Raw genomic sequence first — 144,179 nt, forward strand, 5'->3', positions numbered from 1 at the left:
TAAGGTGCAGGAGAATGCAGAGAAAAGGTCTCATGTTCTGAACCAGCTCAGCCTGCTCTCAGCTGTGTCCTGGGAGCTGCCTTCACATCTTCCATCTATAACAAGAGCAGGACATGACTTTCCACATTAAGATATCACACCTTTCTCCTTGGTGAGTGCACATATTGCGATATTTTTAAACATTTTGCCCAACTTTAGGAGAGTTTTGCAAAAAAAACCCAAGCCTTGTCTGCCCCCACAACATCCCTTGGGAGACCAACCTATAACTACATTTGATCTGTGTGGAGCAACAGCAAAATACAATCAGAACACACTGTAGACAGGCATGTTTCAAACCCAGAGAGTCCAGGAGCTTTTTCTGACCTGAACAATTGTGTCTCAAGGATCCTTGGCCATGGAAATTCAGCCCATTCCTCTGTACTGGGAAAGGCTTTGACTTTGGGAGGATGATAAATGTGGTGCCCTGAAGGAGATTAAAGCAGTTTATCAGAGAGCACAGCCTCATTTCTCACCCAATTCACACAGGTGAGTCCACCCGGTGTCTAAGGTTTGCCTGCCTGTCAATAATAAGCAGTTTGTACTGCTTTCCTGTTTTAACCACCAGACTCCACTACTTTGTGTTACAGGGCTGTGCCCCTGCTCCCGATCAGTGAGCCCATGCCATGTCCAAAGCCTGACAGGCTGAGGAGGAACTGAAGTGATAAGCCTGGCACAGTAGCTTGATCTTACTGACCAATCACTCTGAAAGAGATTACCACATTTATCTGTGCACCAGAAGACAGTGGCACATACTTCTAACTTGTGTTAATGTGACCAGGACTAACATGAGCAAGGCCACTTCTATGGAGAAATGAGCTGACAAGTTACATTTTTTCATTATATTTAGCTTTTAAAATAAAAGCAGGCCATTTAATTAAGTGTACAGGCATGAATGTGTTGTGCTCAGATGTCACAGCAGACTATTTTCTATCAATATATTTTTTCTCTTAATGAAGTCCAAAGCTTTTGGTATGGCATTTTTGTCCCACAGATGGTAACATTTAGTCTTCTGTTTTTTGGTAGAGCAACAGGTCCCAGAGATTTCTAGAGAACCAAAAGAGTCCCAGCTTCTGCAAAAAGTCCTGTACCTATACTCTGGTATAAGACTTTAGGAAAACAGTCTGGTTTTATCGCAGTGCTATCTGAGCTGATCATTTCTAATGGTCAAAGGAAAAGCAGCACTTCCCAAGAACAGATTTGGGTCTGAAGTGAACTGAATACCCTCTGCAAGAGATGGGCTTTCCCCTAGCTTGAGCAGAAGAAAAGGAACCACGAGGCTGACTGGAATAACACACCTCAGGAAACCAAGGAACCACCACCAAGCCACCAGGCTTCCAGTTTGTGTCAGCACTGCAGGCTCCCTTTACAGAGACAAGGGAGTGCAGGAGAATATTTTCCCACCTATTTTAGGAGAGGCTCAACTGCCCTCTGAAAATCCTTGCTATGTCCTGGACTGGCTGGTGAAGAAAGACAGACTACCAGTTTGGATCTGCAGCTCTCAGACAGCCAGTGCTGGATGAGTGCCCTTAGGTGTCACAGGTTAGATGCCTCCAGTTGGTTGATGGGAATCTGGGCAAAATACCTTTGTCAGCCTCAGAGAGGAGCTTCACATTTTCAGAACTAAAACCTTTTTAAAAAGAATCAGGAAAAAAAAATAGGAGAAGAGATAAATTCATGTTGCAGACTACTTACTGGGCACTTATGTCTTCAAATTGAATCATCTTCAGCTATGTGACAGCAAAACAAGAGCAACCAGAAACAGCTGCAGTGATTTTTGCTGAAGGAAGAAGCCTTCCAGCCTGGGCTGAGATCTCGCACACAGCCTGGTCACTCTGGCTAGTGCTAATCTCACCAGCATCTTGAAAGGTCGGATGATAAGCTTGCACATCCACATGGAATTTTCCGCTACAGCCACAGGCATAAGTTATTTTCAGTGATCCAACCTCAAACTTCCTATCAAGGCCTTTCAATTCCCACACAATTGAAGACAGAGCACAGCTGGCTACTGCTTTTGGGGGTAGTAAAACCGTATGGAATATTGAAATTGTAGATTTAAAGTACTCAAAGAATTATAATTAGACTCAGGACACTCTGAGTTTTGTGCCTGACATGGGAGAATCAGCAAACAACTGATAGTGAACCAAAGAAGCATTATACATTCTTTGCAATGTTATAAAGAAGCATCCCTGATTTCCTTATAAATTATCAGTCTTGGCCCATATCTGCAAAGTGAACTGATGGTCTGATCTGGTGTAGCAAATCCCACTTTGTTTTGATTTCAGCCCGTTTTTTCCAGCAGCAATAGTTAATGTTTGATATGCAGGGCACAGGGATAATTATCGCCACATCTGTTTTCTCTGTTACAGACTGCATTTTTAGCCATGTAATCACTTACAATTGGATGGAGGATTCTCAGAATATGTTTATCAAAGACGAGTATTGAGAGGCATCTGTTTCATTTAGTCTGGAAAGGAAAAAAAAGTCAAAATTAAATACTTACCCCGGAGCAATGCTGAAATTATGCTACACACTAAAGTCTAAGCTACTGCTCTATTAAATCAACTTTTAATGCCTCCTTGTTAAATCTACTAACCTTTCCTGCTCCAGACATGCCCAGATTTCATCAGCATCTTTGCCAATACTAGGAAGCAACTGATGGTAACCAAGAATAGAACACAGCAAAATTTAATTCCCAGAGTCAATCCAGCTTGTATTTTCCACTGTTATAATAAGCAAACTCTAATTAAGTGTACTAAGCAAAGGCCTGGCTTGCAGAAGCTCTGCACAGACTGCAAAAGCTCTGAAGGGCAGGAGATACTTTATTTGACAGCTTCTGCAAGAGAAAATAAAAATAAATGCTTGCAAGGAACATTCACATAACCCCTTGCTCATTTCAGAGTCTGTGGTTTGCAGATCATTGCAGACAAACTGAAATTGCAGTGCTTGAGTAAGTGAATTCCCACATATCTGTCTCAAAGTCTTGTTGTTCTTTGAAGGCAGAGGAAGTTTCAAGCATTAAAATAATCTTTATGATCTTTATGAGGCAGTGTGACAAGGTACTTGGTGCTTGTAGGGAGATGAAAACCAAAGATCTGTAATTTTTTTCCAGCCATTCTTATGCTACTGGAAGAATACCCTAGTACAGGGAGATACTCTCTTATCATCCATCTATTCTCCTCTCACCCCTCATCTCCCCTGCAGCTCCTGGCAGAGTTGTAGAGAACCTTGGGCTGCAGAGCAGAGACATCCATTGCTTGAGAGCTGGCACTTCCCAGGTCTCAGTCCTGCCTCAGCTGTGCCCCATTCTACACCACGCAGTGGCCTGGAGAGGTGTCCCAGATCCAAATCCTGAAGGATCAGGCAGGATAAATTACAAACATCTCTTCCAATAGGGAAGAGCACAAGTTGCTTTGCATGAGTTTTGTGTCTGCATTAAAACTCTTTGATGTATGATGCCTTCCAAAAGGATCTGGAACTATCTGTCTGTCTATCATCCATCCATCCACCCATCCACCCATCCATCCATCCATCCATCCATCCATCCATCCATCCATCCATCCATCCATCCATCCATCCATCCATCCATCCATCCATCCCTACCAGTGTTCACTGGTGTTAATAAACCACTGCACAGTATTTCTGTGTTCAGAACACCCAGTAGCACGAGGTCAGACTTAAACAGAAGCACACGTTTCAAATTCATAAAAATGACCACCAAAGGTTGACTCCATGCTAGCCTCTCAGCTGGCTGCTGTCAGAGTGATGAACTAAGCAATTCCATTTTTTTAATGCCATGTAAATGATAGCTCTGTGTTGTGATACATCAATTAAGTTCTTTGAATAAATTAATCAGAAAATTCTGTAAGGATGCTTCTTTGCTTTCTAAAGGGAAAAAATACTAAACCCAAACACAACCCCAGGCTTTGTGTTTATCTGGTGGTTTGTTTTCCTCTGGAGTTAATTCATGGGTTGAAATCTCCATGCATATATATTCACACATGTAAATAAGGAATGAAAGGCCTCACATTTTGTGTGAAAGGCCTCAAAACACTTCTCATAATTTAACTTAATAGATGTTAGCAACATGCCAGCTAAATAAAGTGCCTTACACACATTTAGATGAAGCATCAGTTTTGCAGCTGACTAGCTACTGCTCCATTACTTCTACTAATTACATATTTATCTGCCTTAAGGAGCAGTTTTAACTATTGATTCAACTAGAAACAGCTTGCACAAAGCCAAAAATAAAGCAGCATTATGAAGTCAGACTTTTACATGCAAATACAGGACCCAGTCAGCAGGATATAAAGCAGCAGTCATAACTTCAGAAAGAGCTGCACCACCTCATGTGACAACTAAAATTGTTTCATCTCAGGCTTTCACATAAAAGCACAGAAGTTGGTTACAGTCAGGGGAACTTATGAATGACCCAGTACATGTGACTGTCCTGTGTAAACACAGCAGTGCTACACAAAAGAACAAGAGTCAGACTCAGAAATGCTGAGTATTGCTCAGTGTGATACTAAAAGCTTGAGACCTTCAGAAGGGTCAATGCTGTATTTTGAGCAGACCCTAATTTCTCAAAAATTAATAGACTCTTCTTTTTGCTTAAGTACTCACAGAATGACCTGAAATTAAATCTTGGTTATGCTTGACCTATGTTCAAAAATTATAAGAGTCAACACCTTTCCTACCTAGGTCTGGACTGCTGCATCAAAGTTACATCTTTATGTATAATTGAAATCCCAAATTCCATTTATATAAATTAAATTGTGATTTTTTAGTATTATAGCTTCTCAGGAGTGTCTCTGGCTAACTGAGGAAATGAGTGCAATGTTTATCTGTTGCACAGAACTCTCAGATGCTGATTTTGCTCACCTATCTCATCATAATACACTTTCATTAACTCATAAAAGGTGCATCCCATCCCTTGTCTTCCCCAGACAACTGTACAAACCAAAAAAAGCAAGCATTACCATGTATCATGGACCTAAATCACACCTGGCATGGGCCAAGACACTAATGCTGAGAGTCTGTGGAGGTGCACTCAGAGACGAGATGCTGAACTGCTGCAGTTTCAGATTATGTCCCTATAATGTTCTCCAAGATTCAAAGCTCATAGGTGAACATCACAGCCAGGTCAGGCAGCAAAAGTTGAGGTCTTGCTGGTGGCAAGACTGTCCTTCCTTCCTTCCTTCCTTCCTTCCTTCCTTCCTTCCTTCCTTCCTTCCTTCCTTCCTTCCTTCCTTCCTTCCTTCCTTCCTTCCTTCCTTCCTTCCTTCCTTCCTTCCTTCCTTCCTTCCTTCCTTCCTTCCTTCCTTCCTTCCTTCCTTCCTTCCTTCCTTCCTTCCTTCCTTCCTTCCTTCCTTCCTTCCTTCCTTCCTTCCTTCCTTCCTTCCTTCCTTCCTTCCTTCCTTCCTTCCTTCCTTCCTTCCTTCCTTCCTTCCTTCCTTCCTTCCTTCCTTCCTTCCTTCCTTCCTTCCTTCCTTCCTTCCTTCCTTCCTTCCTTCCTCTCTCTCTTTCTCTCTCTTTGTCCCTTTCCTTTCCTTTCCTTTCCTTTCCTTTCCTTTCCTTTCCTTTCCTTTCCTTTCCTTTCCTTTCCTTTCCTTTCCTTTCCTTTCCTTTCCTTTCCTTTCCTTTCCTTTCCTTTCCTTTCCTTTCCTTTCCTTTCCTTTCCTTTCCTTTCCTTTCCTTTCCTTTCCTTTCCTTTCCTTTCCTTTCCTTTCCTTTCCTTTCCTTTCCTTTCCTTTCCTTTCCTTTCCTTTCCTTTCCTTTCCTTTCCTTTCCTTTCCTTTCCTTTCCTTTCCTTTCCTTTCCTTTCCTTTCCTTTCCTTTCCTTTCCTTTCCTTTCCTTTCCTTATTTCATTTCATTTTTTTTTAATAATTAATGTATATATTTATGGACTTTGTCATCTAGCATATGAAAGGTATGTATGGGATCACTGTATGTAAAAGGAGCAAAGGTGTTTCTTGTATATAATTTTGGAAGTGTACTCATACATGTTTAAATGTCCATATATGCTGTGTATTTTCAAGGGAACACAGGAGTGCTCCTTCTGGAATAATGAAGAGAGCAGTAGATGATTGGGGCGGGTGGAAAAGTCACCTCATCCCCTTGCAAAACCAAGCCTCGTCTGTACTGCAGGCTGGCAAATAATAAGCATTAATGCCCTTAAACAATGTGTGCTTGAAGAAAAGGGATGGGTGTATTGAGGGAGGGGAGATTTGTAAATATTGCCTGCAAATCATTCAGCGCTGCTTTCACAGTGCATCACTGAGGACAGACTAAATTAGCAGTCCACTTCCCCCGCTCTCCTTCCCACTCAAGTCATGTCTGTTTACCCTCAGTAATGACAAAACGTAGACAACTGTCTGCTAGGGCTGTGGTGACATTGGCACACACATACCAGACAAGCAGAATGTTGTGGGAAACAGAGATTGAAGCATCTTGATATACGAGAAACAATTATCATGGGAATTGTTGTTTCTCAATGCAACAGCTATAATAAATAGTTGCCATATGCTAAGCACAGATGCCTCCTTGAAAAGCAGCCCTGTGATGGCACAGCCCATGTTCTCCAAAGTCTGGGGCTTTGATGAAATGACTGCATTTTTGCAAGAACTGCTGCCCCACAGAAAGGTATCTCAAGACACTGAAGACCTTAAGGGAAAAAAAAAAAAAAAAAAAAAAAAAAAAAAGAAAGGGGCAAAGTAGCAGCTTTTCGTTTTGCACGTGGGTTTCGCAGTGGAATCTGAAGCTGATTCCTTCAGTCAGGTGAGAGAGCTGGGATGCCTTGGTAACATGATCTTCCCCTCTGCTTGCTTCTCAGCAAACCAGGTAATCAGAGAGGCACAGAACACCTCGCTGAGGAAGATGCGCTGCCCGCATTTCGCAGACATCAGAACTGCGAGGGGATTTGTGTACAGCAGAGGTCTCAGGCTTTGTTTGACTTCAGGACTCACGGTGCAGTGCTCCACATACCTGTGTGCAGACACACACAGGCAGCACGCACATATCCGCATGAATCTGCACCCCTGCATCACAACACTGTTCTGTCAATCTAGACAGGAAAACAAACAAAAATACCTGACACATCTAAATAAACCATGCAGTCTGACTTGCACAGTGTCCTGTGAGGCTGTCAGAATTGATGCTATTTTATCACCACTCCCGACCCTACATTTTTCTAGATCCCAGATCCTATCTTCCTGGCATTCACAAAACCCTGCAGGCACATTCCCAGCCTTTCCCCGAACACAATGCAAAAGCTAGATTGTTTAGGTGCCCAAGAATAACCCAGCCCCCAGGCCATTCAGTGTCTGAAGGCAGCTAACTACCAGGTTATAGCAACAGTTAGAAGGTTAGATTCTTCAGAAAAAAAACCCCAAACCTTATCTTTATCATTAGGCACCAGAAACTTTAAAATAACCCCTACTTCTGTATTCTTCAGGTTTTACACCACTCAGCAGTCTCAACCCTTGCACTGTGCTACAACTACCAAAAATTTCTACTTCTTCACTTGTGCTAAAATGGAATTATAGCCTCAATCTGGGCATCCAGGCATTTTTGTGACAGGAACATCTGCTTAATACTTGGGTCTTCCCTGCCAGGACACACAGACCTGAGACTCCAACAGGTTCCACTAAGTGAGAAAAGTGGATGAAAATCTAAACCTGCCGATGATGCGGGGCTTGTGTGTGTTTTTGTGTGTGTCACTTTAAGAACATGGCAGGGCATATATTTGGAAAGCCAGCTGTAAACCCCTTAGACAGGCTTTGGAAAAAGCCAACCCATCGTGCACAGCAGATGCTGGCTTCATAAATGTCACAGAAGGCAATGATGTAACCTGCTGTACTGTTTGGCTGACATAATTTATGTGTGCCATCATACAGAATCCTAATAGTGCTTAAAATATATATTTAAAAAGTGTCAACCAAACTAAGAAACGTGCTACAAAAATATCAGCTAGTTTTTAATTTCTCATATGATTAACACAGCAGTGTTTTACAGCTATGAGGAATCTCCAATAACTTTTCACATTTTTTCATTCATGCAGTCTCTTTCAATCAGAAACTTTCTTTTATCTGCATTCAGTTGTATGCTTTGCTAAGAACTGTTACTTCAACAATACCAGGAACTTCCTTATTATTATCCTATTTATGCCAAGGATTCTGATTGCTACCCCCCCACTCCCATCTCAAATTTAAAGGAAAATGGAAAACTGTTAAGGAAAATTAAACCCTGCGGAGTGGTTGCTATGCATTTTGAATAGCCCTTTTGTGCATGTATTATACATACATACATACTACATGAACCTTTTATTGGCTAAATTTGTATCTAGTGTATGTTTATTAAACAGCCAAAAAAAAAAAAAAAAAAAGCACTGTGAAGAGGCTGCCTGTTTTCAGCTCTTACTGGATTTGCAACAACACTAGATAGCTGAATAAGGGACAAATGCTGAAGTGTTAAAGATCCTCTTTTTTTTTTAGCATAAGAAGACTTCACAGCTTCACACTTGGAGTTCTCAGAAGTGCCTCTGTTTCCAGGATCTTTTTGAGCTCTTACTTAAACCTGTCAAACTTTTTTTTTTTTTAAGCTGACCTATCGGTCATTAAAAAAAAATACACACAAGAAAAAAGTAAACACCAGGATTTTTCCCATCAGCTTTTCTATTAGCCTATTAAAGATATCATGCAATGATGACAACATCAATACACAGGATATTTTAACTCTGAATTCCGCAGTGCTGTTATATGTGAGGGACACACAGACTCAGATCCCACGGCTGCACTTGGCTGGTGACAGAGCAGCCTTTTCAGGCTCTCAGAGCTGAAGAGAAGGAATTAAGTTCAACACTGGCACTGGAGTCTGTTTGACTTTAGACCTATGGCTGGAGGCATTTTGCAGTCTTTACCTTAACCTTCTCCTGACAACATTTCTAGGGAAAGCAAGGGAAGCACCAGCTGCAGTAAGAACCTCATCAGATTCAGCCTGTAGGTAATGCTGCGCAAAACAAACTTTTTGCTGAAATGAGATTACTCTTGACAAGTGTGGCACACGGAAGCAGTTTAGTCTATGAAGTGCTACCCAACAGTTCAGGGAAACACCTGCAAGAGAGAACTGAAACCATGTGGATAAGATGGAGAAGTTCAGTACTCCAAATCTAGCTGGAATTTAGCTGCAATGCGCAAGTTGGCACTTGCCAGCTGTGAAAAGTAACAGAAGAACGAGTCAGGACGCTGCCTTTACAGTCTGTTTGAAGGAGAAGTTCAGGCACATCAAACAGTATCCATGAGGGACCAACTGTGTCCGTAGAAGACAGGAAGCATTCCTCCTCTTTTAGCCCACGCTCATTAAGGAGGGCAATTTCCTTCCGCTTCCTCTGGATGAGAAGGCTTGCTCTGGAGATATTTGCAAGTGAAAAATCTGACACTCAGATGAAGGGAAGGGTTAGAAAACCAGTAGCTGGTGGAGTTAATGACAAGAGGTAGCTGCTCCTGGGTGTTGCATCGTGGTGTGTCAGAGAGGAGTGCCACAAAGCTCTCTGAGGACAGATCTGTGGAATAGAGGGACACTCACCTGCCCAGTTACACGTTCCACCAAGCCCTGCCAGCAGGAGCTCTGCCCCAGCCTCTCTGCAGATCTCCAAGCTGAACACACTGAGCAATCAGCAACACATTGTACTACCAATACACAGCCTCAGGACCCAGAGCTGGAGCTTTTAGAGAAGATACATCTCTAAACCATTTATTCATGTCTTCTTATGAGCTCAGGTGGAAGTGTGTTTCCAACTAGTGTTAAGGCACACTGTCTCCAAGGAATTCTCCACGAATGCCCTGAGCTTGAACTCTGAATGTAAAGCAATGTCTCCACCATCCCTTAACCCCTGCAATGACTTGCAGCACACCCTGCTCCGAGTGCTTCCTGAGCTGCAGCAGCTGTGGGCCAGGACTGCCATCACTCCCATGTCTCACCAGCCACTGGCTGTCGTGAAAGGGACAAGTGTGAGTGGCACCAACATGTCCCACTATGGTCCAAATGCCACCACAATGGGAATATTGAGGGAACAAAGCGCTAAAAAAAGACAAGTGCAAAATGTTACTCTTCACTCCTGCCACAGTGCTCCTCCACAGCCAAACAATTTTGACATTTATTCCATCATCTCTAAGCACCTCAGATGATTTATTTCAGTGACACCTGTACTTTTTTATGACAGACCAGATCCCAAATGTTGTTGCACACCCTATTGCCAGCAGTTACCCCATGGCCCTGCTCTGAAGGGGGGCTATTGCAGAAATCCCGAGGGATGCCTCCAGCCCATGTTGCTCACTGAACTTGCAGAGCTCCCTTTCTTTCACCTCCTCTGTCCCAGTGACTAATTTGTGATGGGCAGTGAGGCCTCTGGGGAGCAGGGCTCAGCCTGCTGGGCACTGTGGCTTTTGTTAGATCTGCTTTCTCACATGTCTAATTCAGGGCAGTCTCTTAAGCTTTCAGCTGGAGTGTCAAGAGTTCCTGTAGTGGGATCTTCATCTAATCTCCTCTGGGATAGTCTTAAATGCCTTGTTTTCCTTTTCCTTTTGCTTGGGCATTGTTCTTTTTGGTTTGCATGTGGCTAAATTCTCAAGTTGACAGCAGTTACTGAGACTATGGAGGTAACTTCAATTACTTCTTTCATGGTGAGAAACCCCTCCTATTTTCCTCAGCTCTGCTTTACACAGACTGAGTGGTTGCTTTGGCTAATTACCTTAATTGTCCTGCTCTAAGACAGATATACTACCTGTATTTGACTCTCAAGTTTTCCAAAGCACAGGGAAAAAAAAAGACAAGAATGATCAATGGCTTCAAACATCCAGAGCATGTTTGAAATAGGACAAAACCTCACATTTGGAGACCTATGTCTATGTTCATTGTACCTGCCTAAATTTTCAAAGGAGACAAGCTGTTAAGAAAAAGTGACTCTCACATCAGATTCCTAAATGGACACATCAGCAGATAAGAAATTGCCCAAAGCATCAAGGATTCACAGCTGCAACAAAGGCACTAGGAGGATGGAATATTGTTGCACAGAGATAAGAACCTGATGTTTAACAACCATTTTAAACCAAGTTTACTAAAAAAGAGGTTTGTTCAATAATTTTTCTAAACATTTTCCCAGGTTCAAGTATACTCAGTTCTCTTAATGGCCTTCAGGTTCACTGGCCACTCTCCACCAGATTTGATGGAAGTTGAAATTTCACTACAGGTTATTCCTACAAGTCTCATGTAAATAGACACTTGGGTTGAGGAAGGTGGCTCTGTTTGTGGCCTCATTGAAGACAAGTCCCTATCAAAAGCTAAAGCTTACTAGCTGCAGGGAATCTGTATGGGAGACATTGCAAAATTCTCAGACATGGGGAAAAACCTTGCCTACAGCCAATATTTAATTAAACATCAGAGTATACAATCACAAAAGAGAAATCCTACAGATATTATGCTCCTCCAGTTCCTCTACTCTTGCCATGAATTTCTTGCCTTATATTTTTAACTAATTTGCTTAGGTGGATGATTCTCCAGTTTCCCCGCCTTGCTCATTATGGGCCTTTTGAAACTTCTAAATCTAAGCAAAATTACAAAGCATTATGCAGGCAGTCAATCTGTTCTATTAATCAGATTATTTAGTCTTGCATGCTTGTCCACCCATTAAACCTACCATCCAAATGCAGGTGATAAAAGAAAGTTGAGTGGGAGAACTGTACCAACAGTGTTCTGCACAGGATATTGCTTTCTGAGGGTAATATTTATTTCACTAATGGCACTATCAAATACTGCTCTCTGGGCCTAGGGGAGGCATTTGCAACCACATAAATTTTTGCTAAATATCTTGTTTTATTAAAGATTAAATTCTTCCCAGGAACATATCCATTTCAACAATTTTCTGGTCCAGATCTGTCTAGTCACTTCTTATTACAGAGACAGTAAAGAATGAAGGGAAAAGTTTCAGTTTTCAAGACTATGTACATGAAAATACAATACCAAGGGAGTCCTCTATCTAGTTCTAAAGGAGAGACAGAAAAATAATAGCCATATTAGAAATTTATGTGATTTGAATAAAGCAAAGATTTCAATGAAAGCAATTTGTTCTCATGGAAATCCATCTTTGCATTATTTTGCTGTTGTATCTTACTGAAGTTGACAAATTCTGCCTTTTTGCTAAAATTTTACACTGTGTGATCAAGGGAAGTCAGAGATAGTGTAAAGAATATCTGTATTCATCCTTCTATTTCTGTTTGAGTGTTCTCTGAGGTGGAAATAGAGCACTTTTCCTCTTAATCAATGACTCTGGTAAGTTGTATAATTCAAAGTGCTAAATTTTGAGTTACAATGGATTTATTTTTTTTTATATGAATCAACAGGCTTTTCGTTATCTCTTTGGTCTGGCTGTTGTTGCAGGACTTCCCTATGTGTTTTAGCAGTTTTATGACAAATTACTGCTGTCCATCTGGTTGTCTTTTTCAGGATGGTAACCCATTAAATGAAAACTGAAGGCCACAACATCATTTTCATTATACATGTGCTCATTTTGTTTATGTTTGCATGATGGTGAACTTTGCTGCTGCCTTCTGTACACACCTTTTATTGCAAATTTGTTACATCAATGAAAGTAAGAAGTGGAGAGAGAAGGAGTCATCGTGTCTGAAACAACAGAGAAAGTGTGTGAGGGTCCAAACACTTCACATGATTTTGGAATGCCAAGCTCTAAGCTAAAGTCACATTTGACTGCCCAAATATACAACCAGATTCTGTTTCAGGATGCTGCCTGAGGCTTGAACAAAAGTGAAGTATCACCTATTCAAGATTATGAAAAGTATGAATCACCATGGCCAAAAATAGACCTTTGGAGATGTCATTGGGTCAAAGGGTAAAAGCAGCAATGGCTGCAGAGGGAGATTCTTCCAGAGAAACAAAAACCCAGGATCCAAGTAGTATGAATTTGTCTTCAAGAATAAAAGAAACACAAAACTTAAACCCCACAGCCCCCCAAAACATTCCTCCCACCTGAAATACTTGAGAAGACAGAGGAGTAGCAATTGTCTGTAAGATGTTATACACCATGTGCTGATGCACAAGGAACATTGCAAAGAACCATGGTCCTTGCCATTTTCAATAGAGAAACTGTGGCTGCAAGATTTCTGGTGGTGTTGCTATTTTACTTTCAAGCAAAGGCAACCAAAAATACAGCACTGAAAAACACCAAATGGATAATCCAAATTTTGGATGTTTCACAGGGAAAACCCTCTGTTGCATACCAAGCTATGTTTGCATTTTTCATTAAGTGTCTTTGTCAATCCAGATATGATAGCAACTTTCATCTCAAAGCAAGAGTGTTTCTATTGAAAGAGAAAAAACAGAAACCAATAAATAATGGTTCAGCAGACAAAAAAAGCCTTTGGAGCCCAAAAGACCAGGTTTTAAGGAGACACTAGGTATGTATCAGCCAGGGCAACAAAGAGAAAACAAATCATGTATCCAGACAACTTGTTGATGGATATGCTTGCCAAAGATAATTTAGTGCTGAACACAGAGCTGAAAGCAACCAAGTAAAAATCAATAGGCATCCAAGTGGTGCCGTGTAGAGCAGTTTTGCAGAGGACAGCAGACATCAAAGTAGGCAGTGAGAGTGAGCTGTGGCCTTTTCAGTGCTGAGAACTGAATTAAGTCGAACGCACATGGCTTCTTCATACAATGCTAACAGGATAGAAGGAAGACTTAAGCCCGTCAGCAAGAACAGAGCAACGGATAAACCTCTTTGACTAAGACTTAGTTTATTTAGTCAGATGGGGAAAAAAAAAGCAATCCACCAAAGCCCCCCTGAAACCATCACTATCCCATCTGTCTGTGTTATTAACAAAGACTTGTCCAAAGGCTGAGTGGTGTTAACAAGGCATCTCTGCTCATTTGAACTATACGTAGGTGCAGAAAGTCATAAAGTTAAAACATTGTTAAGCATTTACCAGACAATAACAACAAAAGGTACTGAGAAATCCAAGAGGATCCACTACCAGCAAATATTTCCAGGACACAACTGCAGGACATGAAATCCAAATTAGAGACATGTTTTTTTCTCATCCCATCAGCAAGTCAAACCTCATGAAATTCTTTCTTTAAAGACGGGATGTGTGTGTGTGTGTAAATCACAACAGCAAAGTACATCTCAATTCCACTGTGATCCTCTCTTTCTTCCTAGCCAGAGACCACCACAAGAACACAGGACTTCTCAGAGAAGGAAGATGTGTGTCATACTGCACGCTCAAACAATGGGCACGACCCAGCAGAATTATAGATCTTGGCTAATGCATGAGAAAGTCAGAAAACAGCCACAAAGCATCACTCACTGACAGGAATATAATAGCCTGCTCCCCCGGGACTGACGCATGCAGGGCACCGATTGGCCTGCATGTCTTCTGGGGATGCAGTGCTGTTGGTGTTTTTTTCAGACAAAGGAAAACTGGGAGCCCTAGAACTCATGCAAAGAAAATGTCATTATCAATATAACTTCTCAGTGTTTGGACAACCCTGGGAGCTTTCATCAGGTTTCTTTCAGAAATTACAAGAATTCACATGCCATCTGTTTGTCCCTAAAAGTGCAACAACTGATGCCATTATCAATCCTTCTCTGCCAAAAGGGATGAAATCGACTCCAGCCAGCTTCCCCCATGCAAAGATTGCTTATTCCAGCATGAACTGCATGCAAACCATTAAGCAGGCATTTGGAGATGATTCCTGCAATGTGAACCCGCTCTGCTGGATCCAGCAAGTTATGGCTGGACAACTGATGCCAAAGGGAATTTGGACATTCAGTGGATGCCTGAATCATCGTCACCAAAGACTGTCTTGAAGCTTATGAATTACAGATGTGTAGTGTCCATTCCTGCCAAACTGATGAATGCTCATGCATTAGTAATGGATTCAAATGCACAGAGATATGCAAGTTCCAAGCTGTATCAAGTAAAAGACTAAAAGGAAAAATTTGCAAGATCATTTCAGTGAAGATTTGGCAGAGAAAGATTAAAAAGAGAATAATCCTGTTATACAAGCCCTGTGAAGCAAATATCTGATGTGATTCCACAAGGGGAAAATCTAATGTTGTTTATTATGGTATGTTTAAAATTATCACTTCCCTACTTGTGTTCAGAGTCTCTTTGTACCCAAGAACTATGCACTTTGATAAAGTGAAGATTGTCAACAAAAACATGCTTAGCAGTTCTGAACTACTCCACTGAGGAAGCTTGCACATCTAAACAAAGTCCAGAGGCAGCAACACCTGCAAGGAGCTTCAGAAGAATTTTGACCACAGGAACCATGAGCAAGGGGAATGTCTGACCTTGGCTCACCAGATGCTGGCTGGACAAGGCACTTATGTTTTGTGAGACCTCCTCAACTCTCTTCTTTTGAAAGGTGATCCTTTCAAAGCTTCTAAGAATGGGAAACTGTCCTTGTTAAATGGAAATTAAATAAACTTCAGTGGACACAGTAAGATAGTGCTAACACAGGGAAAAAGTGGCCCTGCTCTCTCTGTGTCCTGGCTGTCACTGTCCCTCCTGGTGGTACCTTGTCCTGCCTACTTAAACATGGGCTTGTATTCATGCAATGAATTAGACTGGGGAAAGTAGATTCGGGTACACCCTTGTCCTCTCCCAGCTCCAGCTGAATCTACTCCAGTTCATCATTAAGCAAATAAAAGTACTGTGAAAGGAAGAGAATAACACAGGGTGAGAACAAGCAATCGGCAGCAGAGGAAGTGTGGATCTACTGCTTTTATCAATACTGACAACTTATGCCATCTTAAGTTATTTGTCTGACTACAATCCTGAGATCTTCCAAATAGCTTCTCCTTCCAGCTTATGTATTACCACTCCATAATCCTGTCATCACTGCCTGAAGCTGGTCGAAACACTGCAAGGAGAGAGATTTTAGAAAAGAGAGTTTCCTTGTCAAAAACTAAGCTCGAGGCTTTCTTCATTGTGTAGAAAGGACTGCATACCTGAAGACCCCTCCTGCACATTTGGGTTGCCCCAAACCCCACTTTGTCTCATTGCCCTTGACAATCACTACTGCCCGATTACTGGGCACTGAAAGTTTAAAGCAGAGAACATCCTGCTGTGAAGATGATTGAAGAGACTGAGGAAGAAAACCAAAAACCAAAAGCCAAAGCTGAATAATTTGCTCACATGCATTTAGAGACCAGCCTAACTTAGCTTAAGCACTTCTCTCCCAAGTTATGGGAGCAAAACCATCCCCCTATTTCCCTCTTTTCTTGCATGCCACACAGTTTCTTGTTGAGCTCTGATAGTGTGCAAACCCCATGAACGTCTCTCAACTTCAGTGGGAAAAACAAGCATTATTCACACAGTTCTGGCTCACTCATTTCTGTTCACCAACAGTGTGAGCAACAAGTGCCAGCTTGAAAGCTTTAGCCCAGGATTTTAAAGTAAATGTCTTTCTGTCCATCAGAGCCCCCATCTCCAGGATGCTTTGATTTTTACATTGCTCTGAAAAGAAAATCCTTATACTATTAATTTTATTAATTTTGTCACAACTTCTTCGCTTCAACTCACTTATTAAATTGGATTTTGTAATCAAACTATTTTAAACACATTTTAATAAATATTTTGTTTTTAAAAATACCATAAACTGCCATATTTTATCAAGAATTAATATGCCTTTTAATATTGCATTTTTGAGTGCTTTAATACATGGAGCATAAAGAAACTGATGTGGCTGACATAAGAATTTCAGCCTTTCTGTAATAAAAATATTCAACCAGTCTGAAAGGGTCTCTTCTTTGACCTGGGTAAACACTTCGTTCCGCACTGCTTCTGAACGAGGGGTGCGCCTGCTTTGGACAGAGCACACAGCTCCCACGACATGCGGCTCACCGGGCATTTACGGGCATCGCCTTTTGGTGACACTGATTGCTGGGCCGAGCTGCTGCACCCAGCCCCGGGAGGCCTCTCGATGTCTGCCCGCTCGTTCTCTGCCCCGCTGGAAATGCTCCCGCAGCAGCCGGGAATCGCTGCTGGCGGGCGGGGCGCGGCCGGGAATCGCAGGTAGCGCAGCCCCTCCCCGGCGCAGCAGAGCTCCCCGGGCGGGAGAACTCGGGAGGTTCCGCGGGGTGACATATGCCCAGCTGGGGAAAGGTGATACAGCCGGCCCGGCTCCTGCCGGGGCTCGGGGCTGCAGCTGGCACAGCGCTGAATCAGCAGCGGGGCCCTCGCTGTGCTGCCGCTGCCGCTGCCGGGCCCGGCCCGGCTCATTGAGCTCCCGGTCAATGGAGAAGGATCTCTATTGTGCACCTCAAAGCATGCTCACGGCCCCTGAAAGAGGAACAGGCTCCAAACTACTGGGGCAGATCGTATGACAGGATTACTTGCTTGTTGTTCCTCTTTCTTTCTTTTTTTTTTCTTCTTTAAAGGGCTTCTATTGGACTACAGGAAGGAATTACGTGAGGGGGAGACCGTGTTACATAGCGACAGCTGGAAAACTGGGGATTGCAGGCTAGTAACGGAGCTGGGCTCCTTCTGTGCCGGCTGGACACCTACCTAAGGCATCTTTTAATTAATTTGTGCAGGCAGTGATCTCCAGGGCCCAGGCAGAGCGGGGCAAATCCTCACACGGCTGGTGCACAGGGCTGAGGATGGGGTTTGTTCACAAAAACACACACCACAGCTCCTCACTGCCAGCCTCAGAGCACAGAAGTGCAAGCATTTATTGTTCTTACAGGATCCAGACATCCAGATTCAGGAAATGTGTTAAAGCTGTGATTAGGCAGAGCTCTGAATGCCTGACACTCCAGTCACAGCAGAGATCAGGTTCTTGGCTAGCAAAAATCAGTATTTCTCTAATGGTGTCAATAAACATTGCCCGGCTGGTGAGCTTCCCTAGCAGCCCAGCATGGGATACCTGGTACACCTGCCTAAGCAACACCAGACAGGCAATTCGTAAGCACCCCTCTGCTTTCTGCAGGCTGAGGCTGTGTGTGCACCTCAGACTCAGGTACCTGTGCTTCCAACAAGACATCTACAATTTGCCTTCCAATGCTGTAAACAGGCACAGCACCCGGGAACTCCGGCATTGCACAGCAGATGGACAGTAATCATTCCATAGGTGCCCACGATGGCAGCAAGAGAATTCCTCTCTGGAGTTTTAGAACTACCCCTGGCCCCTAAGCTTTCCTAGAAACACACAAACATTACACATTTCTGGTCAAGTACATGCATGTGCCTCATCTCACTTTGTTAGTAGCATCTCAAGGCTTCAAAGCTCTTTAAATGGACCCTCTCAGTGTTCCAATAGCACTCAGGTCAGACACAGTGTGATCTATCTTCTCAGCACGTGTAGAAAGCAGTGCCACTGTTTAATGCAGGCCTAAAACCTGCACAAAATGTGCAGTCCTGCCCTGAGTAAAACCAGCACTTTCAGTTGGGAACTACAAATCCTGCTGGGGGCTGGACTTACAATAGCTTATATTAATATTCCTTCACATTTTTGGACTGAGGTAAAATCAACCTGTCAAATCTTGAGGCAAAGTGTAAAATTCTGCTTTGTTTTGATTCAAAATGCAGTTGTCTAGGTCTGCAAGGGTACTGAAACTCCCAAGCTCTATGACATTCTTGGAGAGGACAAAAGATCGGCCCAATTTTCATCTACGTGCTGGCACATTTGTACCACTCTGGCAACAAACAAGGACACCAAGGGGGATTTAAAAGCAGACTGGCATGAAACAAGTTGCCACAAGAGAGGGTTTGAATTTAGAGTGCTCAGGCTGTGTTGTGGTAATTGTGATGAGCTGCAGATAAATGCTTTTATTATAACCACAATAAAGACAAGGTAAGAGACCGGGCATGCAGCTCTACACAAGCACAGGGCACTACCCCACACGTGCCACGGAATGAGACCCAACACTCAGGCACTCACCACAAAGCAGATGAGGCAATGTGACTCCTCACCCTTGCTGGCTTTGTGGTGATTTGTTCATGTGCTTGTCCCAGGGGTGAGTAAAACCAGCCTGTTCTGCCAGAATGTCCTGAAACAGCACCATTTGCTGAAATTGTTCATTATTATTAACACCTAGGATTACGTCAGAATGGATCATATCTTATCCAGCTCTACCACACATCTCTCACACACCAGGTAGTCTCAGAGCACACAACATTATTGTACTAGTCAGTAATTTAATTAAAACAAAAACTGAAGCATAGGATGAAAATAAAGAGCCTTTTTTCCTGAAAAACTTATGACTTAGCCTTACAAAAAGATGGTATAGATACCCGACAAAAATGGGAAGAGGATTGTTGTGCTAGGAACAGAAGAAAAGGGGATTTTAGAAGCATGAGAAGTAAGGGGAGCTGGTAGAAAGGCCAGCTGGAGTACAGCTGACTGGCCAGCCTACAGGAACCACTGAATTGAGGTAGGAAACAGAAAGGATAGGCTGGATGAAAGACTGAAAATTTGTTTTTGCCAGCTAGGGACTGCAAAGGAACAATATATCTGAGAAAAGATTTTTAGAAAACTTGAAAGAGGCAAGGCTGGGGGGGAAGGAACATGAGAGAAATGGATGGATGATGGGATAGTCTTCAGAGTTGGGGCTGAGAGGTCAGGTCATCCAGGAACCAAAACCCCAGGGTCAGTGAGGAAAACACTGAGGAATACCAACAGAGAAAGTGAAAGACCGAGCCATTTCACAGTTCAGAGTGTTTAACATTCCCAAGCATCCATTCTTTCTGTATCCTAATGGCCATCACGTTTCACCCTAGCTATCGCGGTCAGCTTCACCAACAGCATTCATCAGATGCTGCTCTATCCCCTTCACATGTAGGATGGAAGGAGCTGCAGGACAGAGCCCTCTCAGCCCTGGTGTCTGGAATGCAGCTCCTCTTGGCACGGTGGCAGAGCTGGGGCTCTTGGTGTGTGATGAAGGGCAATCTGCTCCGTGATCCCAGCAGGCGAGGCGGGCAGGCGGGCATGCCGCGCCTCTCGTGCCAGCTCTCACACTCGCTTCCCCCGCTGTAAAGTGGGAATACCACCTGCCAGCCCCACAGGCTTGTCATGGGGATTGATTAATGTCTGTAGACATTTTTAAGAGAGGGGGAAAGCGCACCAGACAGAGCTGCTAAAAGGCTGTGTGCGGGCAAATGGTTTGATCACTGCTGTGGCTTCAACCGAGGCCCACACCATAAAAAATTGGTTACATTTGGATTCAGTTATGTCCAAAAGATCTGTGGCTGTCAGGCATGACTACAACATGCAGAAGTCTCAGAATAAGCAACTCTTAACCCAGAAAAAAAAAAGTAGCCCATCCCTTGCCTTTTGCATTTCTCCAAAAATCCCTCTGTAGCCTTGCATGTCTTCAGGGCTATGGGTGTTTCTGCAGGACGCCAGTCACAAAAACTTTCTAAGCACTACCAGACATGCTCCCCCAGCCCTGGGCTCCCACTGGAAAGCACGCCTGGGCCCCATGTCCTAGCTGTAATGCCAGCAGTTAATTCACAGGCACATCAGCTCTGCTGCAGCCTTTTAGCAGTTTGCCCAAAAACCTGCACCTTGAATTTTGACTGCGCTCCCCGCCCAGGGAAGGGAAATGCAGGGATGGGGTAACCCCTGCCATGGTGGAGCTGCCATTCCAGAGCACAGATAAAAGTGAAACCTGAGCAGAAAATGTTTGCGGTGCCACTGGCAATCAAGGGCCGGGTTGTCCCAGCAACGGGAACACTTCATCAGCTCAGCTAACAGATGGTCAGTGAGCAACAGGCAGCATATGTTCCAATAAGCACTGACATCAGCACAGATGGAGGGTGGGCAGGAGGCTGGCCCTGAAACATAACCTGACATTTCCTTCTCATTTGGTGCTGCATTGTTATAACTCACACAGGAAGATTAGCAGGGAAAAGTGAATAGCATTAGGGAATCTGCTCAGGAACCGATTACTAACACTTCACTGCAGTTTTAGATTTTTACTTAACCAGAGTGCAACATTGTTAACAACATTCAAGGGCAGAAAAGGAAAGTGCTCTGGGTTTTAACGATGGGGCTTTATTTTCATCACAGACAGGTTTTCCCAAGAACACTAATTAACAGATTGCCACCTTCTAGAAGTCTAGATCTCCAGTTCCACTATTTCTACAGCTTTTTCTTTTACTCCTTCCATCCCCCCCCCCCCCCCAAACAAAATGCACCCAAATACCCCACAGGATTAAATAAAGCTCCACAACACATTGTCACAAAGGGCACAACTTTCCTCAGCCCAAAAGAAACTTTAATGCTTGCTACAAAAGACAGAAAAACAGCCACAAAAGGGAAAAAAATGAAAATGAAACATCTATACCTGCTGATGAACATTTAATAAAAAATAGGATTCAAAGGAGACTGTAGTCCTTGGAATCAACAACAGATCAATCTGGGACCCAGAGGATCAACATGCAAACAGGTTCCATGCAAGTTGTATGTTTACAGACTTGCACTGAGGATAATGGGCAAGCATGCTGCATGGCTCCAAAGTGCCTCTTTGTGACAGCAAGATGTCAAGTAGATACATCCAAATGATGTGAGTGTGCAGCTGTGTCACAGGCAGACATTAAAGAGAGGCAGCATGTGCAGCCACAGCCTTCTGTTACCTCGTGAGATACCTTTAGAAGCCTTTGCCTCCGATAGCGCGTGGGAAAGTTTAGCAGGCACCTCCCTTCAGTGCTAATGGGACTTGTATGTACATCCATCTCTTGTGTCAGCTGAAGAACAGACCCTCTAGTGAAGCCTGTCTGGAGTCCTGGGGGACTGCCAAGCTGTTTTGGAAATGGCAAATGCTCCCATCTCTGTGCCTTTCTTTGGAGAGCATGAATTTGGTCAGAGATTTGCAGCCTGGATAACCCCCTGTACCTCCTCCTGTTTATTCACAGTTTCTCCTCTGGAGCTTTACCCAGATGCTCTGCAGTTGTATAGCCCAGTTCACACAAGGATCTCCTGCCCTTCTTCAAACTGCAATATCTCTGAGTTGTGAATACAGCTCTTTAGCAAAGAGCTGCCCAGGGAATCATCTGCTGATATTTTCAAGTGGCTCCTAGTTTTGCTTAGCTCAGTAACTGTCCTCAGCATTACAGAGTTATTGGGGTAATACTCCACACATTTAGTGGCCATGCACTGCAGCAATCACTTCCCATGTCTCTCAGCGTCCCAGAAAATTCTAAAGATGGATCTGTGCTCCAGCTGATGAGAATGAGTGTCACAAGATCCCGGTATATCTTGAGCAAGGTCACGGCGTTAGTAAGTGACAGCTCTAGGAAGGTGCAGGGGAATCAACCAGGTTTCCTAACTCTGACCCCCATCCTAACGATTAGACAGAATCCTCTTAGAGCAGAACAAATGAGACACTCATCAACTCTGAACACATGTGCTCAGGGAGAGCTCCCTGATGAACCGTGTGTGTCGGCGAGTGGACAGACACACACAGACTGCAGATCCCTGCACAGGGAGCGAGGCACCCCAAGACTCTGCTCGTGTTGCTGACCGCCAGAGGCAAGCACTGCAACTTCAGCAAAGCCACTTAAGAACACTTTTAACCTGAGAAGGCTGAGTAGCTGAGCCATTTTTGATACATTTCAAGCACAAAGAAGCCAAACTGCTGAGAGATGCTCACTTTATGCTCTGGGTTGTGTTATGCTTTATGCCACCAATGACCTTCAGTATCAAAAAGGCAATCTGCAAGTCTGGGACTGTGCTCTTGGAAGTCCACCTCTTTTAGTGCTGTTTGGGGAATGGTGTTCCAGTCATAGGGGAGGCTTTGTTCCTTCCCTCCACCAAAGCTGGTACATACTCACTAGTTTGGTGCAGCCTCACTGACCCAGTTACACCAAAGACTGTATTTCACTCATCACCATTTAGTTCCTCTGGCAAATCTTTGATGTTAAAGCAGTGCAGATCCTTCATGGTGAACGGTCTTCTTAAGTACAAGTTGGAGTTGGTCAAGTCAAAATGAAAAATCCAAAGCATGTGTTTTAATTGCAACAATAATGCTGACTGTTTACAAAACAGCTGCAGGGTGAGCACATACAGCCAGTATCTGCCAGTTAAGAACATTTGGAGTGACATTTAACAAATGAAGTCTTTCAGGATCCAGAAGGATTGGTTTAGTTTTATATAATGTGCTTTATATGAGTAAAAAAAAATTCTGTATCTCTATTATCACTACCTATGTTCCAAAATATGAGGCAAGTGGGGCATTGGGATTACTTATCCAACAAAATAGACCCTGAGCATGCTATTTCTGGACAGAAACAGTTTTTCTAGGAAAACCAGTAGCCAAAGGATGTTAACATTGCTTAAATTTCCAGAAGTTCTTGCCTCCATGTCCCTCAGTCAAGGAATCAGCCCGGCCAAGGTACGTGAGCATTCCCTTCTTGTGAGTCCCTCAGTTCTCTGAAGCAGCATAGATAATCTGATGGGTAAGCAGATGGGCAATCTGAGCAAGGAACAGAAAGAGGGGAGATAGCTTCTGTCTCTCCTTCACTCTCCAACTTCCTGGTCCTCAGAATAAGCAGGATATTCATGTTTACTGGAATAAGAAGACAAAGGCCAAGGGGTACAAGTTGCATCAGGAAAAGTTTCATTTCAATATAGTAAATAAATTCTTTACAATGAGAAAGATCATTCACTGCAACAACCACTGCAGGGATGTGGTAGGGCATCATCACTGGAGGTTTTCAAGATGTGATCAGACAGGGTCCTAAATAATCTCATATGGGCTCCTTCTCCAATGGAAGGTTGGGTCAGGTGATTTTTCAAGGCCCCTTCAAACCTGGGCTGTTCTATGATTCTATATCCCCCACTGCTTGAAAAGAAAAACAAAGCGAGTTTTACAAAATCTTTTTGGGAAGCGAGACTGGTTTCACCTTAATGTGGAGCAAGTCCTTCTCCTGAAGGGAAGGGAAGGTCCTGTGTTCCCCCACCTTCTGCCAGCTACCAGTGTCTGTCCCTTCTTTCTGCTGGCCACAACAGAGAGATTACCTGATCAAAACCTAGAGTTTGTTGTTAGTTTTTTGGGAATGTTAACTCTCAGTCAGGCCAACTCCCTGACTTTGTAAACAAGGCATGAGCAAAGCCAGCCTGTGGACAGTAGTTTTCAATTTGCTCTACAACAGTCCACTGGAAATTTGCAGGACAGAAAGGAGCAGTATTGTTTGACTTCAGCTTCTGTGGACACGCAGCCCCAAACATGTCCAAGCATCAAGTGACAGACACTGGTGGGTCCTGTCTTCTGTTCCAATCTCTGAAGCTGCAAAGTGCGACCACAGGCAGGACCTGTAGTGGATGTGCTACACCCACAGGTAAAATCTCATTCAGGCAGAGAAATGAAACCAATGAATTGTCAATTCACTGGAGGCTTCCTGAATGTTTGCCTTGGGGACACTGAGAGCAGGGGCCATAGAATACAGAAGAGCCTTTACTGAGGGCATATCCTAGAGCACATCCCGAAAAAGCAGGGTGAGTGGTGCAGCTTCTTTTCCCGATGTCCCCACCAATGTGAGGGCTCCAGTGACAGGTTAGAGTTGCAAACAGAGAGATCCCAGCTCTGAAACTTGCTCTGAAGCAGCACAAGCAGAGCAGTTCCAGCATGGCTCATGCAATGTTCGGAGCATATTTGTGCAGGCACTGGCAGTGTCTTACAAGCAATTGCAGGTGCCTGATCCTAATGCTAGCAACTGCTTCTTTTTGTCTGTACTGTAGCCAGGACTTGTGAGCGTGAGAGAGATTGAATGCTTTGTAATGAAGGTATATTGTAACATTTCTCTCCAGGTGGCACTTTGTTAACAACAATTAGATCCTGATTCATCTTTGAAGGGCTAATTCTTATGTGGTTTGCAAGGGTCCTACAAGGAGCAAGTGTTGAGTGGGGGCACTTTAAAAGTATTAGTGGAGGGGGGGGGGGGAAAGAATAGTGCCATAAGAAATTTGCAATACAATGCCCAAGCCTCCTTTGCACCCCACAGTAATTTGTTCTTATTCCTGTTATTATCCCCTCGGGCACTAATGGTCACTTTATTAATTAGTTGAAAATTGCATTCTAGGTCAAATGGCAGCTTTTTTCCCTCCCATTGTTGCAAATTGCTAGTGGTATGGCCCAGTAAATGGCAGTGTTACTGCAAAATGGGAAAGATCCTTTGCTTTTCAAGATAAAGCCTATGGACCAGCTGCACTTTCCATGACATTTCTAAGCACAGCATTTCCACAGGCCTGCTTTTAAGCAGTTAGGAATTAAACAGAACTCACTGTCATTGTTAAGATTTCTAATCATAGGCTGTTACTGTATTTGCTCTCACTCTCCTCACCCTCCCCCCCATTTTAATTCTAGCCAAGCCTGTTTTCTAAGGTGCATCTCTGCAGTGCTTAGCCCCATTTTCCAGCAAAGTAGGCAGTGTGTTTAGGTGCCTTCATTTCTGCTGCTCTGATGGAAATACTTTAGAGACATCTGCTTTTGTAGAAGAGGACAGATGCTTAGCTTATTTCTGAGAAATAAGGCCATGTCTGTGGCCTCTGAAGTTAGAGACCCAAAAATTACAAATCACTCTTGAAAATATTTGCTGGCTACTGAATGTAGAAATAGAGCAAACCACAGTCTCAGAAAACAAAATGGAAATTACAGATTTTGTGGAAGTTTTTTCATAAAGAAAACTCCTACTGGGGACAATAGATGTTTTGCCTTTAAACCAGAGGATCAGCCCACCAGAAGTGAACATCAAAGCAGTCTATTTTCCATTAACTACTTTCTGCAGCCTACTGTGCTGGATGCAATCTGTCATGCCAGTTTGTAGTCCAGCAGTCAGGGAAACTACCAGAAGTCAGAAGGCCTGGGCTAATTTCCCAGCACTGTCAGCCTAACACATCTAAAAGGATGCAGTTCGTATGAAGTAAGTTGCACAAGCTGTCTAAGACAAAGCATAGCCTTTAATTTTTAGTTTTTCAAGCAACCCTGGTCTCATATCTGCTTAATTCTCTTCTGTAAAATTACTTTTAAACTTCTGTTCTGGTAATCCCAACTTAAAACCAACAGAATTCAGGGAAAAAAAAAAAAGACCCTCCCTCTGGCCCTTCAGGGATTTTACTGAAGTCATATAAAGAGCAAGAAAACTTTTTGTATGGGAGAAAAATGCTAGAGTCTCTTAGAAAAACTTCACACAAGCTACCCTCACATACCTAAAAGCACAACTGTTTTGTGACTGAAACTATTTCCCCTCGAAGGATAGATCATATCCAGCACACAGAGAGGCATCTCATCCTCCAGCAGGCTGGACACTCATCCTCTCAAAATCCAAATGCTCGAGCTGGCACCAGCTGCAGCCCCTAGTGAGCATTACACAGAGCAGTGAACAACCCCCCAAAACACTGCACTCCTGGATCATAGGGACAGGAGAAAAGCTTTAGTTCTCGTTTTGCTTTTTTGCCCTCTCTCCCCTCCCTTCCTGATTTCTAATATCATAAACAATCAGCCTTGCTAAGGTGGACTCTTTCTACAGGCAGATGGGGTGTTTATGAAGGAGAGGGATGGTGGAGTGATTAAGCAATAACACATCAGTGTAAACAAATGCACAGTGACAAATTTGGGATCTCTTTCCTGCTCCCAACAAGGAAGCGTTAAGACATGCAAACTGCCTCTTGTTATCACTCCTTCTTTTTTCCTTTGATGCTGTATTTTAACCTGCTTGGAGCAAAAGTTTCTTACAGCACTATTTGTTGCCAAGAATTAATATAGTAACCAGCAATGCAAAGAAGTAAAATAATTCCCTCCTCCAAATAAAAGAAGGCTGAATTTGCAGATATTTTTGTTCAAAAACTTCAGGAAATTATTAAAATCTAATCTTTACTTAAAGCATAAACCACAATCAATGCTTAGACTTGCAGTGGTGTCACACAGTTACAAGATGAGCCTAGATATGCAAGTAGCCAACAAAAACCACAAACAAATCTGCATTAAGTGTATTTCAAACCAGTATATGCTCAAGGTTTCTGATTTGTTTTTAAAACCTAGAAGTTTTGGTCTAGATGCACTGGCCAGCTTCTAAATACTCTGTGCTACTGTACCTCAACTGTATAGCTGCTCTCCCTCTTTTGTCTGGAAATGCAATTTTGTAGTGGATTTGTTTGAAATTCTCCTATTTGCTCCTTTGTGAAATTCCCCCTCTGCAAAGGGAAGGTGAAGTAGAAATTAAATCACACCTACAAGATGAAGGCTTTGTTAAAGCGAGGAGTATTGCAAGTTGCTTGAAGATGGAGAAGATTTGGGGTCAGTCTTATCACCCTATTTAAATGCAGTGATCTTTCATATGAGTATTATGTAACAAGAGGCTCAGCTTTGTCACCAGCCTCAGATCTCTATAAACTTCACTGGAATTGAAAACCCTCCAGCTGAATGTAGATCAGGACTGAAGGACCTGATGGGTACTTAAACAAGGAGGCAAAGATGATTATCAAAAGGCAGCACACTGTACACTTCCATCCCTTTTAAATGAGCTGCATCATGATCACAAGTGAAAATTAAAGTTTTATCAGGCAGTAAATACAGAGCCTGCTGGTCTTCTGCTACTAACAAACAACTGCTTGCCTAAAACAAAGCCAGGTGAGATGGAGGTAACTCCTGAAGGGTTACCTTGACCTAAATTTTCCAAATGCCATAAATACAATGCAAGTTTCTCATCACTTTTCTAAAAACTATGATAGCTTTCACTGAATAATGAATGTTCAAGCCACCTAAAGGATATTTAGGAAACACATCTGATATTAGAACAGCTCTTCCAGTAGAGTTTTGCTCTTCAATATGAGTCCAAAAGCCAGCTGCAGACTTGGCTACCTAATTTTTGAGATGGGGTCACTATTTTCTATTAAAGAGCTTGCATTTATCAAATATTTTCAGGGAGCTTATATTCAGCATTCTGTGCCTAGTATTTCTTGTGTCTTTTGGCATGAAGAAGCTTGATACATTTGAAATATCAATGCATTAATACATAAAAAAATCATGCCTAGATGAACCATGTTAACAATTAATATATTCCCATTTATCTATGTGACCACTACTAATAAAAGGTCATTTGATAAGTGATCTAATGTGTAACTGGGAAAATAAGAATCAACGCAAAGAAAAAAGCCTCAAAATACTAAATTGATGGGTTGTGTGCACCCATCCCTTGCATTCTGTCTTGTCCTTGCTTCCTTAGCCTGTGTAACTTTCAGGTTTCTGCTTGTATCTGATCACCAAAGTGCTTTGTCTCCAAAGGAATGGTAAACATCAGTCACAAATATCATCACTGAGGAGAGTCTTTCGGTGATGCTTACCGGCAAGATACAATTTTGATATCAAATATCAACACCCAGTGCAGAAGACAACACTGCATGACTGAAATTCTGCACTCAGAACAGTTCTTTGCCCTGAAGAAATGCCTATCTCCCTATTTCACAGAACCACAGAGAATCACAGAATACACCCAGTTGGATCATCGAGTCCAGCTCCTGGCCCTGCCCAGCATCATCCCTAAGAGTCACACCACACGCCTGAGAGCATTGTCCAAACCCTTCTTGAACTGGGTCAGGCTTGCTGCTGTATATTTGTATTTTAGTTTTTAGAGGTATGGCAGACAGCAGCTGCAACTGCTACAGCTGATGTCCTGCCTGCCCTCTGATTTCAGGTGTGTCAGTGAGTTTGAAGCTGTGCACGACCACAGCTGCTTCCCAGGCAATGAGCAGCTCCCAGTACAGCATCAGGGTCAGTAACTGGTTTGGATTCCTTACCTGAACAAATATTCCAGACTGTAAGGTCGAGGGGTTTTAATACAATAAAGATGTATTTTCCCAGTTAGCACAAGCAAAACCAAACATTAGACCTTAATTTTGTGGTAAGATTAAATAAATTTAGGTGGGAAAGACAGAATACCCTGCCAGCTGCCCCTGTCTTTTACAGACAACTCTTCAACTCATCATGTATTGTCTCAATGCCATCCTTCCAGGTAAAAAACTGTAGCCTAAACTTAATGCCTGATCACCAACCCTGGGCTCCAACAGCAGTACAAGCCAGAAAGCTCTGTGTGAGTATCAGTTTCAAGAACACACTCTTTAACAAATGAGCTTCCATGTTCAGAACCAGCTTCACATATGTGGTGGGCACAGTTGAAACACAGTGAACCCATCAGCTTGGCTATGGGTGAGAAAGGTCTGGGTGTCAGCAGCAAAGTCTAGGAAAGCAAGGAATACAAGGTTTTAATTCTATAGGGATACACAAAGGCACTTGGCCGGTTTGTAGCCATTTTCAGTTTCTCCAGCTGTTTTCAGCCCACAGGCCATATCTATTGTTTTGACACTATGCAAGTACTGTGGTGGTTTCAGCCAAACTTCCAGACCCCCTGTGCTGTCAGGGTCTTAAAGCTGTCATGGAGCAGCAAGGGGGGCCTGCTCCACAAGGGAAGGCAAGCCAGCAGCGGAGGGGCAATGCAGGGCAGTGACCTCACTGCTGAGGGTGCAGTCCCACAGCACCTGAAGAACAGCAGGGCAGGTCTGATGGCAGTAACCAGCTTCACACAACAGTTCTGTGATCACTGGACAAGCCCACGGGGAGGAGGGATGTCCATGTCACACAGCGAAATCAAATTATCAAGGCAAAGGCAGACCCAGACAGGCACAGGACTGAATTCCTGCAAAGTAGATTAGGCAAGCACCAAGGGCCCGGAGCTGGCCCTAAACACTGCTCGAGTGAAGGCTCTCGTGAGACTCCCAGGAGACTTCCCACATTTCTCTCACACAGGTCTCTCACTGACCAGCTGGATCCAAGGTCACCCAGCTGCAGGCAGTCAAACCCTTTGAGGACCAGGAGGAGAGCCTGGCTGTGCCTTCAGGATGCAGGCATGGAGCTGTCAGTCACCTCTGCCCCAGGGCCACCAGGAAACACTGGCACTTGTAATGGTCACCATCCCCAGCCCCGTCCCGAGCAGCCTCAGCCATGCTGAATGACCTCCACTGAGGAGCTTCCCAGGCCACCAGTGGGCACCAGGGCAGCCTCACTAGACTGCCAAAACCTCACGGCATTCCTGTGCTCTCCAGCATCATACACCGCTATGGCAGAAACATGCCAAGGTTTCTGCATGTTCACTGTGCTGACCATGCTTCCACAGGACCAAAAGACACTCTCTAAGGAAGAGGCTCTGCACCACACAGGGATATCCCATCAAACTTCCACGTGAAGGAGCATATACTAGCCCGTCTCCCAGTTCAGCTGCCGATGGTGAGTCAATGAACGTGTAAATATGTAAACTTGTATGTTGGAATATCCGTATAATTTTGCTCAGACAGCATGGCACAAAACGACCTGTAGAGCTTTAGCACTACTGTTCCCCACTATCTCAGCACAGCACAGCACTTGCTAAGATAGCAGAGCAATTAAAATTGTAGCCTCCTGTTTTATAAAAGAGATGTAAATTATATGTTTTGATACTTGCAGTGCCACAGCATCGCAAGATTAACTCGTTGTTTCAGGGTTTTCTTCAGTTCAGATTCAGATTCCCGGTGTGATGGTGTCACAAATGAGCAAAGTAGTTTGAGAGGAAGGATACACAAAGAGGAAAGTTGATAGATGTGTTCCTGTCAGTCACTCTGTCATGATGACCATGTCACAATTGCTGCTGAGTTCCTGCTGGCTAAGTTTTTGATGTTACAGAATGTTGGTTCCAGAAGCGGAACACATAAATCTAATAATTCAATCCACAACTTCAGTGAGTATTTGATGGGAGGCAGCTACCCAGTGCACAGGCTAGAGAAGACTAAGCAGTACAGCTGAACAAGAATGCTTTTCTTCACAAACATATGTTCCTTCACTTCAAATCCTCTGTTCTGTAACCATTCAAAACAACTCTGTGGTCCACATATTAAGGAAACCCTGTTAAACTGGAACCTTTACGGTCATGTTCTCCAATACGATTTCTTTGTAGAGTCCATAAGCTTTGTGATATTGTGAACAATTCGAAGTTCAGTGAGACAGGAAAGTAGCACCTCTATGTTTCAACTTCATGCTTCTGCTTTCCCTCTACTAGTCCTAGTGGGGACAAAAAAACCCAACTTTTGGCTTGGAAATAATAATAATAAGCAGCTTCTGCTTACGGTCTAACATTAGGAAGAAAAACAACCTCACAGACGCTATCAATTCTTCAGTAGTCAGGGTAATTATTACCAACAATTCATACCACAGCTAGCACAGCAAAACTCCCACTCTAACTTTATTTAACTTTATTTATTGAGGACAACAGACATCTTTTCTCATATCAAAGCCTGATGAGGGAATTACCAACAAGTTCTGGCACATAATCACATTCTTTTAAAATACACTATTATACATCATGAGATCCCTGAAACCAGAGAAGTTTCCATAAAATTCAGACCACATTATTTCAAAAGGTTTGGAGGGGAGGTATAAAAACGATAGTAAAAAAAATTATAGTACCGTTACAGTCAGTGGCAAATGGATGAAAAAGGAAGTAGGAATACTGCTGTGATGACAGTGCATTTTCTGAAATGCAAATCAAGACACTGTATTGTGTGGTGTCTGCTCAAACTTTTAATAAAAATAGGAATCCTTATTGCTTATTTATTTAGTTGGATTGTTGCTATATACAGAGTATGAAAAATATATTTAGTGGGTTACAAACAGAAAAATACGTGGCAGGAAATCGAGTACGGAGTTTTGGAAGTCTGGCAAGGGTATTCCCTTTGACATAACATGGATACTAAACAGGAATGAAGTTCCACTGAGTTGACTCAAAGGAATTACCTGCACAAGGCCTAAGAAACAACATTACCTGAATAATCACAGAATCACAGAGTGGGTCAGGTTTGAAAGGATCACAGGGAGTCATCTGTTCCAAGGTCCCTGCTCAGGCAGGGTCATCCCAGAGCACCGGGCACAGGTTGAGGCCAGGAGGTTCTTGAACATCTCCAGACTCCACAACCTCTCTGGACAATCTGCTCCAATGTACGGTCACCTACACAGTGAGGAAGTTCTTCCTCATATCCAGGTGGAATTTCCCATGCATCAGTTTCTGCCCATTGCCTCTTGTCCTGTTGCTTGACACCACTGAGAAGAGCCTGGCTACTCTCTTGACACCCCCTTGATTTTAGAACTAAACAAATACATACATGACTGAAACTGAATCCCAACGTGAAACATACCAATTTTTAAGAAGTAATTTTGAAGGTGTTTAAATTAGACTTCTGGACAGAAAAGAAATATTGAGTTCTCATATATGTATTGTAGAAGTAGAGCATGATAGATTCTTTCCTCAGTTGAAAAAATTATAAAAAGTTGCTTAACTAAAAGTATAAATTTGCTTAACTATATCAAATGTAAAAGGAATGTTTTTCCTTTGTAAAAAAGTGTTACACTTTACAAGAAGGTCACATTATTGCACTGGCTGATGATGCTTACATCAGCGATGTCATGTTTCAAACTTCTCAGGGTTTCAGTAACAATGGTATAACCCCTAGGATACAGGTAAAATCCATAATCAAGACATAAACCACAATACAGCATAGCCATAACACATTATTCATAGTGAGGAAAGTATTGTAATACAAACAACTATTACAAAAATATGCAAAAATTATAGTTTAAGTCTTAAATTTACACTCAGGAATATCTCACAATGTTATAAAAACCAATTCAGACTTTCCTTTTTCAAATGGACAAAACGATGCAGCTATCCTGAGATGCCACTGTGCCTCAGGTACCTGTAACTCAAGTTTTAGTGATTCTGGTCTTGTAACAAGCTTAGACCTAACATGATAAGTGACTAACAAGCTGAACAGCCTCAGCTTTGTGTGATTTCCTCCACAGTCACACTATTCAGTTACTCTGCAAAGTTCATAAAAAGAGGTTTCGTAAACAAAGATTATTCCAGTGGCAACTATTGCACCATCCCAGTTTGCCACTTTGTCTACAAGAATTCTTTACCGAGGAGGAAGGTGGTATCTCCTCCAGTGTGGATGTCCTGATTCTCTGCCTGGAAAAAGTATGAGAGGAATTAAGTACATTCAACGAACATTAAAGCAGGAAAACAAGGGCTTAGTAAGATATAGCCTGCAAGAAAAGTTACATTTATACATATCTTAAAAAAGTACATGTCCCTGAACATGTAATTGGTGTGTAATTGTGGCTAGTATTCTGAGATCTTGGAGAATAAAGTGCATGGTGGCTCTTCTTACAACTCTTGGGTGACTGTAACTTTTGAACCTATTAAGAGGTTGGGATAGTGAATCTCATCTGTGGCTGGTAGATTTGATTGTATGAATTCAGGTAAGGACAATATGCTGTTTAGAACCAGACATAAGCTGTACTTACAAATATTTTCATACTGGTTTAAGTGTGTCTGTGCACAATACTGCTTTAGTTAGAGAGTCCTATTAGCAAAGCAGTGCTCACAAAGTAAATTAAATCTTCTCTCAGCACTGACGTTCTACCAGGTCCCATCTGCATTACCGAAATCCTATTAATCAGAAACATGCTTGAAAGCAACACCAGTGTGGAAGACTTGACTAAGTATCTTGCAAGTGAGAGGATGCTTGTATTATCAGCAGTCATGTGTTTTACAGTGTGCTAAGACTGAAGTGAATGTAGCTTTTTGATGCAATTACATTCTGTGAAGAAACAGATAATTAACAGTGATTTCCATAGTTCTTAATGCTTGGTTTATTTTTAGGTTCTTATAGAATGAGTTAACATTGTGATGTAAAACAATGTATTCATGGTCTTAACTTCTAATTAATGAAGTTTGTCTACCAATAGGGTATATGGGCTGTGGTATGGTGTTGTTTGATAAATTACCAAACAAGAAATATTAAGGGAAAATCCACCTTCCTGAGGCTTAGACGTAGCTAAGAGTAACATGAATGTGCTTTTATCCATTTGTAACACACAGCCAAGACGTTTATGGAGAGAAGTTAAATGAATAAAATGAAACAAACAAAAAACCCCAACCCTCCCAAACACACACAAAAAAAGGCCTCAGTTGAATTTTCTGTGCTCAAAATACAACTAGAGGATGAGCTGCTTATTACAGCAGCTGGATGGTTACTATTGACTATAAAATGAAGGATGCCTGAGTCCAGCTCTTGTTTTGCCTGAGAGGATCCAAGCCATCCTCTAAGAGAAATACCACTGCTTCTTGGGTTGATGCTTGGTGGAGGCACTCTTTCCTCCACTGGTGAAGCTGAGACATTGTCACAGAATTCTTAAACATTAACTGATAAGAGAGAGCAAAGGCTGCCTAATCATTATGTACATTATGTACACTCCTGACACAGAAGATATGGGTCCCATGGTTACTGTTCCATTACTTCTAACTGCATTTAATCCAGTGATTTATACATCACATGCAACAGCAACAGCAGGAGCCGTAACAGTGTACCATGGAAAGGTACACAGGGGATGGGATAGACAGACATCAATAATATTACTAGGGAGTTTTATCACATAAGCTACCATAAACAGAAAATGGCTGCTTTTTTGTTATTTTTTTCTCTCTCTCTCTTTGGAGAGCAACACATATAGTAGAGAGAACAGCTACCTAGAGAAATAAACCAAATATCTGAGCTAATATTAGCAAATGTAGGAAAAGAATTTTATCAAAATGAGTCATGTTGGCAGATCCCTTTAAATGGAGCTCTAAAACATTGCAGGGCTCTTTTATAAGGACAGATGTATTTTTCCAATAAACCTGTGTTACTTATAACACAGGCGATTTAACAGCAGTTATGGGATCATGTTTTCAGAGTGTGCTGAGGGTAAGAAATAAGGCTAATGTAGAAGAAGCCAAGATGTTTAACTAATGCTACAGAAAGACATTTCTAACACAGCAGCACAGTTACTGTAGAATGTACTTTGTGAAACACACCTACCCATAAGGTCTCTGGAGCTGGTCAGAGATTATCTGACCACTGAACATCAGGTTTCTTCAGATGGTCAAGAACTGGTGACAATGACCAGTTTGGGTTTTGCTTATGGTCGGCATACATACTCTATATTTTAGCTTTACATTTTATATAGAAGATCAAAGAGTATTATTTGTGAATCAAATGATATTATCTTACTCTGAAGCATTCAACAGTGGCAGCTGAAACACATTAAAGACTTCACTCTGTCTATTTATTATTTATATTTCCTAATCACATCAGCAATTTGATTTGAAAATCTCACCTGGAAACATAAAAGAAATTCAGGCTCTGCAGACTTAATAAAATAATTGATGTTTCTTAGACACCTCTCTTCCTTTTGTTTAGTTTCTTTAATCTATGTGTATGTGCTTTAACTCACAGAAACGAGGAAGTAAAATTGAATTAAGTCAACTCAACAGTGCTATCCACAGTGGTGTTTCACTGAAATGTCTGTTCTTTTCAAGAAGTGAGACTGGTGAATAACTCAAGAAACTTGAATAACTCAAGTTCTGTCTGCCAAGGGAAGACAGAACTTGCATTTGTATCACTTAGGCAGTGACCTGGAAGCAGAGACACTGATCTAGAAAACCACTTAAGAATGTGTTTAACTTTATTCATATGCTTGAGTGTTTTACTGAAGTATGAACGAGATCTGCAGCTAAAGAGTTCAGACACATTTCTGTGCAGCTGTGCCAATTTGTTTTAAGAACTATTACAATTTTAAACACAGCTCAGTTGAGATCAAGCATGAAAATTACAAATACCACATGAAAGCTTATTTCCCAGAACACTGTGAGTAGATGACTGCAGATTACAATGCCACCTCAGCCTGCAGAGTTAGTTTTTGCAAGTGGCAAGACACAACTGTGCAACTGATGCAAGTTTTGTTGCTGACTGCAGTAGGGTAACTGCACATATAAACATGAACTGCAGGTAGACACGGCACTGTCATACTGGTGATATGGACAATTCCAAACCCACAAGCATGTACCCATTTTTTACCTTGGGATTGCAGATGTCTTTGTGTGAACCCCCTCATCTGGTTCTGATAGGGAGAAACAAAATGACTTCTGTGTGGCTGTTGGAACCTGGGATTAAAATCTCTTCGTTCTCTTCCTGAAAAACAGTATTCACTAAGCAACTCTGACAGTATGCAAGATTAAATGAAGAAAAAGAGAGACAGTATATTCTTTTCCAGGAAAGAGTATTTCTCAGTTTTGTGCCAAAATGGTCATGCACAATTACGATTTTTCTAAACTAAAGTCAGCCTAACAAGCATAGTTCTTGTCCTCATTTCCATCTATGCACATCATGATTACAAGCTGTTAACAACTGTATTTAGAAACCAGATCAAAATTTTATGACACACATTTGGAGACTGCAGTCATTAAAACAAACAGAAATCTCTCTCCAAATTGGAATCACAAATCATAATTAAAATGGTTAAATATAGCTCTCAAGGAAAAGCAGATGCTACCAAGGTCTGGTACTACAAATCACCAACAGATATCTTCAATTTTGAGTGTCCAGCATGGGCTTGTTGTAGAGCCACATCAGAAGTATTGCTGCCACATCATGCAAAGTACTGAACCAGCAGGAAATCATTCTGTCTGTTGCATTTGCTCAAGAATTCTGAAGGGGTAATTTTTATCCTCACAGACATTATAACTCAGGTTATATCGGGTATTAAGTAAGTAATAAATATAATATGTGTATAAACACTGAGATTCAGTGTAAATTATTTCAAAGTCTCAAAGCTTCAACATTCAGGCTGATCTGTGATTGATGTTAAAAACCTTTTAGATTTTTTTTCCCCCAAAAGTCAGGCAGATCAGGTAGGGAAAACAAATTTGCAAACTGAGTTCTTTAGAAAATTGAGCCATGAAGTTGGGAGAAAATAGCAAGATCTTAAACAAAAAAAGCACAGTTCTTCAAATTGCCCAAAACCTCTCTTTTATTTTAAAATATGTCAGCGAGTCCAATAAGAAGTATTTCATCTTCAATGCCTCACTCAGACCTTCAACCATCAATGTTAAATAACTCCCCTGAGGGAATGAAAGAAAAAGCTGAGTCATTTAATTTCTCCTATAAAAATATCTTTAGCCACTGAATAAATAGTGATGTTTCTGTCAATGAATGATACTTATTGCATATATCTCACTGTGTACCTCGATGGAAATATTATTCTAAGTAAACTTGGGTAATCAAATTCACATAAATTGCTAAAAAGTGAAATATTTTCTTAGATCTATTCATTGCTTTTTGGAGAAAGAACTTAACATTCACTTAGCATGATGGGCTACCTAGGTAATTGCTGCTGCTGTTGAAGGATAATTTAACTCATCAATATATTAACTTTATTGAGGAAATTCACACAATGCCAACCTGTGTTAAATCCATTCCCTCTTGGTCTGCTCTGGATCGTTCTGTTCTTTGCCATGCAAACCTTGCAAATGAGAGACTTCAGATGCTGGAAGGGTGTGTACAAAGACTCCTGCAGAAAAGACAGTTAAAATCCAATGACTCTTCTGCTCTTCTTTCTTCAGGTGTTTCACAAATAAAACATACACAAAACAACTACAAGACTTGTCTTAACCACACTTGTGCACGCTTGAAGGTTGTATATCTGGTTCACACTTTTACTGGAAATAAAGTTTGAACACTTAATATTAAACATGGATACTTGGAGGGATGAGTAAGGCTGCAGAAGAAATGTTTGCCCCTTTCTCAGTGAAGTATTTTTTCCTTCTCTGCTCACATCTGTAAATCCCTTGCTGTCCTCTTCTATGACCTTGCACCTGTGGATAATACTTAACTAGACTTCCATCAGCAATACCTCAGGCAGAGATGGGTAAAGTCTCCAGATAAGGACTGATGAATTCAAGGAAAATACACCAGTTAAAATCAGTCTCTTAATCTCAGACATTAGAAACAAAACCTAAACCAACAGTAATACATCTGCCCTAACTCCTGACTGATAAAACACACCTAAGTCTAAAAAGAAATGGAGGACTTTAATTTAAGCGTTTACCTTCTGGTGTGATGAAAAATTCTACTGTCAAAAGGACAAGCTGAAGCTATTTAAGGATCCAATACTGAGAGGTGTGACACATTCTTAACTTTCTCTGATTTCTGTGAGATTTGAAAAAGCGACAGATCTTAGAATGTATTTCTTATTTCCTGTTTGGTACTGGGCATGTAGGATTTACTACACAATGAAGAGAATTAGGAAAAGAGAGATTTTAGAACAATAGCAAAATTCGTGATTTTCATAAAATTGAACTGATTTTTACAGGATGACAATTCTTTTTTTAGGAGAAGGAAAGAGAGAAGATGAGAGGATAAGCTAAAAAATCTAATAGGTAGCAAGACTGCAGTAACTAGAGAGGTTTCTTAAATTAGAGAACTTGAACCCTGAACCCTGCTGAGAACTTCCCTAATACATTTTTTGAGTTAACAAATCTCTTGAGAGACTCTTAACTAAAACTTACAGATTTTTTAAAAATTTGGTTTTACTACACAAACTGGGTCCAGCCTGTGAAGAGCACCCTCTAATGAGAAAAAATTTTATTCTTGGGAGAATAAATTCAGAATGTATGGAGGATGGATGAAAAGCAAGAACAGAAAATAACAAAACATATCATTTATGCCAACCCCATGATGTAATTTGGTTTTAATTTTAAAAAATTAATCATGAACATACTCATTAGTAAAAAGTCTAATAAAGTGATATCATTGCCTCACTTCTTTATGAGACTATTATAGGCAATTTTCTGTGTGGATAAACAAACTAATATGATTACAGTTTGGAAAAACAGAAATAGCATAATATGAGCTTAGCATAATTTTTTTAAAAAAACAAGATGGCTCTGTTTTTATTCTTATCAGAACCTGTCCATTTTTTAAATTTATTTTTAACAGCTGTTAGGCTACAAAGAGCTGAGCTACACAAAAACTTGCCCACAAAAATATCAACTGTATTTAATGTACACATTTTCTTCTTTTGGTATAAGAACCTGTAGGAAGCAAACCCTAAAATGTTCAAAATTTTTCACATACCTGTAAATATTTAAGCAGGATTGTATTTCCATTGTAATTGTCAGAAACCTATTAACTGTATTTAAGCCTGTCATATTCAAAACAACACTGATTCTGAGATTGCCTCAAGTCCCTGAAGTAATGCAACTGTCCAGATAACAGAGAATGGACCCTAAGAGTTAGGAGAAAAACACTGAAGGAATAACCTTTTCCTATTAATTCTCTTTTCCATAACAAAACATCCCATGTAGAATAACTTCTTTTTCTGAATACAATACTGTCACTATCACCAGATTAGATTTATGGTGCTCAAGGTTAGATTGTTAACAAACAAGTGCTGAAGGATCTTGGCTTCCAGCAGTACATTAAGCTCTGCCAGGAACTAAGTGCCATTTTTATTTATTAAAGTTGAACTTATAATAATAGGAAAAACCAATCACATATACTTGTTGCCTTGCCAGTGTTCCCAGCTAAACTGGCATCTCTTGGCAATTCTCCCCAAAACAGATTCTTGCCTCCAACTGATAAGCTGGAAAGCTATTTTATTAGTCTGGGTACATATCTCTGCCATATATGTACCATAAAATCGTACCTAAAAAAGAAAAAGGTATTTAAACTACTCTAAAAGTTCACATAGCTAGAGTGTTTTTCCTCACAGCAGAATAGTTTATCTGGAGTTTTTTTCAGACAGAGCATCAGGCTTTTAAAAACCCTAATCTAGATATTTCAGTTGACCAAGCATACTTCTAACTCTGTTCTAGGACAGTAAGATCTTTCTTCATCTTCATTATAAAACAGAATAAAAGAGAACTCCCACACTAACACAAGATTTTAAAATGTTAGCTAAAACATACTACATAACACATATAAAAATACCTGTATCAATTAATATAAAAGTTGTACAGATTTAAATGTATTGTATTGTCAGAGTGTATTGTCAGAGTTATCCACTAACATGAATTCTACCCAAATGGAAAACAAGTATCAATTTCACAAAGATCTGGATACTTTTACATTTTCCCATTTATTCTTTAAACCCTCTATTGTTTTGCATAAGTTCTGGATGAACCATTAGCCCAATCCAAAATCTACTGGAATCAACAGACCAATTAATAGGAACCACAGGATTTGGATAGAGGTTATGGTCCTAATCATATGATTGAACACATATGGAAAGGATTATTCTCCTCCTTCATGCTAAAAACATGTTCATTCCACCATCCACAAGAGCTGCACTCCTCACTCCATGGTATGCAGCTGGTCAAAAAGAAAACCAGTTATACAAAAACAACTGGCATTGAATGCATGAGATTAAAATAAATCAAAACTGAGACCTTTTTTCTCTGTAATTACTTTACTTTAACCTCAAGTGATATATTCAGTAGCAGGTAGAAGCATTGCAAAGGTAAGATTTTCAAAAGTAATTAAATGATACAGGCTTTTTAGACACTTTCATTGAAAAAGACACATTGAAGGTCTTTAGAGCTACCTTCCCAAATGGGTAAAGATCTGCCCAAGCATCTCTCCACATATTCTGTGCTGGTGGGACACAAGGCAGGTCTAGTTTGAGGCTTCACCAGTGCATCAGTACAGTCTTGCAAGAGTCCAGCTGACCCCACCTCTGGGCCTGGAGATGATGGCACAGTGCAATGCACAGTGCTCAGCAGGACCCTGGGACCCCCCTGCCCAGACATGTTTGAGATTATACTGCTCTTCTGGTAACACAGCCTGCAAATCTTGTAAACCCTCAGATTTGTAAGATAAAGTGGGACTGGGAACTAAGTAAGTAGTTAGAGCTACAGGGAGGTACTCGGTGAGATTCTAAAAGAAATACAGATATTTACCTATTCTAAAAGAATATACCTTCTTCTGATTTCCAGTTCCTGTTTGAATTTGCCAAACCTTCATCTCAAAATTTATGTTTCTCAATGCCTCTAAAAATATCACTCTTAAACATTTGTTTTTTTTAAAAGGTGTTCTTAATATGTTGCTTAAAATCTTATGGGAGAAAGATCTCATCAATATCTCAGTAGTAGAAAACTACTGTGGGCATTTTCATTTTTGAAACTGACAACTATTTTCCTTATATTATTTTCTCAGTAGTGGGAACAAAAATAAAGGTAAAATTACAGCTTCCTTCATAAGCTCGGTATTTCTACTTTTTTTTTTTTTTTTTTAATTATTTTTGTGGAGAGAATGAAAAAGGAATAAGAAAGAGAAGAAAAATACAAAGAAAGGGGAGCAGTGTAAAAATGAATATTAAAACAAAAACCAAAACAGATAGGTGCATTTTTACAAAGACCGCAGAACTAAAAGGCAGTGATAACTTACATTGCCTTCCAAAAGTTCTTCCATGGAGCAACCTCGGTGTGACTGCTGGTATTTTTCTTGGAAAAGTTTTCCATCAAACACTGCCCAAGGCATCAGATCATCCATCCTGAACGGAAAGCCGCAAGCACTGTTGGCCATGAGCAAAGTCGTAAGGCCACGGATAAGGACAGCACCCAGATGCACAGCCCTGGAGTCCACTTGGGCAAGCTGTAACACACACACACATCAGGAAATATGAGCCATCTTACCAACATCTTACCATGTAAACATGCACACAGCAAAGAAAATTATCAACTGTCCTGATGTTGTGACAATGATGGCCCTCTAGTCCACAGCAGAATTTGTCTGAGGGTTCTGTATCTAGCTTTATTCAATAAAGTGAAAGAAGTGAATTTTAACAAATACAGCATCTCATTCAAATTTTTAGGAGAAATACATTCAAAATGTAAATGGAAAGACAAAATAAATGGCTCCATAGTACTCTTCAAGCATGAGCAGTTCTGCAGAAAAAAAAGTTCTGTTAGTGGAATGCAAAACATGAACTGGGAGTACAAATTGATGTGTACAGTGATCCACTGACCTTCCAGAGTTTGCTCACCCCAGAAATGTTACAGCGTTTAGAGATCATTTAAATTGCAGGATTTGACAGAACGAAGTTCATTGTATCCAAGCTTTTATTTTAAACACTCTAGAATTTCCTTTGACTGTAATCTAAAAGTCAAATTATTTCACTTCAACCTGGATGTCTCCAGAAGAAATACTGGAATTGTGTGACAACATTTAGAAAACGTAAAATGAGAAACTCAACAAGACAATTAAAACTCACAGCCAAAATAAACTCCATGGGTGAATTTAACATCCTGTTGTGGCAGAGGAGAGCAAAATATAAAAACCTTGAATCCAGTATGGGGAAAACTCTGATTTTAAGTATTGTTTAAACAGTACAAAGCTCCTCAATGGGCAATGCTCTTTCCAGTCTGTAACAAAGCAGTCTGTTAAGATCAGACAGATTCACAACAGTGTGGCTATCAATACTGTAATCTGTGGTAGCTGTTGTACCCTTACAGTATAAATTACATCAGATATGGAATAGTCTCCAAAACACTGCAGAACAGAAAGGGCAAAAAGCGACTCAAATTGTCTTAGGCCTGGCTGTGAACTGTTTGTCTGAAATGCAATGGAAATGGCTGGCCATTATGACTACATCTTATATCTTGAAAGATCTCCAAAAGATTTAAAGGTGTGAATGTACACCATCAGTGCCATGTTTTAAAAAATGACAAGTAGTAGCAAAATCCGTGACATGTAGTACTAATGAGTCAGAATTTTTCCTTCCTAAGGTCCACAAGAAAATCAGGAAACCTTTGCTAGCAATAAAGAGCTACAAAGCTTCTTCCAAAAATGAAGATCACAAATCAGTTGGAGAACAGAGCCAGACCCTGGCGAAGGAGTGAGGTTTTGTGCACTATTATGCAGTGAGCCAAATTCATAATTTGCCTAGGTGAAGCTGACTCCCATGATGGGGCTCTCGCTAACCACAGACAAGGGCAGCAGGGTTCTGTTAAGCTGCCTTGAAGATACGAGGTGCATCTCCACGGGCTGCTCTGTAAAATGCAAAAGAAAAAGAGGACTCAGATATGAAGATGCAGGCAGGGAGATGCCAGGCAGGGAGGTTCAGAGCCCTCTGGGAAGAACAGCTTCTGTCTCCAGCGATTCCTGGAAAGGCATCAGGCTGCCCACCAGGGCACTGACCCAGCATGACAGTCAGTAGCTGAAATTCATCCAGTGCAGACAACTGGAGACAACCACTGACATCCAGACAAATGGAGACAACACAAGCTAATTTCACAGAATTGTACAATGGTTTGAGTTGAAAGGGACTTTAAAGTTCATCTAGTTCCAAGCCTCCTGCCATGTGCAGGGACACCTCCCACTAGAATTTGAGCAGTCATTTAGAAAATGAAAGGTCCTTATTTTTCTGATTGTGACACTTCATATTTGAGCAAGGAGATTCTCTTCTGCCCTCCCTTCAAAACAAATGTATTTTCAGTAGGAGACCAGGCCATTGAGTTTCAGGAAGTTATTGCCTCCAGATGTCAGCTGCCATTTTGCCAGCTGAGACCAGTAACTACATGCACACTCGTAACTCTCTTGCTCTGGCAAGTAAAGCAGGGGTTTGCAAACTATTTAACAATGCTGAAGGGTACTTGAAAGAGGAATGTGGTTTAAGCGAACCAGTATTTGTGCTACAGTAAACTGCTAGAGTGCACACAGCTACTTATGATGTTGCAGCTGAGATTCATACATTGCATTTACTAGATTGTTTCTGGTCACCAGATCAAATCTTAAGACCTGCTAAGGAAGTGTGTCCACATCATTTACAACCCTAGCTGTGTTCTTTTCAGTTAAACTTGAGACATATTGACCAAAAAGATAAAATAATGTTGCTGGTGACAGGCTCTACAGTTAGCAGCCTTCATTGTCTAGGGGTATCAGTCCAGAACTTTCCTGGAGCACTGTAGTGTCAGAAGGTGGAGGGTTTGTGTGTGTGTTTGTGTGCAAAGAGATCAGGTAAGGCTTAGTGTTTTAATGGAAATTAGCATGAGCAAGACCAATGCAAGAGCTATCAACAGTGATTTCTTTATTCTAATAGGACAGGAAATGCATTCACTAAGGGGTAGTTTCTATTTTCCATGTCTGGCAACGAAAACCAAAGAAAACGAAAGCGCAGTGAGTCTGCAACAATGAGGCTGTGCACATGGCAAACCACAGTGCTGCCTTGCCATGGGAATGCTGACAACTGCTTGGTGTCTGCAATGCTAAGACATCATGATGAGAAGTGGAAAATTCCAAAAGAAAAGAAGTCTTGTCTTGCAGGGCATTGCACCCTAGAGATTACTTCCTTTCGGAAATTGTGTCTGTTCTTTTTACCATTTCTATAAACTCAGGACCCCAGTGAACCATGTGAGATACAGCTCTGGGATCTCGCTGCTGCTGCTCCTACCACCAGCTGATGACATTTGTGAGAGAGACACGGGGAATGTGTGAGAACTGCTCCTCCTACACCAGCTGCCTGTGCTGTGCCCCTGCTGCTGAGCCTACCAATGGCAGCTCCCCACCCTCCCAGCACTTGGGGAAAAAGGTAACTTTTTCCTATTTGGCAGCATTAACTGAAGACTGAGAACTCAAAAGTTCACACTCCTCTAGCATTGTTGCAGCACAGGTTACTGATATCAGAGGCTTGAACTGGGTAAGCTACTTGAAAAGAGCAAGAGAAGTGCTACAGCATCCATGACACTATGTATAAAGTTTTTTCTAACAATTTCAGAAATCTCTTTGTTGGAAGACTTACAGATTTATCTCATATCACTGAGTTCAGCCAATCTCTGTGGCTGTGTGCATGTGCATTGGTGACAGAAAGAGGCATGACAGGGTGGAAGGTGTTTGTTCACAGCAGCACTTTGCAAGTCTAGACTGAGAGACTGCACATCCTGCTGAATAGTTTTAACTTACAGGAAAAGAAAATACATGGATCTTGTTTATGAAATGCAGATTTCCAGTTCAAATTTCATCTAATGAAATAATAATTTTAAAAAATGATCAGGGTGTAAAAATACCTTTATGTTTTAAGGAAATACTGTTAGTCCTCTGACTGTTCTTTGTAGATGTACAAGGGATTTTTTGATATTGGTGTAAACCTTATACTATGCATTTTGAAAGCTGCACAAATTATTTCCAGGAGCACACTGAAAAAACTGTTTGCCCCTCAACTGATTGGAGCTTAAAGACTTCCAATTCTGTCAAAATGACAAATAGGTTCCATGACAGTTGAAATGTGAGGGCAAGTCTGAACATGCCACATGTCAGCAGACACAGCAAAGCCATCTCAACATCTGAATTCCTTGAAAACAAGGAGAAAAGATATGATGACAATTTCACAGCTCTTTACTTGTGCTACTTTACATGTCCTCTGTATCTCAATGTACTAAATACAACATTTCATTTAAAAACTGCTACCTTTAATAGGATTTTAAACAATATTCTGGGCATGCTCTTTTTCAATGTAAAAAGTCTCTACTAATAATTGCTACTTAGGTTAGAGTTTACTTTTTTCCTATTCTGTTGCCTTCTTCCTGTGAAGTTGAATACAGAAGATATGACTATGGCTAACATTTTGATATAGAAATTTAAAAAGAAAAAGCTTTAAAATTACTTAAGGCATTTTTCCCACTCCTCCCTTCCTCACCTACCTACAAAACAACATACCTGTTTTTGTGATAAAAGGGAAAACGTAACACTCAAGGACAGGTTAGTATTTGATGATTTCTGGTTAAAATGAATCAATTAAATAAAAATAGTTACAAATCAATGGAATTTGCCCCATGCAATAAACTGCTGGAATTCAAGTGATCAAAATCTGTGAACTGGTCTAGTTTAACCAGTTCCTTTTAGATCCATTTGAACTCAGTCAGTATATTATCAGTATTAGTGCTTCTTACATTAACTCCCCCAGCAGCCACCTGTATCTTAAATGATCAAATATTTAACCATAGGCAATTTGTGCTTGAGCAATAAAGGCAGTATGTAGATCCTATCTCAGGAACTCATCATTAAAACAGTAAGGCTTAGCTTTGCCTGAGAGTACTGAGGCACACTGTGTTCTAAATATAGAGAGATGAAAGCTCAGCTGATGACAAGTCTTAGTAATGGAAAGCATCACTAAACAACCTCAACCCAAAGACAGAGACCAGACTGTCCTGCCTTCAGCCATTAGTATGAATTCCCAGTGGGAGTTGGCTAAGGATGCTAAAGGCCCTGCACACTGGAGCTCTATTCTCTGTTCTCAAGAAAAAGATAACCTTACCTGTTGTAATGTTGGTAAATGACAGGAGTGTCACCCTGCAGAGGTGGGCTGGTGAAATAGTGCATTTACTAGGCATCAGTCAGCTTTAAGCAATAAGGTGCTGGGCCCTGTCAGACTGAGGGGTGAGAGGAGCACCAGTATTTTGAAAACAGACTAAGGTTTATTCTGATAAAAGATTACGGCTTAAATTAAGCTCTTCCTGCTTAAACAAGGCGTGTGCAAAGGAAAATGGGGATTGAAAAGAGATCCTATGAGGGCATGGGCTGCAACAGAAACTAGAAAAACCAGTTTTTAAACACTTCTAAGACTTTGAAGTAAATATTTAGCTGTAAACAACCCAATTGTTTAGTATTTATATGTTCAGGAAAGTTTATTTACTGGATTTTATCAGGACTTTGATGTAAAATGATACCTCTCCGTGGAACAACACTTGTATTTACATTAAGCCAAAACCACCACTGAAGTAAACAAAAAAAAAATTAAAAATTGCTTTTACCATTAAGCACTCTACAAATAATAACACAAAGGTACTACTGCTAACCAATTTGCAACTAGGAAAAAATTCCCTTCGGTTCCAAGAAGATTACATCTCATTTCTTGTTTAATTTTCAGAAACAGTTGCTTTTATCAGAATTCCTAATCATATCCACAACAAACTTCAACATAAGTGACATTTCTGTGATAATGAATTTCACAATTAAAAAGTTTAGTCCTGTCAGCTAATTTATTGTTCTGCATGGACAGCACATTAACACCTGCAGAAAGCCTGAAATAACATTACTTCTCTTATTTTAGCCACAATTGCTAAACTCTGATCTAAAGTGCTAGTGACAGCTCACAATACCTGTGACATCTACAGAAAGCTGACATCAATTTTGGATTATAGTCACCATGCTAACCATCTGACTGTAGCCCAGCCAGCAGCCATGTCCCTTCTACAAAAGTGAATGGATTCATCTGGATTTTAATTTTTAGTGTCTTAAATATTTGCTCATGTTTTTGGTGACATACTTACCCTTGAACCTCCTCACCTTTCCATTGCATAGATAATGCTGAATTTGGTTGGTAGGAAAATACATTTTATTTTTTGGGGACTGAAAATTTTTGTATCCTGTAGCGATGTCTCCCTTTCACATGGATGCCATAATAAAAGTGATTCCCTGATAAAGTTTCATCCTGTTGGGCAACTTGGAGTGCCTTCTCCATCTTCTCTACTGTCTATTTAAAACAACCAGCAGTAAGTATTGCTCTCCCAGACTCCTACTAATATATGTTACTCCTACATTAGTGCATTTCTGTCAAATGCAGCTGAAATTGGCCAACACATTCAAACGTTATTAGGGGACACAGAGAAAAAATTTAGAAAGCATGCAAAAGGTCATTTCTCTCCCAGTAACTTTCCATCATAAGCCTTCAAATACCAAACTTTTCCCACTCTTTTTACTTTCTGACACTCACTATATATTTCTGTATTCGACTCTACAATGTCTAGCTCCATTATCAAAATCTTCAAAATGAGGGTCTTCATTTGCTGCTGCCTCATCCTGACCATACTCCTGACCTAAAGCCCTTATCCACACCTTAATTCAACACTATCCCTTTGTTTGATCACAAGACTGGTCCACGGAACACAGTTTTAGGTGTAAAAATTCTGCCACCAACAGAACTACGGGGCAGAGTGTGCTTGGCTGCCTCTGCTAATGCAGTCTGTCCTTCCACAGCCTCTGACTCTATGGGCAAATGAGAGCTGGTTGGGCCTGCAACTGCTCAGTTCACTGCTACAACTGTCCCAGGCTTAATTAGCCAAGCTTAAAAATTAGTATTCTTTATTTTTCTCCCTAGGTTCAGAGTGAAAGTTCAAGATTTATTCAACTATCCTAATGTAGGACCATCCCTTCTCTTGAGCTGTTTGAGTTTATATTTCTTAAGGGTCTGATTTATTTCCCACTGAAACCAGCAGCAAGATCGGCGAATTTCAGCAGAATTAGATCAGGCAAAATTTAGCATGTCTGAAGCACTGCAGCTTCCAGAAACATTATCACAACTGTTTTTCATGTCATAAGCTCTTCAAATAAAACTGTCATTGAACCAAGGTACCTTGTGTAGAGAATTCCAGTAGAGCAAATATTGTTTGCCAGTGCAATATAGGTTTTGTTGTTTTTTTAGGGTTTTTTTTCCTCCTTGGGTTTCTTTATATTGCAAAGCAGCTGCACAATAAGATTGTTGACACTGCGGTTCACCCCTTTGAAGTGATATGGTCCACAGTAAACAGTTCTGGCTCAGGAATTTTCTAGGTGTTAAGTCCACAAGTTGAGGAGGAAAAGAAGAACTTGTCTGCTTCTATTTCATGACAATCCCAAGCTCCAAGACAAATCAAATGAGTCATGCAGCAGCATTTCAGGTGACCTGTGAAGGGAACTGACAAACTGTAACCTGTGATCAGGTATGTTCAAGATACCAGGATTTCACTTGTAACTAAGTTACAATAGAGTATCCACTTCCAGAACACCTATTCCTTTCGAAATGGAAAATTGCCATACACAGCTTGAAAGTTGCTGCCTTTTGGCACAAGAATGCCAACCCTGTGCTATGGTTTAGATGAATACATACAGAGGAATTAGAGAATCTTTGTTTAGTGCACACAGCTGTTGCATAAAGATGGTCTTCTGAGCTATTCAAGAACTGACTACAAATTTAGGTTTTAAAGAAAATAGAATTATTTACAGGTAGTATTCTACGTTTTTTAGTATTAGCACTGTGTTGGAGCACATTAAAAATAAACAGGGAAAGAGTTTATGTAAGAGTAACTTGGCCATTTTTAAAGACTTATTGAATACAGAGAAGAATGCTGTTTTAAAGAAAATGCATGTTCTGTAATAAGCCAAATTTTGGCATCACAGCCCTTCAGCCAACATTCAGGCACTTTGTTGATAACATTTCAGCCTCAGGAACTGATCTGCAGCCATTTTAAAACAAAGGGTACCTTTTTTTTTTTTAATCCAGAAGGTGCTGTGCCAAAATAAACTTCCTGCAGAACACCACTATGCTTTCAGCCTCCTGTAATTGAAAAATACTACTTACCATTGCTCCTAGCCTGAACTGTTCCTCTATTGTACTGACGCCCCAGGGTACAAATACAACACACAATTGTATGATTTTGCTAGAAAGTTAAAAGCACTGAGCAGGCTGAGGGATGGGTTTTTAAAAGTGCATTGGCATAGCTCTGCTTTTATTACATTCAAAAGTAAAGCTCTCATTGAGGAACTTACAGAACTTAAATCCTAGCATAGTAACATCTTTGGCCAAGATGTGTTTGTGTATTCTGTACAGAGAGAGTATATACAGAACTATTGCTAAATAGGAAAAGATACTTAGGTATGCATTATCTGTCCTTGCTAAAACCAATACCTATATAGCTTTGTACTTGGCAAGGAACTGAATGTCTCCTCTTTTAAATCTATCAGGGTAATATATAGCAGTCTAGATGAATGTAATACACTTTTTTAGTAAATGTGCATAGTGCTGGTGTGACACTAGACATGCTGATTAGAATACTAAACAATTAACTAAATTTCTCCCTAAATCACGTATTTTATTTGGAGGTAACACACAACTATCTTTACACATTTGGTGCTTATTGTACCTGTATGTTCTTTCCTTATGAGTAACACTGGGATTAAAATGTCTTAACAAGTGATGATGTCTAAAAAACAATGTTGGTAAGGGATATTATATGTACTTTTATCACTTTTCTCTTAACACACCTCCATTTCTTTATAAAAAGTTCTTTCAACCACATCTCAGCTGTTTCTCAGTGAATATCAAGTGAAATATCCCCAAAACAAAGACGAAGGGTAGGAAAATATTTGTATGACATTTAATATTAATGTTAACATATTAAAAGTTCACATTTACACAGCACTTTTGGCTAAAAAACTTAAATTAGTGAGACTACTGCTGTACAACTGTTAAAAGCAACAACTAAAATACAAGACAGTCTCTCTAAGCTGTGCCAAGGGAAATATAGGTTGGATATTAGGAAAAAGATTTATACAGAAAGGTAATAAAGTATTGGAATGGTCTACCTGGGGAGGTGGTGGCTTCACCATCCCTGGATGTGTTTAAGAAAAGACTGGATGTGGCACTTGGTGCCATGGTTTAGTTGAGGTTAGGGTTGGGTTGGACTTGATGATCCTGGAAGTCTCTTCCAACCCAATGATTCTGTGAAGAAAGAACTGAACAATTTGACCAAACTCATAGAAGAAGCAACAGATAGGAACTGGACACTGTCTTGACTTTTATCCTCTGGACAATGGCCATGTCAATCAAGAACACCCTTGAAAAGAAAGGGAAACAAATCAGTTCTTGCTGTTTCTGGTATCTTCCAGATGAACATTTCTGCTATAGTGATTTGAAAACCTCCAGTATGTCCACCAAAGCACTGTAAACCATATGCCTAAAAATGCATCCACCTCCACCTATGTGGCTCATTTCAGAAAACCCTAGCCTTCTCTGAAGCTGCACACAGCCATCTGCCTCTGCAGGAAAGCCTGGACAGATGTGCAGCTCGAACCCCTGCTCAGGCGTGACAGAGGCGCGCGGGCAGCTGCAGGCGGCCCCGAGCAGATGACGGGCAGGTGCCACTGCTTCCCAACAGCTCCCGCCCTGCTCCAGCCCCTGGATGTCACCTGCCCTGGGGGACACAGGTCAGCCCTCAAAGGCAGTGGGGAGCAACCCCACCTACGCCATGCAAACACCAACCCCCAAGCCTCACGGGCTGCTCGCTCCTTCCAGCATACAACATGCAAGGAAGTGAGAACTATTGAACTCAGAAGTAAACGTACACTTTGACCAGCACAAACTTGGCAGGAAAATGTCAGTTGATACCAGAAATATTTATTTTTCCCTCTCTATAATAAGTTATCTCTGGCTTTTTCAAAGCTGTCAGTTTGCTTGATATTTTGGGAGAGCTTTATTACCCTCACTACTAATAACCATGTTTCACTTCCTGCAATATTATTTGGCACGGATTAAAAATTAACAGCAATTTTGTTATCTGAAATTCCAGAGTGTCTTTTACCTTAAGCATCCTGAAATATTCTTTAGGCTGTATGCAGTCTAAAAGCAATTTATAACAGAAATATTGCTGCTGTTCCCGTGTTGTTGAAACCTTGCTGATTATGAGCTTCAGGACAGTAAAGGGGAAAACACAGAAACACACAGCAAACTTCAACAGTTATGCAGAAAAATGCAAGACTATCTTCCACAAAGGAATAAAAAACACCTATTCAAGATCCTTGCTCAAAACCTAGTGCAAGATTTTCTTCCTGGGCAAACAGAATCCATCTAAACAAATGAATATTTTACACAAAGTAGAAGAGATGACCTACGGCTCAGTTCTCTACAGCTCCCTGAAAGGAGGCTGTAGTGAAGTGGGGGTTGGTCTTTTCTGCCATGCTTCAAGTGAAAGGACAAGAGACAAACGGCCTTAAGCTGCACCAGGAGAGATAAAGATTAGACAATAGGGTTTTTTTTTTTCCACTGGAAGAGTGGTTAGGCACTGGAGTAAGTTGCCCAGGGAAGTGGTGAAGTTGCCTTCTCTGGAAGCGTTCAAGAAGCATCTGAAGGTGGCACTGGGGGATGTTGTTTAGGGGTCAGTATGGTGGGCTGGGCTGATGGTTGGACTAGGTGATCTTGGAGGTCTCTTCCAGCCATGACCATTCTGTGATCTAATTATGCTGTGGTTTGTATTTGTGCCAATTTTATATAATAGAATTTTACACAGCTATGTGAATTCTGGTACAGGGGCTCACATCAACTGCAAAAAATGTCCAGGGAAATAGACTCTAATAATACTGATAAATATACCAAATTTTGTCAAGAACAAAATGGGAAGAGTGGGACAGAACACCAACCTTGTCTGCAAGTTGAATAGGTTAGTTAAGCCTAAGATTTCTTTTTCATATGCTTATAAACCAACAGCAGCAAAAAAGGTAGAGCTAATTGTCAGTGGACTAAGAAAACTTCCTTCAGAACTTCAAAAGATGCTTATGAAAACACCCACAAATTTAGAGATGGGTCTTTGAAAAGTGCTGTAAGCAGTGAGTTGTTACAGCTCCTGAAACATAAATGTATTTGCACTAATGCTTGACCCATATAAGTGCAGTGGAACTCTTCTGTTTGGACTGATTCATTTAAGACTATTTAAGTATATGAGAAGAATATTTCTAATTTTGAACAGAAACTGAACCCATCCCAACTTGAAATCACATCCCATACTGCTGCCCTTTAGTTCCAGATTAGCCCAGAACACTGAGGAAACCTAAAGACCACAGATGAGAAAATGGGCTGGAAGCAATGCCAAGATCAGCAAATCACCTCAATCCCTTCTATTATCCACCACCTGCCAGTTACAATCTTGCCTATAATTTTTAAAACACTTTTGACAGATGCAAATTATGAGGGAATATAAACCCTGATTCAGTAAAGCATCGGGGTTTGCACTCAAATTCCATTTTAGTTAATACTAATGTACATCACAGAAGCAGGTCCTTTGTATATAGCAAGGATTTATTCCCTAAGATCTTTACAATATTCTTACTTGCATTTTATGTTTTACTCAATCCAATTAGACTTCAAGCAAATATTAATTAGGAAATAGTCCCACAGACACAATAAACATACATTCGTTGGGGGGGAAAAAGGATTTTTTTCAACAATCATATTTTGAAAGATACAGATAGCTCCCAAAGGCTGTTTCGGGTCTGTTTGAAAAATATAACACATAATGGTGTTGACAAACATAGCTTGGCTTGCCAACACATCAGGACATTGAAATTATCAAGTGTTCAGAATCTGGGTATTATTTATGCTTTTCTGTCTGCATGGCATAGAAAAAAAAAAACACAAAACAGATGTAGTAACGTCTACATCTTTAAATGATGAGAGATTAAAAATCTCTTTAAATCTTCTTTAAATCTGAGAGATCCCAACCAAGACACCTACACTGTTACATATAACTCTAAAACATACTGCTATTTTAAATGGATGTGGCCAAGTCTCCCTCAGGAAAATACTCAGAGAAAAATACCTTGTGAAATATTGGTATAATACCAAGATAAACCAAAGTATAAAACAAAGGTGATTTTGCTTCCATAACACTGCCCAATGAAAAATACTCAAAAAGTTCTGTGCAACTAAAATTATTGCTAATGATATTTCCAGCTTTCAAGCTAGTTAACTTAGTTAGCTGAGTATTTTTTATTATTATTACTATTCCAAATTAAATAATACCTAATACATATTGTGTGAAAGTACATTTGCAAGCATGCAAAAGTTGCAAAGGCTCTCTGAATCTTATAATTTCATCTAAAATGATTGTGCTCATTTCACAGTAACAATTTTAAAGAACAAAAAAGATCTTAAAAACTTGAAGGAATATATTTCAGTGCTTGACTGTCTTATACCTCATATGCAGCCAAACTGCTCCTTTTACAGGTGGTACAAAAGATGTTATTACTCTTGAACAGATATTCTGGCATAATGAGACATTTTAAAGCAAAACTATAAAGGGTTTGCAAATGCCCTAAATTCCAGCAGTGATGTGTATGCCCACCCATGCACCTGCTATTGACTTTGATTTCCTATTTTCTGACATACATTTCACTTTTAAAATCATTTCTCAGGACTCAATATTCATCTACCAATTTCCAAATTGTATTTCCTTTTTAACCAAACTTTTCCATCTCATCTTTGGTCACAACTTTCAGAAAAGATGTGATTCACAGCTTTACACCTCCAATACAAATTTTTCATATAGTCACATATTTAGAGAAATCTTAGGAAAAATGTAATTGTGTTTATAGTCATTATGTTTTTTCCTGTTTGGGCAGTATTTTACACGCATTACTGGTGAAAGCTGACCTGTAATTGCACTTGTAAACAACCAGGGCCAGCACAACATAAGAAACAAGTCTGGAAGCACAAGTGCTGGTGCCTCTTTTTCTCTGCAGTGGCCTCAAAGTCAGACTGATGGCTCTCTGGGCTTTTTGCCAACACCACACACCAGATTAAAATAGAAAGAAGGGAAATAGACAACCTGGGGTCCAAAATTTAATTTTGACCTTATGTATAAGCTCTATAAGCTTGGGCAAAGTAGAATGCTAATCTACCATATAAGGGGGGCAGCACAAGAAAACTAGAAAAAATCTAACCAGAAAAATGTCTTTTCTATCGTGTGCACATTTTGGTATTTTGAAACCATCGATCTTGCAAAATAATCAAATCTTCATGTATAAACATTATGTTATTCTCAGAAAGTAATATTTAATGTACAATGTAGTTACATGTTCACAGCCCATTTTCTTTCAGCATGAGATAAACTATATTTTTTATGGCTTTAACCCACTTTATTCAAACCATAGACTTTTCTGTTCCATAGACTTGTGGGTTTATGGATCTCATTAACTATGAAATATGGACAACATATTAGAAAGTAGATTTGAAAGTGAAGGCTGAAACACTCTCTTCATTCCATCAGAATGGGTTCTATTTATATTTTCTCTCATATTCCATAGTGGAAGTTAAGTATTCTGCTAAAGCATATTTGCTAATGGACTTCTTTACAGAAAGAGAGAAATTTTTTTAGATTCAAATTAGTGTTCTTCACAGAACTGTTTACAAGAAATAAACATTTTTTCTACATTTAAATAATACTATAATGTTAACTCCAAAATGGCAAATGAGAAAGTATCTTTGTAAAATTTTGCAGATGCTTCCCTGGAAGCTCTGTGATTAAGCTATTTCTAGGGATCAGTTTTAACTTTTCATTGGAAAATAAAAAATACGGTAAACAAATTAAACTCTATTCCTGATTTCTTACTATAAACTCCATTTATTAATCAACTACATAGTAGTGTAATTCACTGCACTTGGATCCTTTGATTTTAAACACAAATATCTAGAAAATTAAGCTGTTAAATACCTACTTATTCACTATCTATTCACTAACTATTACCTTATTCACTAACTATTTTAATAACTCAATAACTGTTGAACATAACCCAATTTTGTAAAATGACTAAATAAACACAGTAATGAGTAAAACCAGTTTAAGCTATTCTGAGATGGCATTTTGAAAATTAGATGCTTGAATGGTAATTCTCAGAAAGCTTGCTTTATTGATCATTATTCTTAAAATATTTGTGTAAGATATTATGTTTATTTAGTCTCCTGCTCTTTCAAGAGAGAATTCCCAGGACATTATTAAATTCTCTGTTCTTGATACAGCTTGACAAGACACAGATACATGTACAACTGATAAACAGCAACTTTTTTCCACAGGGAAATTCAGGTCATCAAAACACAGGAAAAGAGGTTAATTTGAAGGCAATGAGGGAAAGTTTTGAAACTCTTATTTATGTATTCACAACCTCAGAAGAGAAAGAGACCAAGATCTTTCCTCACTATTCCCTTCAGAAGAATTTATTCTGGCTCAAACGATTACCTAAGGCACTACTGTGAATTTTAGACGGAATAAGACAAGGAGCAGATCTACAAAGTGGCCTGTTACAAAAAATTTCAGCTAAGTTACATGAATCCTGCGTTGGTTTCTAGCACAGCAGACAGAAGGCACTGTGGGACACTGCATGAAGGGCTTATATAAGCAGCAGAGTGACATAACTTTGGAAAGGACTTGCCAATGGCACGCAGAAGTCAATTCCAACAACATTCTGTCCACTTCATGAAGTGATACATGACACAGTGTAAGACGAGCTTCACACCTCATGCACTGCTGTGTGCACACCTGAGCTGCCGTAAGCTTTGTGGGTGGGTAACAAAATTTTGTAAGCAACTTTCCATCAGCACAATGCTGGTAAGTAGCATACATTGCTTAATGTTATGTGTTTGGATGCAGATTTATACTTTCAAAGAGCCACAACACAAATGAGTCACACGAAGACCTCTAATTCAAGCAGAATAAACTTCGAAACACTTCAGAAACTTATGTAACAATCCCTGTAAGTGCATCTATAAACAAGTTGTTTCAACATTTCCTGCTTGGGCTTGATTTCCTTTGTGCTGCTGCTGAATGACTGCCATGCAGACTTGATGAAGTACTGATCCTCCAATGCTGAGTGCAACACTATATGCAGTAATTTATCTGACAGAAATAAATCCTACATTTCTGCTCTCTTCCATATTGCCTTCATTTCATTGCTCCCTTTTTAACACAGTCAGCTACAAATCAAATTTGTGATGAGTATGAAGACACTTATAGGAGCCTGGACTTCATCTGTTATAAGGAATCAAATAATGGAACTGGAATCACATTGGTTTTGTTATTTTGGTACTTGTGCACTAGAAACAAATGGATAGTAACAGGAGCACTACCTTGAGATCAACAAAAAGTACTTTCAAAATTCTCTCATGGACTGTTCAAAGAAATAGGGAATTTTTTTGAAATACAAGCAAAATTTACAGAATGAAGATATGCTAAGGTTCTACCCATTTCTAACCCTTTCCCACTTACTTTTATGTCAACCCACAACTCAACTAGCAATTGGCATGTGGAGTCTGTGCTATGCACTGCTAATACTTTGATTACAATTTCAGGCCATGAAATTGAAAATACTCTTGCATAACTTCATATGCAGGAAGAGCTGTTTAAATGGTCCTTCGGCAATAACCATCAAGGAACCTTTACCCCACATGTGGAAAGGCAGAAGATAAGAAAGGAAAGAACAGATGTGAATGGAGTATAAATAAAATATTTAAAAGAACTGCCAAATAGTTACAGAACAGTAACTATATAATAAAAATTTAAAGTCTAATCCAAATGGTTTTCACTGCAGTGAGTCACATTAGGTGACTTTTTTTCTGGTTAGATTTATACTGTTTATATTCTCCCTCAAGTAGTAATAAAAAAAAATAATTTAATCTAGAGGTTTTTCATACAACCCATGTCCAAACCAAAATCCTCCTCAGTAAAAAAAAAAGAAGCAATGTTGTAAGACACAATTCACTGTTGCCAATTTTTCATCAGAAGGAAGTTTGGAAGCTAAGGAAGGAAGAAATCTGAGAATAATTTGCTCACTCTAGGACTGCAAGCACTACAAAATGTCTCTTCCATTTTAATGTTTGGTGTGATTAGCAAATATAAGTATTCACACAAAATACACCCCATGAAAAGCCTATATATTTACCCTGGCCCTGAGCTCCTACATCTGTAAAAAAAAAAAAAAAAAAAAAAAAAAAAAAAGAAGTAGAATGATTTACCCCCCAAACATTTATCACAATGTTACCACGAGTATTTCATGCTACACAGGTATTCCAGTCCATACCTGCAGGCTTGTCAGTTGAGCTGCTGACTTCCCCTTGAGGCAGAGAATGAGTGCCAGAAATGCATTTAAGTCCTCCAGAGAGAGGCTACTGACCTAGAACAGATCAAAAAATGACACATTATCTGAAGGCTCTGAAGAGGAGCTTTCTGAAAATGGAATCTTCTTACTCAAGCACATCCAACTTGGAACAGTGACCTCATGCAATGATGACCACCATAAATGCATCATCTAGGAAAACACACAGGGAACAAAATACTTTCTTTCACAGCTTGAATGAAGTGCATACCCCAACACTTGTGTATAGTGTATACACATGGATGATTTCCACACACCAAAAGTGTCCACCCCTCATTTATTCCCTTCTCCACTTCCCTTGGAGTTTCTTAATAACAGGAAATTCCTCCCTCTCTGTAACATCAAGCATAGTAAAAAAAAAAAAAAGGAGATTTAAAAATAATTCCTTTATAATCAGGACATACGATAAAAACCACCTCAATGAGCCAGAGATATGATGACCATTAGGAATTTTTAAAAATGCTTACACTGTTATCTGTTAGAAATTTCAAAAATATTCTAAAATATTCCAATTACCTATTTTAACTTAAATTTCAGGATTTATCAAAACATTTTTGATTTCTTTCAGATTTTTAAGGCTACATATGGAAGCAGGGAAAACTCAAAACTAAAACCTAAAATGTTCAAGTGGGGAAATGGAAATGACAGCTATAAACTGATGTAACAGTTCGCTTCTGTCAGTAAAGGGGGAATGGGCACTTTTTCTTCTGTGAAAAAGTGTTTTGAGATTTTGCAGAGGCACATGATCAGCTCAGAAGAAAGACAGCACCTTGAGAGCAGCTGGCATGATTCCATGACACTACCAGTCAAGCTCTAATTCTTTCCTTCCTCTTATAAAACACTCTGCATTATACAAGTGCAGCAAGAACACACATCTGTTAGAGCAGTTGAGGATATACTGAGAGCTCCAAAGTGACATCCATAAAGCATTACAATTCCTTATCAATCGGAACTTGAGGAAAGGTTTCTCTTGCAAAATGTGGAAATAGGCATTGCAGGCATACAGAACCCTTAAGAGACTGCCTAAAACTCTTCATTGCCTTTCTTTTAACAGGATAAAAATCATCCAACCACTATTCAGTTTTTTTTTTTTAATCAGGTGTCACTGCTTGTCCCACTGTAAAATACTTTCCCCTCTATGATGCTGTTAAATCTTACATAAAGCACAAGAATGTGAGGGATATCAGAAACATTTTAAGCTTTCAAAATGCTCCTTGGTATTCATTAACTCCACCTGTCTGCTAAGATCTGATAGTGGCCCTACTTTACCCTGTAATTCAAGTGTCACCTTTGTGTAGATGGCAACAAGACAGGTTTACTAAAACTGCACATTTTATACAATGAAATAACAGAAAAAGTGATTTTTATCTACAAAACAATTCTTAATACTTGCACAATTTTGTCCTAAGAAAAGGAAATCAAAGATTGCTTGCAAGTACAACAGCAAGAAAATACCACTAACAGAGTAGATCAGCCAAAAATACTTATGAATGTAAAAACACTTCTTTAGAGAAATATTTTATTCAGTAATCAAACTTGGTGGGTTATCATAATTCCACTGTGAGATTTAATCCAAAACTGTTAGAGATTGAAAGATAAAATTCCCCTTTGTCTGGAGGCTTCACTGTTTGATTTGAACTCATTCACTGCTTTGCCAGCTTTAAAGACAGACCTAATATTTTGAATTTTTTTCACTATTTTTGTGCTTAATTTAGAGAGTATTTGAAAGGTACCCTTGAAAAAAAATTTCATATCAACACTTTTTTTACATTGTTAAGGTTTGTTCACTGGAGTTTTTTTTCTTACTTTAAACAAAAGCATCTAAAGTTTTCATTAAATACTTGCACATACATTCTGAGGAAGCCAGATGGGTTGGTCAGTATGCTGGTTCCTGCAAAACCCTCATTTTTAGCTTAGATTAAATTATAATTATAATAATGAAATATTTAAGAAGTTTATCTTGCCTCATAGGAGCTGAAGGAAGACTTCAGGCCTGCTTCAAGGCAACCTATAATTTTCTCAACTTAAATAATTTCTGAGGAAACAATTCACCTTCCCTCTCTAATAAAAGTTTAAGACTAAAGTGTAAAGACAAGAGTCAGAACACAGCCAGACAAGCCTTGTTTTCTCAGCTATAAAACAAATGGAAGCAATATGGGCAGCTCAAAGCATGGCTACTGACACTCTTACCCTCATGTTTTCCGCTCAAACATCCCAAGAGAACAAACAGACAATATCAGAGAAATAACAAAAGTTTAAAATAATTCAGCAATGAAAAACATTTTACTCCAAATTGAATCCCCAGTCTGGTTCCCAGGGTTGATTGTATCAGTGCAACTCCAAGGGCAGAAGAGAATCAGGAAAATGGGGCAGTTCTTGAGAAACAGGCACTGCCATGGAAAACCTTCCATCAAACCGAGCCCTTTGCATGATCTCTCTGCTATTACTCCTGTTGAAAGCAAGAGCTGTAAACCTGATTTCAGCTCCATTTATAACAGTGGCCATTGGATAATAAGTTTTGAAAACCATTTTCCTAAAAAGCATTTTTTTTCTATTTTATTAATATCCTGTGATCAAGGTTCAGTAAATCCAGAAATTCTGCAGGTGTTCCATCCTGTTACTCCTCTTCTTAACCCCACTAAAGAAACCTTCTCAATTAATTTAGTTATCATGCTATGAAAGGGTGCACAGAATAACTCAATGAATAAGTGAGTGATAAATGAAACAGCATTTTCATATTCTAATAGGAAAAACACTTCAAGTACGTTAAAAGGTAGGTACATGATGTATATCTTGCTGACTTGAAACTGCAAGGCATGAAATGATGTTTAATAAGTATTATTTTCAAAAAATTTTCAATTTTATATATTATTTATCTATTATTAGTATTTATCTATTATACAAAAATTAAAGAAAAAATACCTATATGGATCATTTATGTAATTCCCATATGTACTTCCTCAATATGTCATCTAACTTTGAGTAAACACATGAAGGGAAATGAAAGGAAAAGTCAAGGAGAACTTGTTTTTGCGTATCACACACCAGTACTAATCTGTTATTGAGGAAATTGAAGTCTAAAAAAGCAAAACAAAAGACAAAATGCAGTTCAGTTTAAGTACAAGAGAAGCTGAGTTTATCAGATTAGATAAATGCATAATTTGCTCATTCTCAGAGAGGGAAATCTGCTTGCATAATTTGCTCATTCTCAGAGAGGGAAATCTGCTTGTGAGATCACCATTTGAAATGTGGCAAGTACAGACAATATATTAAATACCTAAGAGAAAAGTAAATAATGAAGCAATATTGTATTTAATCTTGTGTCCCTTTTTTATTACAAGTAAGGTAGTCTGCAGGCTGCCAAGTATTTGGAATTATAACAGAAGTGCTACCTAATGATCCCCTATTACTCAGAATTTAATGAGAAGAGCCATATCCTCAATTCTGGCTTGAAAATAAGTAGACTGACAAGAAGGCATGAAAAAGCAGTGAGAGCTGACTAAATATTTATATTGTCTGTTTGCACAGTCTGCAAAGTCACCTGAGGGAATGTCAGCTTTTGATGACACAAAGAAAACACAAAAGAAGCAACTTTAATTTGTGAACAGGTCCCAAAGAGCAGGGGAAATCCCTCAGTTTATACTCTCTCCACTAGACTGCTAGAGGGGTTTTGTCATGGGCACGTGAGAGTTATGATTAGCTGCTAAAAACCCCAGGTATTTCTTGAACAGGACGGTGCACGTTAAGTGGAGTAATTAAAAACACTGTAATGCAGTACTATTATATTTGATCAGCTATGCCTACAGTAAGGATTAAGAGAAATGCCCAGCACAGGCTAGCAAAAACCAGTTTATTTGTCCTGTTCACTCACCAGGACTGACAGCTGAGGAAAAAGCAACTGTTCCTCTTACCTGCATCATCAGATAGGCCAGCAAGCAGCAGAATCCTGCAACAGGTGCTTCCAGAGCCTGGAGTTCCTCCATGTCATCCTGAAGGTGAAAGCATGCCAGAAATGTTCTATACCGTTGCTTCTCCACGTCAGGCCCTTTGGCAAGCCACAGTGTTTTCAAATTAGGTGTTCCACCTACGAAAGAAATCCAGTACTTTATTTTTGCAGCAACAAGATAAAACATGCCTACCTCATTACAATCTGAAAGGAAATGACTGCTCTGGCAGGAAAGGAAATGAAATGCTCTTAGCACTTGCCAGGACCACAGAGTCAAAAATAAAAATGTATTTGACAAAACTTGTATTTGAAAAAAAAAAAAAATGGCCTGTAATTTAAACAAAATTTATTGAATGCAGGCATGTTTAAGCAGAGTGGACTGAATTCAACCCTTACAACAACATAGACAACCTTGAGACAGCAAGCATTTAACCTATGCAGGGGCAAAGTTTGCCTGCAAGCATGTTCTTTCCTTTGGGGATGCACAGCATTAAATGAGGCTCACTTCACCACAAAACAGTGATTCAGCAGAGAACACCCAGATCTGTTTTTCTCTCTCTCTGGCAGAGCTAACATATCAGGGGTCCCTGAAGGGTGCTCCCACTGTGTCCCTCATGATCACCTGTTGTAATGAACACCCGTGCCGCTCGGTGGTGAGCAGGCATTCTCCACAGGGCACCGTGTGCGTTTGACTCCCTGCTGCACGTCCCAGTGTGGGAACAAAACCCAAGGCGATCTGGTGTTTTTCACTTCCTAGGCTACTGTATGAAACACTGTTGCAAACACACACAAAAGAACTGTCATCAGTTATGAATAATGGATCTTTCTAGACTTTCTCTAGTATCATTCATGCTTGTGTCTCAATCCTTAATATTTACCCCACGCTGCCATCTCCCAGCTTGTGACATGTGTGGGCTAATGCAAAATTTGCTCCTCATTTAAATTACATTTAATCTGTTATCAAAATAAACACTAATGCACGTGAAATAACAGAACAGCTAACTGGTTATGCCTGGGAATCTCAATAAAAGACAGAACCGTACCATAAAGTACGGCTGCTTCTGTAGTTAAATAAAACGAGGTGTGAATTTTAAATGTGGACTAATTAAGCTACATTTGGTAACACCTCTTCCTTTTTTATGTGACATGCAGCAGCTGCAGACCAGTTAGGAACACTTGGTGATAATAAATGGTTAAAGTGACAAGGTGCTGAAATCTACATAGATGGTGTTTATTTAGCCAGAAAAGCCCATTAACCAAATGGTTCTAATTCTTTGGAGAGTGGGAAACTAGAAGAAAAGTTAGTATTTTCTTTCTTTATCTCCCTGATGGATGTTTCCTTTACTATTTTTAAGGCTAACTCTCCTGTCAAAAGTTTTAACCATAAAAAGAATGACTATCATATAAACCGTAAGTTTCTAACCTTATTTCTTAGGGAAACGTATTATTAAGAAAAAAACCCAGTTGCTTGATTGGAGGTAGAAATGCAGGTAAGAGATAACACAAATAGTGGCAGTGAGTGGGGCAGTACAGACAGCACAGTAAGACTCACATTACTGGTTTTCATTTTGGTAATTGCTGCCGTAAGAAAAAAAGAACAGCAGAGACCGACTTCCAGGAAGAAAATCAAATATAACATGCATAAAACCAAAACAAAGCCAACTCTTCCTACCAAGCCTAAGCAACCCTTATGTGTGAGACAATTTGTACATGGGAACACTCAAATAGTTTTGATGGTTTCTGCATGCAAAGAGATATGCCATGAATCAGTCAAAAGGAAAGTTCTCTTTTGCATCCAGGGGCAGACCTAAAACCAGAAATCCTTCTTTCTTTAGAGTAAACCCATTAACTATGCCAGTATGCAAGATTATAGATCTATATTGAGAGAGCTCAACAAAAAATTCAAGACATCTCTTCCATAAACATAAAAACTTCTTACACTTGTAGAAACATCTACTTGTGCCTGGGAAAAAAAGGTACTGATAGATTATGAGTTATTTACTCCAGGAAAGAAAACTTGATGCGGTCTCCTTTTGGAACACATCAACAAAAGGCACTGTTTTTCTGAGGAGTTCCCTCCTTCAAGTAATAAAATTCCATGTAATACTCAAGACTAATCTATTATATCCAATGAAAGATAAGTAAAACAAAGAAACAAATATCCTAAAGTTTAATGACTTTAGGATACCATGCAGTTCCACCACACGTGCAGTCCACAGCAGATCTAAGATTAATCTATAGTATACCCTCAAAATGTTCTCTCCCTTAGTTACATCCTCACTACATTATTTACAGTAATTAGAAAACATTTCTGAAATAGAAATTTACTTGGATAGGCAAGAGAAATATTTTATTTTCTGAACATGTCTATATATTTACAAAATTAACCTAAAAACAACCAAAACTGAGTAACAAAAGAAAAACATACAAAACATATTTATATCTATCTAACTGATACATCTTTACTATAAAGACTAGTAAGGATAAAATGATCTGTTGGGGTTGTAGGAACCGCAATTTCCCATGAATTACACAAACATATGCAAACATAATTACTCTTAACATGCACAAAATTGTGTGAAAACCATATTCAGCACTCTGTGAACTGAACAGGAGCCTGAAGAGGCAGAGGTTTAAAAAGACCTCCATGGAGGTGAGAGACTACTTGCCTAAACACAAAACCAGACAACCTACAAGCTAAAAAAAAGCATGGACAAATCACTTTTTTACCTTTTTCCTTTATATTCACACATTTAATATCATTATCATATGGAAAACAGCATGAGAAACAAAAGCACTTCAAGGAACTACATAAACATTTATTTCATCTGTTTGAATTTCAATAATCAATTTATGGATATGCAATACATGCAAAAGCTGTGAAAACCATTGATTCTATTATATCATTTAACTCACCACTTAAACAAAGGTGATCCTCACATTTGTACAAACTTTAAACACATCTTTACTGTGTATACAGATGTAAATGTGTAATAGTAAAGGTTCATGCATGTTTGAAGTAATGACTATTGAAATTTTATTTTATAACATCAGTAATAGAACCTAATTACTTCTTCATTTTTACATGCTCATTTTTGCATTTACATGCAATAAAAATGAAGTTTACTTTATTTTTAGTTTATATATTTACTTTTATTGCATTTACATGCAATAAAAATAAGTTTATAAAAATGTACTTGCTAGGAACACTCAACAGTAACTTCTCAACAACTGTGGCCAAAAACTCAAATGCCAATTAAATCTGATCATTAAAGACAGAGAGCATTTTGAACTTAAACATATTCATGACACATTCATGAAGGATGCAATGATTAGAATACTGAAAGCAAATCCAAACTCTGTGGTATGAAGCTACAATATCCTATGCATTTTCAGAAATAAAATGAACAGCAGAATCTAAACATTTCCAGCAAAAACTTTAGAACATTTTCTGCTGACACATAAACTGCACATATATCAAATATACCTGCTATGTTCACAAGATACAGATGTGAAACAGTATTTTCCTAGATCATGGATCTTCTAACAAAATTGATTTGCCAATGACACTTTTTATCAATATAAGTGCTGCTCTGTCAATGTCTGTAAATCATGATCATATTCATTCAATTGAAAAGAAACATTCTAGAAGGAAGAAAGAGACACAGACAATGCAAGCATGCAAGCACAGATGCTAATTCAGAAGACTGTCTCTCAATAAAAAATATAGATAATATACACTATATTTTAAATATATTTTAAGTTATCATCTTACTTACCATCCTGCCTTTAGGATTTGATATTCTGTTTTTTAAAAAAGCTAATATTTAATCTATCACCTGCAATCTTTCCAGAGCAAGGCACTTCTGTTTTATATACACATAAAAAGATAGCATGAGTCTACATTTTTTTTAAGATCAATGCAAAATTTAAAGCATGTACCATTATGTACACTAAAGTTTAATGTTCATAGATTCTTTAGACTTTTTAATTTAAATCAAACTGGAAAATAATTAGGATTTTCCATATACTGTCAGTACAGCTCTAAAGTAGTTTTGATAATCAGGTTATCAGTTTTTTCAAAAAAGATAAAGAGCCTTCCCAAATTAATTACACTTTTGATGTTTCAGATAGGTTTTTGGTAACTTTTTTTTGTTGGTTTTTTTTTTGAGTAACCTGATCTTGATTGACAGCCTTGAACTCTAACTTCCTAAAACAACTTTAAATTTAGCTCTAAATATGATCCCTGTCTGAAAAATGTGATGTGCTGTTGAGAACCTTATTTGGAGAGTTAGAAAGTCATGCTGTGGAAAATCAAAGATGCATGAGTGAATCTAAGGCATACAAATATGGACTGCAAAAATTTTAGAAAAATATTTGTCTGCTGAAGGAATGACAACAGAGCACTAAAAATAAACACTAAAAGTCCTCCCATTTTTTAATAGTCTGCTTGAACAGCCTCTCATTACTGAGTTAGCAAAGATTGTATCTGAGAAGATTCTGTTTTTATAAACTCCACTTATGTGGTTGCTATAAACAAACACACTTAAAATCCTGTTTACTGTCAACATGAAGGTGGGTTCTATGTGTTGTAGGTTTGCAGAGTTATAGATCCAGAGTAGATGAGATTAAGTGGATTCCTCTCCAGAAAGGGAGGAAGTATACTATCTGAGATGGAAAATTTCACGAGAAATACAGTATATTTGCTGGACAATTTGAAATGTAACTACATAGATAGAGTTTATACTTTGTTGAGTTTTGTTTCCTTGTGTTGCAGCATGTTCCCAGATCACTGTATGCTGAAGTAAAACAGTTGCACAGGATGGACTGATTGATTTTTACTCTGCATAGTCATATTCCATTTGGAAAATTTCACAGCAATTTCATGCTATCATAAAGCCAAATAGATAATCATTCTCCTAATATTGTGTCAGGGGTACTGGACAGTGAAAGTACTGTAATAATAAAAAAAGAACTCTTTTGTACTTTGTCTATATAACCTATTTCTTTCCAAACAGTCCATTTAAAAAGGTTTTGAAAAGGCTGATATCTAAAAAGCAACTGGTTTTCCTTCATCTTTGAAATAAAAGACTCTCATTAAATATGTGAAATTCAAATATGAAGATAAATGTGTAATATTTGGGCACTTAAAAAGAAAATTTACTATAAATTTACAAAGAAGTGCCTGCATTTCAGCTTCTGAATTTGGCTTTAGACCAGATCAGCACAAAGACTACTACAGAAGGCTCTGGATGCCGAGGGAAGATGCACTCTCCAAAAGTTGAGGAGATAATAACTTTTCTTAACAACATACCAATGGTATTGTATATCAATGGAACAAATACTTTTCATGTGAAAGACTAGAAAAACCTCTGAGCTGCTGATCCATTTGGTTACAGATGACAGAGAGAGAGCTGTGAGAACAAGGATGACTACAACTGCACGGACAAATGAACACTTAGAACAATTCTCCCCCTGACATAACAAACTTGTTTACTTCCCATCCTAAACTTATACTGCATGATACAATTGTGCATATATATATATATACAGTGCTCAATCTTTTCAGTGAAATGTATGATACTTCCTCATAAATGTAACACATTTCTCTAAATTCTCATTTCACTAACAGTGTTCATTAATGTGTTTTTTTACCAAAGGGAATAAGACAAAACACACAAAATACATAAGGCTTCAGAGAGTAGAAACAGCTTAATATAAACAGATAGCCCAATTTTTTTTTTTTAATTAAAAGCTAGAATTTCTCTCTGGGTTGTCAGAGATGACCTAAAAATTACTTTTTTACTATTCTCATTAACACAATCTGTCAAACAGCTTAATGGATGAGTTTTAATATGGCCCTACACACCACTTATCCTGGCCTTAGAGCACCATTTAGAACTTCTAAGAAATTGGCTGCATTTTAGAATTGATTTTTGAATTAGCACTGGGTTCAACAAGACCCAGCAATAACATGCATCTCAAAGCTGAATCTTATCATAATTACCAAGGGTAATTAAAAGCAGCTACAAGCATGCAGCTCTTTAGCTCCTTGTTCTCCACAGTCATCCTGGATTCTATATCACACATATGATGGATTGTCCAACCTCATTTTAGTGAAGTGACTTTCAGTTTAGATTTATACACATTTTTATTTTACCTGTAACAGAAGGTTGTACAGGTTCTATCAGGTCCGGCTGCTTGAGAGGATTTCCAAAATAGACAAACCACTCTTTTACCAAAGGATAGGCGCCACCTAAAAAAGACAGAATTGGATCAGTAAGTCAAAGGCAAGTATTGACTAGTGTAACAGCTGGGATCAGCTGTGATCAGGATTCTAAACTAATAGAAGGCACTTCTTGATGACTTGTTTGCTCAGCTTTAGAAACAAACCAAGAAAAAAATAGTTTTAGTATCTTTATGACTAATCATCAGAACAAATAAAGAGTTTCGATTACATACTATAAACATGAGTTTGGACTGGGGAACTGCAACCAAAAATGTAAGTACAAGAGTCTGTAGAAAACCCTCTCAAACAGGCTTAGCCCTTCCCACTCCAAGGCAGCTCAGGAAGCTCTGGAGACATGTGGCATAGCTCAGGGACCTGCATGAGCTACCTCAGACTCCCAGCACTGTCACACTGCCATGTATCCAGGCAGTACTTAATATGATTCACCTCCCAGCTTGCCCTGACATTTCCTGTGCCAGGATTTGAGCCAAAATCTTCATAGGGAGGCCTTGATGGCTATTTGAAAGCTGACAGCAGTGGAGTCATCCCAGCATCAGATGCACAGCTTTTACAGTTTATAGTGCATAAAGGAATTGTTTATACATCATACTTCAAGTGGCTTTCCTAGTCTCTAACCTCAACCCTGCTCAACCCCTCTAAAGATGCCCCTTAAATTAAAAAAATCACTGCAGGAATTGTAGTGATTTTTTTAAAGCATCTATATGATGCTTTAAAAAACCCAAACAAAGCAACCCTCCGGAAAAAAAATCATGCATTTAGGAATTTTTGAAATGCAGGCTATCCAATTTACAATAGTCAGATCAAAATCATTCCAATGCAAGTCTTCATTCAAAAAAAAACAAAACAAAACAAAAACCAAACCAAACATGGAATCCGTATTAGTATCAATGGCATTTTGCATTCTGTCCAGATTTTTGCTTATGGTAGCCATGTTATAGTGCCCTAAATTTCCACTCTCTGTAGTCTGGTAAACAGAATGAATTAAAGAAGTTTAGCTAGTCCTGGGCAGTTGAAGTAGTGTTTTCAAATATTTTCTTTTTTGCCTTCCCCTGTCCCTTTCCAGATTCACAGAATTGTATCTTTAATTTTTTCAAGCTCTCAACCAGTACTGAAGCCACTATTCTTAAAAATTCCAGCCTTTTATCGCCATTTCCAAACTCCCTGAAATTTACTTCACAAGTATTTCTGATGTCACATTGTGAACTTTAATCAAAGACTTCCACTTGATTAAAACAAACCTTTCCAAACAAATCTTTCAACACTGTCCTTTCCTTGTCCACCCAAAAATGTTTTGTCACATTAATTTCCTGATCTCAGTTGTAGCTCAAATAACTGGAGGTAACTGTTGGCATGAATGAACAAGTACTGTGCTATGGTGCAAGGGCAGAAATTCCTCAGATGTATTTCTAGTGTCAGGGGTAAGAGAAGGGAAAAAGAATACAACAATTCTGTTTTACAACCCTGCTCCTTCCTTCCTTGCTTCCTTCCTTCCTTCTGTCCATCCTTCCATCCTTCCTCCCGTCCTTCCCTCTTTCTGTCTTTCCCTTCCTTCCTTTCCTCCCTTCCCTTTCTCCCTTTCCTTCCTTCCATTCCTCCCTTCCCTTCCTTCCTTCCCTTCCTTCCTTTCCTTCCTTCCTTTCCTTCTTTCCTTTCCTCCCTCCCTCCCCCTGGACCTGCAGCACAAACTCCCAATAAAGGTGAGGAACTGAAGAACAAACACATGGGCTATGAGGGATACTATTACACCTGGCTTGCCATGCTTATCTGTTCAAAACCCAGTGACATTAAAAATAAAATTAAAAATGCCTACACTAGGGGGGGGAAAAAGCCTTAAACTGTACATTCCAGTAGCTGAATAGTCTCACTTCTTGATTATAAATCATCGTCTATGATAATGCTATTTCATGAACAAAACCCTCCAATGAAACAACCCAAAGTCACTTTCAGAAACATTCTGATGTTTTAGCATTTGGTTTTAAGATTTAGTGTGTAGATTACTCTGCTTTATTCAATTTATTCAGCTCACTCAGACTCCTAGATTTTAGCCTGGTTTCTTAAGGAGGCAAATCTAATACAATTAGGACATCTGTCTTATAATTAATTCCTGGTTGCACTGCTCTATTTCAAGTAAGTCTGACAAAGGAGAGGTGATTTCAAATGGATTATAAGTCCTAAACATTTTGTGAAACTGGAGACTCAGCTCACAGAGGGATCCTATTAGGGCACCAACTGAAAGAAAGGCAGGAAAGTCAACTTACCTGTTGTATTCAATCAGACTGAATGGCAAATCAATACACAAATAGCTGTGGAAGAGCTAGAGCTGAGCAAAAACATAGATGGGATTTGGGAAGGGCAGGAGGGAATAGGGAACATGCTTAGGAACACCATATACTCCAGGAGGGAATTGTCAAGGACATGAGGAGAAGTTAAGATGGTAAAAAGAAGCATGGAAATAGAAAAAACTTTGCTGGTGGGGAGCATTGCTCTTTATGAGTTCCACAACTCACAGAAAAACCTATCAAAATGTGTCTTGATTCTGAATACCAGTGAGGAATTATTTTTGACAACAACCATTGAAGTAGTGCACAGTAAAAAAGTCGGTAGGAAGTCTACAGTTTCATTCTTTATGTTTGTGAATGTAGGTACAGGACATAGCACCACGTCAGATGCATCACTATACTCCATTAGTGACAAAAGTATATTAGTGTTCACATGAACAGCCAAATAAATATAGCTGAAAGCAAGGTCCTGCAAACTGACAGCACATTAACATACCAAGAACAAAATGGAGATATGATTACTAAATGTCAACCCTCACAGCATGGAAATGTCTTGGGGGAAAACAACCACTGATTTTTCAAACTATTTTCCCCACAATGTATATAAAGAATATCACCAACAAAATGAAAAAAATAGCAGTTTCATTATTTAAATAGATTCTGAATGACCTGTGAAAGCACTGCTTAGGCAGCCCAAGGAAAGCTTAACCATGTGCAAAACATGAGACAGTTGGAAAATGTTGTTATGTGTGTTCCTCTACCCCTGCAACAAGGCCAGCTCTCCTGAGCGGTCACTGGTGACAACTGCCAAAAATTTTGCTAATGGACTGTTTTTGACAGTGTCAAAGCAAGGATCAGTCTGGCCTGCTAATGTTAGAACTGGGAGTGACGCCAGGACTTCGAGGAGCTGGCCATGGGTTCAGGCTACATTACATAACCTGCTAATTGGCAATGGACATGCAGGTGCAGGTATTTCCATCAACTGCGCTCATGCCAAAACCTGCTGGCTTTGTTCTGAACTCTTTGCACACATAAGAAAGCTTGGCTGGCCTATCAGGGTGTGTTATTTACTGTTACTTTCCCCTCTTACTTGAATTTTTCCCAAAGTACTTTTTCTCAGAAAGATGCTAAAGTGTTGACAATTTCTATCACTGAATGCAGTATTTCACATATTGATCAGAAATGACTCAGTTAATTATAAATGTACTTTTGAAATACACAGGCAACAAACGCCATGTTGTCAGAATCACCATCAGCCCCCCATTTATTTCTGTAGGGTCAAAAATAACTCAATGATGCTCCAACATGTCCATGAGTAAAGGTCCATGCATGCTTACCATACACCAAATTATACCAAAGGTAATGTTATATAAGCAATTCTTTCAGCAGCACTGTTACCTTTTACAGGCAGGCACTGATTTTCTCATTCCCACTCCCTGCCATTCCCTCGGGGTGTTTCACCACAGCTGTTTGTGGCTACACAGAGGCAGACAGGGAAACAGCCCAGGTTGGTTACCTGCCTACAGGAAAGGCAGGGAAGAGAGACAGAGGCTATTTTCAGTTTCTCAAAGTAGGCCACCACACAGCTGCACAAACAGCTGCACCAGTACAACTGAGACGACACATGGGCTGAAATGAGGGGCTGTGCAAAAGAATTACCTAAAGTGGCCCTGACAGCAGAAGCAACACTTATCCCACTATGGCTTCAGGCAAAGTGGCACGGTATGGACTGACAGTTTCAAAGGATATGACACCCTGCTCCTATGGATTTGTGGGTCTCTTAGGCACCCCTGGAAACCACAAGCTAGACATTCAAAACTAGCAGTCTCTTGTTTCAGAATAGGACAAACAGTTTACATTAGCTTTAACCTGTTCTTACTAAAACTGTAACCGCTGCTTTTACCAAATTTTGGCTGCTTTGCCAATTATCAGTAAGTAAGCAGATCTACAAACTGCAAAGAGGTCAGCTTCCACCACATCTTAATTAATGACATTAAGGAATAAAAAAGAGGATCACTAACACATACATCACCACTGCAAACTGGAACATTGTGCAGAGTTAGTTGAGTTAGCTTCAAATGTGCAACATCAGCAGCTGTATAATGGTGGCAGACTCCACAATTTGTTGTCTTGTTCCAGTAAGCTCTTTTCTAATGCTAATCCAATGTGATTCTACATTATACTACAACCTACAGACAGTGTAGACTACTTCTTCCCATCCTATCCCTTATCAAATGACAAAAACAAGCCAAGTTGACCTCATCTGAGGGAAAAAGGTAAAGGATTCTACTTACTTTGTTAAGAACAATACTTCCTTGTAGGTCTATCACTGAATCCATAAGAAGATAATGCTTACACATACCTATGCATTCCAATACAGACTGTAACCAATGATCTACACTCTTGACTTAGAAGCAGCTATATACTGGAATAAAAAAGCAACCCATGAACTACTAGGAAGTGACACGGTTAAAACAGAGGTAGATACAAGAAAATGCAAATTTAATAGAGGCACCCATGCAGACACAATCTACCTACTTTTCTGGAAGGGTTAAGAATTGAGGGTGTACTATGACTTACTTTAGAAAATTACCTCTGGAATTGGAAGCCTGGCCTGAGAATAAATAACACATGCTATCTGTGGTTTTATTCTGAAATCAATTCCTTAAAAGAAGACAACTTTCACATTAAAACTGCGTTTTCAATATGGCTCTACATAAACGGTTCTGTATTTCCATTCTAATCTTCTTTGAGTATTTAAACCACTGTAACACAAATGCTAACCTGCCTACTACCCTGCCACCTTGCAGCCAACAATTGTTAATTAGGAATTTTGGTCTGGGTGTTTCTGAAAACATCAATGAATATCCCGCTGTTTAGATGAATAAGTAAAACCCAACCAAGTTATAATTATCTACAAAATTTGCAGGCAGTACACCAAAAAATGAAAAATGACAGACCTGCATGATTACTGCTGAGATTTTTGTTATTCTCTCCAAATTGCTATGTAAACTCTGATTCAGTTTTCCTATTATGGCACAACTTCAACCTCTGGCTGCTGGGGGAAGTCATGTACTTAATTACCTTTTTGTGCCTTTCTAAGCAAATAGCTTGAATATTAGGTTTGATGGCGGTACACTTTCATCAATAACTTGTAAAGCGATTACCATGGGGAAATCAACACATTCAAAAGAATAAAAGTTCAGTACACTTTTAATTTTCAACTCACTAGCTGAAAGACACTGTAAAGATAACACTTAACTAATGGAAGTCTTAAGAACATGAAATTGGTCCAAGGATGTGAATAAAGAACTCTCTGTCTTCAAGGAGATGAATGCAAGCATAGATATAAGTACCTGCTACCGAATCTGTTTATACCTCTGGATAAGGAAACCGTATTTTCTAGCACTTGGATGAAAGAACTAATAATTGCTGGCATGACCACTCGGATTTGTGTTATTACAGTAACTGTATTTGACTGTTCTGAAAACTGCAGACTTAAAATCAACAGAAGGTAAAACTTTAACAGTGCATTATTGTTCTGTAAAAGTGTATTACAACTCACTAATTCATCCAGAGCTACACTTATCAAAGCAACATTAGGTTTCATATACTTTCAAACTTTCAAAAATCTCCGGAAGATCATTGTTTTGGCTCAATGTTTTGATCATTAACAACTTTCACAACTTCCCATTTAGCAAGGAAAAAAGCCCAAATTTTTAAAAGTCAGTTTAAAAACATTGAAATGGAACAGCATGAAGAAAAAGCCCCACAATTTCACTCTCACATTTTCTCTTACTTCCATAACAATTACATTTCACCTGCTCAGAGTTTTTATCTTAAACACATTTTCTATCCAAAATGCTGATAGAGTCACCGAAGCCATGAATTCAAGATTTCATATTTCAAAACTGAAAGTAATCTTGAATAATGGTGTAGGTAGTTTAATCCTTACCTTTTCCAGATTCCAACAAGATAGAATAAATATGCTGACGAGCAGGGCGGTAGATAAGTGCCTGTCCAGGAATCTCTGGATCATAGTCATCTTCCAAGGAGTTGCTGCACTCAATCTCTCCATGACTCAGGATATTGAAGATCAAATAATTTTCAGATTGGATATGCTGTTCTTTAGCTAACTGTTCAAAGAAGGAAGAAGGTGTTATCTCCAAAATTAAGAGGAATCAAAAAGTAACAAAATGTATTCACTGTTTGAGGAAATAGAGATTTCTCTATCAGTACAGAAGGAAATGGAAGGAAAAGCCAGGGAGGGAACAAGTGCCTTTTAAATAACACCGGTATAGTGTATCTTTTTGTGGACGGGAATCCCCAGGAAAACCATCATTGCCTTTCTTAGCCCCTCCTTTAATTCTTAAAACTTAGGAGTTTGAATAACAGTTTTTCAGAAAGTAATAATTCTTAAAATTAATTCTGAATTCCAGCCTAGCTGTCCTCCTTCAGTCACCCGAAAATGTATCTTCTTTCTTTAAACAGTGAGTTAAGGCATGACAAAATGAAAATTTTAAATTTTATTGCAAGATGAACAATTTAAGACAGTTGTATTTCTTTCCCAACCTGACTTGGTGTAGTTTACATTCTGGTAAAATTAGAACACTTAACTTCACTGCACTTTTACTCTGCAATACCTCACCACCATGAAAAGAAATGCCATTTACTCCAGTGAGCAAAACCAGGTCTGCAGGCACGTTGCTGAAAAGCAGAATTAACAGCATCACCCAGGCTGCACATTAACCACACACTGGATGCAGATGCATCTGGCTACAGCAGCTGGCTACAAGCAGCCTCAGTACCAGCAGGGTCTGCTCTCTGGAGCAGCCTAAGTGAGAAAGCAACAAAGATGCTCTCAGGCAGCACAGAATTCCAACCAGTAACACTGGCAATCTGGACTGGCCAAGTGCACAGCCAGCCAGACTTTCTACTTCACAGCCCCAGACCAAAACTCTGGGGATGTTCAAACAGCTGAACGGAGTGAATACTTCCATGGGGTGCCACTAATAAATTCTCCAGGACCGGTGCCATATGGTGAGCAGGCACCGACATTTCTCTGCTCTGCATTCCCTGCATGTGTCATGCTATCTGTGCTGTTTGGGTCGTGCCATCCCACTGCAGTTACCACAGATTCTTTCACCAGCAGTTACTGGACCACTGGCCAGAAACAAATTCACCATTTCTGCAGAATTTCAGGATCTGCAAACCTGGCAACTCAGCAGGTCAAAGCCGCAGTCGTTTACTAGGTCACTACTGATCAAAACTAATTCTACTGAAATGTCATACTTTCTGTGTACAGTGCCAACCAACAGAGCACTTACACAATAAATTAAAGGTTTCCATGCAAGAAATGCTTCAGTACTCCTAATACATGTAAACAATGTAATCTTCCAAGTACAGTTTTGTATAAAATAAAAACAGAGCATCAAGTATTTCTAAGCAAGATTTTAATGAAGCACTGAACTATTTCACAGAAACCAGACACAGACATGAGATCATCAACAATGCTAGTTCACTGCAATTTGCCAACAATCTACACATCCTTATGCACTGAAAAAACTACATGCTGATTTTGAAAGTGTTGCTGTATTCAATGTCTGTATCCTGAAAAATATTTCTGATTCATACCTGCAATCAGCTAGAAAGTTATGCTCTCCTGAGAGAAACAGCAACATGAGGCTATGCCCTCCCTCATGGCTGGAACTGAGCTTTGTGTGCCATTTACGTGCAGTTCAGACAATGTGCAAGCTAAGCAGAACTACATATGGGTTTCAAAATAGGAAGCAAAGCACACACATTACACATACAAATATTTGAACACTTGTAACAAAAACAGAAGAGAAGTTAACGTGTCTAACATTTTGGCTGTAATTTCCTTGGCCCAGGGACTGGCTTCATGTAGGATTCATGCAGCAACAGTGAGACATTTTTCAATGGAGTTTCTAAATATTATTATTTTATTAGAGCAGTAGCTCAGCATGATGCTTCAGAACCTCAACCCTTTAAATTAAAGACCAAGCCAAGAAATAATGACCACTTGTCATGAAGACCACATGGTACATTCTCTTGAGGAATAAGGATACTGCCACTATTGTCCTGGCCATAATCCAACCTAGATAATTGCATTCTGGCTACTTTTTCCTTGCATTTCAAGCAGAAAGAGTATTTTTCAACACCTTATTATGATGTATGGCTGCTGATTTTTAAAAATATCTTCTATTTAACTACAACAGTCTAAAGTGGTATGTATTGTATCTGTGTGATTAATATAAAAGCCAAAATACATCTACAGTTTAGCTGAAATGAGCATTGCATAGGTTAAAATGTAGTTATAAAATGTTTTATAGTCTTTTTAGAAAAGAAAATTTAAATTATATTACTACTTTAGAGCAATACGAGGAAACAGAAAAATGTTGTAAAGAAAATGCTCAAGATAAGCAAGAGAAAGAAAAAAAAGGTTCTGTGTTTGAAGTCTATAAGAACCTAATAAAACAGGGAGTACCAGATGGCTAATATAAGGTCAAAAATACACTTCCTTGTATAGATTTTTTAAAAAAATCTCAATATGTTATCTTAATTGCCACAAATTTACAGAATTGTACTCTAGACTTACTACTATTCCATGAACTGTGATGCAAGGTAGCACATTTCTATTAGCCAGGTACGCCACCCTAAGCTAATATATCCAACTTCCCAGAGTGACTCAATCTGACATACCATACCTCACCCCAACACCTGTGCATCCCTGCCCATGTGGGATACCATAACTAAAACTTGCTACTACACCCCTGCCCTTTGGGAAATAATAAACCCATTGAAGTGCTTTTGGGGCATTCAGGGACAATGAAAAGAAGGGTAATGTAACCTGAACCAAAAATGACAAAATAGAGACTTATTGCATTTGACACTGTCCTGCACAGCATCCTTGTCCCTGGAGATGCATGGATTCCACAGATGGACCTCTTAGTGGAGGAGGAACTGGTTGGATGGTTGCACCGAAAGAGCTGTGGTCAGTGGCTCGACGTGCAAGGGGAGGCCAGTGAGAAGTGGTGTCCTCAGGGCAGGTGCTGGGAGCAGCACCGTGTAACAGCTTTGCCAGGAACACGGACAGCGGGACTGAGCCTCCCTCGGCAGGTCTGCCGGTGACACCAGGCTGTGCCAGGCCATTGCAGGAGGGAAAGGATCCACCCAGAGAATCTGGACAGGTTTGAGAGGTGGGCCCGTGCAAACCTCATCGATTTCAACAGAGTACAAGATCCTGCACTTGGGTCGGAGCAACCCTGACCACAAACACAGGCTGGATGGAGAATGGATTGAGAGCAGTGCTGAGAAGGGCTTTAGGGTGTTGCTGAATAAGCAGCTTGCCCAGCAATGTGTGCTCATAGCCAACTGAACCCTGGGCTGCATCCAAAGCAGTGTGACCAGCAAGGCAGGGCAGGGGATTTTCCCTGTCTACTCTGCTCTGGTGAGACCCTACCTGGAGTGCTGTGTCCGGCTCTGACATCCCCAGCACAGGAAAGACTTCAACCTGTTGGAGCCAGCCCAGAGGGCTGCAAAGATGATCAGAGGGCTGGAGCACCTCTGCTGTAAGGCTGAGAGAGCTGGGGTTGTATAACTGGAGAAGGCTCTGGAGACACCTTAGAGCAGCCCTCAAATACCTAAAGGGGGCTACAAAAGAGATGGAGAGGGACTTTTCACAAGGGTGTGTAGTGACAGGATGAGGGGAAATAGATTTAAAGTGACAGAAAGCAGGTTTAGATGAGATATTAGGAAGAAGCTCTTTGCTGTGAGGGTGGTGAGGCACTGGCCCAGGTTGACAAGAGAGGAGTTGGATCATCCCTGGAAGTATTCAAGGCCAGGTTGGATGGGGCTCTGAGTAACCTGGTCTAGTGGAAGTCTCTCTGCTCAGGGCAGGAGTTTGGAACTAAGTGGTCTTTAAAGTCCCAACCCCAACCATTCTATGACTTTACAACATGATTCTGTAGGAGTTTCCATGTCTCCACCATGAGCAATTTCAACTTCTACACTCTTAGCACAGCTACCTTTGATACCTCCACCGTGAGGCACAGCCAAGCAGATCACTGACCAGCTTATGGCTGACCTGTGGGTTCTCAAAGTAAAAACCGAGTCGATACACAAATCACATAAACGTGGGAAACCATATAATACATGGGAAGTACAGTTCTGGGCCCAGCTGCTGGCCTATACGGGAGTTGCTCCCCATTATTTGATGTACCTGACACTTCAAAAAGAGAAAAACTTTTTATTAAATGTGCTGCATCTGTGCTCATATTAATGCGTGCACTAGTCCTAACTGGGGCTCTGCTTAACAGATGCAAGATTTTTGCACAAGCAAATTTAAATCAATAGGATTGATGTACTCATTACTAACTTCCACTAACCAGTCATGGCAAAAAGTGATCACTAAGCTGTTAAAAAAAAGTTACCTGAAAGATCTCTTTATCTTGACAGAGCGCTGATTGTTGTTGAAGGGATAACATTTGACAATTTGTTACATTGGGAGGAATCCATGGAGACTGCTGCCCAGGCAAAAGATAGGTGTTCACTCCTCTGCAAAGCAATGTCTTGTCTGATCCCAGAGGTAGAAGCTCTTCCAAGCGTTTCAGGCTGCTGTGCGAGCACGGAATTTTTGAGATGTAATTTGCTACAGATAGCATTATGTTTGTTCTTCTGTTGTAGCTGTTATTCCTGTGCGGACTGGTGGTTAAACATTTGTGCCAAAAGCCTTCCAACATGTTTTCTGGAACAACATCATTGCCAAGCAAACAGGCAAAGAGAGGAAGGTGTGTCAAACTAATACCCAGCACACGGCAAAGAACTTCTCGAGAGTACATAACAGTGACCAGTCTGTCCAGCTGGAGGTTCTCAATGGAAAAGTAGGGACATGTATTATAGATGAGGTAGTCACTATCTTGCCCCAGAATTCCTATACAGTTGTGCTGCAAACCATATGCAGCCACCTCAAAGTCTGCCTCTTGCAATGTGCAGACTGTTTTTTGACCAAGTGACTTCAGGGCATAACGTGTAAAAGTAGGCAGAGCTGAAGGAAGAACAAACATTTCCCTCCCTGGCTGTTTCCTGTGAGTCTTGATAAACTGAAATAATCTGGTTATTTCCTCAGTATTCTTCATCCTCCGTTTGATCCACTCATCTCTCTTTTTCTCTTCTACCACCCCGTCGAAGTAAAACACCAGCTTGATGCCAGCTGCCATAAAAGCATTGATAAAATCCTCTAAAATGGCCAGGTACTCCCGCCACTGGCCACCGCACACCCAGGATTCCGGAGTGTACCAGCGCCTAACGCAACTCATGGCATCTACCACGAGAACGGGTGGGCAATCAGGATGAGCAGCGCGATGCTTTTCTGCCGCTTCTCTCAGATCTACCGTTTGGCACACATCAGGGCAAACTCGTGCCACAAAGCCCTGCAAGCCTCTAACACCCATGGCTGATCTCCGAAACTCACAGCAGTCTGAAAGAAGGAAAATAAAAACAACGTTCTAAGATGCAATACTGAGAAACAATGAAATTCTACAATAATAAAAAAGCTGCTTGGAAACAGAACTGTAATTTTTCTGCTTTTGCTGATAGCTCATTGCTGTATCCTGGCTTTTAACAATTTGAAACAGTTTACTTCCCCTCAACAAACCAAACATAAGTATTCATTAGTTTTCCCTTCCACTTCTGTTTTCTATGTCAGCGAAAAATACAAATATCAAAAGATTCTCATAAATACGGCCACACAAAATTCACAGAATCACTGAATGAGTAAGGTTGGAAAGAACCACAAGATCCAACCTCTCTGCCCCAGCAGGGTCATCCTAGAGCACATGGTACCAGGATTGCGTTTGGACAGTTCTGGAGTATCTCCAGTGAGGGACATTTCAGGTTAATAGCATAAGTACACAATACTAGAAAAACAAGGATAGGTTTTTCCAAATTTTATTTTTATTATTAAGAAATATACATGCTTATGGTATTCAAAAGGGAAAGAAAGAGAGTTTACAAAGTATTGGGAACAGTTTTTTAAAAGCATTCCCAGAATCTATCAGTTAAAGCCAGCGTTCTGACTATCACCCTCTCTGATCACAGTTTGGTTTGGAAGGGGCCTTTCAGGACCTCGCAGGGTGCGGGGCCCGCTGCGCGCAGCCTCAGCCGGGCCGAGCCCCCCGCCCCGGGATCCGTGCGGCTCCCGCGCCGCGCCGCCCGCGCACACCGGGGCTGCGGCCGGCCCGGTTCGGCCCGGTTCGGCCCGGTTCAGCCCGGTTCGGCCCTGCCCGGCCCTGGGGAGCCCCGGCCCCACCGCCCGGCCCCACCGCCCGGCACTGACCCGAGCGCCGCTTCCGCTTCCCGCGGGGCGGGGCCGCGCCTGCGCCCGGCGGCGGGGCCGGGCCGTGCGGCGGGGCCGGGCCGTGCGGCGGGGCCGGGCCGGGCCGCCGGCAGGCGGGGCCGCCCCGCCCGGGCTGCGGTCCTGGCTTTGTACGGCCACAATAGGGCCGGAGGGGCTTCTGTGCCCCGAACAGACCTGGGCGGCGCGGGGGGAGGGGGTGGGGGACGTGAAAGCGTCGCGCACCGAAATCGCTTCAAACCCCCCGGGTCCGCTTGGGATATTCACGTTCCCCCCGGCAGCGCGACCCTGGCACGGGGGCGGTGGTGGGCGCGCTTGGCGGGGCCGGCGATTGCCGGCGGAGGGGAGCAGGCCCCGTGTTCCCCCGGCCGCACATCCCGGCACAGCGCCCGGCGTGCGGGCAGGGAGCGAGACCCGCCCGCGGCCCGGCGGCAACAGGTGGGGACGTGAATAACTTCACATCTTCCCGGGAGGGGGAAGAGGACACGGGGGAGCCCGTGGGAAGATTAGATCAGATGTTATTGCCGGTGAAAAATTAAAGAGAGCGGTGCTCTGGGGAGTGCAGATTAATATATTTGGTGACTCCGAGTACACAAAGCCTCACCATTGTAGCGGTGTCTGAATGCCTGTGAATAGGATGGAGCATATGTGGCCTGTCACCGCAGGTGCCCACATCTGTTCGTCTCCGGGCAGATGCTCTCAGAAAAGGGGAGAGCATTTCCAAAAGCTCAGGCCCGCCCCATCCATACCCATCCTCTTTCTCATAATCACCTTCTGCAGAGGAGTTTTTGCCCCCACCTTCTCCCACCCCCTGCCTACTGTGGACATGGAAAGATGCAGAAAGAAATAAAAACTGCACAAATTGGAAGTGGCTTGGAAAGCTCTGGAAGCATGTAATCAAACTGCTGCCCCCTCTCCTCCCCCCAAAGTTTATTAGCAGCAAGTTTTGCGCTGCAGCCAACATACAATGCACAAGATGCACACACTGTGCAAAGAGGGGGAAACACAAAAACCCTTCATGCATGAAATGCAGCGCAGTACAGCAGCACTCTGTGCTGTCACAGGGCTCTAGAGAGCGACCTGTGCTGAAGTGATAGTTTGCAGCTACTATTTAGAGTTCTGGCTTAAGATGACAATTAATAATGCTGGGCAAAAGAGGGAGTTTTCCTACAAGAACTGTCAGAGGCAGCAAATACTGCTACTGAAGTTGGTAGCAGAAGGGGATCTTTCCAGCCCTCCAGCAAAATCTCATGGCTGCAGTGCAGAACTTTTTTTTTTTTTTTTTGAGGAGTGCCATCACATTTTTTATCACCTGTAGATGATCCGAATGCTATCACTCACGCTCCCTCTCTGTGACACTCCTGCCAAGATAAGCCAGGCCTCAGCGCTGTATGGGTTACACTGGGCTTGCTTGACAGGGCAAATGGGGTGCTGGGGTGCAGGATAAATATCAGGACCAAGGAATATTTCGTGTGGTAAGGCACTTCAGAAGGTTTTTTGTTCAAACGTGATCTGTGGCCTCTGGTGTAGTGAAGATCTTGAGTGTCCTTGAATTTAAAAGCAGGCAAAGATGCAAGTCCGAGGTGCTCGGCAGGAAGAGTATTTGAACCTGCGTGTCCCAGAGCAGAGGCCAGGGGAAGGAATGGGACCTGCCCAGCTCAGGACACCCACGGGAAGTTTCGGGAAAAGTTATGTCCCAGACCGGGCAGAACCCGAGGGCTGAGGAAGGGCAGGGCTGGGAGAAACCCTCTTTCTCCGAACCCCTTTTGTCTCGTTGTTCCCTGGGGGGTCCCGTGGTTCTGCCCCGCCGAGCGGAGGTAAGCAGCCCTTCACCCTTCCGACTTTGGGAGCAATGACAGCTCACGCACACGAGTGACCAATTTTATCCCTCTTAGTTTCCCACAAGCAAAATCCCGTCGGAAGCGAGCCAGGGAGCAAACCCAAACAAACAAGTAGCGCAGGGAAACGGGGCCGGGGCGGGGGGAGGGGGTATCTGGCTTTCTCCTCGTGTGCAATCAGTAAAACACATATAGGGGCCACTTCGGGATTTGCCCAGAGAAGGGTTGGAGAGCAGCTGGCTGCGGTAATCTCCTCGGGAGACAAAGGAATGCCCCGTCCCAGGATCACAGGTAAACACACAACTATTGTAATGAAAATGAGGGGCTAGGATAGGGCCGGAGCAGATGATTTGCGATTTCAAAAAGGGGGCTGGGGGGAAGGGAAGACCCAGAGCTGCTTATCTATCATCTGGCCTCGCTGTGTGCCAGCTGAGCCACGCGACTGCCCTTTCTTATTCTAATCAGCACATGCCTTTGCAACTTTGGGCTAACCTACACGCTAAACTTCTTAATCCTCCTCCCGCACTCGGCAAGGGCGGCGGAGCGCCCCTCCGGCACCGCGGCCCCTCCGCGCCCGTCACGCACCCGCCTGCGATCGGGGCGCCCGCGGCGGGGCCCGGGGCAGCGCCGGCACCCCGCTCAGGCCTCCGAGCCTGGGGCCAGCGGGGGAACCAGAGCACCGGCCCGGTGGCACCCTGCCTGTCCTCTGCCCGCTTCCCACCCCCTCCCGGCCCGGCCCGGCGGAACAGGTGAAGGGGGCGTGTGGCGGAGGGGCAGCACACATACCTCCGTAGGGACTATAGACCTAATTAAAATATTATGCACACTCGGCTACACATAGCTCCACACGTACACGTCCCTCCGCCGGCGCACCGTTCGCCATATGCCCGGAGCCCTCCGTCCCGGGAAAAATCAGGGTTGCAAGCCAGCGATGGCAGCGCGTCGCCCTAATTAACACACGCACATATCCCACCCACCCCCCTTTTTAAGTGACTTTTCCCATAATCGGGCTCGCTTAGAAATAAAAGCTGCGACTGATGGGCATCTCTCGGCCGCGCTGGTGCGCGGCGCGACCGTAAATACTCGCCGGAGCAGGAGAAGGGGGCCGGCGTTGCGGGAAGGGCATCAATTAGGGGCAGGAGGGAGAGCACAATACCCCACCAGCCCCGGCGAGGCGCTGGCAGGCGGGGCCGGTCCCGCCGCGTCCCGGCCGTGCGGGGTCACCGCGCCCCGGCGCGGTCCCGGGCCCCGCGCCCGCCCCCGGGGTCCCGCCGCCCGCTCAGCCCGGCGGGGCGGGCGCGGCCGCGCAGGGCGCCGGGCGGGACGGGACGGGACCGGCAGAGGGGCCGGTGGCGGTGCGCGGGCACGGCGAGCAGCGCGGGGGCGGCGGGGGGCGGCGGGCGAGCGCGGTGCGGAGACACGCGGTTGGGAGCGAAAAAGCGCCATTTGGTTGGGAGCAGATGGCTGGCTGGGGGGCTGATCGCGTCTAAAGGCGTGTCATCCCCCTTCAGCGAGAATCCCTAAGGGCTCCCCTTGTCTTCGAAATCAATGAAAATTAAAGTGCAGAGAATGGATGAATAGTTAGACCTCGAGTCCCTCCTTTGTTCGCCTCAGCTACTGGTGGGCAGGAGTTAAACTACAACAGCCTCCTATAGAAACACTTAAGTTAAACAGTCTCCCCGTTAGTCCAGCATCTGAAAGAGAGAGGGAGAGGGGGGAAAAAAGCAGAAAAAGGAGCTTTCTGCTTGATTTCCCCAATACAGAATCGCGTGGCATAAATTAAGCCAGAGAAGAATGAGCGCCGTGGGCAGGATCCTGCCGGCTCTCACGGCGCCTTTCAGTCACGCTCAGCAGCGGTAATCGAGAAATCTGTGCCACGTCAATTTAACAAATACCCGGTACCGAAGGGGGGTTGTTAAGGATTTGGGGGCAAGTTTTTTCGTGGTGGTTTTTTTTTGTTTTTTTTGGGTTTTTTTTCGATCGCTACGTTAAAGCCCTCGCGCGTGTAACTTTTTATTTCCAGTTTTTTAAGCAAGGGGATGCTAATGGACCAACTTTCTATCTCTCGTAGATTAAAAGATCCGCGTTGATATATCACTTCTCGCCTCCACCGACGGGCCACCACCCAAATTTCAAGACAGATATTGCCGCTCACTCCCGCCCCCCCGCCCCACTCGCTTGGTAAACCTCATACGAAGTGATGTTTCCCCCCCTTCTCTCTCTCTTTTTTTTTTTTTTTTTTTTTTTTTTTTTTTTTTTTCGGGGGATAACGCCACAGCAAAGTTTGCGAAGCAGCGACCAGCCACTTGAAAAGATGTTGACGCTAGGTGGCAAAAGTAATGTGCAGTGAAAACCGGCGCTGCTGCGGGATGCGCCCCCCCGCTCCCCGCTGCTGAGGCTGGGCACGGCGGGGGCGGGCGGCCGGGCCTCCGGGGATCCGCCGCCCGCCCCGCTCCGCTCCCTCCTGGGCCGCCCTCTCTGCGTCTTCGCACGGTGCCTGCGGGATCCCTGGTCCCCTCTCTGCCCAGACACCACTCCGGGGTAAAAAAAAAAAAAAAAAAAAAAAAGTCAACCCCAAACATTCCTGTACATTTTAAACTTTTGCTTAGGCGTCGAGGGGCGGGGAGAGGAAGAGCACCTGGATATAGATGGCTCTTTCGACTACAATTAGATGTAAAGGACGCGCGTTGAGTGGCAAAACGTTGCAAAGATCTGGATGCTTGTACCAGGGGTTGGAGTAGGTGGCCTGGGTTTGGGGTAGGTGCCACAAAACCCTAGTAAATGAATGTGGGCAGCTACAGTCGTGGAACAGTCAAGAAGAACTGGGCTGAATGAACTCATTAGTGATTTTCTTTTAATTGGTATTACTCAATGCTTTTACTTTAAGAAGTCTTTAAGATTTTTTTTTCCTAGCGCATTGTAAGATAATTTGTGATCAAGACATCTGCTTCAATGGAAGTCACATTTTGCCATGCAAATGCACGTTTCAACCCAATAAAGTCGCCATAATAAGGCTTTTAGCACGGCATACCTACAGTGAGGTTATTGTAGCCAAATCCTCTCCTTTCGCACACAAGCTTAATCTGCGCTGAAATGATCTGTTACAATTAAAATGACATTTACAGAGACAGTTACACCTTGCATCCTAATGAATCCGCCTGCGCCTACTAAAGGTGTTTAAACAGAGGGCCTAAACAAAGTGGAAAACCCTGCTTCGAGTGACATGCCAGAGTCGCCCTCCAACTTTTATCCCCTGCTTCCATCCATCATTAAGAGACTGCTCAAATGGTAATAGCCTCTATCCCCTTTTCACCTCACCAGTAAACTGCTTTCCATGTTTTAAAGATCAAAAGTTGTACTGTCTGAGGGATATGTAAAAAAATATATAAAAGTAACGACTGGTGTAAATTTGGGCTAGTTTATTTTGTGCGCGCGTGTGTGTATGTGAGTGTGTGTGTGTGTTGCGGAGGGGGGAAGTGCTGGAAGGGATTTCTTTAAAAAATGTGCGGACATTGTTGTAGAGGCAGTAGCGTGCGCCGAGGGGAGCTCTTTCTCTCCCTCGCATTGTGCAGGGAGCAGGTGCTGTCTACATTACCATACAGCTGAGAGCACAAAGAGCTAACTGATTCAGCCCTCACACAATAACAAACGGCCTTAATGACAGCCACGCGAACGACACACACCAAACTCACTTTTTACTAAGCTGAAGGACGAAAAAAGAGAGAGGGAGAGAGAGAGAGACGGAGAGAGAGGGAGAGGTTGCTGGTGATGATGATAATAATCATAGCGGGGTGCGGGACCCGGGCGCAGCGAGCGGCTCTCTCCGGCAGCGGCGGCGGTGGTGGCGGGGACGGGACCCGCGGAGCCCCGCAAACGGGTCCCCTCCGCGAGTGCCCGCCGCGAACCGGCCCGCGTCCTCCCTCGCTGCCGGACCCCGGGCATCCCCCGTGCCTCCGCCGGCGGGATGCGCGCCGTGAGCGGAGCCAAGGCAAGAGCGAGCCCCGGGGCACTTCGTCCACGTTCGTTGCCCCCCTCCCCAATTACCCCGGTTATGCCAGGATAAATGCAGTGAGAATTTCATGGGATGGGGCTCCCCTCGTTGTGGCTCGCTGGCTCCCACCTCCCTCGTCCCTTTAACGCCGGAGATGCCCCTTGGAGTAATCACGATCACCGAGTCACTTTTTGGGGTCACGGCGGCCGCTGTGCACGTTCCAAGAGGCAATTACAGCCCGCCGTCCCCGGGGCTGCTCTCCGGCCGGAGCGTGCTGCACTGCCTCTCCCCGGTGCAGAGGGGGTGTTACCCTCTCCCGGGAGCAGAAGGGGGATTCTTGCGGTTACCAAATTTGCAGGAATGTAAATGAACACGTTTTGTGAGCGCGAAGGGGAGGGGGAGGAGGGTTGCACATTTTACAGCTCACTGACCATTTGGCGATCCATTGAGAGGAGGGTTTGGAAAAGTGGCTCCTTTGTGACAGCTCTAGCCAGATTGGGGGGCTGCTCATTTGCATCTCATTAGGCATGCAGTCGGCCGGCGGGATATAAGGGCGGCAGGCGCCCAAGGAGAGGCAGATCCTTAGCGCTTCACCCTCGGAGAGAGCGGCCGAGCCGAGCCGCGGCACGGAGCGGAGCGGAGCGGAGCAGGCACCCCCTCCCCCGTAGGAGCACACCCGGACACGCTCTGTTCGCTGCTGTTAAGACACGAACTTATTTTTGTTGGCTGGGATTCCTCTAAAAACAAAAGTAAACCCACAACAAGGAAAGAGAGCTTCGCTTCCTCTGAAAAAAAAAAAAAAAAGGAAAAGAGAAAAAAAAAAAAAAGAATAAAGGGGATCAAGGCTCCGACGTGACCTGCCCGCCACCGCTGCTGTTTGACACCCACCAGCCCCGACGTGCGCAGGGCGAGCGCAGCCGCGCAGAGCCGCTCCCGAATCGCAGCGCCCCGGGAATTATCGCCGCTGCCTCCGCCGCTGCCTCTGCAGGGATTTCCAGATCGCCAATTTTTAATCTTCCTTGGGAAGCCTTTTCTCTGCCTCTGTTGGGAATTAAGTTGCTTTTTATTTTATTATTTTTATTTTTTCTTCCTGGAGAAAAGGGATCGTGGATTGCGAAAGAAAAAGAGTTTGACAGATCAATATTAACTTTTTTCCCCCGTCCTTTTTTCCTCTCTTTTTCTTTTGCCATCCGAAAGAGCTGTCAGTTGCCGACAGGCTCCATCTAGAGTTATCGACAAAAGGGAAAAAAAGTCAGAGACACTCCTGAAAGAAGGAGACCGTGACACTAACTCTTCCAGCTCTGCTGGGACGAGCGGCTTTGGCCGCTGTGTTTTTTTCCCTTACCCCGAGAGACACTTTCCCCTTTTCCCTCTGACGAGAAGATAAGGGGGAGGAAAGCGAGGGCACCAGAGCTGCACCTCCAAAATGGGAGGTCGGTTCCTGCTGACGCTCGCCGTCCTCTCGGTGCTGCTGAGCCGCTGCCAGGTAAGTGCCCGCGGGGTGGGGGACAGGGATGCCTGCACCGGGGGGTCCCTGCACCGAGGAGTCCCGCGGGAGATGCCTGGGACTGGCGCTGCCTGTTGCAGCCGAGAGGAGCGGGGAGGGGGTGCCAGTGTCCCCGGGACCGGGGCGGGCTGGGGAGCGGGCTGCTCGGTGGCTGACGGCCGCTGTCGCCGCCCCGCAGGTCGGCTCCTCCGGGGTCTTCGAGCTGAAGCTGCAGGAGTTTGTCAATAAGAAGGGGCTGCTCAGCAACCGCAACTGCTGCCGCGGGGGCGGCCCCGGCGCCGGCGGGCTCCAGCAGTGCGACTGCAAGACTTTCTTCCGCGTCTGCCTCAAGCACTACCAGGCCAGCGTGTCCCCCGAGCCGCCCTGCACCTACGGCAGCGCCATCACCCCCGTCCTCGGCGCCAACTCCTTCAGCGTCCCCGACGGCGCGGGCGGCGCCGACCCCGCCTTCAGCAATCCCATCCGCTTCCCCTTCGGCTTCACCTGGCCCGTAAGTGGGGGGCGACGCTGGAAGGGGCGGCACATACCCATCGCGACCCACCCCGTGCCATTCCAGGAGGCCACCAATCCCCTTGAAGTGTCAAGATGGGAGGGAGACAACGACTGATAATTCCTGGGGACTGGTGGCACTGCCCCTTGGGCCTACCTGCTCTCATGCTCTCCTGGTGGGTTGTCTCTGCTTCTTCTTTCCACAGGGCACCTTCTCGCTCATCATTGAAGCTCTGCATACGGACTCACCTGATGACCTCACCACTGGTAAGTGTCCTGAAACACACTTTTCCCCATAATATTCCCAGCCCTGCAGCCCTATTTGGCCCCTTTCTCTGCAGTGTGTAGCACACTCTCCTCTACAGTAGACCTGTGACAAGAGAGGCCAACCTGTTGGCATGCAGCCATGTCATCCTGCCTCTGCAGTTCCCCTCCCACCAGAGACCCCCTGTGGGCGATGCCCTGCTTCGGGCTCTCTAACCACTCTCCTCTCCACTCGCACACAGAAAACCCTGAGCGCCTCATCAGCCGCCTGGCCACCCAGAGACACTTGGCAGTGGGTGAAGAGTGGTCCCAGGACCTGCACAGCAGCGGCCGCACTGACCTCAAGTACTCCTACCGCTTCGTGTGCGACGAGCACTACTACGGGGAAGGCTGCTCTGTCTTCTGCCGCCCCCGGGACGATGCCTTTGGTCACTTCACCTGTGGAGAGCGCGGCGAGAAAGTCTGCAACCCGGGCTGGAAAGGCCAGTACTGCACGGAGCGTGAGTATCCACCTGCTTGTCTCCTTGGGTGCCCCTTGCAGCAGGGCCTCCTGAGCCCTTGGGCTTGGCGGAGGGGAGTTTCTCTGACATCAGGCCCCATGGGGAGGGAGAACCAAGCAATGGTGGCTGGATGTCTGGTTCTGTGCCCAAGCCTTACCAGTGTGAGGGATGGGAGATCCTCAGTGCTGCCACAGAAAGTTAATGCAGACAGCCCCCTCTCAAGCCAACAAAATGTCAATGCCAACACTACACTCCTGCTCATTTGCTTTAGACCATTTAATCTGGTAGCAAAATGTTCAGCAGTTGCTTGAAGATTTATTAACATATATCAGGAGTACTTTTTACACCTACCCAACCTTCAACCATACAACTTTGATATTGTCACCTACAGGGTACATAGCTTCAAGGGAGGGAGCTAGGCTTTGGCAGTATTCATGTGGCTTATGAGTAGGCTTGCTGTGGTCTGATCCTCTGCAACCTTGTATTAAGAAAAATATTGGGAAGTCCAGGGCATTCTCTATGGCTTCTAGACTGTACATTTCTCATTTGAGGTACTCATATGCTGCCACTAACAGAAATTGCTGCATGTGGGGCCACAAGAACGTTCAAGTTCCTCCTCAGCTCTCTTGTGTGCCATTGCCATGATAATTGATACTAAAAAAGTAGTGAGAGACATGAAACATACCCCAGAGCTTGAAGTTTTTGAGGAATGTGGTGTGTTGATACAGCAGGAAAAGCTGGGACAGTAAGCAGATCACAGAGAGGACAGTCCAGGATGTCAGATACTTTCCGGTTGTAGGAGATTCCGCCCTCTGTAGATCCGTAGCAGTGTACACCCAAATGTGCACACAGAGCCCCTGCTGCAGCGTGTGATGGCACCCTCTGTTTGTGTGTGTACACGGATCTGAAATACGCTGGCAGATGACGTACTGGGCCAGTGCTCCTCTGCAGTCATCAAAGCGCCAGGCAGTCAGGAAGAAAACAGTTCCAGGCTGTAAAGCAGCCTCTCAGCTTTCTTCTTGTGTTTTTGTTTCTCTTTAAACCCACCTACACTGTGGTCTCAGCTGAACTGCTATCAAACCATTTCTGATTGATTATTCACACTGTTAGTGACTGCTGGGATGCTTTTAGCAGCTCATGGTACGATGTTGCACAATAAACAGCAGGCAAAGGGGCTCGCCTTTTCTTTGATAATGTTTTAAGTAAGAGCTACAACCTTTCCTATGATCAAAAGTGCCTAGCCCGGTTGTGTCAAGGGGTGGGGAAAAAGGAAGCATTTTGATAATGAGCTCTTTTGGGGCTGTCAGCGCTTTTGAATGCCTGCACATCTCTGCTATTCCCACAGCGAAGCAGAAGGCTGTCCATCTTTCTTGACTCATTATGTATATTCTTTGCTGTGTTTTCCCTCTCAGGAAAAAACAGCTTAGAACACTGACACAAACCTACTAGGCAGGGGAGATGTGTTTATGTGTGCATGCAAAAAGAATGTTTTGCCGTTAGCGAGTGGAGCTGCCAGTTGCAGATTGCTTCCCATTGCCTTGCCCCCAGCTCCATTCTTTCCAACTTGGAGGCGATCTGATTATCAGCACCGATTCTTTCTTTCTTTTTCTTCCCCCCTCCTTCCCCTCTCATGCCATTGTCTCCGGCCGGCTTTGTTGAATTAAAACTTTGCAGTGCCTGCTTAATGAGTTCCATAACCAGGCGAAGTAATGAGCAGAAGTCCCTTTTTTCCCTTCTCTCATCCTCCCTCCCGCTGGCCCGCTTACCTCTTTTACCAGGGCTGCACCCACCCGCCCGCCCCTTTTCGGAGCAGGGCGGAGGGGGGAAGGAGGGAGGAAGAACTTTAGACTTATTTATTTGAATAAGAAAAAAAAAAAAAAAGTTTTTTTTGCAGCGAAATCACGCGCGTGCCATAGATTAGCTGTGGGCAGGGATAGGCTGCCCGGTCGCCGGCCGCCGGCCCCATTGGCTCCGGGGCCGGGGTATTGTTGCAGTGGGGCAGCTGCTGGGAGAGAATAGACAATAGAGCAGCTGTCTTGCACTGGCACCCTGCACACCAGCTGTCCACTCTTATCTGCACACACACTTTCGGGGGATATTAAGAGGTGGAGCTGTGTGCATAGAATTGGAAAAAAGGACTTCTGACCCTCACTGGGAAGGGAAGGGAAAGGGGGGGTGAGGGGCTGTGGGGAAGGGAGTAATTGTGAGTCCTCTTTTGTTTGTGTGCAACTGTATTAAGAAGAATGCTCATCCCTGGTGATAAGTAAAGTGCCCAGTTATGGGGCAAGATCAATACTCCTGCAGACTCCAGAGATTAATTCAGCTGTGCTTAACTGCCCCAACCTAGTAAAGGGACTCACTCCCCACCCACAAGGTGCTCTCAGACTCAGACTTGTAAAAGCGAGTTGTTTTGGCACCAGTGCTGATGTCTTTCCCTGCTTGGTTTGTTTACAGCGATTTGTTTGCCTGGATGTGATGAGCAACACGGCTTTTGCGACAAGCCTGGGGAATGCAAGTAAGTTTTCCACTCCCTTCCTGCTTCCTTCTTTGTCTTTCAGTGTTGATGTGCTGGTGTTAAATAAGCCATTGGACATTTGAAGGCTTGGTTTAAAGGCCTTTCTTCATATTAGATGGAAGTTTGAGATATCTGGTTGATGCCAGATCAAAATATTATTCTGTAAGTCAAACATCAGTTCCATTAATATTATCCTAATGGGTTTACAGTGCTGTGTGTAAGGTTTAGTTCTTTGTTATTAGAGTAAACAAATTAACTATCTGGAACCATGAGTCTGTCTAAGGAAGTGGAAGAAATAGCTAGGACCGATGAAAGCTGATGCTACGGTTGGACTTGGTGACTTTCTCACATGAAGGATCACTGAGGGCTTTCAGGAAACTTGATCCCTGGCATCAGTGTGCTTGCAGTGTTTGTGATAGGGTTTTCAACTGTGAGAAGCCTAAATCTGATGAGACCTTGTTGTCATCTTTTTTTTTTCAGATGCAGGGTGGGCTGGCAGGGGCGATATTGTGATGAGTGCATCCGATACCCAGGCTGCCTTCACGGTACCTGTCAGCAGCCATGGCAGTGCAACTGCCAGGAAGGCTGGGGTGGCCTTTTCTGCAACCAGGGTGAGTTCTCAGTCCTTGCCTGAGCAACTGTTTTAAAAAGCAGAAAGTAGGCAACTATTTTCAGCTCACCCACCCTCTGCTAGCCTTGCAAATTAGCAATCTTCTTGGCTGCTCTCTTCATAAAACAAAAATATGTCTTTTACAGACCTGAACTACTGCACCCACCACAAGCCCTGCAAGAATGGTGCCACGTGCACCAATACTGGTCAGGGGAGCTACACTTGTTCGTGCAGACCTGGGTATACAGGCTCCAACTGCGAGATTGAAATCAACGAATGTGACGCCAACCCTTGCAAGAATGGTGGAAGCTGCACTGTAAGTTCAAGTTGTTTGTGTCATCTGAAACTCCAAGGGAGGAGTTAATGCCAGTTTCACTAATTTTCAAAATCCCTTTTTGGATTTCTGAGCAAGTTCAGACAAATGTTTTGATGGTTTCTCGTTTGTTCCCCCCAGGATCTCGAGAACAGCTATTCCTGTACCTGCCCCCCTGGCTTCTATGGGAAGAACTGTGAGCTGAGTGCGATGACCTGTGCTGACGGACCGTGCTTCAATGGTGGGCGCTGCACCGACAACCCCGACGGGGGCTACAGCTGCCGCTGCCCCCTGGGCTATTCTGGGTTCAACTGTGAAAAGAAAATCGATTACTGCAGTTCCAGCCCTTGCGCTAACGGTAAGGCCAAACGTGCTACGGTGGAGACCACAGACTTACTTTGCCTTCTGGTCTGGAGTTCATGATAGGCACACTGGTCATTTGTAGAATCACAGAATGGTCTGGGTTGGAAGGGACCTTAAAGGTCATCTAGTCCAAGCCCCTGACATGGGCAAGGACACCTTTCACTAGACCAGGCTGTTCAAAGCCCCATCCAACCTGACCTTGAACACTGCTAGGGATGGAACATCCACCACTTCTCTGGGCAACTTGTTCCCTCACAGTAAAGAATTTTTTCATAGTATCTTATCTAGACCTGCTCTCTTTCAATTTAAAGCTATTCTGCCTTGCCCTATCACTACATCCTCTTGTAAAAAAATCCTTGTCATGTCAACAGTTGACTTAGTGGAGGTGGATCTGTGCTAAGAAAGCAATGGTGTGGCTTGGGCCACTGCTGCAGATTGCATTTTCTGATGGGGTGGCTGTGGCCAAGTAACTTGGTCTGAAGCTTCATGCATGAAAATGTGGAAGATTATACTTTCAAATCCTTTACAAAGAGTCTTAGAGGTCTGTGGATGCAAATACCACACGAGTGCTACACACTATTACTTGTAATCTGGTAACAGTAATTTTCCTGATTTGATTAAACTAGTGAAGACTTTCTGTACTGTAGTCCTCCTTATTCATTGCCACTCGAACTCTGTAACATGAAGTGTGGTGTTAACCTGACCTGGACTAGTGTTCTGGTTTGAGCTGAGTGAAATGTTAAAAAAGGAATAGGATTGAGAATGAAAAATAAATCTGCTTAACAAAAACCTTTCTTTAAAAGATGTGCTTTTTTTATGTTGGATTACACTTGGCAAAGGTTGAGCTAACCTCTCAAAAAGAAAGCTTTCCTCAGCTGCTGGTTTTGCCTTTTGCCCCAAGGGCAGCGAGTGGGGGGCTGTTGTGTCTGGCTTCCCACCACTCAGCTCGTCCCCTTCCTGTCTTGCAGGAGCCCAGTGTGTCGATCTGGGGAACTCCTACATCTGCCAGTGCCAGGCTGGCTTCACTGGGAGACACTGTGATGACAACGTGGACGACTGCGCCTCCTTCCCGTGTGTCAATGGAGGTACCTGCCAGGACGGCATCAATGACTACTCCTGCACCTGCCCCCCAGGATACAACGGGAAGAACTGCAGCACTCCGGTGAGCAGATGCGAGCACAACCCTTGCCACAATGGGGCCACCTGCCACGAAAGAAACAACCGCTACGTCTGTGAGTGTGCCCGCGGCTACGGCGGCCTCAACTGCCAGTTCCTGCTCCCTGAGCCACCTCAGGGACCTGTCATTGTTGACTTCACCGAAAAGTACACGGAAGGCCAGAACTCCCAGTTCCCCTGGATCGCTGTCTGCGCCGGGATTATTCTGGTCCTCATGCTGCTGCTGGGGTGTGCTGCTGTGGTCGTCTGCGTCAGGCTCAGAGTGCAGAAGAGGCACCACCAGCCTGATGCCTGCAGGAGTGAGACCGAGACGATGAACAACCTGGCAAACTGCCAGCGTGAGAAGGACATTTCCATAAGTGTCATTGGTGCCACTCAGATTAAAAACACAAATAAGAAAGTAGACTTTCACAGTGATAACTCTGATAAAAATGGGTACAAAGTCAGATACCCATCAGTGGATTACAATTTGGTGCATGAACTCAAGAATGAGGACTCAGTTAAGGAGGAGCACAGCAAATGTGAAGCCAAGTGTGAAACATATGATTCAGAGGCAGAGGAGAAAAGTGCAGTACAACTAAAGAGGTATCTCACATCTGAGTGCAGGGGGCAGCTTGGCTTTGAAGGGGGAGTGTATATCTCATAGGTAGCATTAAGCAACAGCCATCTGACTTGTTCTTTCTCTTTTTGCCTTGAATAGTGATACTTCTGAAAGAAAGCGACCAGATTCAGTATATTCCACTTCAAAGGACACAAAGTACCAGTCGGTGTATGTCATATCAGAAGAGAAAGACGAGTGCATCATAGCAACTGAGGTTAGTAGGGTTGGAACAGCAGAGAGAAGTCTTGGTCCCCAGCTCCCATCCAATACATGCCAGGGCAGATGAACTCCTTTCCATAACGCCACAGTGGTTTGTACCTGTTGAAATCCAGTCAGCTTGAGCTTGTGATGCTGTGGATGTTGTAAAGACAAGCTCAGTGACTTGCTGCTGTACATGTTGTGGGTTTGACAAGTTTTGTAGACTAGGGTACAACAGTAGTGTGGTTGAGGTGTGCTGACCCACCCCTTGGTGTGCTTCATGCAGAGTCCTGACCCTCTGCAGCCTTACAGCCCTCTTCATATGTTTCATTAACCTCTCCTGATCTCTGCTTGTGTTTTCTCTTTCCAGGTGTAAACCAGAGGTGATATGGCAAGGTGGTTGTCAAGAACAATTTCAGAGGAGACGTGCCCCGATGAATGCTGCTGAAAGAGGAATGGGAGATAGATTCCTTCACTGACTGCTGCTGAGAAACTAAATTCAGGCTTGAGCTGGTTCTCTACTGAAGTTAGCAAAGTGACTGCAAAATAAAGAAACAAGATGGACACCAGGCAAGGGTCTGTGTTCAAGGATTACTGTTGCACTGCCTTTTATGAATTTTATCATTGCACTATGGTCAGTTGCTTTTCTATATATATTTAAATGAATGGACTTAATTACTACATAAGAAGCATGCACTGCCTGAAGTGTATATTTTGGATTATTATGAGCCAGTCTTCTTGAATTAGAGACACAAACACTGCCTTTATTGTCTTTTTTGATACTAAAATGTGTTTTTACTAGGTGAGAAAAAGTGTGTTATTTTTTTGAATCTGTAAAAATATTTTCATGATAATTGTAAAGCTTGAGTATTTTGTGATGTTCATTTTTTTATAATTTAAATTTTTTGGTAAATATGTACAAAGGCACTTCGGGTCTATGTGACTATATTTTTTTGTATATAAATGTATTTATGGAATATTGTGCAAATGTTATTTGATTTTTTTTACCATTTTGTTAATGAAGAAATTCATTTTTAAAATATTTTTCCAAAATAAATATTATTAATGATAACCAGAGTGCTATGCTTATTCCATACCTGATGATGAACTGACTGAACTTTGCAACCAGGCATCTGACAGGCCTCTGGACTCATGGGGGCATTGAGTAGGATTGGGGAATGACTTGTTGTGTGTAGATACACAACAATACATCTTTCCCCTCCTACCCTTCTGACCTGTTGACCCTTGGTTGTGCTCAGTCTTACCCCAAAGGCAAACGGCAAAACCTTGAGTAATATTTTGCCCAGTCATGTTGTGCTGTGTGTTTATATAAACACATATGGAGTCACTTCCTGAGGAAGAGCAAGAGTTGAGTGCACTCCATTGCAATCCAGAGATGGGGCTCGTCGTGACTCAACTCCTCATTTTTTGCAAGCTCTAACACCTGCCTGGAGTCCAGAGGAGTTTGGGACACACCAGCAAGGGAGGGCCCCTAGCTCAGGTCCTTGATGTGCTCCCGTGGGCTGTGAGCTCCTCCAGACTTCCTTCCTAGGAAATGGTAACAGTGAACAGTGTGGACTGGAGGTCACAACTCCCCTGACTACAACACCTCTGAAGTACCAGTTGTGTCTTTGGTTTCTGCTCTGACGCTGGTGCCTGATGCCTTCATAGTGGGACAGAGTGTGATTCCATCCCCTGGCTTGCCTCTGAATGCTCAGGCAATTTCCCCAATTTAGTTTGCTTCAATGAGCTTGCCTTCCCGTTGTGCTGCATGTTAATCAGCAGACACCCTTCAGAAACAGGCAAAAGGTTCTAACACTTCAGGAAGATAAGGAAAATCTATGGAATAATCTCATTTTTATTCCATTTAAACTGAACCCCAATTGTTGTGTGTCACCTTCTGCAGCTTTGCAAAGATGATGAAAATCCTCTGTCCTCGTTCACTTCAGGGGAGGGAGATGATATCCTAAACACAAAGAATGGGATAGCAGATATAATCAAGCAATTATTGCAGCTGCTGATCTTCATGTATTCCTCTTATTTTAGTGTACGTAAGTACATGAACCACTGGACCTCCACACTTGAGTGAGGTCTGTGTAAAACGCACACTGGCTGCAGAGGCTTGTCTGTTTATAAGCTTAGCTTTTTGCTAAGTGAAACCTTAGACAAGGCATACAGGCTCACTTCTCACAAAGTGTCCTGATGTGGTTATCATCCTCATCTATCCCAAAGTGTCCTTTTAAGGGAAGTTTTCGTTAGGAGAGTGATGAGAGGTATTGAAAACCAGCCTGTCAGTGACGGTCTGAACAGCAGTTTCAATCTGAGCAGTGACACAACAACCTGCCAATAATCAGTCAATGCATCATACATTAAATGAGGCATGATGGTATGTATGGCAGCAGGTGCTCAGTGCAACATAATCTCACAGATTGGACAGAAAAGTGAGTCTTGGAAGGTGTTGTTGCTATCTTTGTTGCTCATTTGTTTTTCAACTTTGGCCAAAGCACTTTATTTTTGTGAATTTCCTCTTCGTCACAAGCTTTATGGAGCAGGCTCATCTCTCATGATGTACTGCACTTTGCAGTTAGTACCATGGTCTTGGCTAGGCCTTCTTAATGCTGCCTCTGTAGAAACAGCAGTAACAAAAGGAAGGCCATCAGTGGTTGAGTACCTCTGTAACATCAGGTCCTCGGTGCTACAGCAAGATCTACTTTAATTTACTGTCAGGTAAAGGTCTGGAAGAGCACACAGCTCCTTGCTCTTGTGAAAATGCATAGCATTGGCATCTACCTATCTTTGCTTAAAAATAAAACAGCTTTGGAAAGATAAGTTTGTCCAAGTGTGCTAATTATCAGCAGTGCTGAGTTTGGTGAGTGACAGAAAACTACAGGCAAAGGGAAGGGCATGGTCCTGTCTTTCTGAAACACCTCCTGAAATGATGGCTACACAAATCAGCCCAATGGCTTCTTCTGTTTCTGTCTCAGGTTAGGGTTAGGGATACAGTCACACACAGGATTTACTTCTTTTGCAGGACCAACTCCCCCAGTCCTGAGTGTGTGTGTACACAGTGGCTCTCAGTGACCAGAGGGGATTGTGGAGCACTGGTTTAATTCTCCTCACCCGCAGTACTTGGGCCTTACTGGGATGAAAAAAATGGATGAACTGGGCAGGGGTTGGAAGTGGAGCATGTCTTGCTTGAGACAGAGGAAGGCAGATGCAGGTGTGGAGCCATGTGTGCAGGTGGTGCACGCTGTGGCCAAGGGGCAGTGACGGGGCTGTGCTCACTCCAGGATGGGAGCTCTGCTGCCAAAGAACGGCTGGAACCTCCTGGTCAGCAGGGTCTCCGAAGGGCCTCCTCATTCTAAAACGAGAGGAGAGCCTGCCTGGGGAGTCTATTTAGCTGGGACAGCTGAGAATTCAGGTCCCAGTCCAAAGCCCATTAAATGAATGGAACGGTTCCAGCAAACTGCAGGGACACATGGCACGGTGCCCCTCCTGACACAGCACATCTCCATCTCTCCCCAGGGAAGCTGCATGCACTGATACAGCGTGTGGCCCTCCAGGTGTGGATATGAAAGCCTGTGGCTGGCCTAGCCAGGTCTGCTCCCCCTGGAGCCAGGACTTTGGGGGCCTGGGGGGCCTCCTCGGACTGTCACTGTGGCACTGTTGATTCATGTGCATACCTTGACTTGCAATGTCTCCTTCTCTCTGTCCTGCAGCAGCCAGGGACGACTTGGCCTCCTCCTTGTTTGAGGCCAGCTTTCAACAAGATGTCCAGAGAGATCACCCCTCAGCCCACACCTCTGCTGGCCTGTGTCTCTGTGGCAAGTGCATTTGTGCTGTTGGCAGGACATGTCAAGAAATTAGAAGCACTGAAGAAGCAGGAGAGATGAGCTGCTGGGAGGTATTAGTTGCCCTGGTGGTGGGCAGAGATTTCCTAAGAGTATCACATCTTTTAATACGTAGAAAACTTTAGGTTCAGACAGCAGTCTTAGGTTCAATTGCAAGACACAGATTTATAAATTGATTTAAATTTATATTTGTGCTTACTTTGTACACAGTGCAGGACAGCTTGTGTGTCAGGAAACTTGGGTGCTATTCCTGGCTCCGCCACAGACCTGATGTGTAACCTTGGGAGAGGAAGGATGGTCTTGTGGTCAAGGCACTGCAGAGGGACTCAGCAGGGCCCCCTTCTATTTCCAGCACTCCCTCCAGACTTCCTGTGCAACCTTGGACCTGTGTCACTTAATCTTTCCAGGACCTTAGGAAAATGGGCGCCTCCTGGTTGTTCTAATAGGGAGAAGGTCATTAGTGCTTGTGAGAGGATACCGTGGTGGTGGGGAATGTTAAAACACCCTCTGAGGCAAGTCAGGCTATTTCCTATTTCTGCACATCAGACTGCTTGTCTGTGAGGGGGTGAGCTATTTTTGCAAAGCGCTTTCAGACGCTTGCATGGAATAGAGACCCCTCACAATTGAAACATCCATCATCTCAGAGAGGATGTGCAAACCCTGCACTGGCAGCGAGGAGACAAACTGGAAGGGGGAGGGAGGCAGCTGTGGTGGTATGTGTGTGCACAGTGTGTGCAGGGGGAAGGTGATACAGCTGTGTGTCCATGGCCCAGAAAGGATGTCACACACCACAGTGTTGACATGGATGGCCACAGTGCCATCAGCCTCCTCTTGCAGGTCAGCATCTGCAGTCAAGGTCTGTAGTTGTCTATGCTGCTGTAGGTTATCTTACAGCAAAAAAAAATTTGCAGGTAGAGATACAGATTAAACTCAGCTTGGAACTATGAGGGTCAAGAAGGAAAGCTACAGAAATTACACAGATGGGAATTTTTTACTGACATACCCTGGGGAACTTCCCTATTGGAACAGCCTAACATCCAAAGTCATGTACTCCAAATAAATTTACCTGAGAACTATTCCTAAGCCAAATCCTAACCTGAGAAGCAGTCTCTTCTGACACCTGACATCTACTTGTGTCAGAAGAATGAGGAGCCTCTCTGTTCCCTTCCCTCCTTGGGAGGTACATTTTTCACCTGGCTGTTAGGACCTGGCATTCTGCCTGTGTCTGTGTTGCTTGCTATGCAAATCAGGGACATTAGGAGCCTGGCCAGAAAAGACCCAACACATACTGTGAAGCACATCTTCAGATGAAACCTGGAGCCTACTGTTGTGATAACAGGACAGCTGATCCTGCTGCTCTTGGTGAAGCAGAGGTGGATGACAGACCCACTGCCATGTGGGTGCTTGCTGCCTAGTCAGTAGGGCAGGGCAGGTGGGGCTGGAGGTCACAGCATCCTCATGACAGGCTCGATTTTTTCCTTAGGAAGAACCATCCTTAATCTTTTCTCCTGCTGCTGCAGCCTCATCTCTTGCACCAATAAATTCAGCACTGCTGGGGCTGCTCTCTGGCCCTGTAGCCAGTCAGTATGGATCAGTCCAAATCAACTGCTTACATCCACCCTGGTGAGGGATGGCTCCTGTTTTGTGCCAAGGAGCAGCCTGGGACTGATAACTATGGGGGAAAAAGCTTGGCAGGGACCTCCACAGCAATGCAACCCTACAAATGATTGCATTTTAGAGACCAGAAGCTGCTTAGTTTTCCAGGACAGGTATATCCAGAGTATCTTAGTGACATGTTCAGGAATGCCTTACTCTTTGGCACAGATGAGGAATGGTGAGTGTCAGCTGCGGGAGTAACTCTGAGGGTCAGTGCAGATCCGATTCACCTGCTAGGGCAACTATATAAACTGGCACTGCTTACTTTAAAGCCTGCCTTATGCATGTGTTACATATGAGGACAATTTTTTTTTCATGGTATAAAAACAATACCATCTGTACAGCCAGCGTGGATGAAGTTACATTGAAAAAAGTCACGTACGTACATCAGTGCAGATACCTACCCTTCCCTTGTTTATTTATCTAAAGTGTGCCAGTAAAGGCAAGTTTGCACCATTGTGTTCTCCAGAGCATGGCTGTGCAGCTACAAAGAAGCAAGCATCATTCAAAGAATACATGGCTGTTGGGACAAGATTTGAGTGCTTACAGCAAGTTAGTGTATCTTCACATGACAATTTCCCAGGGTGCTGGAGGCTGACCAGGAGAAAAGATCAGAACTGGGTTGACCTGTGTTCTTTTTCATAACATGAAACTGGAACTTTGTGAGGACAGCACTTTTCTGTGGGAAAGAGCACAGCAGATAGACAAATCTGGCCAGCCCTTATTGCATCAAGGATGTGCTGCAGAGCCATTTCTGCTCCCACTGTTGCCAAGACATTCATGCTTGAGGCAGCTGATGGTCATTTCTAATTGGAATTTTTACCTACCAGAAATCTGTTTTTCCGTAACACTTACAAGTCAATGCTTTTACAAAGAAGATTTTCAGTGGGAAAACTGTTTTTCAGCAATGGTAAACTGAAATACCCTCTTGAAAACCTTTTATGAGTTTCATTTTCTTCATGAAGCAAGATAGCAAAATGACAAGTGTTTCCCAGCAAACAACAAATTATCTGGAAACTTCCTTTGTCCTTTTTTTCCCCCCAAAAATAGAACTGATCTGGGAATTTTGTCTCATTAAAAAGTTGTATATTTTACTTTTGATTTTGCTTTAGAATGTGAGCATTTTTAAAGATAAGTTCTTCCCCCTTATCCCATCTTCTGGCCCTAAGTAGCACTTCAGTGTTGTGAGGAGAGTTGCACTTAGTATAAGCAAACTACATTTTTGGCCAGATATCAGCAAATACTTTTAATGGTAGCCTGGATAAGGAAAAACTGGCATTCTCAAGAACAACTAATTACTAAAAACTAATGAGGCAAAAAGTGTTATGAGGTATGAACTTTACCATAATACTTTATCATTAGTCTAAATAATTCAGAAAGTTTTCAACATCCATGGAGTGAAAATACTTTCACTAAAACCAAGCTATGTCAAACCACAACACTCATCTACATTTAAAACAAAAGCTGTATGGAGGAGAATCAGGCCTTCCATGACCCAACCAAGATAATATGGCTACTAGTTATGTACTTTCCTTTTTAAGGCACTAGGAGATTTTCCTTTACAAGGTTTTCCATACATGCAAACGGGGGTGTTTACCAAGGCCACCTGTCTGAAAAATGTAAGCCTCTCACTTCAATCTGGTTTTACCTTAGTGCTAATCAAAGGGCCCATGGAATTCTTCATTGCCCTGCAGTGGTGATGGTTTGGCACAGCTGCTGCTTCTGTGACTGTGGGCGTCTTTGGAAATGTCAGATGCCCATTACTCTCACTCAAAGTGAGCAGGACTGTTCAGAGCAAAAACTAACATGGGACAACTACGTATCCTGCTTGTCATAGCCTGCATCTTAATTTTTTTTTCTTTCTTTCTGTATAAATTTAAAGAAAGGAACTGTGAAAAATGTATGATGTTGTGTAAGTTCTTCTAATTGACTTCAGGAAGTGTTATCTGGAATGGCAGTTGTGAGCACACAAACTCAGCAGACTTATCTGCGTTATCTAATTACCAGACTATAAAGTTCTGCTGACATTTCCTTTTGATAAATACAATACACTGCTTTCTTTATCTATCTGTATTAAAGAAACAATGTACTCCTAAATCCAACCCCATGCATACTTTTAACTAAAACAACATTATAAACCCCAAGACTAACAGAAATGTTGTCACAACTTCAACAGTCTTAAATGAAAACAGTGGCTTTCAGATGAAAAGCATTATCTAAAGGTGGTAGGAAACCACAACAAATCTCAATGTTTTAACTGTGAATAAGCATTAAACAGATTTCACAGATATTTATTAAGCAAAAGGAGAGACCTAGAAAAAGAAAATGGTGACAAAGAGCAGCAGTATTACATGTATGCTTACATTTCTTCACTGGTGTTGTGTTTAACTAAGCACAGAAACAGAGAGTCATAAAGTCATTTAGGTTGGAAAAGATCCTTAATATCAAGTCCAACTGTTAACCCAGCACTGCCAAATCCACCACTAAACCATGTCCCCAAGTGCCACATCTACACATCTTTTATATGTTTTTTTATACTATTGATTATTGTTTACCTTAAGGTTTTTAAACAAGGCTCTCCTTTCAGGCCTTACTTCTGCGCATGCACAGGAGGGTTTGGGATGTTTGTGGAAAGCAGCTGTGCCAAACTAGATTTGCTGCTGGAAGTCTTCAGGTAATGGACATAAAGGAAAGTGCCTCTAAACAATGCTTGTTGCTATTTGGTTTTCTGTTTTCTCCTGATTCACCAGGTTTAGATGCCTCCTGCAAGGGGAAGAGAAAGGGCAAGAGGCAGCCCATGGTTGTTGTAGGAAGAGGTAAGGCACGACGTGGTTTTGTCTGGGGAACCCTGCTCCTCTAGACAGAGTCAAGGTGGGAAAAGGCAGGTGAGGAGCCTCCTCTGCAGCTCTGTGGGGTATCCTGGCTATGCTTGATCTGAGCAGGGAGGCTCTGACAGAAGACAAAACTGACACAGAAACATTGCAACAACCGCAGCACTGAAACCCCAGTTTGTACGCTCTCTGCATTTCCATTTACCTCAATGAGAATTAGGCACTGGGGTGCCTTCTAATTCCTAACCCACATGTGGGTTGGGAATCCTTTGGGATTGGGAAACCAGCTAACCAGGGCACACCAACACTTAGAGCCTGCACAAATATTCATCAAAAGATATGGTATGTTCAGTGCTTTTAGAACCTACATTTTAAAAAAAAGAAGGAGCTCACAAGTGAAAAAGAAAAGCTGCGATAAGATGTAAACACACGTTGTAGATCAAATGTAGCCACTGAGTTCTGGGGATGTTCCAAAGATCACTTTTCTATCAGCTAGAAAAGATACCCATTTCTGTCAGAAATGCTAAAGGAAGTGTTAATGACGGGAATAAATAACAGGTGCTGGGAGCAGCTGTTACTGATTAATGACTTGTCTTTTTTTAAATAGGTTTTCTGTTGGGGGAATCAGAAGTTTTCAGTAATACTCCATTGTAAGACATTGGAGGAATGGTTTTTCCTTTTTCTAATAATGTGCTCCCGAATTATTTCTAAGGTTAAACACATTCAAGATTTAATCTAACTTAATATTTGAATTTTAGGCCATCAATAATTGAGGAGGATTCAAACCATAATGCTTCTAATTTACACAAATTACTTGCTTTCTTTAATTCCTTTTTTTTCCTGCCAATTTTTGGCTTGTTTTCTCTCACTCTCTTTGTTCCACTCTCCTCCCCTTTCTCTCCTCCCCTTTACCTCTCCATGGCCTTTTTCTTTTTACCTGAGGTATCTGGAGATGGTGGTTCCAATGCTGGTTATATTTGGCCCTGAAGTTGCTTTTTTTTAAGCATACGAAGGATGATGAGATTGAATATCACAAGAAAGACTGCCTCTGTTGCCATTTCTTCAATGAAAAAGTAATTTAAAAGTCACTGATGAGAGCTGAGCTCACTGAACACATCTGCTCTGTTCCTTGGGGCCATCAGGGAAACAAACAAAACAGAGTGATGGAAAATACAGTAATAATTAGAATTAATTATTATTTAATAGTTTCATTTTATATGCATGTAAAACCACTTCAGAAATAATGGCCAGTACCATAACATCTCATTTTTAGCAAAAATGGCACAGAGGGTTCTATCCTGGCCCCTTTGAAGTCAATGGCAAGGCTGTTATTGACTCAGATGGAGACAGAATTTCTTACAGAAATCTAGGTCACTCAAGACGCCTTTCCAGTAGTCTAGAGCCCCATCTCTCTGCATCTTAAAATGGACAGAATCCACAGTCAATTCCCATCTCTGCATTTCAAAGCAGGTGGCCTCTTAACTGAATGGATTTCAGGGACTGGTGGAGGTGGTGGGGCATATGGAAAGGCTTCCATGTCATAATAAAATGTTGAGAGTTTCCTCACTAAAGGGTGGGTAAATATGAACAATAAGAACAATTTCAATGGCTTAGCATGCTATAGAAAAGCATTCTTGTTTTTATGAACTGTGAGGCAACAGTAGAGACAATAAGTAATAGAATACAAGCCTCAATATGGTGAAGCCTAACTTTACCATACTTGGGGCATGTCGTGTTACCTACTCTCCCTAGATAAGTTTCTGTGCTTGCTGTTCTTTAAAATTCTTTTTCTCTTTCTTTTAAGGTGGTTATTTGAAAACATCACCAAAGACATGACACAGTATGAAATAAACACAGATTTTTTTTCCAGTTTAGAGACAGAGCTGAAGTTTTGATTTGCATCCTGTCTGTCTATGAGCATGCAGAAACTCGGAGTTATCTTCATCTGATCTTGTTTTTTTCAGTCGTCTGAAGATAATGTTAAAAATGCTGGCAAGCCACAACTTCCATATACTGACCCACTTAATTCTGACTTCCATATACTGACCCACTTTGCTCACATAAGGAAAGCACACTTATTTTTCAACAGAGTCATAACTGGGTAGAACACTGCACTATTCTATACAACACCAGTTAGTTATGACAGTTTTGAAGGGAAAAGCAGATAGAACTGTGACTATGAGGGGAGGAGGAGAAGGTTATGGCTAGGCAGAAGGTAATGACATGGATGACAAGGGCCAGTAGCTCATGATCTATGAGGATAAATCAGCCCCTGTTGTGTGCTGTGCACCATGGCACCCACTGAGTGTGGTTCCAGGTGTAATGCCACTTGCTATGTCCCCACTGCCATCTCCCAAGTGCTGTGACACCAGAGCTGTGTGTGGTCCCACTGCAAATCCAGCACTGCCCTCAGCCCCTTTGCAAAATGTAGGGATTGCAGGTTGATGGAGCAAAGACACATTGATACGGTGCCAAGCAATTCTAGAACATCTTGCACAGGGGTGTCCATCTCTCATCCACCCATTGTGCTTGTCACCTGTAACCACATCTCAGTTTTTTTTTAGCTGACATGACCAAAACAAAAATAGTCTCTACATTTAGAATTACTGATTGCTATGAACACTTCACAGTCTTTCCAAGAAAACATCCTGGGCTTAAAACAGTTTCCAAAAACATGAAGTGCGAAGCCTAAGGGATGTCTTTGGGTATGCATCCTAGTCATGACCATCCCCAGCTGGTTTAAAGTTCTTCAAGAAGTATTCCCTCTCCCCAAAGAAATCCATTCCACAGTTTTCAGCATCCCTCTCTGACAACCAGGATTTCAAATCCCTTTATCTGGAGACAAACAGAAAGAGTGTGCTTGTGGTGAATAATTTGAGCTGATATTCTTGCCAGCTGTTAAGGGACACATGCAAAAAAAGAAAAAAAAATCAGTGACATCTGGTCAGCACTGATATGTCCTAACAGAAGTATTTGTTTGGGAGTGGGGAAGGGGTGGTGGGGGTAAAGAGGAATACCATCTCCATGCACCTCCTTGCCCCCTTTTGAAAAGTGAAAGCGATAACATTGACCACAGCAACTGGAACAAAAATTGCAACTTACATCATGGGGAAACAGTGACATTACATTAGCCCATATTACACAATGGTTCAGCAGTTGCTTTCACACACTAAGCTTTCAACTTTAACTTTTTTTTCCCCTTAAGCTACACAATGGATTTTTTTGCTGAGTTGGAAAATATCAGGAGACAGGCAGAAAACCTTCCTTTTGTTCCTTCATCCTGCCAAGCACCTCATCATAAAGATTTTTTCCCCTTCTGTTCTGTTTTTCTTTCCTAACTTCCTTTCCCCTTTTCACCCTCCCCGATTTTTTTGTCAAATAAATGTGACTAATTAACAGCATGGCTTTTCTCCACTAAATCGTAAAACCACCTCCTTTAACTTCATGAAGGTGATAACACTGCATCCTGGTTTCGTCTTGGGAAGTGGACTTGTAAACTACCTTCTAAAGTGCTTTGATTCAAGTGATGGTTTTCAGTCTGGAAGACAAGTTGGCTTTAGTTCAATAGGAACTTCAGCTCTCTCCTTCTCTTTTGGGCCTGTTCACTGGGGTACACCCAGCACAAGTCAGTAGATAATAGAAATCCCAGAATGGAAACGCATAAAAAAAAGTTGTTTCCTGGGGTCAACAAAGGACAGGAAAAGAGCCAACAATCACTTAAATAAACAGTATTCAGAGAAACAAAAAAAAAAAAACCCAAACCAAAAACCCAACAAAAACCTCCAACCTCCCCCTAAAAACACCCTCCCCCAAAAAAACCTCACAAAAAACCTCCCAAACCAAAAAAACCCAATCAAATGCCCAACCCCCCCACCTTGTCTGTACAAATTCGCTTACATAGGAGGGAAGTAATGGTTTAAAGCAACCTACTGCTCATTCTGCTTACATTTAATGCTGTTAGGAAAAGGAAATCAAAACCAAATAGATTTTGGAGGGCACTTACTCTCAGAAAAACAACTTTTTCCTCTGCTTCCCACCTCATAATTATAGTCTGTTTTTATATAACATTTTTCATCATCAGAGCAATAGTGTCTGCAGGATGGACATTTCCTGGGGATTATTAACTAGCTTAAGGTTAACAATTTTCTGCTGCACCTCAAATGCATAGCTCCTTCCAACTTCTCAGTAACTCTTTAAAAATATTGCTTATCAAGATTAGAAGAGTGGAAGACTGAGTGGACTAATCACGAGTTTTGTACCCTATGTATATCTTAGAAGAAGCATGACAAGAGACATCTTTAGCTGCAACAAAAAGATACAACAGGGCAATTCAGTATTTTCTTGCTAATGACTATGATTTACTGTCAACATGGCAAAAATCACCCATACTAGCAATAACTCTAGTAATTTCTGGCCTCTCAGAGAAACCATAGGGCAATTGCAGGGGAGAACAGGCAAGTGAATTTACCCTGTTGTGAGAAAATACTTTGCTTTCATATCCAGAATGCTCAAGGAAAAATCCAGATCTGACAATAGGCAGATGATCTGTGAATTTAAAGTGTGGAAAGCTGTTTTCTCAGCAAATGTACTGGCTCAGCTGTCAGAAGATGTCCTTTGAGAGTTTCCTGGTTGGAAAAATTTAATAGTCTTTTGCAGAAAACAGTGTTAAAGCAGGAGACGAGTCAGGGCTCTGAGAAATCTTTGGAAACGGTGGGTCTGGCTCTTCTTGAGAACCTGGTTAAAGAAGGGCACGTGAGGACACGTGATTTATCTTCCTCATGCTTTTGAGCTCTGCTTCCTACATTTCCCTCTGTACTTTAGTGTTAGAAACTGGTTCTCTGCCCACAAGGTGGGTGAGGTGTTCTGACAGAACCCATTTGCTATGATAGACTTGGAGTGTCCTTTAAAGGAAGGAACCCTAACACTCTTGAATAGCTACTTCCAGAAACACACAACCTATCAGCACACAGGTGAAGACCAGCAGAGCCACTCAATTCTATCCAATCTGCTTCTTCCTGATTGTAATCTCCTCTTGGAAATATGAGTTCAAATGGATGAGACATTTCAGGCCAAGTGAGAAGAGCAATATTTGTGTCTCCAGTTTGCTATGGTGCCACTTTTTACCTTGTGAAGCCTTGTGCATGGAACTCCTGTCTTGCAGAATATCAGTAAAAGGCTATAGGTCCCTAGCATTTAAGGCCTCAAAACAAGAATTCACTGGCACACTAGTTCCTTCTGTCCATATGTTGCACTTTTACTTCTTGTAGTGTTGTAGAAGCACCTCTGAACATTAGCACTTCAGTTATTCCCTCCAAAACAAAGCAGAAATAGCAATGGGATCACTTCTGTCAGGAAGTAAGCAGCAGCCTCACAGAGATGGCAAACAGCCCTGCAGAGAGCATACAGCACTCCAAGTACAGTATAATCAGCACTTCAGGTGCAATGGCTTGGGAAGAAAAGTATTGCATAATTAGGTGAACAGAAGTGATGAGGTTCAGTGGTGAGCAGCAGTGAAAGCCTTTTGGATCAAGAGTTCTTTTAGAGCAGTCAGAACTATTTATTTAAATTGCTGATCCTCTGTGGTTGATTTTCAATGTTTTTTGTCACTGAAGCAGCATTGAATTACAGAGTGTCACAGGTTGAATATGAGAGCAGAACTATCAGATCATCTGACTGATAAGAAACATTTCTGCAGTAGAATAACAGAAAAAATAAAAGCTAGTCATATCAGGAAGGTTGCTCAGAACTGAGCTTAACTTTATGAGGATCAGTCTGAAAGTTATGACAACAAATAACCAAATATTTATCTTATTTACATGATTCATTCAGCTGTAGCACCTTGAGTCAGCAGTGAAGGATCAGGTACTAACACATGATAAAGGCACAAGGTGGGATTGAAATTACCCCTTCCAGCACCTTACACAGGAGCTAAACAAGACTGAGGCACAAAGGGGTTGATTCAGAAACCCAGTTCCCCATTGCTGGGGAGACACTTGCTACACTTCAGCTTCTGAGCTTTGTATCACATAGTTCCCTAAAATTTCCCCATTGCTACAGGAGCTTCATGATTCTGAGGGCAAGCACTTGCCTCCAGGCTGTGCTCATTAAACTCTGGAGACATCTATGCTCTGCCTGAGAACCCTAATGGGGCTGACCTCGCAGTGTGTCTGGATCCGAAGGAACCCCAAGACACGGAAGCCTGCACAAAGGATGCTAGATGGGGTGGAGTGGGTGATTGCTTAACTCACTGAGCACACAAAGAAGACAAAATGTCAGCATGGAAGGATAAAATGTGTGGTTCATAGACATCGTAGTTTGCATAAACTGGCAGCAGCAGAAATGATACAAATGATCCTCTCAGCTGAAGAATTTAGAAATTTAGTGGGGAGAAAGGCAAACGTAGTCCTACACTGTGCCCCCCAGAAGAGAGTCCAGATGAAGATAATGGCAAACAGTTCATCACTCCTAACCTGTGATGGTCAAGCTGATAGCCATATTAAATAGCTGAAAAAGATTCTTGTTTAAGGAGTGAGAGAATAAATCCTGCTTTGACAGAACTAAAGACTGGCCTATCCAAACTAGAAACTGAAACAAATACAGGTAACTTCTGTAAAGTTCAAATGGAAAAATCTGAGGAATTAGAACATGCTGAAAAAAAGCCCGCTGGGGACAGTTTGCCTGTAATCTGTTACTACACTGTTCCTATGAACCTTGCAGAACTTTACAAGCAACTCAGAATTAGCACTAATAGAGGCTATTTTGGGTCACAGAGGGTTTTCAGCTGTGAGGTATTTCTGGTTTTTCTATCCCTCTTTTTCTCTTGATGCTTCTGATCCTCAGTTGCATTGCAGAGCCTGACATGGCAGTGAGGTTACCTTCAGCAGGTAAGATCAAAGCCCACGGGCAGACACAGCTTCACACTGTGCTCTCCGGCCAACCCATTTTCATTAATGGAGGCACAATCCAAAGGCTGCTGCAATTCTTGGCATATATGTAGCTGTGGGACTAAATCTCTCCATGCTGGTTTTTGCAGAAACACAACAGGGATCTCTGCTCCTTGCTCTGGCCTGTCATCTTTTCAGTGATTGCAAGTAACCAAAAAGAAAAGTGTGTGTGTTTAGGTAGCAAATAGCACATTCTGCAGTAGGTGGATGGGGTCACGGCGCGTGTGCATGGCCCGAGTGGCAGTGTGCAGTGTACGCCTGAAGCAATGTGCACTTACAATTAGTTGAATTTCACTGTGTTGGAGATGGAAGCTGACAGGCCACCACACAAAACCTCCCTGCAGCCAGACTCATGCTGAGATCCAGAGCGGAAAAGGATTTTAACTGAAAGGCTTTGAAGGCTTTAAATATGGAGGCAGTGAATTCATGCACTGTTTACCTTTGCAGGCCTGGCTTTGACTCTGTCTTTCATTTTGTTTTAATGAAGTAGGTGGTCTCATGTAATTCCCAATTACCGTAAAACTCCAGTGCCCTACACCCCAGAGCCTACAAGTTATGAATATTCACCGAGGCTCACCCAAATTCTGAAGAGCTGACAGTATCACAATATTTAGATATAAACAGCTCAAAACAGGTGTATCTTCACAGAACTGTCTATTACAGGCATGTAACAGCTTCTGAAGAAGCATGTGCTGGTGACTGAATTGAATGGACCAGAGGTCTGAGCCACTGTGAAAATTTCTCTGTTTCCAACTGAAACAGCATTCTGCCATTCACAGCCTATCTATTCCAGTACTGATCTAACTTATGAGTAGATCAAATTATCCAGGGGAAGGTCAGAAATCTCCCAGGTGCAATTCACATCTGGATGATACCTCTATCTGACTCTGAACTTTTTTTCTGGTTTGTAGTCTCAGAGATGAAGACTAGCATATAACATACAATGCACATTTTAGCTTATCCATTCATGATATCTGAATAACATTCCTCTTAATATAAATCCTTTTGTGAATCTTAATATAAACTCTTTTGTGAATCACAGACCTTTTATCCCACAACATACCGTGGAGATGGGCTCATCCTACAAACTCTACAACCTGGCTCTGCCATTTAACTTCCTTGCCCATGGCAGGACATTCATTTCAACTATTCACTCATGGCAGCAAAATGAATCTTGCACCTACCCTACTGGTAAGCCTCTGAGCAAAGTAAACTTAACTTCATTTGGACAGAGAAAAGATCCTAGAAACTACAAGACTTCAGCCAAAGCCCAGATAGCTCAGTTATCATCTCATGTCCCTCTGACTTGCAGTCCTGTAAGTCCTTGCTCTTCATCCTCCTTCCTAGAGATGGACTCAGGTTCAGGTGAGACCAATGCCTAAAAAACCATTACTTCTTCCTATGGCCTTCTGAATAATTTTAGCTAGCAGGCAAGCAGCAGCTTTCTTTTAGATTTTGGATACACCCTGAGAATTCTCACTCTTCAGATTGTGAGCTACAAGAAAATTCTGTGTGCACAGACAGTTTCTCTTGTGGACCATGTTCATTAGTGTCCAGACTGAAGATGCTGAAAGTTTCCAGAACTTTTCTTTTCTTGACAGAAATAAAATTGGGGGATCACCAATGAAAACTGAAAAACAATATCTTCTGTGCAGGTGTATCACTTATTTCTCTCCAGCTCTAGAGAAATGCAGTAGAGATTATCTATGCCAGTGAGGACCACTTCCAGCCTTCCACATGGATTGCCTCTAGCCACAGTCCATCTGATGATGGAAAGGGAATTGTGGGAGCTCAGGAGGGCCCCACATGAGGGACAATCATGTCTTTTTTTGAATCTACTTTGAGAATTGAGGTGCTGCTTTCCTTAGTACCTAGTCTGTCAATTAACAATGATGCTTGATGTAGGTGCTGAAAAGGACATTTGTGTATATGTGAGAGGAGCACATATGGTAAAGACTTGCACAAGGCTCAGTGTGCAAAAGACAGATTCCTCCTAATTTTTTAGGGCCTTTTTCATTCCTTGTCCATATTCCATGCATCTATGTCTTGTAGTTGTTCTGGCATTCAATCTTCTTGTGAAGTGCAATGTTGGCAGTAGCTCATTCAGATGTCAGGTAATCCATGAGCAGCATGGATTCTTCCACTTGGGGATTGCCTGATGGGAACTCACCCTCTTAATACTTCTGTATGTGTCCCTGAAAGGGAAAACAGATACCTGTAAGGTGCATTTTCCACTTTTTGAGGTTTGGTTTGACAGCTTTTCTGGCAGTTCTGACACCCTTCACTGCTTTTCTTCTTGTCTGCAGTGGGGCAGGCACAGATTTACCTTGTGAAAAACATCCCTGGCCAGCACCAGGGGGAGGTGGGCAGGCTTTGAAGCATCTGTTGATGCCCCAGTTAGCCCGACCATCTTGGCATCTCCGATGTCCCATGGTAAAATCACCATTCCCAGGAGGTGTCTGAGGGACACAAGGTAGGTGCTTGTGGCTTACAGTGTGATTGAAAGTCCTCCTCATAATATCCTCTTCCCAACACTTTATCTCCTCACAACAGGGGAGGTATCAGCTGCTCAGAGAAACACTGATCATATCAAGGATTAAAGGTGTCCTCTCCAGGGCATTGTTTTTTATTAAGCTCTCAAAATTCATCTTTTATTTCTTCCTGTATTATTTTAACATCTTAGATTGAACTCACTTTGTCAGGTCTCCCCTCACATAAGCTTATTAAAGTTCTTTGGACATATCTCCATTTGAGCCCTGATGTCCCTTCGCTGACATCAAAGAAAGTTGAGCTTAGGCCTTGGTCCTGTTTTGCAGACAGAGTTTTAACTATAGACCCTTAGGCCCTGGGGACTGGGCTTGATAGCCTGACAGGTCCTTTCAGAGCCCTGTGCTCACACCAACACGCTCCTGGGGCCATCAACAAACAATGGTATCCACTGGCACTGCAGGCCTGAGGCCTTACTACCCCTCAGCCTCCCCAAGAGCTGTGTTGACAAGATGTCTTTACCACTTCAGAGGACTCCCCTTTGCCCTGAAGTCTTTTGTTGGCTCAAAGAGCAGATGTGGTGCAGGCAACAGCAGTGCCAGCTTCCCCCAGCACTCACCTGGAGGGAGCAGCTGAACAAGAGGAGGAGGTGGTTCAGCCCTACCGATTTTTCTATTCTTCAGCCTTTTAGCTGAGCTGGCCTCAAAAAAGCACCAATTACTGCCACCTGTAGCAGTGGCCTTGATGTTGGGGAGAGCTGTCAGCTGGGAAGTGGACTGACACAACCAGTTCATTTCACATAGGTCAGCAAACAGCCATCAGATTAAAATGATTTTTGTTCGCTATCGACCTGGGCTCGATTGGAACCAGTGACCCGGAGATGAAAGGCTCAGAAAGAAGGGTTTCTATCTGGTGGATGGTCACACATCACTTCTGTCTCCATCTCACTCATTTTCTTGTCCAAAATGCTTTCTTTCTTTTTCTTTTCTCCACCCAAAAACTTAGAAATCCATCCTCTACTCTTTTAATTGCAATGTGCCATATGGGGATCTGTTGAGGTTTTGTTAAGGCTTCAGTAATCTATTAGTCATTCTCCCCTTTGTGTTATAAAAGATCTATCCTTCAAGGGGCAAGTATTGATTTCAGCATTTCTGCAGCTTGTTTGAATTTGGAGGGTACTTGGTGAAGCAAAGCAGAGCATAGTTTGAAATCAACAATGGCAGCAAAAAAGTATGAACAAGAATCAGTCTTATAGAGACTTCAACATGCAAATTATACACAACAAAGAAAAGTTAAATGAATGGAGCAGGAGATATGCTAGTAGCCCAGACCTGCTTCTTTTGGTGAATGTTCTCTTGGATCTGAAATGTTTCTATCCATTTTTAAAATACGGACAACTCTTTAATTTTATATTATCACCCCATTCTCTCTCATTTTTTGTTCCTTAGTCTCCACCTATAACATATAAATGAAGCTTCTAATCTCTTTTTATTTGAAAAAAGAACATATGCTGAGAAATGAATATGCTTAACAATTTTATTTGTGATAATATACTGTTCTGGAGCTTCTCCATTTATTCTTTGTTAGAGAGAGCTTCACTCTCATCTATGCTTAAGTCCCACTGTAATAGCAGTCTCAATATTCTCCTGAACTGTTGCTTAAGAAATTCACAAGATGCTCACAAATCTTAGTTTTATGTTAGCACATGGGTAGTTTTTTTCTTTTGATGTCAGGGACAAAACAAGCAATGGGACTCAAGTAAAATTTTAGAGTTTATACCAGTTATGCCAATAAAGATGTGGAACTCTGCAGTGGTTCTCCTTGCCATGATCATGACATTAATGCCCATTTTTTAAGGATAGCAAAGAATATCTACATAAAAATGCTACATTCTCTCTCCTCCTAAATGAATAGTGCAAATATGGTAGCCTACTACTTAAATCAATGCAATTTCCAGGCATTCAGAACAAGGCATTTTTCTAGGGCCATATTCTCCTGGGAAATTCATTATCTGTGATAAACTATTCATTTTGATTAAACCTGTAATCCGTCCCCTAAAACACTGGTTATTATCATCCTTACTATAGTTCAGCAGTACCATCATCATCCTCACCACCATCATTACCATATGAATCACTGGTAATAACTGATTTTGTTTGGCTAATTGCTTCTTTGTCATGTCTGCAGTTGCATTTCTAGTGCATGGGTGATGGTTGAGAACCACAACGGGCAGCAGTTAATTCCTCCAGACACTTTCATTTAACCCACAGAAATCTGCTGGCACTAGCCCGTAGTCTGAAGCTTTTAGCACTTACAAGCTGCAGCTTGCTAACACACTGTTTTTTTGGTCTTTATAGGGAGAACTCTTTCTTTTTTAATGGAGAGTGAGCCCTTTACATTCAGATTACAATACTGAAAACAGAGAAAAATAGTCCTGGAAAGTATCCTGGGAGGTCTTCAAGTCCATAGCACTGCACCAAGCCAGGATCATCCCTCTTCCTGAGAAATATTTTCTATCTGCTTCTTTCAGACTTTTAGTGACACAGATCCTGCAACCACCCCTTGTGATCCAGCTGGGGGCTTCACTGTAACAACTGTCAGAATTTTTTTCTAATGTCTGAATAAGCTCTTGACTTGTGGATAAGGAGAACAAGTTATTCTCTTCCTTACTCAACACCTTTTGCATATTTGAAGATTCTTATCCTAGTGCCAACCAGACTTTTCTGAATGTGACCGGCTGAAATTATTCAGCCTTCTCTCATCTTCTTTGGGATTCCTCCAATTTCTGTGCATTTTGCTTTGACAGCTATACTCAAATTTGCACAGGGCACCAATGGTGAGCCAAGTTCAGGACTGTCACACACTGACAATGCCTGCTGTAAAGTCAATATGTATGTATAACATAGAAGACACACTATAAAATTACACATATTTATGAAGATAAGCAGAACATCTTCTTACATAAGCCAAATTAATACAGCAGTGGCATCATTCAGAGTGTACAACTGCAGTCTGGCACAGTCCTGACATGGGGCTGGTACCTGTGGCTTTACCAGTTGTTTTTCTTGGGAAGAACTCTATTCTGCCCTTGAAAAACTGCTAGACTAGACATTTCTTACCTCTTTCCCAAAGAAATCACTTTCAGATTAGAAGATTGTGACCTGCTTTTGTCTAACTACACCAAATTCTAGAAACAAGACCTTTTTGTTATGAATCGTACAGCAATATTTTTTGCTGAGAGGTCTTATGCAATGGACTTTTCAGTGGTTTTTGCTCATCTCTTGTGCACACAAGAGTATACAGAATTATTTTTTGTATGGTGCTGTGTGATAATCTGCTTGTTAAGTGAGGCAACTGGACCCATGGCAGCTCCAAACTGAAATCTGTGGCTAAAGGGATGCTGAGCCTTTGCTAGGAAGTCCTGTTGAGAGATGCAGGAGAAACCACCTTGGATCCATGCAGCACTAACACAGATGCACAGCCACTAGAACAGTTTCCTTGGTTTTGAGTAGGGTGGAAAGAGTTTGTGCTTGCCTGGAGTGTGGGCAGAGCGAGCTTGTGTCAGCCTACAAAGGTTTTTGCAGCCAAACCCTAAGACAGTGATGCAGAGTCTAGGCATTTCTTTAATATGTTCTGATTCATTTCAAAAACTCCGTCCCCTGGAGCTTTTATGAAATATTGCCTAATCAGTTGTTTTCCAGCCTGAGTGCAGTACACCATCAGCTGTCCAAGGAGCTCGTTTATGAAACAATATTCCCACTGGAGTGCATTGAGCTAAAAGGTGAATGTTTAAGGTTACCTCATGACAGACAGAAGTGTAAATGGCTGTCACAAGCCTCTGATCCAGAAAGCCTGATAACTTCCACACCGAGGAAATCTCCCAACTCTGCCTTATTTCTTCTCCAACCAGTAGCTGGTTTGCAAGACCACAAAATCTGCTATTGTTCAACAGAGTGCTGATGCCTAAACATAGTGGGTCCACAAACAGGACTCTGCAATGCTACAGAAACATAAATAACAACACAGGAGGCAGTGCACAACACGACTAATGATGGAGTGGTTCAAGCTTGAAAAAATGTTTATTGCTAGATATTGTGCAATTTTTAAAAAAATGTACACATATAACTGAAGTCTCTCTTTTATTGTGTTTAGTTCCCTTGCTGTCTTATTTTTAGGCACAGATTCTGTCTGCAAGCTATTTTTGGGTAAACCAGGGATTGCATGGTATGTTGACCAAAGCAAATTGTGTGAATGCTGGTAAATGGAAACCGTAGTTTTGTTCAGCTCTCCTGACTATCTGCTGTGACAGGAAGTTCACTGTCTCTGGCTGAAGCATTACAAATAAAAATTATGAATAATAACAACAGCAAACGTTATTATATAACTAATATAGACAACTATATCCACTTTTCCTCTTTCTTCACTGATTTGCAAGAATAGTTGTCGTTATCCCATTTTATAATACTATGTTAGGTTGCAGGTTTTTGCTGCAAGAGGCTGAACAATGTGGTGACTCTTCTTAATATCCAATAGCTTCCTCTACAGGATACAATAAGGGACAAAATTTAGAAAATTTATGATAAGAGAAAGCCAAAGTTCAGTAAATTGGTATTTGGAATTGCTAAAGACAATGAACAGGAATTCTTAAAGTACAGTAGGAACAAAAGAAATCCTATTGATGTGATAAATATCAAGTGATGAAGATTACAAAAACTGATTACTTGGATGTGGAAAAATAGGTATTTCACAGCTTTTTTTTTTTTGCTTTTCTTCATGTACTCCTATTTTCATAGAAGTATCTTTCAGATGCTGAGTTACTGGAAGAAAAATAAGGCAACATCTTTCAGTGATAGTCATTTATGAAACATCAGGGATCAGTAACTTACACACAGAAATTCATAAACCACTGACTGATGAAATCCTCAGTTTGTTGACATTCAGTTTAAACTCACCTCAGAGCCGGATACTCCAGCTGTAAAGAGTGCAGAACATTCAAAGAGAGCAAGCAGGATGATTCAAGAAACAGTGACCCAATTAGCCTACCATATATCTGAGGGGGAATAATGCTTAGACTGGTAAAGATTTTAATCATTCAAGAATTAGATGATGGAAATAATTTTTGGATTAATGACACCAAAGAAAGCTGAACTTGCCAGATAACTGTCAACTCCTTTAATGAGATTCAAAGTTCAACTTTTAAAGATAACTATGGAAATATAATATACTTCATACAGCATTGATGCTATGGGACACTAAATAAGACTGAAATCCTTTAAAATCTCTCAATAGATCATAATATAAACAGACCAATAGCTAGACATTGGCCTGTATGGAAATGAAGGTGTCTCTGGGTAATTTCCTTTCAATAAGATTGTTCCTAGCATGCTTGACAACAGCCAGATGCAAGCCTCATCCTGCTTATCTTGGAGTAAAAAAATGCCCTTCTAAATATAAATTTACATAAAAAGATTAATGGAATGCTTGAAGACACAGCAGTTCATATGGAGTAATGTGATCATGTGTCAGACAAACAAAACATCTTTAAAGCTACAGAATGGTGCATACTTAGGAGCAAAATAGGTGAGCCACTCCTGGAAAAAGTGGGTTTGCTCCCTGAAATATGACAATTTTGGAAAGGGGTTGGCACTTTCAGTGGACAAGTTGCTTGAGGTATGGAAAAGGGGTCAAAGCAATCCTTGGGTGCCTGCACAGGATTTGCAAGCGAGAGTAGTCAATCCTCACTTAATAGCCAAGAAAGAGTAAGGAAGTGGCTTTCACTGAACCCCTTAAGGAGTTTAACCAGTTTATACTGTCCAAAAAAATTAAATACAGACTTATTACAAGTTTGTGAAGAAATCTACGTATTTTTAAAAGGTGAAAATGTCAGATTCTGGAAGGCCAAATCAGGCAAAAATGGACATGGAAGCAAGATCCACTCAAATGAGAAATCAAGTACATGTTTTTAAAACTTAAAGCCATTAAAATACTGACACAAAGTAACACAGGAGATAGCCATTTCTTTCTTTCTTTCTTTCTTTCTTTTAATTTCTACTCATTAAACCAGAATGGGTGATCTGTTTTAATCAAGAACAGGTAATTAGGCTCAATATGGGAATAACTGGGAAAAATATGATGGCATATGGTATGTGGAAAGTCAGAGCAGATGATCTAAAAATCCCTGTGGTCTTTGACTCTGTGCAATTATGAAATCTGTCTTATCAAATTTAGTGCTAGCCAAGTGCAGACTTTCAAATCTAGGCTTGGCCCAGGACTGTCTTCAATGTCTTTGAACCCAGGCAGGTCAGTCTGGTGTTACCTCAGGCATCACAAGTGGATGGAGTCATTGAAGTAATGGAATGTTGAAACTGAGCAAGTTTACAGTATCTACCAGCTGTGACTGTATACAGTCGTAGGCCAAATCTAGAAAATCAGCAAGATCTGTGGGAGGATTCTCACTGATTGAAGTTCATTTAGGATTATGCCAAACCAGGGTGATGATATTTCCACTTATTTAAATAGAAACAATTCAAATCCAGAGGAAGTGACAAAGGTGTTAAAATAAATACCATACACATGCTGCTAATGGAAGTTGATGGTGCAGTGATTCTAATTCAGCAGCCAGTATGTGCTGCATGCTCCTCTCTGACATGTCAGACATATTAGGCCTTCAAACATTTACCATACTGTACACTCATAGATCGCAATGTCATCTTTGCTGTTACCTGTGACACAGAGCCCAGGCTTTGATTACAAAAAAGCTGTAGGAGGAAACACTGCAAAGCCAAAGAGCACTTGGGGTCATGTCCAAGCTAACAGGAGGCACAAACCACCCAGCCCAGAATGACACTCAGGCCCCTCACTGCTCCCCTTGATGCCATGGAGCAAATGGCCTCACAGCTTATGCTGCCAACAGGATTGTCTCCTTCCATCCAATTGACACTCCAGCACACGGAGTGGTGTTGAGCCAAGCTGCCCTCTCCAGGACTAGCCAGCAACACTCCCTTCTCCTTCATATTTCATCCAAGGAATGCATTAAAACTAATCAAAGCCATCTCCGTTAGCAGGCACTCATTGTCTGCAAGTTTAAAAAAATGAATGAGTTAAAGGCAGGACATCAGACACGATGTTGAATTTCCTGTCTTTTGTGGTCATTATCTTACAACAGTCAGACATTATTTCCAGGCTGTAGTGGAGAATGATACAGATTTCTATTTATTAATGATTTTAGTGAATGTGGGGGCTAGTCACTCTTGTGTGCAGTTTTGCTTTTTAGGATTATTTTTTCATGTTCTGTTGTTCTTGCTGCTGCAAACACTTGTGCCTGGAGAAAAAAAGAATTAAAACGGGGGAGGAAAATAGATCAGCCTCTATCAATTGGCCTGTTCAGCAAAGAAGGAATAGATTTTACTCTAATCTGTACCATTAGCATAACAAGAGAAATGCTGGAGCAGTTGTTAATAACAGCAAAGAGGTTGTTTAAGTCAAGCATGTGTTTCAGCTCCACGGGCTGATTAATCTTGTCACCATTTTTTTCCTTTTTTTTTTCTTTTTTTTTTTCAGAAAACTTTTCACTGGAGGCAGTGCGGAAGGGAGGGAGAGTTTAAAAAAAAAAAAAAAAGGCAGCAGAATAGCAACGTCCCCGCCTTCAAACCTGTCTCTGTGTCTACCCTTACTTCTGCCTGGATTAGTCGACATAAAGCTGTTTTCTACAGGCAGGGCCCTCAATGGCAAGTTAAATTCAGACAGATTGTGAGGAGTGGAGAACATGGGCCTGAGAAAAGGGACCCGGCTCCCGCCCTGACCCCGCTTTGTTCCCCCGCCGTGGTCACCTGCCACCCCGCACAAAGGCCCGCGCCGCCGCGGCCGCCGCCGTGCCGCCCTGACCCGCCATGGCCCCATTGGCTGCCGCCCCGCTGTTGCCGGGGAAGGAAGGCCGGCGAGAGGCCAGCGAAGGCCGGCACAGGCCTGAGGAGGCTGGAGGAAGGAGCGCCGGGCCCGCTGCTGGGCGCTGCTGCGGTGGCCGGGCGGAGGCCGCTGGCTGGTGCCTCATGGGCGAGGGGAAGGAGGTCGCCCATGGCCCGGAGAGCTGGGGCAAGCACCGGGGCGGCCACTGCCGAGGTGGAGTGGGCGATCACCAGCGATCTGCTCCCCTTGTGACCCCTTCCCGACCCAGCACAGGCCTCTCCTGCCGCTGCTGTGCTGTGTTTCCAGCTCTGTCTCGGGGGGCGGGAGCTGGAGCCCCGCACCGAGCAGAGAGTGGGTGAGCAGGGCCGGCCCGCACCTCTCGCTGGCCATCCAGCCCTGCCCGCACACAGCAGCGGCCCTTCTCTAGAGTGCGAACGGATGTGCCGGCAGTAATGCTGCAGGGAGGAGGAGAGGCAGCAGCTCCTCACCTAAATACCCTGCACACCCATCCTAAAAGGAATTTTGTCCATACTTGTTCCTGTTGGTGGAACAACAGGGGAAAAAAAAATCACCGCTGCCTCCCTGCAGTATTTCCTGACACGCGAAAACATTTATTATACACAGGCTTTTCTGTAAGCGTGCCAGCGCTGCTCTTCACTCGGGGAGCTGCTGGCAGGCTGGCTGGCGCTAGCTCAGGTGGGGCTGGTGCCCCTGCTGGCACCTCGCACAGGAGCCGTGCGCTGCCTTCAGCCAGGCCACCACAGAGAGCGGTGAAAATGGAGAACATCAGAGCCCGCATGGTTGGCCTGAAACTGGGAAAAATACCCAGCGAGGCTCCTTGAGGCCATATTATGCCATTAGGGTGCAAATCTCTTTCTGTTGAAAGCAGCGCTTGTGTGCCTCCTCGCATCACATCTGGAGTTTGCTGTGTTTTACTGAAGATTTCAGGAAGGTCATGGTGCCCTCCATGACAGGTCTTACCTTGGTTCACCTAGTTACAGAAAATAACAAACACACAGGTCCTCCTGCAAAAGAAGCTGTCAGTAAAGGATCCCGTATCTTTATGTGAATAGCAAAGGATACGGTGGTGCCTTAGGGAACTACAGACTCAGGAAAGTGGGTGGTAGGTTTGCAGCAACTTAGCTCTCACACCTGACCTGGGAGGAATCTGTAGCTTCAAAGCTATCGTTCAGAGTATTTGTATGTTATAATCCTGCTCAATGTCGCTAGTCATGTTTTCTGCCTGCAAAGATAATTTTACTGCTTTGTGCCTATGGATATGAAATTTTATAATAGTGGATCATACACAGTTTGTATGTGTGAATTCTTTCACATGCATGTTTTCTCATCCCTCACTTTTCAAAAATAAATAATGAATTTCTCCGTGCAAATGAACTTGTTCAGATTTTGTAGCCATTGTGGAGACCAGATACTTAGTCCAGGAGCTCAGCTCTAGATAGTCTGCGCTTCCCTAAGGTCATCTCATTTTAGTGGTAGAAAAGCTGCAAATGAGTTACCCAGACATGTTTTTCTGATATCTGTTGCCTGTGGAAAAAGGATTTCAGACTGCAGAGAAGACCTTGATCATGGATTCAGCAATGTATTTTAAATGGTCCTAACCAGCAGCAGCTCAGCAGATCTGTTGTCTAATGTCATACCTGGTTTAGCTTGTAAAGTGCCCTTATTCTCCCTAAACTTGTTGCATGCACAGAGAGAACACAAACCAGTTTTAAATCAGAAGTCCTCATGTAAAGTTATGATAAAACTGAAAATAACTTGCAAACGTGTGAAGGCAAGGTGACCTGGTGCTAAAGAGCATGTATGTCTGTACAGTACTTGTTCTTCACGTTCATTCCATGCTGGTACTGCACTTGGCCTTATTGGAGCTGGCAATGTAAAAACACTGTTAAAATAGAACGAGTCCTCATTTAAAATAGGACTCACAGTAGTATTAAATGCCACATTTTTTTCCTTTCCTCAGTATTTTTCCACCCAAAAATGTTAAAGAGATGATACAAAATATAATACAAGTGAGACTAAGAGAAACAGTAGCCAAATGCAGTCTTGCAAATGCTTCTCTGATATTTGTTTTGTCACCATGTGCTGTATTGCACTGCCTGACAGTTCCATGAGACTAGGCAGAAGGAGAGATGATGATTTAGGGAGAGGGGGGTGCTTATTTTTAAAAGCCTTCTTCACAAGTTCCATAGTTTTTTCCCCTTCCTCTCTCCAGTATTTTGGTCAGCACTAAAATGGATTTTAAAATTTTAGCTAATTACCATTAGTACTTCCAGAGTCAGCCACTTTGGTTACTTTAACTACGATGAAATTTTAAAAGTACCTCTGAGGGAATCAAGTGTGATTTTATGTGTAGTAAGTAGCTCCAAATCAGTGAAAAGTTGAAGAGGAAAAAAAGAGGATAAGAGATGCATGAATACATTAGTGGAGATAAAACATCACTTCTGATTTATGTATTATAGGGAGAGATATTTACAATGCTTATGTGCATGTAGAGATTGCCATAAATACAGATGTAAGTGATGACTATATTATTTGAAAGTCCACAGTGTTACAGATGGTTCAGGGGGAATGGGAGAGACACATACATATGAGAGGTGTGATGTCTGTCTTTACAGTACCCACATACATGTGAGAGGTGTGATGTCTATTTTTATAGTACCTGTTCTCTACGTGAAGATTTATGTGAACAGAATTGACTTAAAAAATCCAACCGCTAGGAACCTGGCCGACTTTTAAGTGGGTTTTGGTCAGAAGGTACATAAGGGCAATAACTTTTCCGAATTGTAAACATGGTTTTACTAGTAACATCTGTTGCTCTTTCTTTCTCCTAGCCCCATAGTGGGCTATTCTGAGCTGACACCAAGGATATTGTCGTGAGTTAAAAGTGGCTCTCTGGAGACGGGACCGTTCTGCGCTTCCAGTCTCCTACTCCAAAAGTTCCCAGGAGAAGTGCTTGACACACTAACTGTTTGACAGAAGGACAAGGCAAGATGACAGCTTGGGACGCCTATGTCCATCAGAAGTCTCAGTCTGTATCCCACTAGCAGAGGGTATTTAAAGATCAGACACATAAATAATAGCATTCACACACATTTGGTTACAATGCTTAATAGCCGTATCAGGAATCAGGAGAAAAAACAATGCCTCCTTTATAGTATTTTTAAAGGAATTAAAACTGCTAGTTGGGGCATTTTTTGCTTTTTGTATCTTTGTTTGTTTTTAAACCTTGACTTAATGCCAAACTGTCACTATTTTAAAAGAAAAAAAAAAAAAAAAGAGAAACCCAAACCAAAACAATCTAAAAAAAAAAAAAGTCTGCTTCATTTTCCCATCCATTGCAAGTTCTGAAGCTTTTCCTACCAAAAATGGTCCAGCTTGTTTCTTTTAATTTTAATGGTTTGATGCATAGGAAAAGGGTTAACTGCATAACTCAATCACACAATATCTTAGATTACAGATAGCCTGCAAGCAAAGGTTTTGCAGTGTGGTAATAACTACCACTGCATCGTGGGAACAGGCTGTGGCAGACAATGATGGAATTGACAATGGTGCATACAAAGGCCACCTTTGGGAGAAACCATATCTCACAGCATGCTGGGAAAAGTGAGAAATAGTAGCAGATGCTGTCAGGACTATAAGCAACAGATGCCTCCTGGCCAGCGTTCAGCCAGTACAACCAGATCACACCATTCATAAGCAGGGAACATTTTTTTTTCTCCCTCTCTTTGTAGGAGGGAGGTAGCAAATACAAATATTGCAGAGGAATTAAAAACAGCAGATGGTGGCAGCAGGATTTGATGAGATCAGGGTCAGGTATGGGTATACATTTGGTAGTGGCATTAATCATCCTTTCCCTTTGGGAACTGAAAGTTCAGGCCACTAACACAGCATTAAATTGACCACCTTCAGGTTATGTTTTACTTACCCAGTCACCCTCAATACCCTTGTCATCCTCCCCCCTCTTGAACAGCATGGCCGCATAGCTCTCTCGTGCAAGGCTCTGGTAGATTTAAGAGAGTTTAAAAGAACATATGTTCAATATTTGGTTAATTCAATTTGTGCTTAAATCATTAATAAGCCAGCCAATCCCGAACAGGAAACGTTAAAAGCCTCCTATTAAACCCACTGCATTATCTCCCTCTCTCTCTCTGTCTCTCTCTCTCTCTCCCTCTCTCTCATGCCAAGCTGGTTGTTTTCACCTACAAATGCTCTCTGTTTATCATCCGCTTGAATATATTTGGTCACCTTTCATCTTCCATGTATTGCTCGAAACATTTAGCTTATAGCTCTTGTCGTAAATGCTCCAAAGGAAATGAGGAGGTAAATAATACAGCTCCCTTGGAAAAACAAAGTTGGAAGTGTAAATGAGCTTTCTTGCATGGATTGCTGAGTGTATTGGGTTCAATACAGTCAGATCATTAAAGGAATGTAAATGAACAGTTCAGTTCAGAAAGTGGCACAGATTTCCTTTTCAGAAGCTTGTTTCAGATTTTAGTTTTAAGAGCGGTTTGAACTCATTACATGTCTCTGAGTGAGGACTTGTCAAACCTCTGAGATAATTTTACAAAACCAAAGTGTATTTTCTCCCAGTCATTGCTCTATTACTGGGTTGTTGAGTAAACAGGATGGTGATGATGGTATAATCATTCCAGTGCTAGGGTTGTGGGTTTATTTGGCAATTAGAAGAACACAGTCCAGTAATTAGAGGATCTGCATTCTGGCATTGTCTGTGATGCTTGTTTCCTCACCTTAGGTAGGTGATATTTTTTCCATTCCTCAGTTTTCTCTGTTGTGAAGTTGACATTTTCATTATACCCGCATCAAAGGAGTAGTGTGGATGGTTAAACAAATTATTCTTCATTTGCCCAGTGAGTTTCTGGAGTCTGAAAAACATGCCCAGTAGGCATGTTGTGTCAGATGCCAAAGTCTGACAGTAAGGCGCTTGTAATCTGAAACTTTGACACATAAAGTGTAGGTTCTGAAATTCAAGGTGCAGGAGAGGTGAGACTTCACTTCCCTTTATTGAATTTTTTTTTCAAACTCTGGCCCCAGGCTTGTGCGGAGTGTTCTGGGAAGACACCCAGCATTGCTCCAGCACCCTGACTTTCCAGGCCACCCAAAGCACTGATTCCTTAGAGACATAACTGAGTACCTGGCAATGACTTGTGGGTCAAGTTAGGTCCTCCAATAAAACCATCAGATTTAACTTGACATGATTTGATTGGTATTTGCTATGTGGATGATAAACTTCTGCATCCTTGTTAGAGGTTTTTCTTTTAATTCTAATTCTGAAATTCATCCCATCCATGGTGGGGATAGACTGGAGATTAGGAAGGTACTGTTTAATTTATTAATCTGTCTGTTGCATAAATATGCTGAGATGAGCAAGAATGAAGAAGATATTTTGTGCCCAGCAGGGGAAGAAAACATTTCCAGTCTCCTTTTCATATGTTTTCGTTCTCCCAGACTGCTATCTTCGGCATCATCAAATTCATTTGCCCCAGGGTCTACTCCTACTAAGGCCAGGTGACTCATCACTACTGAAAGGATAAAAAAGCTGAGCTTTCATTATCCAACATACTCTTCTGTTGTAATTACTTAACCAAAAATAGGGGAAATATGTGTTTTAAATGGGAGATTGCACTGGAGATAGATGTTATTTCCTACTTACCTTAGCACACAGAGTATATGAAAAATGAATTGTCTCTGTTAAAAGGCAGAGGGTGTAAAATGAGCAGAAGGGAATGATTTTTTTTATGCTAAATTGTTTCACAGACCTGTGGGCCAGATGGGACAACTAGAAAATTTGGTTTGACCTCATGTTTATCAGAAAAAATTAGATTTTTTTTTCCACTTACCTTTCTCTCAATCCTGGTCCAATGCATGCTTGCCTAAAGCACAGCTTGTGCTCTCCTGATGCACAAGTGATTATCTAATGAAATTCACAGTTTTGGGATATTAATAAGTAAAATAAATAAAAAAGCAGTAGAGACCTGTATGGATAAAAATATTACCTACATGAATGCCATCCAATCTTTTATTATGAATGATAAGGCTCTTTCAGGACATTAACATTCAAAGTGTCTACAGCTACAATATTAAGGGACTCACACCACATTTTATTATTCTTTTGAAGACTCTGGCTTTGACCAATATATTTGTGATATTGGAAAAGTCATGAGAGAGGAGTATTTATTCTGTTACTGCTGTGATATCTTGCTATATGGTAGGCTTCTACTGGATCTTATTGGAGGAAATATTTGTATCACAATCTAGGCAAGCACTCAATTTACAGCTACCAGCAGCTAAATGTTTATAGAGTAGCATAATCAAAGAGACTGCTTTTACTAGATAGATATGGATCCTCTGACTGAAAGAAACCAAGCAACCATGTTGGCTCTGACACCTTTTAAGTTTTGAAATGCAGGTAATTTTGTTGTACAAAGTACAACAAATTGCTGGACTGAAACTGAATTTTTGTGGAGTCTAAACCAGACCTTTCTTTACCAGAGGTATGGATAACATACTAAACTAATTCCTAAACCAGACACTACAGAGCCCTGTAAATGCAAATTTGAATGATGGTGTTTTGGAATCCACACTGAGTTGTGGAGCTAACTGTTCAGAAATGGGAAAAAGATTGTCCTGAATCCTGGACTTTGAGGTACTGAAATATTGCAAACAGAGTGATAGATTTGTTCTCCTGAAATAACTTTGCTTGTAATAAAATGACATGTTTAAATGTGTTGGCTGAATTTTGTATTACCCTTTGATAGGATAAGAAAGATGCTCAGTATTAAGTACACACAACCTGGCCCATAATAAAACATACTGGGGACTGGCAACAAAGACATTTCCCAGCAGAGAAGGCAGAGCCATGTCCAGGGTGGTGCTTTGCAGCATAGAGACAGATATCAATGTAGTCAAAGATGTGGGCAAGACAAGACATGTCCATGCTCCAGTGGGAATATTGGGGTGCAGCTTTGGAGCCTTTGGAGCAACTATGATGCTCTGACTCTAGCAGAGTGCAATCCATGTTGAGATACAGGTATCTGGAGTTACCTCAAAGATCTGGCTTGTCTTTAAGAATACTGAGCTCCGTTTTAACTTACGCAGGGGTTACCAAAAGTTTTTTAGTGCTTCTGTAGATCATGTCTTTGACTGAAGTTCTAACAACTGGATGAAGCTCCCACACCTGCCTCAGATAATCAGCAAGATCCATTCTTTTAACTTCCAGATTGAAAGAGAATGGCTTGAGAACTTTTTTTTTTAATAGTCAATTTTATGTGATCAACAAAATTCTTATCCGTTGCTCCTTCCACAACATTTGAAACTCCTATGATTGCTGGTGAAAGCAAAAATTAAAATTCAGATCTTTTGAAGCCTTAACAAGCTTGTGTATTTGTTTTCCTGCTAGTTTTGGGATAAATCTTTACACCCAATAGGAAGTTCTTTTGTTTTAACTTTCTGTCTGGAGGAGCCAATCGTCAAACTTGCCTCAGTGCCCACAAGTTCGGCTGTCATTAGTCCTTTCTTCTGAAATGACTAATTTCCATCACTCCATGTCATCCATGAATGGGAAAGTAATCAGCACCATTTAGAGAGAAAAACCACTTGAGCTGCAGGATCCTTTTCTCTTTGTTGGCTGATTGTGGTTTCATATCTTTTATGTAAAGCAGACTTTCAGAGCTGTTACCTATTTAAGGAATTTTTCAATTAACATTTTTTTTCTTCAAGAGTGACCAGGGCCTTTCGATTCCATCACAAAAGATTGGCTTACTTTTCATATAACACTGTGCTCAGCTCAGTTCCTTCATCCTGAAGGTCTTTTATTTGGCAGTGATAATTTAGTTTAAACCCTCACCAATCAATAGCTGATCAATGCACAGCAGGAGAGGATTTCTATTGAAAACCCATTACACTTCAAGGGACTAAAAATTTCTCATTTGAACAAAAAGTCCTCCAACCTTATTCAAAATCTGTCTAATTGGCTCTTGGTTAATAACAAAAATAAGCCTAAAAAGGGAAGAAAGTTCCATATGAACATTAAGGAGAGACTGAGCACTGGTCCTGAAAGGTAATGAGAACCTTTAGTTTTGGAAGAACTTGGTCTATCAGGACATGCTAAGGTTAGGTTCCAATGTTAAAGTGCATCTTATGAAAATGGTCATATTTATTTTTAAATATTAGGATTTGATTTTTCTGGAGTGTGAATTATATTATTTCTGAATAATAAGCCCTTGACAGTTTTTCTGCCTTCACAGGACAGGACAAAATCAAATCCCAAACAATGTGTGTAATCCATTTTTGCTAGCTAGTTCTTCTCTTACCAGGGAATATCATAAGCACAGGGTGTAAATATTGTAAAGCTGGGCTCAACACTGCTTGTGATGTAGAGGTTTGTGCTTTCCTGCAGAATGATCTTCAGCTTTCTCCTGTGCTGTGAACCTCATTTAACTGACTCTGTGGGAAACTTTGTCATTGATTTCTGTGTCATTGCTTCTCTGTCCAGCCAAGATCACAGAACCACACTGATAACAGATTTATGATAATTTCTGAGGTTGCTCTGTGAAATACCCATTGCAAACTCCTGTTTTGGCAGATGCTGGTGGTATCCTGCTCTGATTCCCCACAGTTTTGTCTCCATCTCACTTCTTGTTCCTGTGTTACTTCTCTCCCCTGTTTCAGGCAGATGAGGCGAGATACCACAGCTTCAAGAGCGTGTGCTCCTGGCAAAACCAGTAGCTGTATCTGTGCCCCAGCTATGTGACTGCTGCCACAGAGCAGTGGTGCCTGCCTCCTGGCCTCAGAAAGAGCAGAACTACCAGGGGTGCACCTGTGCAGGCGGTGCCTCGAGGAAGCCTTCTGCTGAGACCTCTCTGAATAGAGGTCTCGCACCAGGACAGGCTGTGCCCCATGTCACCTCCCTGAATCAGGAATGGCCACAGGTGTCTCAGAGGTGGGGGAAAATTTACTTCTCCATGTGATCTACAGAGAGAAGGGAACACCTTGATTTCTCATTTTTAACTCCACTTGGCAACAGATACTTGGGCTCTGGGTTTGCTTTGTCCAACCAGATTAACCCAGAAGTCCCACACAACTGGTATCCCCTTTGATCATTCCTGCAGTGGGTCTCCTGATGTTGGAGACTCCATGTCAGTGAAAAGCCTTCTCCTCCCAGCTCATCTCTCTTGTAATACATGTCCTCTGGAGCTACTGATAACTAGTATTTTAGTGCTTTTCATCTTCCATGACACTTTCTTGCCCATTAGCCAAGATTTATTTGTAGGGTAATGTTTCGCTTTGCTTTACAGAAGAATTAGGTGCCCACATCCATCTTTCTTTCTTTCTTTCTTTCTTTCTTTCTTTCTTTCTTTCTTTCTTTCTTTCTTTCTTTCTTTCTTTCTTTCTTTCTTTCTTTCTTTCTTTCTTTCTTTCTTTCTTTCTTTCTTTCTTTCTTTCTTTCTTTCTTTCTTTCTTTCTTTCTTTCTTTCTTTCTTTCTTTCTTTCTTTCTTTCTTTCTTTCTTTCTTTCTTTCTTTCTTTCTTTCTTTCTTTCTTTCTTTCTTTCTTTCTTTCTTTCTTTCTTTCTTTCTTTCTTTCTTTCTTCTTTCTTTCTTTCTCTCTTTCTCTCTTTCTCTCTTTCTCTCTTTCTCTCTTTCTCTCTTTCTCTCTTTCTCTCTTTCTCTCTTTCTCTCTTTCTCTCTTTCTCTCTTTCTCTCTTTCTCTCTCTCTCTTTCTCTCTTTCTCTCTTTCTCTCTTTCTCTCTTTCCTTCTCTCTTTCTTTCTCTCGCTCTCTCTTTCTTTCTCTCGCTCTCTAGCTCTCTCGCTCTTTCGCTCTTTCGCTCTCTCTTTCGCTCTTTCTCTCTTTTGCTCTTTCTCTCTTTCTTTCTCTCTTTCTCTCTCTTTTTCTCTCTCTTTTGCTCTTTCGCTCTTTCTTTCCAGCAATCAAGATGCTGACATTTCCAGGAATGCAATCTTCCATACCGATATAAAATAGTGACTATTGACTTTGTAGTTGTCTTTCTATACACTGAAAAAAATCCCAGTCTAAGCACCTCCAATGATTGTTAAAAAGTAGATAAACAAGCATAAGGAAGAGCATTCATTTTGACAAGACAAAGTTTTGGCACCTTTACCCACTCCCTAATCCGTTAACCCGAGCACCGGCTTCAGCAGGCTCCTGGGACAAGGTACTATTCAAGAGGGCAGACTGAAAGCCCTTACTTTAGTTCTGAGTAGTTAAAATCCAAAAAGATGCATTGTGTTAGTAGTCCTTTCATAGCCCCTGTGCCTTTAATGATAGCCATTTCTCCTTATTGAATCCTTTCTATTCCTTTTCTTCTCTGTTCCTCTCTCCTCCTTTAAAGGCTCCTTTGAGTAAGTGCTGTGCCTCTTATTTTTCTTTTCCTTTTCCTGCTTCCTCCCTCTTATTTATTTAAATCATTCCCTTGTTCATCTGCTCTCATTTTCTTTCTGCCTTTAACCCCCCATTCAGTGTTATTCTCTGTATTTTTTTTGTTTTGTTTTGTTTTGTTTTGGGTTTTTTTTTCCTGTGTGGGTGTGAGCACATTCTCCTGCCTTATCAGCTCTCTGGCCCTTTCTCTACAACATCTGAGTGGATGCTGGAATGATCTTTAGCCAGAATCTCCCTAGGGGTCTCAGTCCCAGGCTCCAGAGCTTCTGAAATGAGATGGAAAAAGAGAGACACCCTGGCAGCAGCTTGTCCCTAATGGCCAGATGGCCAGCACTCACATTAATACAATATCAGGCATTGCTGTAGTTCTGCCTTGGAAACTGCTTGCCTGTGCTGGCATCTTCTCACACTCCTCTGACAGCCATGCCAGTCCCAGCACCCTCTTGGGAAAAGAAATGGAAATGACCACATAAATACTTTGAATTCAAGTCACTGTGCAACCAGAATCATCTAATATTTTCCTGCGTGAATGTTTATGTTATCCCCTCCCCCTGCACACCCTCCCTTCTGTCCCCCTCCACTTCCATTATACATTGTCCTTTCCTGTATGTTTTGCTGATATTGAATTCAGCTCCCTTGCAGCCTGGGACTGATGTTTTTGAATTTACCCTAGCTTTCATGTGTACATCCTTTCACACTGTGCTTTGTCGGGTGGGACACCAGAAAGTGATTGTACATGTCAGGGCTGGAAGCAGTCAACTATCTACAAAGGAACAGTCAGTTGTGAGTGTTTGGCTGTGGTGAGATGGAGGAACAAGCAAGCAGGCAGTAATTTTTTTTTAAATTTTTTTTTGGTTGCCTGTTTTTTGTGACCTTGTAATACCACGGGGCTTTGCTTTGTGTCATGCCATTCTCAGAAAAATACAGATGTGAAACAGAAAGCTTTGTGGCTGATGGCAGATCAGAGGAGGCAGAGGTGGAAAAAAGCTGTCGAGTTCATCTGTGCTCACAAGTGCTCTTCCTTGTGCCACCAGGAGTGCATGACTCAGCCTACCTGCAGGGGCAGAGCTGCCCCTCTGGGTCGAGCTTACCAAAAACCGTGCTGAACACTGTGCAGTCTGAGCAGGGCTGCCTGTAGAACTCTTCTTCCTGGACAGGGTACGTTTGGTACGTTTTGGTTCAGCTTTGGCTCTTGTGAGCTCAGACTTGGCCTGCTGTAAAAAAACGTGTTTGGTGTCACTTGAATGTCCAAGCTGCAATTGCTCACGCAGTGTGTCGGCTTGTCTGTGTGCATGTGTGCAGCAGCCTCCATCCTGTGTGCCAGAGGAGGAGAGCTACCTGCCTGTGTGGGAACGTTGTCTCCTCCCATGGATCCTACTGAACTTCCCACACTCATGTGCTGGGATGGGTGGGCAGCCCGAACATGTAGGAGCACCTAACACCTCAGTGCAGCATCAAAACTTAAACCACTGAGCAGAGAGGTGAAATGTGAGACACATTTTAATTCCTCCAGAGGAGCTGTGCATGGAGCCCCTCATTCCTGTTGGTAAGGGACTGCTCAGGTGGACGATCCCCTGCTGGTGTGAATAGGGGCACCACCCAGTGCTATGCATGCAGCTTTGTTTGCTTTTTAACCTCTGCTTGTCTCTTGCATGTCTGTCTCCTGACAGCTTTCTAATCTTTCCTGGTTTTCTTTTGCTTGGAGTGGAAAGGGGAGAGAGACTTAATCCTATACTGCTTTCCTTTTTTTTTTTTTTTTTTTTTTTTTTTTTTTTTTTTTTTTTTGTAGGATAATCCTTGCTTGTTTAGGATCTGACCCTGTTCCCCTGAAGTAAATCCCAAAACTCCCATCTAGTTCAATGAAAACAAGAGTAGACTCTTAAAACATTACTGTTAATAATTACATTACAGTGATGCCAAATGCTACTGCTATGACTTTGATGTCTTTTATAACTATTGGTATTGCTAATATCATTATTGCAACTAATAATGTGGCATTGACTATTGCTTTTCTCTTTGGATCTCTTTGTCAAGGCTGGGAGCAACCTATGCACCTTCAAGGATTTCTGGTTGAGAAGACAGAAATTATTTGGTGAGACTCTAGACAGGAAATTACCTTATGCTAAAAGAGTCAACGGCATTTAGTTGAGTTTGCATCTAGGGAGTGTACACTAAGTGGAGTTTAAAAAGACAGAGGCTGAAACAAATAGAGCTTGGCAGATCTGGCTCAGCTTTGTTGAAAAACGTTTATGAGCCTCTGAAGTGGCTTGAATGTTGTAGGTCTAACCAGGCAGTGTTACCTTTAGACTTAGGGAGACATAATGAGAGGGGAGAACAGGTGGCCTGTCACTTTATGCACAGAGAGTTAGTAAATATTTGTCTGCAAACAGGGCTGGCATTAGCACACGAGTCTGAGTGGGGCTTCATTAAACACAGTTTCTGCTTCAGATCATTAATTCACTTTAATTATGTGTCCACTGGTCAGCGTGGGTTGGGGTAGACATGATAGACACGTGGGAGTCTGCAGGGATGCCCCGTGCTGGAAGGCCGGAAGGGCGCCCTCCATGCACCCAGCCCACGTGCACCTTTCTCCTCCCTCTTCCTCTCACCCAAGAGCTAACAAATTTTGTGCAGGACTTTTCCTCTGGGATTAAATAATGCCTGGCTGGGGTTAATGGCACTTGGCTGTGCTTCATGTCAGCAGCTCCACCTAGCTGGTCATTAATCCATGGCCTCAGGGGAAGTCCTGTATTTCAATTATTGTTGGATTAATGAGATTAGATCTAGTCTGTACCACTCAACATTAATTTCCTCCTTTGAGTGTTTAAAATTGTGTGAGTGATGGGAAAAAAATTTATGCTCTTAATATATGAAAAATTCTCCTCCATGTAAACCACATCTTGGGCCGTTGTTTGATTGAGGCAGCTCCTGAGGAGACAATGGATACTGAAGGAATCAGAAAGTGCAGGAAGGTTAAAGTCTGTGTTAGAAACAGAAATTACACTAACCATGGCTGTCAAATTAGAGCTGGTACAATGGACTGACAGTGAGTTCCACTTAATCACCAATCAATATTAATGGCAATGGAGAGAGCAGCTTCTGGCCTGAGTAGTGTGTGAAGTAGTTCTCGTGCATATTTATTAGGACTAAGTATGTACTATGGGATCCTCTTCTGCTGATCTAATCTGATTATATTGTCCAAGACAGCTAAATATATATAGATAATAAAAGCACATGCTGATATATTATGAAGTTGAACAACAAATACTCTATTTGATTTTCTTCTATGATGAGAGATAATATTGATTCATCTATTATCATTTCTGTCTCTGGATTGCTGAGCTTGTATATCTTTTGTTCATGTCTTTTCTCCAGGTATAAGACAAAGTGTTAATCTCCAAGTATTAATCTCAAATGCTAATATAGGTGCACCTTTGTGTGTGTGTACCCTGAAGCCATTTGGGTTGGTCTTCTCTCCACGCTGGCCTCTGCCTTTACATTTCATGCCCAACGGTTAAAAGCATCACTGCTGCCCACTTTTCATTCCTCCATGTTACTGCACACTGATGAGGTGCTGCTGTGTCCCTTCCTGGACTGCAGACTTGCCCTCCTGTCCTCTCTTCTTGGCAGGAGATGCACCCTGTGAGGTGCTGTGCAACACTGCCCACTGACCCTTGACTTTCCTGAGAAAGGAGGGAAGCTCACTGATTTCTTTAAACTTCTGATGTATTTTCAGGCAAAACTGAAGCAGCTGTGAGAGTTCTGTGAGAAGAAATACAATATAGGCCTAATGTTCTTTTCAAAAGCCTAACTAAAGACAGGGATATCCCCATTACAAATCAAAACGAGCAACTTCTGTCCAAAGACCGGATCATGTTAAGTATAAATCCACAGAGGGGCAAGGCTGAGAAATTGAGACTCATGTACGCCTTTAAATGTGAAGTCTGCAGCACATGGCTCTGTTTGACACTGCTGCTCCTTCTAGCCCTTGAAGCCTTCATGCAGTGGCCTCTTGTGGGAGGAAGGATGGAGGCACTGCCTCTTCCTTAAGGCTTTCCCTCCCCAGACTGGTGAGAGCATGGGATGGAGTCCTGTGGGACTGGGGAAATGAACAAGCTGGTTTTTCCACTTTCTTGAAGGTGTTCCTAGCCCAAGTACACCACATCAGAAGGCCAGAGGAGCTGACTCCAGCTGTGTTTAAAGGGTAAGAAGGTCCTGTTCAGTCCTGGGACATAAAGCATTGAGGCATTAGCCTTTAGAAGGGCAGTCAGAGTGGTAGGTAAGTGTGTGGTTTGTACAATCCTCAGTACTGAGGTCAGATATTTAAGACATGGTTTTTCCCTAGCTGCTCTATGAGTCCATGATGGCATAAACTGCTTTGGACACCTGTGGGCAAAAGGTTTGCAAAGTGCCTGGGCTGTGGGGAGGCTCTGCACTTCCTCCTTCTTAATGCAGGTGTTGTCAAGAGTCCAAGGGCTGCAGAAACCTCACTGGGGCTGAGGCCAAAGAAGGAGAAATGAATGGACAAGAAGATTGGCCACCATTACTTCTATCAATATGAAAAATTTCAATTAAAAACAGAAGCAGGTAAAACCTGCAGGTATCACAGGATCACATCAGTGATCTTACTTAGCCCATTGTCCTGTCGTGATAATGCTAATATTAGGAACTTGTCTTCATGAGAGGAAGGTGTATTAGTCTCCTCAAAATAGTTACAAAATTACTAATTTTAGCAATGTCAGTCATTGTCTGAATTACACTGAAAGCCCACAATTCTGTATATCACATACATATATGTACGTAAAATGATTCTGTCTGCTGTAACCAGATGTCCCCATTATCCATGTAAAGGATAGAGGGCATCGTGAATTTTTCATGCAGAGTGAATTCCATTTAAGTGCTGATCTGGATAACATTGATCTGTAGTTCCCTGGTCATGCTATTATTCTTTCGTAGACATGAACAGTTTTGATTCTTCTAAGGGAAATATAATTTTTTTTCCCTCTAGATTGGTGTAACAAATAGGACACAGAAAGAAAAAGAAAGGTTGAATGGAGCAGGAAGCCTGCGTGTGACATAACAAAGAGAAGAGTTTTATAGAGAACTTTCAAAAATGCAAAATGTTGACCAGAAGTATCCTTTAGGAAAGTGATACATTTGATTATTATAGCCGTAACAATGAGCTTTAGTTACAGCAGTGGTAAATTGAGTATCTCACTGGGGACAAGGCTGCAGATTAGACTTCAACTTGGAAATGATATACATTCAAGTAAGCCGAATTTGATCCCAGGCTGACTGCGTAATGTGGTTGAGGATGGGGGGAGGGCAGGGAAAGCAAGAAGAAAAAAAGAGAGAGAGATTATGGGGCGTGTGGACCATATAATGCTTGTGTTTGAACTTGATCCACCTGAGGAACCAGCAGGATGATATGGTAGGGGCCCACCTTGTCCCTTTCGTCTTAAAATTCAGAGAAAGGAACTGTTTGCATCAAAATTTGTCCTCTGTTAGAGGTTTGTTTTGTCATAATCCTCGTCTATGCTAGACAAGGATGGGCAAACATCCATGTAAATTATCTGTGTTCTCAAACACGCAGCAGACATCAGGAGAGCTGCTAACATGCAGAAAGGTGGCAGAACATGATGAGGGAGAAGATCTTTACTATCTTGCTTGAAAGTCAAACTGAGGAGAACAAGAAAGCCACCACTTGGTTTGCCCAGGCCATTTTTTTCTGGGTAGAGATGACAAATACCCACCTCACCTTATGACTGTGGCCCATATCCTGTGTGATGAGATGCTGCTGAGAAATGGGAAACAGCATCTGTGAGAAGTGTCCCACATGCTCAGACTCTCTCGAATGTTAGTCACTGTTCCTGGCACTGGTTCCTCCGTGTCCGAGCTGAGCCCTTTCCCAAGCATGTGGTGCAAGGCTTTGTCTGCTCTCTTGCCACAGCAGAGCCAAAGCTAAGAGGTGGAGGGTTCTGTGGCAGGACTTAAGCCTGTAGCATCCGCCTCCAGAGAAAAAGGAGCAGTGTGTTTAGTCTCTCACTCTTTTGTACAAACATTCCCTGAAATCAGCGGATTTGCTCATTTCCACGAATTTTTCACTTTTGCTTCCTGTGTTGAGGATGTTGTTTGAATAGACCCCTGGGTACCAGGTACCAAGAGGGCCGAGGCAGTAAGATGTCCCTCCCTCTCTCCCCACCCCCCTTTCTTTTTTGGAAGCCACCAAATTTTACGCAATCTGTTCAACTCATCTCCAGAGGTAAAAGACAGAAACAGTTGCCAGTTATGTGGGGCTCAGTGATCAGCGGTATCAATGCAGTCCCTTCATTTGCCTCCTGGCTCTGGCTTCCTGATCGGTATGGCCGTTAGCAGAGACAATGCCAGCAGAGCAGATGCAGAACTACAAACCACTGAAGGATGAAAGGGAAAGAGAAAAGTCTGTTTATTGCAGCCAGCTCTAAAGGCGGGGGGGACAAAAATGACCCAAACTCCATCCAATTAAATTTTCTAATTAAACTGGGGACACACACATTCTCTCCCTCTTGCATTCCCTTTCTGCACACACGCACATGCTCGTGCACATGCGCGTCCCGGTGCTTTCGAAGTGGGGGTCCTGCCATGTGGAGCTCATCCTCCCAGCTCCTAGTGGGGCACAGCGTAACAAACACAGGAACCTAGTCAGGGTGTAGAAATAATAGTGGTTTGGGGTTTTTTTTAATGGAAAAACTTCATTGATCCAGCAACAGTGTCTATGGGAAGAACAGTTGATAAGAAAAAAAATATAGAAGAAGCAGTAAGAAAAAGAAGAAACAGTGTGAAATAAGTCAAGCCCCCATGTTTTATTAGCAGAATCATAAAATTAAACAAACTCTCTGGAAGATTTAAACATTCTCCATGCTGACACAGTGTTTTTTTACTTTTCCAGTTCTGTATGTGGCTGGAGAAGTCCTGATGTGACTAGGTGAAAGTCCTTGGCCGTGCAGCTGGCCCTCTCAGCTCCCTGCTTTGGCCCTATCACTGGGAGAGAATGGCTGGGGTGACACGCTGCTGGAGCCAGCCTCTGCAATACCATAAGAGTCTTCAGGGTAACTTTTCTTAAACAGGGCTTGGAGATGGATTGGTCTCACTAGAGCACTGAGAAACTCCTGCTCCCCCGAGCATCTCTTTACAAAATTGTTGCAAGGGAAATGCACAAGGTCAGTCAATTTAGAAAATAGAGAGCTGTAATAATACACTTGATAGTAAATACATCCAAGCTAAGCATGAGTCCCTCTGGTAGTTCAGCTGTGCTTTGAAGTGAGCAAAAAGATTGTCTTGAACTGAGACTTAAAAAAACTCCATAGCCAAAACACAGTATATGATCTCAGACACCATTTGTCAGCCTGAGCAACAAGCATCTGTTGATGAGTGTCTTTGGACTTATCACCATAAATATGCAGTGTGCTGCTCAAAAAAGGAACTTGAATTCTGCAGGGTTATACTGAAATACCAAGTATAAATGAGAATCTGAATTAAAGTGTGTTCAGCATGCTGAGAACAACAGAGGCCAGGGCAAGGGCACTGCAGTTAGATTATGACAACACCCAAAGCAACAATCGAGCCAATCAAGTGCTGGTCACCTCCATCACTTTCCTTTGGGAGATCCCAGAGTCTTCACGCGTCCAGTCCCTGAGGCTGAGCCAGCCAACACCAAGAGCGGTGTCTGCAGCATGGGGCTGAAACCTAGTGGGATGTTTTCACCACAGTTGGTGTTGCTGGTGTGGTGGAAAAGATGATTTCATATTTACAGGAGGTTTGGGCTGGGATGAAGGTTAACTGGCAGGAGTTCACACAAGATGACACAGAGGGAATGACTGGCTACAGACAATAACTTGCAATTGTATCCAGAGGGGCTGGGTACAATTATATCACTCCCACCAATTATGTATAGGAAGCTGCGATTTATGAATCAGGCTAAAAAGATCTCACTGGATACTAGGCTGCCTCTTGAGTTTCCAAGCAGCCTCTGTGTTGAAGACCCCACTTGGGCTTGGTGATGGTGCGTGTGTGTTCACCCAGGACGGTGGCACCTTCAGGTGAGACAAGCTGGGCACTGGGTACCATGATGTCTCCAGTGCACTGAGACTCTGTGATTTGCTGTCCTGCCTCAGTTGTCCCTTCTCACAGGCTCCACGGAGTGGGCCGTGGTTCAGGATTGGCACAGCCTAATAAAATGCTGAGCCCAGCCTGATCATGGTTTTTCTGTGTAGTTGATCAAAGTGAGTTAACATGGAGTTGCAGACTTTTGGTTTTGTTCTAGCGAACAGAAACTTGAGGTCAACAGCTCTCAGTTTTGCAGTTTCTAAACTGAAATGAGTAGCACCCCAGGCTTTCTGGTTGTGGGCAGTTCTGTGTACAGAATTGACACAAAAATATAATAAAACCGAGAAGTAGGCAGCAAGCCCTCATTGATTTGTCAGCACACAGGTGACCATAAGTGAAACCAATATAAACTCTATATGCAGTCAGCCTATAGAATATGTTTTTCATAATCAATTCCCTTTTCATTCTTTCAAGCTGCCCTCCATATAGTCTTTTACCTGATCATCTGCTCAGGGGACACTGCAAATTATGCCTGTTGACACACTGGACACATCTGTTTGTTGGGAGAACTGTCGTATGTCTCAGGTTGTAATTCTGCAAAGGCTGCTGAGATCCTACTTTTCAGTAGGATGAACCACATAATTTTGCTGCCCCACTGATAGTAATTCTCTGATATAGGTGCTGATGTTCTGCCCTATTAATCTTCAGGACTGACTCGGGTTAGAAAAGTAGTTTTTGCTGACTGTCACCAGTGAAAGGAGGCAGATCAGAGGAGAAAGTAACAGTTGACCCGGTTTTCAAATCAGGACCAGGTGCTCAATTACTGTGTCTGAAAATTCAAATGAGTGCACTGGTCCCTAAATACCTGTTTTACTAATCTAAAAGACACTTGAGGAATGTGTTGCAGGGTCAGGGTGCTGAACTTCATTGTTTGAGTTTGAAAATGGGGCATTTCATCCCAGGAGTGCAGAAGCAGAAAGGAGCTCTGGTCGCCATCCACTCCAGTCTCAGAGCTTCACTGGCAGCAGCCAGGCAGTGTGCCTCAGGCAGAGGCTGAAGCAGACAGACAGAACTCTAATTTTGGAAGGAACGAAAGGCCTGGGATCTGGGGACAGGGCTGGGTATGAGGGCTTCTGGAGGGATCAGGCTGGGTTTGGGTGGTGTGGCCATCTGCCTGTGGGGACAGCAGAGGTAGCTTTAATTGGGTTTAATGGAAGAAATATTTAACAGCGCTGTTGGCATTTGGATAGGCTATGGCTTAATGCCCAGGTAACCACCTTCAAGATGCTTTTGGTCCTGAAAATCTGCTGTTCATATTCCTGACTCATCTGACCAGACACAAAGCAAATAGAATTTGTTGCCACTGACATCTACGTGGACACACTGTCTGCACCGCAGTTAGATAAGGAAGCAATTTTCTGAACAGATTATACTTTTGCTAATGTTTCTAATTATGAATGGCTTATTTCTACTTAAGGTGATCAAATGCCTGTTATTAGCTGTGTTAGTGCATGCTTCTCCTGTAGATAGCCTCTGGCCTTTTCTTTTTCTGCATTCTTTTGGACAAATGGGAAAATACATAATTATTTTCTTTAATGTAGCTCTCTTCTGATTCCAACCAACAGTGGGACCCTTGGATGCTTTTGTTCAGTGTCTCACCTCACCTCCTTGATGAGAAAGTGGTATTCCTCACCAAAGGCATGAGTTGCTCTCACCTTTCTGAGGAGTTTGAACTTATTTACATTTGAGGTGTTACAAGTATCGCTGTGGGGAGAACAGAAGTAGATGGACAGACAGAAAGATATACAGAAGAATAATCTATGGTCAGATTAGAAAGACGTACCAGAAACCCACTATTTTCAGAAAAACAAGGTTTTGTTACGTAAAGGAGCAATGGTGTAATATTGCAAGATAACTACCTTCCTTAGGTGTAGATGTTATTCGCCATGTAGTAGGCTTTGATTCTCTGCAAGGTTTTCTTCATTCAATCTTAACTTTTTTTTCTGCCATGAGGTTAGGGCAGTGTTGCAGTCGTGAGGCCTCTCTGGTGGTCAGTCGCCTAAGGGCAGAAATGCCTAGTCATGGTGACTAGGTCAAAATAACCCTTCTCCTGCGCTCGGACCCTCTCTTATCTCCCTGTAAGACAATAGGTCACTTTCTACCCCGAACCATACCATTGGACCCCTTTTCAAAACCTCGGTACCCTATAAAAACCCCACTTTTCCCCCAGCTCAGTAAAAGTGCTGTCCCTGGAACCCTTCATGGAAGAAGCTAATAAAGATTCATCTGTGGAACTCCATACGGCACTTCTCCTCTCTCTCCCTGTGTCTGCTAAGGCACCTTAGCAAGCTTATGAACTGAGAATCACTGCAAAAGAGCTGATCACTGCTAAGAGCTGAATATCACTATAACTAAGCTTGCTAAGTGTTGCCTGTGCCTGGGAGCTTTGCCGGAGTTGCTTGGGCAGGGGGGTACGTAGGTGCACCCCTAACCAGGACCAACAAAGGCAGCTGAGACACCGACTGAAGCTACCAGGAGAAAACAAAAGGGCAGTATTTGTTATACTTGAACAGAGCAAAAGCAATATCACGTTTATGTTCTTTCCATGAAAAATACCAGTATCATCAGTTTCCAGAGGAAGACAAATACCTCCTGATGTTTTTCAGTATATTTCAGGTCAATACAAAAAGCAATTTCACTTTCAAAGAACTTTTACACCAGATTTCCTTGTGGGAGGGGATTCACCTGCTGCCTTTAGCAGAGACCTGTTTCTGTGCCCCCTCCTCCCCCATCTCTGAGATCCCCTTCTTCTGCCTGATGTGGTGAGATGGTAGGGGATCCTCTGCTCCTTGTGATTCAGCTGACTGGTGCATTTGCCACAGTGATGGTGTAGAGTGGCTCCACCAGCCAATCTCCTCCTCAGGGTCCCTGATGCTTCTTAACCTTTCCACCTCCTCTCTTAGCACTGCCACCGTGATGGGCAGATCATCTGCCTGCTCACATTTCACACAGCTGTTGTCTCTGCTGCCATCCAGTTCCAGTGCCACACTCTGGCACTCCCTGCAGCCTGAGACCTGGACAGCTTTCTGGTTTTGTAGGAGCTTAGCCTGCACCACTGCATCCTTTCCAGTAACTGCAGAGGACATCGCTCCCCGTGCAGTGGGTACCACAGCTGAGCTCCCTCCGAGACACTGATGACTACCAACTCAGCCCTTCTTTTGACCTTGGGCTGACTGCATCCTCCCTGCCTGTCCCTCCTGTGTCAACTGCTGTGCCCACTGCTGCAGGGAGCTGAGACTGAAGATGGGATCGTCAAAGGTTCTAAAAGGAAGTGGGGTGCTGACTTTTTACCTTCACCTCCCTTGAAAACTACCGCCTGGATTCATTTCAAAGTTGTAATAACGTGTAAGACACCTAATTTGGAAGACGTCTTTTAGCAGCGAGGTCAAGAGTGGAACAGTGGAAAAACCGCCAGCCAGAAAGTAAAGTTGTTGGAGCATTCGAGAGAGTTAGTGTCTTCAGGAAATTAACATTTCCAGGTAATATTGAGCCATGCAATATCTTTCTTGTGTCTTTGAGAGTTCCCAGCAAGCCCTCTGCCGTGCTGCCTTGAGTGAATCTAAAGCTAAGCTGATCAAAAGATAATGACACTTACCTTTTTGGATTGCCTTTTTTTTTTTTTCCCAACTGAAATGCCTTCTATTGGCCTTCTCAGAAGTCTGTTCCTGGTAGGAAGCTGGAGGGAGCTGTAGATACCTGCATGCTCAATTTTGGAGTGGAGTACAGTTCAGTAAGATGCAGACCACACAGGACTGGGGAAGGAACCTGACTTCTGCTTGGATTTTTTGATGTCTAATAATGACTGAGAGACCCCAGAGAGGAGGGTCCTTCTGTATCAGACCTTAGGAGGGACTCTTTCCTCACAAAGCTTTTCACAGACCTTGTGAGACGGTGAAGTACAAAATATCCCTATCCCTCTGACCGAATTAATTCAAATTTTCCTATGAATTCAAAAGTTTTTAAACAAAAAATAGACATAAAGTCACAACTAGCTGAATTAAAAGGTAACTTGAGGTAGAAAACTTGCAATGCAGGATTATGTTTGCTTTTTCTGTAGCTGTTAATGCTGTACATTTGCTTCTCAATACTGTTCCTGTGACCGGGTATCTTTTCTGCCTGACACATTAGCTGACAAGATGACGTCCAAGAAGATACTTGAAGAAGCAGAGCACAGAGACAAGAAAGGTGAAAAATCTTTTTGAAGAAGAAGTTTCTCTCACATGCATGTCTGTGTCTCCCACCAAGGTGGAGATTACAAGTAAATAAGAGCTATTCATTCTCTAACCAAAGTTTGATCTGTCTCTGCATCCGAATCAGCAGCTCGGCCCCACCACGTCCCTGAAACACTGTTTGCATTGTTTACTCTGTGTGATACCAGGAAAAAGCTGGTGTTACTGTTATTTAGCACCAGCATTCTCCAGGCTGCCAAAACCCTCGTGCCAAAAAAGAAAGGTCATTTGAACCTCAGTGTCTGACAAAACAAGCTCAAACTGTCTACTGTGGGAACGTGCTTTTTCTTGGGCTGATCCCATTCTGCAGCCAGAACGAGTAATGGCAAGCTCTTCCCCTCCCGCTGTGTCTGGAGGTGAGTTCTAAAATCCCAATGAATCATTTTGTTTGTTTTGTGATGCCTTTTATTTTTTAATAGACACTGCCTTTTGTTAATGACAAAAAAGTGGCTCCTTCCATCTCTGTGAGCAGCAGTCGCTGCTGCGGGTGGCGTGTGCATCTCGTGGCTGCTGCGCTGCGTGCCGGGAGGGAGGAAGAGGCTTTTCCCAACACCTCTCTTTCTCTGCAAGTGCCTGCATTGGTTTTTTATGAGACCTTTATGTGGCTACAGTCTGCAGAAGGCTGAACCCTGGTTGCTCTGTGCCCCTCCAGCTAAGTCTCTGAACACTGTGAAGGGGTTAAAATCGATGATCGTGGGGAATGAAGGCTCCTAAATCCGCGTGTTTCAGATGCTGAGCACCTACAGCTCCCGGTACTCGGAGCAGACACTGGACCTCCTCAGTGGGTCTGGGAAAATGAAGCC

At 42.2% G+C, this 144,179-nt stretch overlaps 2 protein-coding genes across 4 annotated transcripts; one reads left to right on the top strand and one right to left on the bottom strand.

The window, feature by feature from the left end:
- Positions 1 to 31,316: 31,316 nt before the first annotated feature.
- FAM120B (family with sequence similarity 120 member B) lies at positions 31,317 to 80,548 on the bottom strand. 2 transcript variants are annotated; one of them, XM_063390541.1, is made up of 10 exons: positions 80,509 to 80,548; positions 78,605 to 79,650; positions 74,107 to 74,287; positions 67,783 to 67,878; positions 61,588 to 61,760; positions 57,602 to 57,694; positions 41,396 to 41,602; positions 37,412 to 37,520; positions 36,029 to 36,142; positions 31,317 to 33,096 (listed from the first exon to the last, which is right to left on the bottom strand). In XM_063390541.1, exons 2-10 carry the CDS (start codon positions 79,622 to 79,624, stop codon positions 33,044 to 33,046), a joined length of 2,046 nt encoding a protein of 681 aa, XP_063246611.1. In that variant the 5' UTR covers positions 79,625 to 79,650; positions 80,509 to 80,548; the 3' UTR covers positions 31,317 to 33,043. The 2 variants fall into 2 exon arrangements, with proteins under 2 accessions (XP_063246611.1, XP_063246612.1); XM_063390542.1 differs by lacking the exons at positions 31,317 to 33,096; positions 36,029 to 36,142 and adding an exon at positions 36,888 to 37,071.
- Positions 80,549 to 87,389: 6,841 nt separating this feature from the next.
- On the top strand, positions 87,390 to 95,940 carry DLL1 (delta like canonical Notch ligand 1). Of its 2 annotated transcripts, XM_063390544.1 has the most exons (11): positions 87,390 to 87,841; positions 88,041 to 88,352; positions 88,558 to 88,618; positions 88,858 to 89,115; positions 91,570 to 91,630; positions 92,111 to 92,241; positions 92,387 to 92,556; positions 92,695 to 92,911; positions 93,885 to 94,677; positions 94,793 to 94,907; positions 95,262 to 95,940. In XM_063390544.1, exons 1-11 carry the CDS (start codon positions 87,782 to 87,784, stop codon positions 95,265 to 95,267), a joined length of 2,184 nt encoding a protein of 727 aa, XP_063246614.1. In that variant the 5' UTR covers positions 87,390 to 87,781; the 3' UTR covers positions 95,268 to 95,940. The 2 variants fall into 2 exon arrangements, with proteins under 2 accessions (XP_063246614.1, XP_063246613.1); XM_063390543.1 differs by lacking the exon at positions 87,390 to 87,841 and having other exon boundaries at positions 87,857 to 88,352.
- The last annotated feature ends 48,239 nt before the right edge of the window (positions 95,941 to 144,179 follow it).

Source organism: Prinia subflava, chromosome 2 (genome assembly GCF_021018805.1).
Source record: "Prinia subflava isolate CZ2003 ecotype Zambia chromosome 2, Cam_Psub_1.2, whole genome shotgun sequence".
In the NCBI taxonomy this organism is placed as follows: Eukaryota; Metazoa; Chordata; class Aves; order Passeriformes; family Cisticolidae; genus Prinia; species Prinia subflava.

Excerpts from the sequence above, each read along its gene's own strand:
- FAM120B (XM_063390541.1), bottom strand. The coding sequence starts at position 79,624 with ATGGGTGTTAGAGGCTTGCAGGGCTTTGTGGCACGAGTTTGCCCTGAT. Across the intron at positions 36,143-37,411 it reads AGGGAATGGATTTAACACAG|GAAGAGAACGAAGAGATTTT; the intron begins GTTGGCATTGTG and ends ACTGTTTTTCAG. Across the intron at positions 33,097-36,028 it reads AAGACATCTGCAATCCCAAG|GCAGAGAATCAGGACATCCA; the intron begins GTAAAAAATGGG and ends TACTTTTTCCAG.
- DLL1 (XM_063390543.1), top strand. The coding sequence starts at position 87,870 with ATGCCTGCACCGGGGGGTCCCTGCACCGAGGAGTCCCGCGGGAGATGC. Across the intron at positions 88,353-88,557 it reads CCTTCGGCTTCACCTGGCCC|GGCACCTTCTCGCTCATCAT; the intron begins GTAAGTGGGGGG and ends TTCTTTCCACAG. Across the intron at positions 88,619-88,857 it reads ACCTGATGACCTCACCACTG|AAAACCCTGAGCGCCTCATC; the intron begins GTAAGTGTCCTG and ends ACTCGCACACAG.